The sequence below is a fragment of the Lygodium microphyllum genome, chromosome 14 (assembly GCF_053477565.2).
Source record: "Lygodium microphyllum isolate KBCC chromosome 14, Lygodium_microphyllum_v1.1.10, whole genome shotgun sequence".
NCBI classification, from domain to species: domain Eukaryota; kingdom Viridiplantae; phylum Streptophyta; class Polypodiopsida; order Schizaeales; family Lygodiaceae; genus Lygodium; species Lygodium microphyllum.
In genome coordinates, this window is record NC_141148.1 from 83,053,625 (window position 1) to 83,197,803 (window position 144,179).

Below are 144,179 nucleotides of genomic sequence, written 5' to 3' on the forward strand. Positions count from 1 at the left end.
AGGTCAAGATTTAGTGTCAGCTTTAGTAATATATGGTAAGTTTGGTTGATGCATGAGTGGCACATCAGTGGTGGCTACTAGCAACCTAGCTATCATAGCTCCACTGCCTAGCTATTCTTATTGTTGTTAGGGGCATTAGGTTGACAAGAAGAGAGGAATCCTAGGGTTTCAGATCAAGGCAATCATTTATAAAAGTGTCTAACCTTAAAGCATTTAAGGTAGGCATTGGATAGATCCTTTTAAGTATATTCCCTCAAGTGACACTAATTAAGATAAAGAAAAAGAGATATTTGTTGATATCTAATTCAAACAACAATTATGGAAAATGTTTGAGAAAGTGATGTCTCAATTTATTAGAGAGCTAATTAGTTTTTAAGTTTTTTTATTAAATTGATTTTACCTTTAGACTTACACCTAAAAGGACCTTTGACTTGTTTTGTAAAGTAGTGTAACTTTCTTAAATTGTATATCAAAATTGCCTTAATTGTTGATTTAAGAAGTTCTTAAATTGAATTTCTATATATTTTCCAATAATATTTTTATCAAGCACTATTTAGAGAAAGAATAGGGGATTCTACCTAGACAATAATGCAAGAGGGTGTAGGGCTATTGGGATCAAATCCCTCTATCTATTTGAATAGAGTTTGAGGAGAATTCCTACTCCATTGCCCATGACCAAGCACATCAATGAATAAGTACTTATTTTTATATATGAAGAAAAAATAATTATTTATGAGGTATTGGGTGGAGTTCACCTATGATGCATTTTTATGGTCATACCTTATAAAAATACAATTTATATGCTCAATATACAACTATATAAAGCATACAACACCTATGATGCATTTTTATGGTCATACCTTATAAAAATACAATTTATATGCTCAATATACAACTATATAAAGCATACAACACCTTAGTTATTGTATTTTCACTAATCTTTGTACCAGAATGCTTACCCTTACATGGCAAAAGGATGATTTATATTTTAATTATTAAATATATTTAAATAAATAAATAAATACACTTAGTATTGAAAATAAAACTATCCTAGATATTAGTAACACCTTGGTGCTAGTTTGGTTGCATCGCACACCAACATGCTTAGGGTTAGGAATGAATATGTGTTAGATAGGTGTGGGAGCTTTCACTCAACCGCCAAGACCCACGGACCGCTTATTGCTTCAAGCATTCCAAGAGAGCTCTCATGGCTATCTCTCACATAGCCGACGCGTCATTGATCCTCTCGGGGTGTAGTGAGCTTACCTTGATGCCGAAATGAGTTGCCTCCTCCCTCACACAAGTCGGTAGCTGCATGATCCTAGATGCTAGCTCAAGCATCCTCAAGCCTCCTCCTTCTCCAAGCTCCATTCACCATAGCCACGTGCGAGGCAAGAGAAGGGAAGAGAATAGAGAAGAAGAGAGAAGAGGAGGTGGTGAAGAGCTTCACCCTCTTGATCCCTCACTCCCACACACTCTCACACTCACTCCCTCAAGAGCAAACATACAAGCAAGAAGAATAGAAGAAGGGAAGAAGAGAGGACTCTTGTTAGCCACACACCAAAGAATGACCTTTCATTCACTTTTTGAACTTTATAGATACAAACCCTAAAACCCCCATGGGCGCCCATCCCTTGTTACATGACCGGCCATTGTGGCAAGGTCCCTTTTTCTAATTCCCTCTTTTTGCTTCATGCCCTAAGCCTATACCCGTCTATCTTTTACAAGTGGCACAGGAGGGAGCCTGGCACTCTTTTACAAGAGTTTTTAGAGTTTTTGAGGCACCTTTCCTTTAAAATTGCTCTTATTGCCTCAGTTTAGTTTTAGAGACCTCCTCTACACCTTGCTCTTTTTTCATTATTTTTGCACTTTTTCCTTTATTTTTCCGCCATTCCAATTTGAGGTTAACATTACCCCCCTCTGAGATGGGTGCCAGTCCCATGGCATGTCGAGCTATTTGTTGGGGAAGGGCAGGCGGTTGGCAAGTTGTTGGTTAGGCGATGGTAGGACCATAGGTGGGCTAGGCTGTAGTGGGAGTGTGGGCAATAATGTCAAGTGGGTGATGGGGCCTCCGAAGTTGATGGTTTGGCACATCTTGCAGTATTTGAGAGGAGAAAGTGCGGTGCTCTTACCTAAGGGGAGTGTCTACTTTACTGTGGGGTGCCTTGTGCTCGTGCTGGTGGATCGGGGAGCTAGGTCTAACCATAGGTAGGCCTGGGTAATGTCCCACACTTGAGGACCCCGTTCGTGCAGTAGGGAGGTGCGTGAGTGTAGCGTAGGCGAGTGTTACCTCCCTAGGTGTGTCCTGCCCTTAGGGTGCCCTAAGCGTGAAGTGGGAGAAAAAAAGGGCTAGTGGGTAGGAATGGGGCTGGCCAATCGAGGTCACGGGACGCACCTAACTTAAGGACCCCTAGGTGGAGGGATTGTGAGCCATGTGCCACAACCTGTGTGCGGATCCGTTTTTTTTTTGGGGTTGGGTTTAGTAGTAGGGAATTGTTAGTCCTCGTCCTTGGGGGGGGGGGGGGGGGGGGGAAGGAGATTTAATGGAATGGCTCAAAAATCTCCAACTCTGCAGGAAATTCTTAAGGTTCAAGAGAACCTGGAGGGGAGTGGTGGAGAGGAAAGGATGGCTGCAGCAAGTGAACCAGTTTTGTTGCTCATGTCTTCAAGAACAACAAGGTAGAAAGAAAGAAGGGAGGAGGCTAGCTCGCATCATCAAGCGGGTCATTACGCAACGCAGTTGTCGATTGCGTTAGGATAAAAAAAGAGCGGGGGAAGGCCGCGTTTGGCCGGGATGGAGTCTTGCCTAAGTAGGATTTTTAGTAGCCTAAGATAGTTACAAGTGGTGATGAAGGCGGGATTCGGGCAGGAGGAGAAATCAGTGATAAAGAGTGTCATGGTGGCATCTAAGTTGTCGGAGGTGAAGGTGAGGGCCTGGGCTAAAGTGGTGGTACAAGGGTTGTATATTACAGGGAAGTTGTAACGGCCCTGGGCGTTTTCATCGAAGTCTACTCCTATTCATCAAGGGTACGCTATGTAGGCAGGGTCATTCCTCTCCGAAGGGAGAGTGTTACAGAAGGCCATCCATGTGAATACGTTGTCATCGTAGATGTGCCTTTGGCACAGTGGTTGGCACTCGTATCCGGGCATGGACCGAAGCACTTCAAAAACTTTATTCTGCCAGTATTCCGCATCCTCAGTGCCCCAGAGGGTGGGATTCTTCTCTATTTCCTTCAGCCCACTGTTGGCTTAGGCGGTTTCCGACGTTGATCACCTCATCCACTATTTTAGTGGAAAGAACTCTGTGCAGGGCATTGGGGGTGAGGAAGCTGAAGGTAAAGGGTTGCTTCTCCTGTTCAAGGCTCTCCCAGAGTATGAGCTCCGTACGAAAACTGGGGGGCACATCATTTGGGCATGGCGGGAGGGGTACAAAGGGCTGGGCCATAGGGATAGCTCTTAATCTTTGTCTGGCTTCTTCCACCAGTTTCCTCCTCTTCTCCCTCAAGGTGGTTTTCCTCTCCGCAAATGTGTTTGATGGCTGCCCTTGCCCTTCAAGATGGGGTGAAGGGGGTTGTGAAACCACTTTTTCTTCAAATTTGCCTAGGTCAATGTGCATTTTTGTCTCACTCCCTGTGCGCTCTTACTATTGCATCCCTTCTACAAACCCTAAGGCATCAATTTCTTGGGGGTTTAGACCAGGTGATAGCAGATACCTACGTTGTTCCCCCAGGCTTAGCCCCACTGTAATGGGTCGGGAGGGCATCTGTAGCCCTGCTCACAGGGCTTTGTGCACTATGCTTAGTTTCATTTTTACTGCCTCCAAGGATTCCCCTTCCTCCTCATGAGTGGCATCCATCAAGGTGTTTAGGAAGATTCGTTGTTGAGTGTGGAAGGCCACTTGGGATGCCTCTGCTCTGCCTTCTGCTAGGATTTTCTCTTTCTCCACCAGAGCCAGGCGATGCGCCAAGGTCTTCACTCTTTGCTCATTCTAGCCTGCCCACTCTTCAGTCCTCTTCTTCATTTCTTCCATGCCTTCTCCATGTCTTTGCACCAAGGATGTGAACCTCCACTCTGCTAATCTTCCAACTCTTTGCTCATTCACTCCTATTCTTCTCTTTCGAGGCTCAACCTTTCAGTCATTGTTTCCATTTCTCGGTGGTGGTGCTCCTCTTCTTGTTTCCTCCCTTCCTCCCCTGCGGGGTAAACTCCTTCATGCCCTGCTCGATCCGCCCTATCTTCGTTGCTAGATCCTCGTATTGCATGATCAGCACGTCATATTCTTTTTGCATCTTCTCGAGCTCTTGATTTTCATCTATGAGCTGTCGCCGCCAGCTTTGCTCCTTTTCTTCTTTGGTCTTTAGTTTCCTCTTTAGGTCGAGAATTTTCTTTTGTTGCAGAGCCATTTGCTTTGTTTTTTCGAGCTAGAAGGCCACTACCACTTCCCTTTCTGCCTCCAGCTTGGCCACCACCATCCTCCTTTCCTCCCTTGCCCTTTCTAACTGCGAGAGCAGTTCATCGACGTATTCATCACGATTTGCATGTGGCATCATGGTGGTGGGGATTGGGGTGGTCGAGGCTTCCATTTTTTGGCGTTTTGGCTCTTGCATGGATTCAGCATCTGTAGTTGGCCTTTTGTGCCCGATGGCCGTGGCCTCCCTGCTCCTTCCTTGTGCTAGTTCCTTATTGATAAAGTATTGCATCCACGCCACAAAGCTGTCCATGTCAGTGCTGGCCGGGATGTTGGGAATGGCAGTGGTGGCTTCGCTGGCAGGTACCAAGGGGGCCAGAATGGGATGGAGGGGGGCCTTACCCTTGCCCTCAATGACCATGGATGGCATGGGTTTACGTACTTGTGCACTTGAGCCGGCGGGCCTATCTTTCCTAGGCGGACTTAAGGTCCCTAGGCCATCAAGTCGGCTCTCTTGTTCTATAGACTGGCGAATTGCTTCGGCCATGTCTTCCTCCTCCTATCTTCTCAACTCTACCTCCTCTTCCATAGCTCTTCTTTCTCTCTCTTCTTCTATTTTCCTTGCTTCCTCGGTCAACCTTTCAACTTCTTCCTTCTCCTTCTTTTTCCACTCTGTCGCCTCTCTTAGGGATTCCTTTTTTGCTCTTTCCATATCTTCTTCTTCCTTTCTCCTGCCCACCTTCTGTTTCTTCTTCTGAGTTGCCTTCCCAGTGAACTCCTTTTTTTTCTTCGTCTGGATTGAGCCTCCCGCTCCTCCTTCTCTATCTCAGTTTTTGTCTGGTCGCTTGATTGCTCCTCTTTTTGATGGGTCAGTGACTTGTCTGGGGTCTCACCTGCTCCTTTGCTTCCCTGTTGGGCCTCTTTCATAGCCTCCTCAATGATGGCCGTCAGTATGCTTCCATACCAAATGAAGGAGGCTTTCAAGGAAGGTTTCTTCTTCTCCGTATTCTTAGATGTGGGGGATTCTCCACCTGCCTGTTTGTTGCCCAAGGCTAGTGCTTTGGCCGCTTGGTCTATAGTTTTGCGCAAATAGCCATTCCAATCCACCTCATCTAGGGTGCAGGCTGCCACATTCTCCCAGCACAAGTACACTGATCCGGTGCATGAGGGAATTGTAGCATTGGCTGGAGAAAAGGGCATGCACCAACTTTGCTTATAGGCGAATCTCAGCATCGGGGATGTCTTGTAAGCTGATGTTGTCGTTTGTCAAAACTTCTTCCCTATTTATCTTCAACAGGGCATACACATCCCTCTTACATTTTTTCTCCACCCTAGGTTCCAGTCCCAGTGCTTTCTACACCAAGACCTAGGTTAGTGGTACCTGCACTTGCTGGGCATTGTTCCCCCTTCCCACTGTCACCATTCTGCACTCTCAGTCGGGGTTGTATGTTCTCAAGAACTCTACACACTTCTTGTGGTTAGGTTCCTGTGCAAACTTTTGATTGTAAGCTCGATTTTCCAAGCTGATGTCATACTGCGCTCTCTCTTCCTCCATGAAGGGGAGTCGGTGGGCACGGTCTTGTTGCGACATCTCTCATTCCTATCATGAACCATACTTCCCATTAGTGTTACAATTAATATACATACAAGAATTTGCTGAAAAGAAAGATTTTATGTTTGTTGAATGAAAGCATTAAGATCCAATACAGATTCTTTCCTTCAGACTTGTTTTGTGACATTCCTCCCACATCACCCGTTTCTTATGTGTTTATTGTGTTTACTTGATCTTGATTGGTTTTAATTTGATTCACCTTCATGCAACCCTCGTACCCTCTCCCCTTCCAGATTGAGAAGAATCCTTCCTAGGATCGAAGGTTAGGAGATCCAGGGCATTCAGCGTTTGGGTATAAGGGTTACTTGAGCATGAGCCAAGTATAGAATTTTGGGTTATATTCCAATTGAGCCTTGGGGTCCAGAGCGAAGGGTCGGGTACTTACGTGTGTGATATAAGTGAGGACATCGGTTAGAAAATTGCCAAAATTGACACAGCTAGTGATGTGGAGCTCTTCCTCGATCAAGAGGCGATCAAGATATGGGTGTCCCTTGACGTGCTCTTCCATGGGTCGACCACAAAGAGTGGTTAACACTCTATATGAGGTGGGTGTGACATAGGTTGGGTCGTACTCCGATGTCTTGATTGTGCAGTGTTGCTCAGTGTTGATCACGATTTGGCATCCTTTGAGTTCCCACTGCAATCGCAGAGTGTACCAATTTCGTAAAAAAAGGGAGTCGATATTAGCTAATGCTTTCAACTCCTCGACTTCTTTGTAAGTGATGGAAGAAGTCACACGCTTATCATAAGACGTAATGAGGCATTGTTTGATGCCTTGTTCTCTTGATATCTCAGCGTGTAGCAACTCAACAGCTAAGTGGGGTGCTTTGATAAATGCGAATTTGAATGTTTCCCATGAATAAGGCATTGTGTGAACTTCCGTTGCTAAAGGCTCTTGCAGCAGGCCTAAGTCCAAGCAGTCATAACTTAGAGCCAGTGACATGAACGTGGCATCTAACCATCTAAGACAAGCAATAATGTCATCCCCTTTGTCTTCGGCTAGGTCTGTTGCTAGAATTAAGAATGATTTCCACTCGTAAGGTGGTTTAAGGCCTGTAGGTGGCTGGGGTTTGATGGGGCTAGTAAGCGCAGTGGTAGATTGTGATAGTTGCCCATGAAGCAATGGTTGAGTCCCGTGGATATGCGTCAGAGTAGTGGTTGCTACACTCAGATTGGGTTTGGAAAGTCTCATCGGTATTAGTAGGGGTTGAAGGGGGTCACGTTGTTTGGGGTTTTGGCCGATAGTCTTGCTCAACTCTTTGGAGCTCATGTGTGGGTGAGCTAGTAGGAGGCAGGTTTGGGAAATGTTGCGGCTTCTCGTTCCGAGGTTCCACAGGGCTCGGGGTGATTAAGCATCAGGGTGGTGTTTGAGTGATGTTGTGGGCTGTTCTGGCCTTAGGGATCCATAGCTAGGCATTTCCCTCATAGTAGCCTTGCACGTGCAAGAGGGCCTTAGGAACCCATCTTGGCTTGATCGTGATTTGATTTATATAACTGTGTCTCGGCCTCCTAGGTTTAGAGTTTCTTGCATTACGAAAACATGGGCGTCCACTCCTAAGCGGCGGTTGCAGTTGTTTAGGCCTCCATTGAAACTCGGTTTGTTGGGCCTTAGCTTTTGCCACTGTGAGTGATGGCCCGTGAGACTTGGTGGATGGTGGTTGAGCCCTAACCCCCTCCGTAGACTTGGCTGCGAGTATTTCTACTGGTGGACTTGCGGATTTCAATAGGGTCGCATAGCCCTTGCTGAAGGCTATATCAATATGGACATTGCCAATGGCGAGGTGGGTGCGCTGCGACTCATAATCGACATTGCAGTGAGTTTGCTTCTTGAAGGTTCGCCCTTGCAGTGACTCTGTGCCCGCGCCTTTAGTATTTGGCAACACATAAAAGATCATTGGTACAGTCTCAGACTCGATAGCAATCGCGGTCCTGCACTTACCGAGAAGTGCATATGAGTGGCCCCCATATGGGTTTAATTGGGCATTAGTGGATTGTAGTGGTGGTTTACCAAGTTGGGTCCAATGATTGTGACTTAAGACATTGAATTCTACTCCCTCGTCGATCAAGGCATTGAAAGCGTGTGTTTGCTTGGTAGTGACCGTGATGTGGAGGTATGTGGGTTCTACGGCTTCCTCGTCCTCATCACCAATTTCCATGATTGTGGCGACTCGTACCATGATAGGTGGTTCCAACATTGGTGGCTCATGTAGCGGATGTGTGGGAGGGTAGTACTTCTTAATGCGACTGCCATTAAAGAAGCCTATGGCCTCGCCGTCTAGAGTCTTGAGCTCAATGTTGCAAGTTCAGCTGATTGCATGAACCTTGAAAGGCCCAAGACCTCTAAACTTCATTTTCTGCTTGTGTCCTTTAACTGAGTATAGGAGCACTAAGTCGCCCTATTCAAAGTGTTTGACATGCTTGTCAAACCAACTCTTGCATCATGCCTTCTCGCATATGAGCGCATGAGTGGCCAGAAGGCATGTTTCCAAGAGGCATTCAAGTTCAACCAGGTGTTTCATCCATGCCTCCTTCCCTTCCCACCATTCTTGAAGTGCTATTCCTAGGCTAGGAATGAAGAACTCCACAGGTAGAATTGCCTCAGTCCCATAGGTTAACCTAAAGGGAATCTAGTCGACAGCCATTTTATAAGTTGTACGGTAAGCCCACAAGGCAGCTGTCAGCTTGTTATCCCAGTTGTCACGCGAAGTAGAGACTACTTTGGTCAGGACATATTGAGGATCTTATTTGTGGATTCTACCTGTCTGTTTGCCTAAGGGTAGTATGGAGAGAATTTTCGATGGATGATCAAAAAGGTGGATAGAAGATGCACTATCACTTCATTGATGAAGTGTGTGCCCTGGTCATTGACTAGTTCGATGGGGCAGCCGAACCATGAGATCACTTGTTCCCATAAGAACTTGGCAGTTGTTCTAGCATCATTTTTTTGTGTCACTCTCGCTTCTGCCCATTTCATTAGGTAGTCCGTGGCCACAATGATATATTTGGCCTGCAAGTATTGTGCCGCAGGACTAATGGGTCCTACGAAGTCAATTCCCCACTTTTCAAAGGGTTGTCGTGCAATGATTGGGGTTAACTCCATTTGATCCTTGTGAATCAGGACCTTTTTCCGCTGACACTCATCACAATGCTTGACAAATCGTGCTGCGTCGCGAAAAAACGTGGGCCACCACAGTTGAGACTGCAGCACCTTGCGGGCTGTTGTGTCTCCGCTAGAGTGTCCTCCAACAATCCCGCTATGCACCTCTGTGAGCACATCATGCATCTCATGCTCACATATGCATCTACGTAGTAACCCATCTTGCCCTAACCTATATAGTTGGCCTGCTATCAACTGATAGGGTTGGATTTTGAGGATAAGTCACCTAAGTCGAGGCCTTTTCTATTGGTCACTTAGGCAGTCTGTGCTCCAGTACATGGACGATGTCATTTGCCCAATATGGTGTTAGATCGGCCTTGAATAAATCTCTTTCACTGGAAAGGTTGAACAGATGGGCGTCTAGCAATTTATCGGCAATGCCTTGTCCAATGGCCTCTCCCGTGGGAATGCATAACATGTGGTCAGCCATGTAGTGTTGTTTTCCCTTCCGTACAACCATGGAGAAGTCAAATTCTAAAAGCAGAAGGAGCCATTGAGCTATGTGTCCTGTAGCACAGGGTTTGTTCACTAGATATAGCAAGGCTTGATGGTCCACGAAGAAAGTAAAAGGCATAGCCAAAAGATAATGCCGAAACTTCTTTACAGCAAATACCATGGCTAAGCCTTCTCTTTCAGTTCGTTGAGTAGTTCATTTTGGTCTCAGTGAGTTTTCTCCTAGCAAAGCTCACTCGATAATCGAGGTTGTGTTCACCAGGTTGACACAGTACTGCCCCCACGGCGAATTTCGAAGCATCAATATGTACGTGGAAGAAGGTAATGGTCCAATCTAGGGCTCATAGGATCGATACAGTAGCGAGATCCTTTTTCAATTCCTCGTATGCTCATTGACATGCTTCAGTCCATTCGAAAACGATCAACAGCTTGTACAAAGGTCTGGCAATCAGTGCATAGTTCAGCACAAACTGTCGATAGTACTACGTATGGCCTAAGAAGCATTGAACTCCTTTATAGTTGATTGGGGATGGAATATCAACAATAACCCTGAATTTCAAGAAGTCAGTGACAATGCCATTCTTTGACACCACGTGCCCTAGGATGCATCCATGTTTCACCCAGAACTGGCACTTTAAGGGGTTTAGGGAGAGAAGATATAGGTGACACTGCACAAAGACTGCTTGAAGTTTGCCTAAGTGTTCTCGCCAAGTTAAGTGAACACACAAGTCATCCATGAAGATCTTCAATTCCTTGCAAAGCATGTCTTTAAATATGGTGCACATGAGGCGTTGAAAGGTGGTTGGGGCATTAGTCAACTTGAAGGGCATGACCATGTAAGCAAAGACACCCCACTCGGTGGCAAAGGCAGTCTTATGACTATCTGCAGGATGCACTTGCACCTGATTATATCGAGAGAAGCCATCCAGGAAGTTATAGGCGCCTTTGCCCGCCACTCTTTTGAGCATGTGCTCGGTGTACGGCAATGGGTAGTTGTCTCTCTTAGTGGCAGCATTCACCTTCTTGTAATTGATGCACACTCTAATCTTTCTGTTCTTCTTTATCACTATGAATATGGGCGACACCCATTTCGTGTGCTCAATTTTGTAAATGAATCCTGCTTTCATCAGCTTGTCAATCTCCTCTTTGGCTACATGAGTGTGTTTTGGATTCATTGAGTACGGTCGCTACTTGACCGGTGTTGCGTCTGGCGTCATGGGTATGTTATGAGTCACTACACTCGAATCCACCCCCTTAAGCTCCTCTAGGAACTAAGCGAACACATCTATATACTCTCACAAGAGAGCAACAAGACTTGTCTCCTCTTGCTCAGTCAAGTCATCGGTAATTAAGACCGGTCGAGGTGTCTCCCCTTCCTGTGCTAGGTTCACCTCCTTGACCTTGGCTGGTCCCTCAATGGGTTCACTCGTTTGCCCTTGGCGTTTGGCACCCAACAGGATTACTACCGTGTCACCCTTCTTGAACTTTGTAAATCTCCTCGGGAGATCCTGTGGCTTCCTTTGCTCTTTCATTTGTGCGTCCCTAGGCTGTTTTGCCATATCTTCCTTCAACCGTCTGCGCCTCAGGTGGATGGGTAGGTCCCCCTTGGTGTGTCTGGTCTTGGATGGTCTAGGGATCTCTAGGTTGCTCTCTGAGCTCACTTCCAACTCGGAATTGAACTCACCGTTTTTGCTAGAAGAGGTGGTTTCTCCTAGCGGTCACAGCTCAGAGGGTGACTCTGTTCTAAGCACTGGTGTCATACATGGTTGGGTTAGGCCTGCTTGTTCAAAATCTATGGCTCCTATGTGTTCCAACCACGCACAATCATAATCCATACGCATGACCCCTCATTCCATCCTAAAGACACCCTTTTTCTGTGGCTTGGAGTCCACTTGTATCTGTTCTATTTCTCGTTCCTTAGTGTCGTATTCCACCGTGTCTATCTCACCCTTACTTTTGTCACTGAAAGAATGACAGTCTTCGTACTCGTCCTTGGAATCATCTTCATCCGATTGCTCATCGTCTGCTAGGTTTGGGCACAACTCTTGTCTCTGGTCAGGGACTAGGGCCCAATTGTACACGAGGTTTAAGTCATGCACCCTGGTCCATTGCCACCTTGGTTTGTCTAGCAGATCTTGGAGTGGCTTGAAGTTTGCTGCTAGATTGCCAGCTAGCATGCCAGTCAAATACTCTAGAATCTCTTGGAGTTCCTTCTTGTTAATTGGCACTTGGAATGTGACAGGCTTAGGTTGCCCACAAAGGGTTCCTACCATCATGCAGACCGATATGGAGGGTGTGTCTTTTGTCCTACCAACTATCTTGATGGCTTGCTCGTATGCCTCATGATCTGAGAATGGCACGTTGATCATAGCAAGGACATACATCTAGTCTCGCTCATCCTCAGGGCATGGGATATACTTGGTCAAGGGTCCATAGAACTTCTTGACCTGAGTGTTACCCTTAAGCATCGCGGAGATGGCATCCAAGTCGACTAGTGAGGTTTTCCATGTGTCCATCTCTACCCTCACAACTTCCGTTCTATTGCCCAAGAAGATTAAGTCGTTACCCTTATGTTCAATGACTCTGGCATTGAGCATCTAGGGTCGGCCTAATAGGATATCGTAGTCCACTCCCTTCATGACTATAAAGTCGACTGAGAACTGGACACCTGTGACCTTCATCGGCCAATTTTTAAGTACCCCGAATGGGTTCACTTTCATACCGTTTGCTAGTGTGACATTGAACATGGCAGTCTCCATAGGCAGGTTTTCCCATGTCTAAAGCACTATGTGGCTCAGTACACTAACCCCTACTCCTGTGTCTACAATCCCTTTTCTAGTTGTGTCGCCCAATGCTAAGATAGGTAAGACCACATGTGTCTCGGTGCCTTCCTAGAAAGCATTAACGCGCAAGGACTTAGGCATAGAGTGTAACGTTAGGCTCGCTATTTGTGTCTTTGCATCACGGTCGTGTAGGTCTACGACAGCTTGCTCTCATGATCCTTCAACCCACTGCTTTAGGTCTTTCCATAGGGTGGAATGCTGCCTAAGCAGGTCTCCCAAGCTTAGCGTCACAGGGGTGGTCAACAGCGTGGTAAGGAGGTCATTGACTACTTGTCTTTCTCCTATTCCGGATCGTCCTAGCCAATGGGCGTGACTGATTTGCTAGCCTATAGCATCGAGGCTTTGCCTAAGTGGTACCGCTTGCAGTACAACTACATCTCTTGCTTTCCGTCGAGGGGATGAGATTGGCGTGCTTATGCTCTTTGATCTCATCCTCTAGGATGGGCTCAGCATCTTTTAGGTGCTCTTGGGCCTCTCTTACCCATTCCTTCACTTCCTCAATAGCCTCTAGTTGGTGCTTCGGATACAGGTACTCCCCTACCCTAGCACTTCCTTTTTTGGCCATCTTAGGGGCTGAGGTTTCTGCCTCCGCACATCAGCGACCTTCTTTCTCACAGGCAAAGTAGTGGCAGTCTCAGTTTTCAACATGACCTTAGCTTCGGGTTTCTTCTTTCTCTGTCTACGGTCTTATTCCCAATCGAGGCTGCATCAAGGTTTCTCGGACCTAGCAACAATATGCCGGCCTGCTTCGTCTATGCTCGGGTCATGACACATAATGGGATAGGTGTGGCCTCCCCATCGAGATTCTCGATGCCGAAAAACCCCAATGGGATAGATGGCACATTGGCTGAACTTGAGGATGGTTTTCGCTTGGGACAGTCAGTGAAGAGGTGAGTGATTCTGCACTCTGGGCACCTTAGGTCTGCCTTGTCTCCATTTGGTTTCTCCCTCTCAGGACAACGTGATGAGACGTGCCCTGGATGACCGCAAGTCCAACATATGATTGGATCCTGCGTCTGCCCTCCTAGGCCTCTACCTCAGTCTCTTCCTAACACCATCATCAGTACTAGTCAATAGTCCATAAGGACTGCGTTGCCCTCGTCTCGTGCGAGACGTATGGGTATACGTAAGTCTCTTCCTCATTTGGCTCCTCTATGTAGTGGATTGGTACGTCAGTTGGTGGATGAGTCACGTAGGGACCATGTGGTCTTGGTATACCTATAGGGTTTATGTCCATTCTAGGAACAACCGATCTAATGTCGTTAGGCGCAGGAAGGGCCAATGGGGCTCCCCTTCTCAAAAATTTGTTGGGGTCTACTCATTAGATATGGCTAGCCGTAGGGTTGTGAGTACGGGAGTCTTCTCGGTAATCTGCAATGTGCAACGTCATGACCAAATCTATCACAATTAGTGCAAGATCGTGACCTAGGGTCTTGACACTCGGCCGACAAGTGGCTTTCGCCACAGCACACGCATTGGACATGCGGGCGCATTGGTCATCTCAACATATCCTGTAGTTTTGCTATCTCCATTTTTACCTCAGTCAAGTCTTGGTTTGTCTTAGAGGCTTTCCCTTTGTCCTAGGCTGTTGGACTTGATCATTCACTAGAGGCTGATGCTCTCTCTGAACTTCGTGAGTTGGTCTCTTCTGAATTTGAGCTCCTCGAGCTCCGCTCTTTCAATTGGGCATCCACTCGAATTGCCTCTTCAAACACCCTAGCTATCGAGTCTCCTTGCAAGATCGAGTTACCTACCAAGGCCTTATACAACTCCTCACTCTATATTCCACTGATAAATACGGTGGACACTACTCTCTCGGTAGGTCATTCGCCCACAGGGATTCTCTTGAAGAGGCTTCTCACGTGGGTGGCATAGTCGCAAATGTCCTCTTTCTCTTTCTGCTTGACATTCATCAGTCTCACTAGCAGATTGTCAGAGTATCCGAGCTTGGAGAATCTCTTGATGAAGAGGTTTTTGAGGCCGTTAAAGTCTGCTCGTTCTCCGACATCTAGACTTGTGTACCAAGTCCTACCCTTGTCGCCTAAGCAAAGCCCGAATGCTTGAGAGCATTGAGTCAAGTCGGTGAGGCTGTTGGCCTCGCAGACTTGCTCAATTTGCTCTATAAAGCTATATGGGTTGTCATGGGGTTGGTACTTGTTGAGTTCCTTTGTAACAATTAGGATTCTAGACTGGCCATTAGAGCCTTGGTTTATTCCTAATCCTGTTAGTAATGATGTCACTAGTGCTGCAGCACTCTGCCCCACTACTGTGTTGTCAAGCAATCACTTCATGAGAAGCTCACTCAATGTCAAGTCTCCTTCTAGGGCTCTTTCATGATCGGTCCGCTTCCCACCTGCCAGGTTCAACACCCGCTATACCTTGCGTAATTCTATGGTCTGCCTTAAGCTTCTAGCATGCTGGTCTTGGTTGTATTTCACTATGCCTTGCAGTGCCTTGTGGGCTAGCTTCAGTTCCTCTTCCAAGTCTGTTATTATGGCTTCTGTTGTTCTGCTGTGGTGCTCATACCGAGCGTGCGCATCGTAGGTACTTACCAGCTGTTGAATCACCTCTGGGAAAACTCCTAAGTTGAGTTTCTCGTTCGGCCTGCAGTCTGAGCTTTCCTCTGATATGATCACATTCTTGTGCTCCACCAAGTTGTTGATCAAGTTGAACAAGTTGGTTAGATCCACTTCTCTAGTGCCGCTTGCTTGGTCCTCCTTTATGCTTTGGTTGTCCGTCTATGTCTTTGGGATCTTCTCCTATTGGTGGGTTCCTTGAGGTGTTTATTTGAGTGAGTTTCTTAACTTATTGCATCCAATCCTCAATTTACCTCTACTCAATATGTGTGTATTCTTTCTTGTGCACTTGCGCTCAATCAGGCTTTCAGCTGTCCTTAAGTGTACTTCAAGTGTGAAAACTCAAGGTGAGTTGCAGAGAACAAGTGTCTAAGCGGCTTATGCACTCTCTCGCTTCGTTTTAGGCCTAATAGGCTTGTTGACCCACATCTAGCCATCTTGTCCATTTTAGGGTTATTCAGGATCTTTGGCTCAGCTGGCTATTACTGGGACTCTGGGTCTAGCAATAGCCTACTCGAGCTGCTTTAGGTGACCGTGTCCTTCGAATTTGCCTATTCCCTACGCCAGAATCGAGTTTTGTGCCTCGGGGGTACTCACGAAGATTTACGCAGCCGGAGAATTTGGAAAAATCCTGACTTGGCCCAACTCGTCCAAGTTGTAGGGGCCGAGTGTGTCACTCGGATAGGCCGAGGGCCGAATGGAATTGTAGGCCGAGTGGATTCACTCGAATGGGGTCGAGGATCGAATGGTGAATTTGGCCGGGCCGAGTGTTGACTTATCTAAGTGGTGCTGGGCCGAGTGGTGCTAGGCTGAGTCCGCAGGGCTGAGAGTTGAATTTTAAAGTTGGTTTGAATGCTTCACTTGGACGGGCCGAGTGAAGGGCGTCCGAGTCGAGTTGGCCGAGGGCCGAGTGGTCAAGTGGGCTGAGTGGTCAAGTGGTTCGAGGGCCGATTTTGGGACTCGGCCCAGAATTACCGACGCTCGGATGGGCCGAGCCGTGCGCGATGATAGCTGCGTCGGGAATGATTTGGTTGAATCTAACGATCCGCACAACCACCGAGCATGCCGCCTTCCAGATCACAACAAATACATAGCAAGGAGGTCCTGACGTACCTGAATCGCACAAAGAACTCCTCAATGGCAAGATCGAATCGAATCAACGCTGGAAACACACTCTCGCTCTCTCTCAATGTCAGGGCATGAAATGAGCTCTTCCTTGTCCCCATTGGCTCTTAAATCCCTTCCCGGGTAAGGTTTTGATGTCCCCAATCACTCACTTGCCAACATTAACATCCCAAGCATTCTTTTTTCCATTTTTGCATGACTTGTACCCTGTTTTACAATAGCAAACCCTATGCTTTTCCTATCCGATTTCCTAATCTTAACCTACTCTAAATGCAACAACGGTCAAAGATAAAAAATTGAAATGATTTCTCCATCTTTTCCAATCATCAAACTAGCAAAATAACCCAAAGTACTTACTTGTCTCAAAGATCAAAAACCCAAACTTCCTACCTACCTCAAGTTCCGGTTCAGGGATGGATCCCTTACTTCGATGCTCGATATGAGGCGCATGAGGGCTCAAGCTTGAATCCATTGGTCCCGACAATGGAACCAAAATGTGGGAGCTTTTGCTCAACCGCCAAGACCCACAGACCGCTTATTGCTTCAAGCATTCCAAGCGAGCTCTCATGGCTATCTCTCACCTAGCTGACACACCGTCGATCCTCTCGGGGTGTAGTGAGCGTACCTTGACACCGAAATGAGTTGCCTCCTCCCTCACACAAGTCGGTAGCTCCATGATCCTAGATGATAGCTCAAGCATCCTCAAGCCTCCTCCATCTCCAAGCTCCATTCACCATAGCCACATGCGAGGCAATAGAAGGGAAGAGAAGAGAGAAGAGGAGGTGGTGAAGAGCTTCACCCTCTTGATCCCTCACTCCCACACACTCTCACACTCACTCCCACAAGAGCACACACACAAGCAAGAAGAAGAGAAGAAGAGAGGAATCTTGTCAGCCACACACCAAAGAATGACCTTTCATTCACTTTTTGAACTTTATATATACAAACCCTAAAACCCATGGGCACCTAGCCCTTGTTACATGACCGACCATTGTGGCAAGGTCCCTTTTTCTAATTCCCTCTTCTTGCTTCATGCCCTAAGCCTATACCCGTCTATCTTTTACAAGTGGTACACAAGAGGGAGCCTTGGGCTCTTTTACAAGAGTTTTTAGAGTTTTTGAGGTGCCTTTCCTTTAAATTTGCTCTTATTGCCTCAGTTTTAAAGGCCGCCTCTACGCCTTGCTCTTTTTCCGTTCTTTTTGTGCTTTTTCCTTTATTTTTCTGCCATTCCAATTTGAGGTTAACAATAGGAATGAATATACATTAGATATTAGGAATTAATACATGTTACATAGGAAAGAATTTGAGCTAGATATAAATGAATAGGCATTCAATATTAATAATGCCTCCGTGTTAGTTTGTTTACATCCTACAATGTATTTAGGATTAGGAATGACTACATGCCAAAATAGTAATGCCTTGGTACTAGTTTGATTACCTCCTACACCCATGTATTTAAGGATTATAAAAACACATACTAGGATAGGACACATTGGTGCAATTTGCTTGCATCTTGCACCATGTTAAGAGTGAGGTAAAAATCTGTCTTTAAACCCTTAGTAAGTACAGACTTGGTATAAGCATGGTGTAGGATGCTTGTGCAAATAACAACATTCTTGTTATGACAACCATGGTGTGCCATATCTATATTGCACATTAAGAAACTTTTATCGTATAGCTACTATGGTGTAGCATACTTGTGCCATACACCAACATGCTTAGGCTAGTGAATGTGTTTTAATATTAGGAATAAAGGTTGTGAACTTGACATATTTAGGGTATAAAACTTAGTGCTCATCACATATCACTAATGATATGGATACACACATATTAATCATAAATGATTAATATATGAGACCACAAACAATCAGCCTACAATAAGAAATTCAACCATTTCAACTGTGTCAAAATATGATTACCAAATAAAAATCAATGATAAATAATTAAATAATAAGAATTGAAATTTAATTTTGTGTCTATATTTTAGGTCTCTATAGTACATGCTTATGAAAAGTAAAAGGAACAATATCTCACAAGACAAAATCAAATAGCTTTCATAGGCAAAGTGATCAAGATGCTAGTGAACATGTAGAAAGAAGACTTTCACACTAATGATGCTAATGAGACTTTCAAACAACATTTAGCTATTCAAGGTTACCAATAAATTTATAATTGGCTTGGCCACATTTGAATTACCCATGATGCAACCTCCAAAGCATTTATAAATGAGGTTCCCCCATCCCTCTAATCAAAGAACAATTTCATGCTCCTATACACCATAGAAGTCTTGTCCCCCTAGCTCTATATCCATGAGGAGTATCCATATGATGAGTATACATTGTCGTGTGAAGCAAGCATTGTGATGGAGAGCCGAGAAGTGACAAGCTCTCACAACAGAGTAGCATGAATTCAAGAAAGGTGGTTGCATAAGCAACAAATTTTAACTTACATGACCATCAAAAGTTTATCTATAGATTAAATTAATGACATTGATACAATTCTCCACATAACAATAGTAGATTGAGTATGGTTCCATGATAGTGCATAATGGAAGAACACAAACACAATGAGAGAAGAGAAGAGAAAGAATGCAATGAAAGAAAATAATGGAAGAAGAAAATATGCATTGAACTCAAAGGTAATACTTAATAAAATGTGGATTGGTTAGTAACTATACATAGTCTAAAGCATCAATGAAGGCACTGGATCATGTTGATAAGTGATGGAGAGAAGCATTGGATGATGGAGAAAAGCCACCAAAACTCGAAAAGTGCTAAAATTTACAAAACGGAATATATTATCATTGCCTGCTGATTACTTGATCGAATGGGTTGAGGCTAGAGCCATGTGAAAGAATGACACACAAACAAGAGAAAATTCTAATGGGAGAAGGCAATCTCATAGTTTTGGGTGCCCCATTGAGATTATGAATGACCATGGCACACACTTCATTAATGAGGTGATCATGCAGTCGTTGCCCACATTCATGACTATAGATAAAAAAGCTTCCCCATACTACTTACAATAAGCAAACAATCAAGCTAAAGCTATAGAAAAAATCCTAATAAGCGTCCTAACCAATGTAGTCTCAACTTCTTGAAGAAATTGGGACAGTAAACTTATGGTAGCACTATGGGTATATCACATAACCTATAAGACTATGACTAGACAAACCCCTTTGAAATGACCTATGGCATTGAGGAAATCGTGCCATGTCAAATTCTTTGTCCCTAGCTTGAGAGTAGCTATATAGGAAAGGTGGAAAGGCCATGAGGCATTGACCTATGGCATTGACACAATCATGCCATGCAAATTCTTTGTCCCTAGCTTGAGAGTGGCTGTGTAAGATAGGTGGACCGTGGAAAGTTCGAGATGCATTGACATATGGCATTGACGTAATCACACCAAATCAAATTCTTTGTCACTAGCTTGAGAGTGGCTATATACGAAAGGTGGAAAGGTTAATAGGCTTGGTTGAACCACTTGATGGAGTTAGAAAGATTATCTAAAACTCAATTACTGGCAAGACATGCTCTTATTAGTGAAAAAGCAAAAATATTTTAAAAAGAGAAACCTCGTGTGCTCTACTTCATCAAGGTTGAAGGGACATAAACAAAATATGAAATTCTAAGGTGGCCTAGGCCCATTCCAAGTGTGTACAATTTAGTAGAACTAGCAATGTTGAGCTTGAAACATTGGATGGTGAAGGCATAGGCTTATTCAATGGGAGTCAAATCAAGAAATGTTTTCCACCAGCACGTCCACTACTTACACGAACCCCCAATGATTCTATTGCCTATTGCCATATGGGTTGTTAAAATCATTGAGCTTGAATCTAGACATGAAGACCCCATACTTACAAGTTATTTGAGATTCACACTGATAGCTAGGAAGTCCCACATGATTAGTGAAGGGTGCTAGCATTTTGATCAAGAAAGTAATGCCATCAATGCCTTTAGCATCTCCCAATTCACCTCTCAAAGAGAGTAATGATACTCTCCTCAATGACTGCTCAAAGCTCATGCAGATCATAACACAATAGTTAGTCATGTACCTAAATCCAATATGAACCACCAAAAATGGATTCCAAAACAATCATGTAAAAAGGGAGACGTCCACACGTTTGTAGGTGAATTGGGTAGTCGGCCTCTAGCAACTCCCAAGACAACACCACAAAATAAAGACCAAGGATCTCACCTCAACAAAACCCAGAAACGACACCACTGAACACATGATCAAAAATTCCTAATCACTCACTCCTCACTGAGACTTCAACTCAACACTTAAACAATTCAAACCTTCAAGCTTAGAGAGAATCTGACATTGAAACAACCATGGCTAAGACTTTGACAACACGAGCTTTCAAATTCACACAACTCCTATTTTTTAGGGATGGTAACCCCATGCAGCAAACTGCCCCACAAAGTGTGGTTGCCTCAATCAGTGTAAAACCAGTTGTAGATCCTTTCTGTTCTTCTTTTCTCAGAGCACGCATAAATACAATCCAAATACATAGGTAACAAAAGCTTTACACGGCAAATTTTCATGCAATGCAACAGCTACAAGAATTTCACTATTAGACATTCCATTACTACATCAAAACAGAGTTTACATTGATATAGCGATGGAAAATCATGATGACTTTCATGGGAAACCAAGTTGGTGACGTAGATGCCGCTGAATTCATTTGTTTCCTCATAGAGCACAAAAATTGCCTCATGGAGCATTACACAAAATAGTTCATAACTTTCTAACCAGATCTCAGATCCGCCAAGCTTCGAAAAGAAAAGTTGTAGCTCTCTTTCCAATCTATAACTCTTTAGAACAACTCAGAGTCAAATTCCTTGATCTACTGCCATGAAATAGCTCTACACAGTCTACAGTCCTAAATTTCTACATGCTCTATACATCAAACACAATTACTCTGTTCCAAAAGCACAAACTTGCAAAGGGAAAGACACATTCTTTGACTTCAGATTGTCATTTCAACATACCAGTAGATACATCTTAGCATATCTTGGATTGATGAAGAGTTATGGGAGCTTCGAACTTATGAACTCAGATCCATTATTTATTGGCTGCAAATTCTTTCAGATTTCCACTAACTCGAACCCATGCATTCAACATTTGCCCATAACACATATTCCCAGCCATATACCCAGTTTTAGATGTAGAGATCCTTTACTTCGATTCTTCTCTACTGATGGGAAGCCTCACACAACAACTAACATATATCACTCTCAATATGATGAAGAACAACCCTCTACTATCTTTCACTCATATCCATACATCAGAACTGATTTGCAAACTCTCTGGCCCACAAAGTAGTAGAAGAAAACAAGACAAAAAGAGGACTCTTATTACCATCATCTGAAAACTGAGAACTCGCATTAGCCCATTGACTTCAATAGCCTTGCCATCCTACTCCTCAGCTCCAATAACTTCAGTTTCATGGTCTCTTTCTTCTGACAATTTGTTCTTTTGCTTCTGAGCTTCAGATTTCTCCCTTCTCTCCAGCTTGCAAGATTCTTCTTCTCCCTTCTCCCCCTCTCTCTCTCTCTCACGCTTGTTGTGTTGTGTCGAACACTTCTATTCTCTTTTTTTAAAACTCATCACGTTTTTGCATTTTTCCTTATTTTTCCAAGCTGCCCCGTGCTTCCCCTTAACCCTTGCCAGGTAAAATTCCACTTGGGGAGGAAATGAGAACACATTTTTTACTCTTCCTACATGAGGTGCGTGTCTCAAAATTGAAATATCACAACCACGTGTCGAGCATGCATGATACCACTTGGGATTTCCATGTATCAACCTGACTCCCCTGGTTTGAAACACAAAGTGTGAACAAACTTTTATTAAAAGCTTTGAGAACATTTGACAAAGACAAACTCCTTTTCCTGAAAATGTGCCTCATAGAGCACTACATAGAACATCTCATAACTTTCTAACCAGATCACCTCAAGTTGCTTAGCTTCAAAAAGGAAAGTTGTAGCTCTCTTTCCAATCTATAACTCTTTAGAACAACTTAGGTCAAATTCCTTGATCTATTGCCCTAAAACAGTTTTGCACAATCTGCAGTCCTAAATTTCCTGCACGCAGTCCACTTTGAACATCAACCTTCCAGAGACCATAACTTTCACATTCTTGCCCAAATCAACACAAAACTTACAGAGACCTTTAGTAGGTGTCAAAGCACACTTTGAATATGATGTCCATCATTTCCAACCATCTCATCAACACCAGATTTTAGAAAATTGAATTTGCCCCAAACAGTAAACTAGAAGCAACCTACTTTATGTATAGTATGTACATTACCTACATCCTCTTTATTTACAGGATTATGCAGCTATATTTCTTTAGATGGAACCCATTGATTCTACTGTTGTGAACCGTCTCATCTAAATCTTGTAGCAAGTAAGTGCCATTTTCAAACTTCTGCTTGATGAGGAAAGGTCCTTCCCATCTAACTCAAAACTTGGTTTGAAAAGTAGAGTCCAAGCTACTGTCATATCTCATAACCAGCTTTCCCTTTGCAAGATTCTTCTTCTTCAATTGTGTATTAAACCATCCCCTTCTCTTCACAATTTGTTTTTCATAAAAATTCATTGCTTGTTGCCTATCCAACTGTAGGGTATGCAAGTTCAGTCCTCTATCAATTCACAATTTTGTTTGATCTAACTGATGCTTTCTTACAAACTCCATCATAGGGAACATGGCATTCATAGGTAATAAAGATCTTGACCATATACTAATTGAAAAGGGGTGAATCTTGTACTTATCTTCTGCATTGTTCTACAAGCCCACAAAGCTTGATGTAGATAATTGTCCCAATCTTTAGGATGACCTTCCACCAGCTTAAAGAAAATCTTTTGTAATGTTCCATTGAATGCTTCCATCAGTCCATTGCATTGAGGGTAATAAGGAGTAGCAAATCTGTGTTTCAAGTCTAGTTTCCTTGTTAATTCTCTCAATAGCTTATTTTTGAAGCCAAGACCTTGATCTGTCACTATTTCTAGTGGTATTCCAAATCTGCAGTATATGTCCTCCATGCGGAACTAAGTTACATCCTCCTTCTTGTAATTCCTTGTAGCCTTAGCTTCAAGCCATTTGGTCATATAATCAACTACAATAATGATGTAAGACTTTCCCATTTTTGTACCAGGCAAAGGTCCAATAAAATCCAAACCCCACTTCTCAAATGGGCCATAGGTAACAATGGCTTTAGCAAGTTCTTGAATTAGTACCCTTTTTGCATATGACTAGCAAGCATGACAACTTTTACACCAATGAGCAACATCAATGCTCAGACTAGGCCAAGTAAGTCCTACTAACAGAATTTTCCTTTTAGTAAGCTTAAAACCAAAATGGCCACCACATGCTTCCTCATGACAGGAAGATAAACACACAGGAATCTCTGAACTATCCAACACCCTTCTTAGTACATTATCAATCCCCTTTATGTATAACTGATCATTTATGAGCACATATGCATTGGCCTTTCTGACAATGGCATACCTTTTGTATTTATCAGCCAATGACTTTAGCTCCCCAGTTTTTAAAAACTCTTCAATTAGGTGAAGGCTCTCCCTACCCTCATATCTAGGATTATCCACCCTCATGGCAGCAATATACTCGGAAAGAGAATTTTCAGTCAATTCATGAGCTCTACAATTGTTCTCCCTACCAATATGCCAAATTTCAAAATTTTGCAGCTGCCTCATGAGGCCTTTTATCTTAAACAGCCAATCCTTCTAAATATATTGATTGGATTTCCAAACATTTTGAACATGTTTGACCACAACATAGCATCTCCTTTTGCAACTATCTTCCTGTATCCTAGTTGAATACACTGTTTTAGGCTAGCATGTAGACTCGCATATTCAACTTCATTGTTACTTTGTATCTCTTTACTTTCTTGACTTCTAGATAAGACTTCTTGATTTTCAGCATCCATAATGACAAAACCCAGTTCTCCCTTTTTCAGCACTCTTCTGTAACTGCCATAAAAAAATAAGGTAGCATCTTTATCCTTCATCTCCTCATGAGTGGTTAGAAGCACAAGCGACAAGGAAGGACGATGCAAAAGAGACTGCCAATTTCCTATTAGAGCAAATTATATGCCGATTTGGTCCACCAAAAGAATTAGTATCGGACTGTGGAACCCATTTCCTAAACAAAGTGATTAAAAGCTTGACTGAAGCATGGAAAATTAAGCATAACAAGATGACTCCTTATAACCCACAGGAAAATGGGCAAGTGGAAAGTACTTGGACTCATAAACACAATCTTTTGTGTTGACAATATCTCAAGAGGGACATGGAGGAGAAGTAATCGGCTAAGCTACCTCTTACAATATCCTCCTTCAAACATATAAATTCAAGCCAACAGCCACATAGTAACTCTTGGAGCATTTTCAGTAGATCAAAAAACCTGTGGAAGCAATTGGGAACCAATAAGTACTACAAATGGTTTTTGAATCAAGTATGATTTCCATCTTTTAACTGCATATACCAGCCCCCATACCAACAATTCTTCTTCCATCCAAGCTTTTTCAGTTTCTCCAATGGATCTACTTATATAAAAAACAAGCCTCATATAAGACATCCCTTTTCCCTTTTGCATTAAAATGGCTTCCACTGCATTTTTCCCAACACTGATACTAATGAAGAAAGGTTCATCCCAGTTTGGAGACATAAGAACTGGCAAAGTGCTTAGCTTTTCTTTAATATGTAAGAATGCATCCTCTTCAATTTGCGTCCAAACTAAAGGATCCCTTTGAGTTGCTTTCTGTTGTAAAGGATATACATATTCAACCAGCACATGGAATGACCTTGATAGATACCTCAACTTTTGAACAAAGCTCATCAGTTCTTTTACAGTTTTTGGAGAATCCATATCACTCTAGTTCTTGCTATCTTACATTTATCAAGGTTCAACTGACCACCATCCTCATCAAGTCTGTAGAAAACTTCATCAAGTTTTTTAAAGTGTAATGCCCTTGAGTTGTACACACAAAAGTCGTCCATAAACACCTGTAAAGATTTTCCAATGAAAGGGGCTAATATCCAACTAAACCATCTTGAAAAGCTAGCATATGCATTCATTAGACCAAAAGGCATTACTCTATAACAGAATTATCCCCATGGGATAATGAATGTTGTTTTCTTTTGATATTCTTCCACTATTCTGATTTGGAAATATCCAGAGTATCCATCGCACACACTTTAAAATTCATGACCAGCCACTTGATCCAAGATCTCATCCTGAAACAGAAGAGGATAGTAGTCCCTCTTAGTAGCTGCATTAAGAGACTTGAAATCAACACATACTCTCCACTTTCCATTCTTCTTTGGTCTGGTTACAACAGGAGGCACCCACTTTGCATTATCAACATGATAGATAAATTCTGCATCAAGAAACTTCTAAATTTCAGCTTTAAGTACATTTTCCTGAATTGTACCAAGTCTCCTAAGTTTTTGAGCCACTGGTTTATATATTTTTTTCAATTTGATATGGTGCATAATGCTGTCAATACCCCTCAGTTGGTGACATTTTGTAGCAAATAGTTTCGGGTATTTTTGAAAAACGGGTGAATAGTCATCTCTTTCATCATTACTCAAGTCATTTCCCAACATATTCATAAGCTTAGGCACATTTCAGGTTGCTGATCACATGTTTCCTACATGAAGTCTGTACTTCTTGTAGCAATATTTACCACTTTTTCCTCTCTTTTTGAACCCTAGATTGACAACTTGAAGAGGTCAACATCCCTAGAGAGTAGGCTAGCTTCCCATTCTCTATCTTCCTCATCAAGGCTGGAATTTTGTGAATCACTTCTTTCATCACCTTCAACATCACTTTCATGTCCATTTTGAATGACAAACCCTGTTTTCATGTAAAAGATCACCCTCTTATGAATTGGCTTCTATAGATCGAGTTCCAATTGACCTCTATACCAGTCTTGTCTAGATCTCATACCAATCAACCACGGTCGTTCCAAAATGAGAGGATATGCCCCAAGTTTTGTAGGCATAACATAGAAATCCAAACATGCTATTTGGCCTCCAATGTTGATTTCCAAGTTCTCAATGACTCCCAAACATTTCACTTTTGAGCTATTTGCCATTTTAACTTAAACAGTGACTTCCCCGTCATTTTAAGATGCATTTGCAACATTGCTTCTTTAGTGATTACACAAACTTGCGCACCACTATCAACATAAACTTGATCAATTTTCCTTCCATGTATCCATGAGTCCATGATAGGTATAATGTCTTTCACATCTGATAGGTTTACCACTCCAACATGCCCAGTTTGGGTTTTTCCTTTCATGATGTTAACTAAACCATGCCATTGCCTCCTCATAGATGAGTTCATCTGTAGTAGCTGAGACCATATGTAACATTAGCCTTCTTACCTTTTAAATCCTCAAGCAGGTTGTAAGGAACTTGATTGACTCCCAAAGCAAAGTCCCCCATTTGAATCTTCCTTTGTTGTCTAGATTTCCTGTTGGTTTCTAGATCGTCTGCAACTTGTTTTCCTTTTTAGTCCTTGGTACCCTTTGAGTTTCAGTTTTAGTATCCCTCTCTATGACTCTCTTGTTAGCAAAAACATCTGCATTTTTCCCATCATCAGACATACTAGTTTCGATCAAATTCATACCCCATGTGCCTTCATTAGGTCTTCTTTCTAACTATTGCCTAGCTGGTTCAAGTGGCCTTTGTTCCTCTTGAGGTCTATCATCTTGCCTAGCATTCCCTTGTGGCATAGGATACATCTCCCCTCCTATTCTTCTTGGATAAGGGAAATCAGGACCAATATGACCTCTCTCCCTATAATAAAAGCATTCAAAGTTTTCCCATCTATTCCTTGGAGGTCCTCTAAATCTAGGTTGCATTTGAGGCTGCCTTGCTTGCAATATGCTCATATTCAAATTCAAATTTGTAGTTTATTAATCACATCATCATCAGCTTTTCTATGGCCCTGTTGAGTCCCATTCTCCGCTCTTTCAAATGCTCCATGAAGATTCACAGCTTGATGTCTAACTTGATTAGGCCGTAAAATGCATGCACAACAATACCTCTTGATTGATCGAACCTCATTTGTATTTTCCTTTGCTTTTCTTTGGCTATTTTGACTGCATCTTCATATGTATCAAGGTCTTTGATAAGAATCTTTTCTCTAATTTCAGGTTTGAGCAATGAAACAAACTTGTCCTTTTTCGAGGACATCATGGGAGGTTGCTCCATACTCTCTGCAATTCCTATCCATTTTTCTTCAAATCTCGCAGCAAATTTAGACACTTCCTCATATTTAGGAGTTTACTTGTAAGGAACTCATTTTTGACTTCATTCCAATTTGCTCTTGTCTCTTCGTTCAGTAAGTTCCACCATAATCTTGCAGAACCTTCAAGTAACATGTTGATCATTCGAGGCTTATCTGCATCAGTATCCCTTCGATCTTGGTAAGCCATCCACTCCAATCTCTTGATAAACTGATTAGCATCCTCATTTTCAGTACCAAAGAAGGGTTCATATCCAAAAGCTTCTATGCTTGAGTTTGTGTACAGGTTGGTTTCCAAACCTTAAACTTTCCAACTGATAAGATCAGCAAGAGATCTTCAACACGGGAGATCCTCAACGAGGGCACAAATCTATGGTAGGTGAATTGGATAGTTGGCCTCTAACAACCCCCAAGACAACACCACAAGATAAAGAGTAAACACTTCAAACCTTTAAGCTCAGATTTTACCACTTTTAGAGAGAACCTGACATTGAAACAACCATGGCTAAGACTTTGACAACACGAGCTTTCAGATTCACACAACTCCTATTTTTTAGGGATGGTAACCCCACGCAGCAAACTGCCCCACAAAGCGTGATTGCCTCAATAAGTGTAAAACCAATTGTAGATCCTTTTTGTTCTTCTTTTCTCAGAGCACACATAAATACAATCCAAATACATAGGTAACCAAAGCTTTATATGGAAAATTTTCATGCAATTCAACGGCTACAAGCATTTCACTGTTGTAGACATTCCATTATTGCATCAAAACAGAGTTTGCACCGATATAGCGATGGAAAATCATGATGACTTTCATGGGAAACCAAGTTGGTGACATAGATGCTGCTGAATTCATATGTTTCCTCATAGAGCATAGAAATTGCTTCATGGGGCATTACATAGAATAGTTCATAGATTTCTAACCAGATCTCAAAGCGGTTTTCACACCAACGCTGTTCAAATTGACTTCGGCCTGCTAACAGTCGCTTTAGTTGCTCTAGGTCTACGAGATTCGGTTGGTAGAGCACTTCATTGAACGTGACGGTTAAGCACAGTTCATCAGCTTCCTCGTCAAAGATGAGTCGCATGCGTTCATGTAAGAGCTTGTTATAGTGCTCGTCAAGATGTTCTTGCTCTTCCCAAGATAGAGGAAAGGGTAAGTAATCTCCAAGCTGCTCCTTGGGGATTGTACCAAGCTTCAAAAAGGAAAGTTGTAGCTCTCTCTCCAATCTATAATTCTTTAGAACAACTCAAAGTCAAATTCCTTGATCTGCTGCCCTAAAACAGCTCTGCACAGTCTACAATCCTAAATTTTTGCATGCTCTATACATCAAACACAACTACTCTGTTCCAAAAGCACAAATTTGCAAAGGGGAAGACACATTCTTTGACTTTAGATTGTCATTTCAGCATACCAACAGATACATATCAGCATATCTTGCATTGATGAAGAGTTGTGGGAGCTTCGAACTTTATGAACTCTGATCCATTATTTATTGGCTGCAAATTCTTTCAGATTTCCACTAACTCGAACCCATGCATTCAACATCTGCCCATAACACATATTCCCAGCCATATACCCGCTTTCAGATGTAGAGATCCTTTACTTCCATTCTTCTCAGTTGATGGGAAGCCTCACACAACAACTAACATACATCACTCTCAACATGATGAAGAACAACCCTCTACTATCTTTCACTCATATCCATACATTAGAAATGATCTGCGAACTCTCTGCCCCACAAAGTAGTAGAAGAAAACAAGACAAAAAGAGGACTCTTATTACTATCATTTGAAAACCGACAACTCGCATTAGCCCATTGACTTCAACAGCCTTGCTATCCTGCTCCTCAACTCCAATAACTTCAGCTTCATAGTCTCTTTCTTCTGACAATTTGTTCTTTTGCTTCTGAGCTTCAAATTTCTCCCTTCTCTTCAGCTTGCAAGATTCTTCTTCTCCCCCCTCTCTCTCTCTCTCTCTCTCTCTCTCTCTCTCTCTCTCTCTCTCTCTCTCTCTCTCTCTCTCTCTCTCTCTCTCTCTCTCTCTCACGCTTGTTGTGTTGCGTCGAACACTTCTCTTCTCTTTTTTTCTTTTTTAAAAACTCCTCATGTTTTTACTTTTTTCCTTATTTTTCCAAGCTGCCCCTTGCTTTCCCTTAATTGCGTTTCCCTTAATTGCTAGATGGAAAACATGACCCTTGCCACCCACTCGGGGACTCAAAATCGGAAGTGAGAACATATTTTCTACCCTTCTTGCATGAGGCGCATGTCTCAAAACTGAAATATCACAATCACGTGTCGAGCATGCATGATACCACTTGGAATTTCCATTTATCAATCCAATCCCGTTATGGGTAAATGTTAGAAAGACAAAAAAATGATATTTGCATGTGTTATGCCACTTGACTTCACATAGCATCATGTCCTTGATCGCTCATTTTCACTCACCAACGTGCTCACCACTCACAAAAATCAACCCCAACGAAGCATGGCAATGATACTAACATCACAATCCCAACCTAACTAGATGGTTAAATCTTAAGGCTCTACTCAAGGCCCATGGTTACACTATTGGCAACAATTGGATTTGGTTGTTGAAACTCACATATAATGCTACCACAATACCCCAACATCTAAACTCAAGAACACCCCAACTTCCACAACTAGGACAACAAGCACCACAATCTTAGTACCAAGTGCTATGCCTCAACAACTCTATAAAAGGAAAGAGTTATAGTCATCCCTAGTCAATCATACAAGGAACCCAAGCTCTAAATGTTCTCAATTATCTTGTAGCGTATTGTAGACCATGGAGTCATCAAATCCACATATGCTAGCCACCTTTGTGGGGCTAAGCCAACAATTGCTAGCATTGTACCCTATTCTCATCCTCAAGCATAAGACCAACTAGTAAGTATAAGAAACCCATTCAACCTTGATGACAGCCTCATTTGGCACTCGAAAAAGCCATGATCAAACGATCATACCTCTTAATCAAACTAGACAACTAAAATTGAGTACACCCCCAATCCTAAGACCTTCTTAATGGGATACAATCCCTCTTGGAATAGCTGCTAGCATGGTTGCAGATACTAGTGGCAACATAATCACATGTATTTGATGGTTGGATAATACCTTCACTTTGTTTTTGTGCAACTATAGACAACTTGACCTAGGCTTCCTCGATGAGAGCACCACCAATGATGTGAATCTCTACCATGATCATGGGAGGATTTTGAATTAATATTTACTAAGGATTTCTCAATTGTGGATGAGCTCATTGCAACTCAAATTTGATGCAAGCAAGCCTTGAAAGGATGAGTGGTTACCTCCTTTAAACATAGCCGTATTGAGACCACACCTAAGGATCTTGCCAACCTCAATTGTCTCACACAATTTGAGCCCTTGTTTTTTCTAGTATTGATCTTTATTACGATGAGCATAATGGGAAGGAATGGGATGTCAAATCATGACCGATGTTGAGCAACATCGTGCAATTAAGACATTGGAATATGACCCTAATTATGTTGCCCTCACTTTTTTTTGGGTACTTTCTTTGACCCATAACACCCATTAAAAGATCATGTGATGCTGCATCCATACATGGATCAAATCCTTAGCCAGGAAGAGCCTCAGATTGCTAGCCAAATAGGTCCAGGTCATCTCCTCATTGATGTCTTGACCTACATCACATCATGCAACAATCTACTCCTTTCTTTTAACATAAGGTAATGAAGACATGAGTCTATTAAAATCTCTTAAGTTATTGGGGTTTACTTGCATTGGTATTTTGCTAGAAGAGCATAATTAATCAGAACTTGGATGAAAATGAATAAGTGAGAGGATAGTAAACCAAATTTCATTGAGACTCTTCAAGGAATAATTGCTTCATCCATGTCTCATCATTGAGTGTAGTAGGATGGTATACCAATTCACAATACGTCACAACAATCTAAACAAAGAGAGCATCTATTTGTGGCATACTTTTGTGCACCATGCATGCTTGTCAAATGGTTATAAAGAGTGTTCATGTTTTCCTATCTTAAAGATCTAGTTAATTCAATGCCATACTTTTCTAAATGATGTATTACATTAATAATGTTTAATTGGTACAATCATAGTCATGTTTCATGGAAAAAACTCGATATTAAGATATCATGCATGCTTGTATGTGGGTCCACATTATAGTCAAGGGAATCAAACAACTTGAATAGATTCCTCATAGCTTATTAGAACATAAATAGGGATGAGGATGTATTTTTCCATGCTCACAAGGTCCTAGATCCATGAGACACCCCATATCATTAATTGACAGAGCCACAGAGGATGTGCTTGGAATTGCAAGAAAGGGTAAGCCAAATGACAAAGTAAAAAGACATTAATAGTTGCTTTATACAATGGGATTTTCTCTTATTCGAGAAAACTAACTTTGATTTAAGGTGCAAATTTTGTACACTATGTCTTACACTACTATGAGATACATTGTGCATTAATGTAAGTAGTGTCTCCAAAATCTTGATGGAGGATCTAGTTTAGGAACACAATGAGGTAGAATCGCGATAAGCATTAGCTTGAGATATTCCATATGGTGGATTCCAAGATGTAATAGCTAATTGTAGACTTAGGAATTTCCTCAATACAAAGAGGAAAGGATGTGGAAGCTAAAGCAACCATGATAAAATTTGATAGTGATGTAACTCACATAATCAAAGATAGCTTAAGTGACTCTCACACACCCTCACTTGCCACACCAAGCCTAGTCTTTGTAGAGAAAATGGAGGAAAGGGCCAAGAATAGGATAAATGGAGGAAAGGACCAAGCATATAAATTATTTGCAAAAGAGAGAGGAAAAATAAGTAAGAAGATCCAAAAATAAAGTAATGAGACACGAAATAGGGAAAATGACATTCAAGACATCTAGAAAGCAAACTAATAGACAAGACCCTTGGGAAAAAGAAAAACTAATAGCAACACTGGAATAGGCATACAAGAATCAAGAATTTTCCCAACCATAAAGAGTCAAGGGACAATTGGGATGTGTACAAAAAAGAGCAAATGAGATAATAAAGAGATTTCTTACAATAGGAGTATGAAGGAAAGGTTGTGGAAGGCCTATGAATAAACAAGTAGTTTAGGGAAAGGAAAGGAGAAAGCACACAAGGAGACACTATCTTTAGCCTATGATATACCCAACAAGTTCCTTGAGATCAAATGACAACACTGTAGAAACTAGTTGAGAAATTGGGATTGCTAAAAAAACTCACAGAGGAAGTAGAAGTGGGCTCTACAACCAAAAGATTAGTAGATATTAAAGAAAAAATAGAGAAATACAATAGAATTCTTCTACTCTTGAATCCCTTTGTCAATAACTTGAGTGACAAGAGGCCTAAAAGTTGTGGTGTGAGGAGAAAGCACATCATGCCTAATACAAGGAAAGCAAACAAAGAAATCCTTGAAGGGAATCAAAAGATACGAGCACCAACAGTAACTTTAGAAGAGTGGAACACTATTATTAGACTCAATATTGAAAATTCAAAGCTTGAAGAAAGCATTGGAGACCAAACAAGCCCTTAGCAAACAAGTCTTAGATTTATAGTGTTTTAAAGCAAAATTCTTCTCATAGCATTAAACTCTAATCAACTAAGTTACAAGATGACTAGTTAGAAAAGGCCAAGACCTTGAAGGAGCTACAATAAAAAACAAAAGGCTCCTTTCTTTGCAACATAAAGTCAATACGAGAAGAGAAAATAACTTATTCACAAGCATATCTGAGAACAACTGACCTCACATAGGCTATGCTAAAGACAAACATATTGAAAAAGCAAGAGATAATCACAAGCTACCTCTTATTCATTCAATAGGAGATGATGTATTTAAATACCATCAAGATAGCCATGAAATTAGCATCGGAGGAAGAGATGGAGCTTGAAGAAGAAGATATCGAGATAAAAAATAGATCTCAATAACAATTTTGGCACCACACATCCAAGAGCAAAGCATGATTGTGCCAACAAAGAGGACTTGATACACACCTATAGAGTGGTTGGCTACAACAATGAAGTGATCATAGAGATGGGCTTTGCATCTAACACTTTAGGATAGCCATCATCTTAAAGCATCCAATCACAAGCATTAGAAGGATGAGAACAAGAAATACTAGAAACTCCAAGAGTGGCTTCTCCATGGCCAGTGTATGATGATCCTTGGAAAGTGAAGGCACCCACTCTTACAAAGCCATATGAGTAGCAATTCCTAGCACATCCCAAAGCCCCCACTAGTGGAAAATCCATCCAAGAGTAGTAACTTCCACAACCTGATCTAGAGCCAGCAAGCTAAATGATCAAGAAATGAGATATTCAATTTAGCATGTAGTACTACTGAACATCTCATTGAATGTGTTGATGACTAAGGAGCAGGAGGAGTTTGACAAAACCATTGAGGATCTCCAAAAAACGCAATTTAATATTGTTCTTGTCTCAAATTTGACCTTAACATGCTAGAAAACCTCATGAAGGTATTATCTACCAGGAGAGAATTTACTTCCATAATGGAGGCCTTTAATTTCTTCGAAACCACGAGCTATATGAGTCGAGCTTTGTACTTGTCGATAGCACCATCTGGTTTGAGCTTTTTGCGAAGTACCCATTTGCAACTTATGGCAAATTCTATAGGAGGAAGAGGTGCCAATTTCCATGCGTTATTGTGAAGTAGAGCTTTGTATTCATCAAGCATTACAGCTTGCCATTGAGAGACTTCAGGACTTTGAAGTGCTTGAGTAACATAAGGGCAAATTGGAGCTTCAAAAATAGTGATTAGAGGTGAATCTTGAGCTTGGCTTGAAGATGAAGGTCATGTAAGTTTTTGAAACAAGGATTCGATTGTGATTGTACCTCTTTAGTGTCGGAGTCAAAAGTAGTGAATAGAGTAATGGGCATTGATGGAAGTTGGAGATGGAGGCCTTAGAGTCATAATAATGAGAGCCGTAGGGGAAGTATTACTTGATGTTGAAGACATTGCTGCTATGCGAACAGAATTTCGAGATTTGCGCCCTTTAGGGGAAGATGTAGGCGCTATTTGTGGAGTAGAGGCATGGAGAGGAATCGAGTTCTCTTGATGAAATGAAGCTTGTGGGAGATAGGAGACTTGCTAATTATATAGATTTTCTATACTGTACTAGGAGCTTTGAAGCTGTGGAGATAAGAGAGTATCTGGCGGAGTGGAAGCGTGAATTCGTTCATGTAAATGTCGGCAGGTTGGTGTTCTGGATGAGCTGCTATTGTCTGCCAGTTGCTATCGTTTTGGAGTGGAGCAACTGGCAGCCTAAATCTGCTTGGCATGGAGTGGAGCAACTGGCAGCCTGGGACTGTTCGAAGAGTCCATTTACTGTGTGTCATCTTGTAAAGGTGATAGTTGGTGCTGCAAGTTGCTTGAATACGCAAGTTGCTGCCTGGCTTTCAACGCCATTTGGATTGGTGCATGGACATTAGGCGTGATTTTCGCTGTCTGACGGGCTGGAGCTTTAATAAATTTTGAAGATTTTACTAAGGTTGGATATTCATTAAGGTTTGAAGATTTTGGAGGTGAGGATTGTTCATATGAACCAACCAACTTTGGACCTCTAAAATGAGATAAGTATAATGATAATGGTGAAGAGACTGTGTGGATAGAACTAGAAGGAGTGGATTCTGTCGAAGCTATGGTGGGCCTTGTATGAGGCATGTCCAATGTTGGAGATTCATTGACAAGATAAAGTGTGAGAGATGGACATTGTGTTGTGTTGGATGGAAGAAGATTAACTTCATGAAAGATGGCACTTCAGCCATAAATAAAGACCTTGTTAGTTGGATCATAGAAGTGATAGGCCTTGTGACCATGTGGCTCGCCATATCCTGTAAAAATTAGTTGTGTAGCTCTAGGAGAAAACTTGGATTTGTGATCTTGATTGACAAGAAATGCAGTGCATCCAAAGACTTTAAGATGTGATAAGTTAGGAGGGTGACCAAACCACAATCTGTAAAGAGTATTATTATGTAAAGAGTTTGAGTCCAACCTATTTTGAAGATATGTTGCTGTAGCAATTGCTTCTTCCCAATATTCTTTTCCCAAATGAGCTAGTAATAGCATGGCTCTTGCGGCATTGAGTAGTGTACGATTTTTGCGTTCGAAAACTCCATTTTGCTGTGGATGATATGGTATGGTAAGCCCATGTTCAATGCCAAAGGCATTGCAATAATCTTTGAATTCATTTGAAGTATATTCTCCTCCATTATTTGTACGAAGAGCTTTGAGTCGTAACTCGTGCTTATTTTCAACTACTTCCTCATATTCTTGGAACTTGGAGAAGACTTGTGACTTCCTCATGAGGAAATATACAACAATATATCTTGAATAATCATCAATAAGCACCATAAAGTATTTTGCTCCAGTGAGAGATACAGGGTTTATTGGACCACAAATGTCGAAGTGTACTAATTGAAGTGGTTGAATCGTAATGGAGTAAGATTTGGGATAAGGGAGATTTGTGGCTTTACTGAGAGCACAAGCTTGACATAATGGAAGTTGAGAGAGAGAAGGTGGAATGCCGTGAACAAGCTTCTTGTAAATAAGTTGTTGGAGAACATTTTGAGAGGCATGACCAAGCCTAGAGTGCCATAGAAGAGTGTTCTGTGGTAGACTTGTGAGTGAAGTGGAGTTAACTAAAGCATTTGAAGGAGGTTGTAGAAGTGAATACCCAAATGTATAAAGCTGACCTACTTTGGGGTAGGTAAGTTTGAGAGAAGGTGAGAGTAGTTGTAAGATGTAGTGGTTTTTGTAGAAGTGAGCAGTGAGAGAGGATTGAGAAGTGAGCTCATTGATACTTAATAGATTTTTCTTGAGATTGGGAACATAATAGACTCTATGTACCTTGATTATGCGATTGGAGGGAAGCTCCACTTGAATTGTGTTGTAGCCTTGAGCTCATTGAATGCTGTTGTCCCCCATGGCAACACTGAGTGGAGTGGAGATCTCTTTGAAGTCGACTAACCATTCCTTGTGAAAAGTCATATGATGAGTAGCTCCAGAATCTAGAAACCATGTATATTCTTCTTTGGAGTTTGATGAAGGTGCCCAAACACTTGTGGCTAGGTTGATGATTGTTTCTGGTTGCTCTTCAATGTCATAATTGCCGATGCTAACAAAGTGAGCTTGACCTTTTGATTGATATTTGTTGAATCTATTTTTTTTATGACAATCCTTTTCAATATGACCTTGTATTTTGCAAGTATTACATGTGAGATGATAATGAGGGTTTCTTGTTAAGGACAGGGATTGAAAAGACTGGTAAGAGTTGGGCTTATGTTGAGGATTACCAAGAATCCCTTTGAAGTTCGACCGAGAAGAAAACTTGGGATTTTGTTGAAAGTGTTGAGCTCTTTTGTGATGTTTTGGGTTGTAAGGAGTTACAGCTAGAGCCTTGGATTCTTGATTTGAAGAAGTAGAAAGAGTATCTCTCATGACTTGCTCTTGCTTGATTCTATTATTCAATGGCTAAAGTTTGAGTTTATCAGTGGAGGTTTGAGTAGTAATAAAGGCTCTCCAAGATAGAGGCATGGAAGAGAGTAGAAACATGGCTTGTAATTCTTCTGAGATGACTAAACTAGATATTATGGTTTCATCTGGTAAAGATTGGCACTATTCTAAGAACTTAGTGGCAGACTGATCTTCATGCATAGTGGCAGTAGATATTTTTCTAAACATGGTCATTTGATAAACAATATCAGTGTGTTCATATGTATTGTTGCAAATACCTTTTGCAGTGGGTATTGTTCTCACTAGTTGCACTTGTCGATCTCCACAATGGACTAAGTATTTCCATTCTCGCACCTGCATCTCTTTGCATCCAATCTTCCTTGTCTTCTCCTTCATGTTCAGGGTAGTCTTCCTTGCCATTGATAATATTCCATAGATTTGCTTGAGATAGGTAAAGTTCCATCATTAGCTTCCACACTTGATAGTTGCTACCATTAAGTTTGTTGATCTTGATGTGTCAGTTGTAGGAGGTAGTGGCATTGACGAGAGCCATTGGAAGAATGAGAGTAAAGGAGGACTAGTAGTTTGTGAATTTGAGGAGAATACAATAAGCTAGAAGGATAGGACGTGGTGCTATGATACCATGTAGTGAAGACCAATAACTTGAAGATAAGAGGATAATGTGCACAATAAGAGAAAGAGATAGAGACAATATAGAGAAAGGAGTGAATTGCAGCTGAACATTTCATTGCTAGTAGTTGTATATATACATGGTACATTAAATGAGGTAGGTGAGCTATATCTCTAAATATCTGAGATATTTACAAAGTGGATATCTATGAAATCCTTTTGTCCACATACTGACTTGTCCTTATCTTATCCAAGCTTTTATCCTTATCCACAACTTTTTCTTAACACACACAAGCAAAAGCAAGAGCTATGGTAGATGGAGTAAGAGAGCAAGAAAGAGAGACATCGTACATGGGAACTCCAACGATCACAATGTGTATTCGACATTTGTTTATCCAATAGTGACTAAAAGAATAAATAATATAGTGATAGTGATGGCACCCACCACTTGTAGTCTATAGGTGTGCGGTCACAGTGTGTGAAGTAAATACAGGGCAATGTAGCCACAAGTGCCTTCACCCCCAACAAAATGTGCTAATATCAAGTAGAAGTTGCTCGATGCAATGGCTACATCAAGGGATTATTTTGCTTCTTCGATTGGGTATGTAAATGGAAAGAAGATATGAAAGGTGTTGGTCGATCTACCCAAACATGTGCAAGAGCTAAAGCACAACATTGATGAAACAATAACGATTTTATCCTAATTCATGTGTTGTGTGTACATTGATATAATGTAGTTATCTAATATGATGATGATAGAAATTGTTCTTACTCTTGGTTTCCAACATGCAAATCAATGTTGAATGCAACACTATGCAAGTTGTCCTTGGTGCGTATATATTTATACAGAATTGTTAAAGCATCCATTTGGTTGTATAAGGCGCATTTATTATTCTAGTACCTCATAACTTTTCTAATGTTCCACTTCTAGAGATTGTTTTGGTTTGGACTATGAATAAACAATGTTCTTCATATTACTAGTTAGTCGATGTGATTGCAACAACCAAAGCATGCTTTTAAGACATAGGTAACAACAAATCTAAGAGCTTTGATTCACTAGGATCATGAATGTAGAAGCAACAATAGAGGTTTAGAAGACTCAAGGCTTAAGTTGCCATGAAGGAATGGTTTGTAGATATAACAAGGTCACATGCAGATGATTGCAATAGCTAGTTGCAACCATATTGTTCACCTTTTACTTCTCTAGAATTGCGCTATTGATGGCAACAAGCTAATAATCAATAAAAATAAGCCCATAGCAATAAGCTATGGGGATTGGGTATTTGTGTTTTGCCATCTTAAGGAAGGATGAGAGAGAGAGAGAGAGAGAGAGAGAGAGAGAGAGAGAGAGAGAGAGAGAGAGAGAGAGAGAGAGAGAGAGAGAGAGAGAGAGAGAGAGAGAGAGAGAGAGAGAGAGAGAGAGAGAGAGAGAGAGAGAGAGGGGGGGAGGTTCCATTTGGAGAGGAATAATTACTTCTAATATAGTTATTCTTTACAGGTAGACTTCTTGGTAGGTGCACTTGGGGTTTGATTCCATGTGAGTATTTTCTTGGACGTGATTGGACTTGGAGGAGAAGCTCATGGGTTAAACAATATAGCAATAGGCTTAGTTGCTAATTAACATGGAAAATGCGCAGGCAAAGCAATGATGTAGGCCAGGACCCCCAACATTACGGTGGCTCATCATCTAGCCTCAATGTTTACTCATAGCTTGCCAAAATGGAATTTACTACAATTTCAAGGAAATTTTTAAAAAGTCAACCAAGTTCTAGGAAATTTTTTTGAAAACTAAATGAAATTAAGCATTTCAGTAGCTATAAAAGGAGGCTACTGATGCATCTAGTCTTTATGACTGAGGTAACTCATATAGTACACAATGCAAGCTACTCTATTACAAGCTCCTACTTGAGTAAGGTAAAGAGTGTGCCTCCACTTGTGCATATCCGGGAAGAAAAGGAAGATGAGGCTCATGAAGTTGCCTTTTCCCACATGCAACTCTTGCAAAGGATAATCTTTGAAAAAATGGATTTGAGTGATTGCAAAAGCTTAGGTTTTGAGACCAATAATAAAACTACTCATAGTTGGAAGAGCAAAGGTAAAAGAGAGCATTGTGGGTGGTGGAGAGGTTTTTCCATGTCAAAAATTATAGAGTAGAAGATGGAGCTTGGAAGTCAAGCACTACGTGAAAATATTATGATTTAGTCTCTTTGTCACGTTGTGTGACTAAGTTGGTCATTTTTCTAAGTGGTTATCTGTAGGTTTGGCATGATCAAAATGATATTGTGAATGCAATCGTTGCCAAGTAGAGCCTTAGAGGCATTCTAGAAGCCACCATAGTTGAGGCTATTGGTCACCTTGGGGAGGTGGTGTGAGGTGAGCTTGTAGAGGGGCTTCTTGAAAGTTGCAATTGATGCTGAGGGGGACTTGTTGATGCCATAGTTCCCTAAAAGATGTTGATGGCAAAGTTGATCCCAATAAGATGCTGCCAAACGAAGAAGGTAAAAGCTAAGAAAGAGGCACCAAAGCCTATTTAGTGTGACTAAGAGAAAGAATGGTCTAGCGAAAGAAGAGAACCATTAGCAAGTTCTCTTTGCCAGGTAAATCCTCATATGAATCTCCTACAATTAATCAAGTTATCTCCAGGAGTGCATAAAGAGTTCAAGAAGAAGACTCTTTGCACTGGGTATATTATTGAGCCCTTGGGGAAATATCTTGGGTGGGAGATGATTGGTTTGAACATGCTGAAAACCATTGTCCAAGAATGGCAGCATACATTGACGGCATATTAGTGGAATGTCACTTGAGCTCATCATAGCTAGGGTTTGATTGTAGATCCAAGGTATTGTAGGAGAGAGGGCTAAACCAATGCAAGCATATGCAACATGTTGGCTGCCATTGCTTGCATATGGGATTCCCTTCACTTGCACCTTCAAAGTGTATGATGGCATTTAAGCAAATGACAAAGGTGAAAAAGTTCATGATGGTATTGTGAGAGAGGGATTGTTGTAGAGAAATACTGTGCTAGAAAGCACTCATATGCCAAATGTGGTGCAATAGGAAAAGCTAAAGGAGTTCTAGATGAGCTTTCTTTTTAGGATGTAGTCTAGAATGTAGTAGCTTGGAACTCCACCCTTAAAGCATGAGCTAGCATAGGAGCAGTTGAAAAGGGTTAAGAAATTCATGCAAAGATTTCTAAACTAAGTTTGTTTGGAAAACCAATGGGAGTGTTGGATCAGCTTCATGTTTGGAATATAGTAGCTTGGAATGTATCTACTATTGACTATGCACAACAAGGGAAAGGTAAGAAAGCATTGAGGTGTTATAATGAAATGTGATGTGAGGGTCGATCTCCCAATGAAATTCATGGGGGGTACATGATCTTTATCATTCAAGGTGTCATGCAAGTGGTGCAAGTGCTATGGAAAAGATAGACAAGAAACTCATAGACAAAGAGATATATTAACATCCATAGATTGAGGTGCACAATTAGTGCAATAATGTAGGCATGCACATGGAGAGAGAGAGAGAGAGAGAGAGAGAGAGAGAGAGAGAGAGAGAGAGAGAGAGAGAGAGAGAGAGAGAGAGAGAGAGAGAGAGAGAGAGAGAGAGAGAGAGAGAGAGAGAGAGAGAGAGAAGTGAGTGAGTGAGTGTGTGTGTGTGTGTGTGTGTGTGTGTGCGTGTTCACACATTCAACATCTCAGAAGTCAATGCCTTATTGCATTTAGACAAGCATGTTTTCTACTATAGTGTATAAGTGTATACGACTAATTACATGCTTTTGTAAATAATCTCAACAAACAACCTATTCACATTTGTAGGATTTCATATACTAGACATGAAGCACCTCATTTATTGCACATGAAGCATGCTATTTGTAATTCTTTTGTTAACAATGGGTTTGGCCATACAAACCAGCTAGTATATAGTATAGAGTATGGAAGTATAGATATAGATATAGATGTCCCTAATTTTGAGACATGGGTTTTGTTATTGTGATGTTTTAGTTTTGAACCAAGTAGGTTTTAGGTCATAACTAGGTTCCCAAATAGTATTAGGTTCTAGAAAATTGACCAAGCCATACAGAGGTCTCAAAGTAACATCTTGTTGCTTCCTTGCATGCAAGGGGAAGGACACAATCACAATTGCAACTAAGATGATTTCCTTAATTCACTCACCCTCTCCTTTCATTAAAAAAAAAAAAACGTACAATATAGTTTAAAAGGGTCTACCTATCCCAAAGAACATGTCACTAGAAGAAAATATTGATGTCCAGTTCCCTCCATCTTGAGGGGGATGGACTTGTAATCAATTGTATATGTGAAACTAGTTTGGACAATGGGATTCTTGAGTTGAACAGATTCTTGTATATGTGAAACTAGTTTGGACAATGGCATTCTTAGAAATCATTTTAAATGGTAGATGCAAAAACCGTTCGTTAGGGATTTAGAATCAAATTATATGCATTTATTATTAACAAATAAAAGGTTTCAAAGTTAAAACCTTCTTAGCTTGTTAGAAGTTGGAGGGACAATTATGTGTGTTGGATGAAATTTGGTTGAGTCCTGATTGTGCAACTTTGGGATGATTGGCCATTGTTTAGTGAGCTCAACCTTCGGGCAAGAAAGGCAGCTAAAAATCCACAAAAAATATAATAATCTCCACAATGTAAAGGAGATTTGGTTGAGTCTTGATTGGGCAACTTTGAGATGATTGGCCCCCACTATTTAGTGAGCTCAACCTTTGGGTAAGAATGGCGGCTAAAAATCCACCAAAAATATGATAATCTTTGCAATGTAAAGGAAAATTCAAACCTTCTTCAAATTGTGACTGATTTTCTTTGAAAAAATGTTGTTATATTGATGGGTGGCAACTCAGTTGATAGGAGAAGTACCTAGGCCATAGCAAGTCAATGCTTCAAATCTTGTGATTGAGTAGCTCTATGATGCCTTTAGCCTTAGGGATCCAAAGATTGGGATGAATCCCAATCAAACACTTCAAAATCAACACATTAAAAGAAACCTTGTAGCCAAGTGGGTAGTGGTGTTTGATTGGGATGAACCCCAATCAAGCACTTACAAAATCATTGGGGCACTTACAAAATCAACAGAGTACAAGAAACCTTGTAGCCAACTTGGTAGTGGTGTAAGGGTATCTCTTTGCCTAAAAAATGTTGCAAATATTTTGAAAGTCCTTGTGAAGGTTGGTTTGTTAAATTTAAAAAATGCTGCAATTCATTTTGTGCAAGTGTTTACTAGACGTAACGCGTGAACATATCACGAACGTCTCTATTACTATTTCTCTCTAACACACAGAGAGAGGGGGGGAGAGAGAGAATCTGAATTCAAGGATATGGCGGGAGGTAGCAGGAGGAGAAGAAGGGAGGAGGCTGGCTGGGACAGCTCCCTTGCGCGGGAGCGAACGATTGCTCCTGTCCTCGAGGAAAGCCAGTGGGCTGCAGGTACGGCAGAACCATCAGGAACAGGGCTTCACAGCCATGCCAGCCAAGAGTATGACCATCTTAATCAGCAGAACGACGAGGACGACGAAGAGAAGTACCTCGTAGGCTTTGTTGAGGTCAACGTCGTCGGCTTGCAGTACTATCATGGCACCGTTAATAATCGTGAGATGGTTCGCCTGATCAGAGAACCTCACAATGCCTATGACAGGAATGCTATCCGAGTAGAGAACATGTGGGGTGAGCAAGTGGGCCATGTGGAGCGATACAAGGCGTGTTACCTTGCCCCACTCGCAGACCAGGGCCATGTTGCAATCGAGGGCATCGTGCCGCGTGGCAGCCGGAATGTCTACCGCATGCCGTGTCAAGTTTTTGTCTTCAGTACCTACCCTTCCATGGCCGCAGTGCTGTCGCAGCTCAGACGCAGCGGGCTCAATGTTGTTACGCCTAGTGACTCGCATTTTGAGCACCTTGCTGCCATGGCCCCTGACGAGAAAGGCAAGGGTGCCCCCGAGCAGACCAAAAGCGTTGATGACATCTTTGACTCTCTGCTTCTGAACAGAACCAAGATCCCTCCTGCCATGGATCCTTCTCCAGTTATCACAACCGCATTGTATCTTCATCAGAGAGAGGCTCTCGCATGGTTAGTAGGGAGAGAAAATTCAGAGGATCTGCCCCCTTTCTGGGAAGAGCAAACTGACAAAAGAGGAGGTGGTAGACCTTCTTACATGAATACACTTACAAACTTCATGACTAATCAAAAACCAGAGCCCTTCAGAGGTGGCATACTTGCTGATGAGATGGGCTTGGGCAAGACCCTAACGCTCATCTCTCTCATTGCAACAAACAAAACATCACTGAATGAACCAGAAACAGTCAAACGACCGACTAAGCAGAAAAAGCTTGAACATTCAGGGTTTCCAGCTGTCAATACAAAGACAAGGCACTCTATTTCTGAATCCACGTTGGTTGTTTGTCCACTGTCAGTGATATCCATGTGGGTCACCCAGCTGGAGGAACATACCAGATCAGGCAGTCTCAAAGTCTATCTTTACCATGGGCCAGAGCGCACGAAGAAGGCATCTTTTTTGAGCAGTTTTGATATTGTTCTGACCACCTACAACATTCTTGCAGCTGAAGGTGAAGATAGTCGTTCTCCTCTACAAAAGGTCAATTGGTTACGTGTCATTCTTGACGAGGCTCATCTTGTAAAAAATCCAAATGCGCAAATGACGAAAGTGGCAATCTCACTGACTGCAGAGCGGAGATGGGCAGTCACTGGCACACCAATACAGAATGGGGCAAAGGATCTTTGTAGTCTGATGATGTTTTTGAAGCTTCAGCCATTAGATGACAGGTATTTTTGGAACCGAACGATCCAGCGCCCTTTGCTCACTGGAGAGACATGTGGATTCTTGAGATTGCAGGTGATTTGATTGCATTCTGTGTTTAATTCAAAGAGAAACAAGAGTGGTAAAACTTAGTACAGTTTAACTAGCACTATCCAGTCCTTGCTTCTGGTCTGTTGTGTCAATTTCACATGTAAACTCAAAGCCTGTGTCACAGGCCTTGCTGATGGCTATTGCGCTCAGGAGAACCAAAGATATGATGGTGAATGGTAAAAGGCTAGTTGAATTACCAAAGAAAACCATAACGGTTTGCAATGTGGATCTCCATGAAGATGATCGCCGATTATATGACAAAGTTGAATTTGAGGGCAAACGGCTGGTTGGCAAATATGTTGAATCTGGCACTGTGCTTCAAAACTACACCACAATTTTGCAGATCATCTTGCGTCTGCGTCAAATATGCGATCATTCTAGTTTGTGTCCTCTGCAAGAGAGCATGCTGGACACACTTCCAAGTGTGTCAGGTATATTATGTTCCCAGTGCTTAGCTTATCTGTTCAGAGTGTGCTTATCTGTTCAAAGTTTCTGTATGTTGATGCATGATACTGTCTGAATGCTTAGTCTCTTTTATTTCCCCTGAGAAAACAAGGAACATTTGGATATGAATTTACAAAGACGGGATTCAAAAGGTCTTAATATCAGATTGCTAGCAAATTCTGCACACACAAGTTTTCTATATACTAGTTTTAGGGTTCAATGTACAAGCTTTTCCTACAAGCTGCTGAACTCATCAAACAGAACCACCGAGCAGTTTCTGTATCAGAGACATATTCTCAGCATCATATCTCAGTAAAGGAAAAATGTGGGTTGAGAATTGAAATAGAATAGGTGCATTGAATAGTATCTGGGGGCTGTTGAGAAACCCTTCACCCTTCACCCGCAGTTTGTGTTTTTGCGTTTTTGCGTTTTGCATTTGGGGTTTGTGTTTAGGGTTTCCAGCCCCAAAAAGGGGTGCCATCCTAGACTGACTGTGCCTATTGTCAAGATTGTGGGAGAGAAGGAAGGAGTCTCACTTGTAGCTTTCTTGCTTGCACAATGAGGAAATACACACACAGGTGGAGGTTGAAAACAGTTTTTCCTCTTCTTAGTTGTGTAAGCCAAAAAGAACTCTAGTACAAAGAAATAGAAGAACCCTATATATGGGTCTCAAACCAAACTCAACTAACTAAGGTGGCATACTAACTGAGCCACGAACTAGAGTAGATAAGGATAGCTGTTATGTAGCTATTATTCATGGGCGGTGTACCAACTGCATCTGCAGTTAATAAGTCGGTGATTTAAATGCACAACGGTCACCCTGGCATATCACGAGTGGAGCTCGATATCTCAACATTCCCCCTCGAGCTCAATCCCAATTCCTGCACACCAAGCAGATCTTTGAACTTGCGCAGCTTCTCTGCGCCCAATGCCTTCAGCTACCTGATCCTCTGCGCCCAATGCCTTCAGCTACCTGATCCTCTGTGCTGACATAAACTAGATCAATAAGACCTAGTAAAACCTTCTCCCGCACATAGTGATAATGCACCTCAATGTGCTTTGTTCTAGCATGATAGACTGGGTTATTTGCCAAGTGTATACTACTCATATTGTCACAATAAATGACAACTGGCCCATCTGTAGGCTGATGCATATCATAAAGTAGCTTATGCAACCAAGCTACCTCACATGCAGCCATTGTTGCATCCCTGTACTTAGCCTCTGTGCTCGACAAGGCAACTGTAGGCTGTTTCTTGCTGCTCCAAGTGACTGCAGCACTCCTAAAAGAGAACACATATCCACTGGTAGATTGTCTATTAGAAATACTACCAGCCCAATCAGCATCAGTACATCCATGCAACTGTATCTGAACCCCAGTCTCATAAAGTAGTCCATATTGCAATGTGGACTTCACATACCTGAGTATGCGTTTAGCCACATCCAAATGCGGTTTCCTTGGAGCCTGCATAAATTGACTTACCAATCCAACAGCATAGGTCAAATCTGGCCTGGTAATAGTCATATAAATCAAACTTCCTACTATGCGTCTGTACATAGTAGGGTCTTCCAGAAGCTCACCTGCATCTGCGCTCAGCTTCACATTCTGCTCCAAAGGAAATGAAATAGGCTTACAGCCTGTCATCCCATATTTGGACAGCATGTCCAATTCATACTGCCTCTGCAAGAGCTGTATTCCACTTGGTAATCTAATCATCTCAATGCCCAAGAAATAACGCAGCTCTCTCAAATCCTTCATCTCAAATTTCTGCTTCAATAGCATTTTCACATGAAGGATATTTTTATCACTGTCACCTGTCATAATCAAATCATCAACATAAATGACAAGTAGCATAATACATTTCTCTGTTTTTCTCACATAAAGTGAGAAATCTGCCTTGGAAATCTGAAAGCCAATAGTGACAAGATGCTGTCCTATCTTGTCAGACCATGCTCTAGGTGCTTGCTTCAAGCCATACAAGGCTTTCTTCAACCTGCAAACAAACTCAGGATGAACAGCATGCACATAACCTGGTGGCTGCTCCATATAGACCTCTTCTTGCAAATCACCATGCAAGAAGGCATTCTTTACATCCATCTGATGTAAAGACCATCCCTTTGATGCAGCCATAGTAATGACTGCTCTTATGGTTGCCATCCTTGCAACCGAACTGAATGTTTCTTCATAATCAATGCCATATGTTTGTGCATACCCCTTGACTACTAATCTTGCCTTGTATCTATTTACAGAACCATCTACATTGTGTTTCACCTTATAAAACCACTTACAACCAATTGTATTCTTATCTTTAGGCAAAGGTACCAATTCCCATGTAGCATTTGCTTCCAAGGCATCCATTTCTTCATCTATGACTTTCTCCCATTTTTCTTTTCCCATGGCTTGCTCAAAAGAAGTGGGTTTTGGTTCCTGTATCACTTTGACCATATATGCATAGTGAATGGTTGTAAATCCATCATATTTCAGCCTATCCATAGGATACCTAGCTCTGATAGACCTGCGCAAAGTAGGTTTACTCCCAAGTGCTCTCAAAACATCCTTGGTCTTTCTTACTCCAGGTGTAACAATAGAAGGAATACCCAACTCATCATCAATGCTCTGTTCTGAGCCACTGGATTCACCATCCACAAAAGAGTGACCTGCATTCATATCAAATATGGGCTGATCTACCTTCTCTTTTCCTTTTCGTGAAACCTGCATACCACTATCTGCATTGTTTTGAGGAGATTCTCCTGATGTCAATCTGCCTGTCCATGGCGAAGAATGTGAACCACTGCTAGAGGACACTCCAGGTCCACTAATATTTTGTGACTGCTGTTGTAAATTCTATGCAACATTACCATTTTGTGCATCTACATCATCAATTACATTTACTGGTTTATACCAGCTACTCATCTCATCAAAAACATCTCTGCTCACTGTAAACTTACGAGTAGAAGGGTTATAGCATCTATACCCTTTCTGCTGCAGAGAGTAACCAATAAAGATGCACTTCTCAGCTTTTGGATTCAACTTGGATCTCAACTCATCTGGCACATGAACATAGGCAATGCAACAAAAAATCTTCAAATGAGAAATATCTGGTTTCCTACCAGTATACCTCTCCTCTGGAGTCATCCCATGCTGCAGTGGGAGTTCTGTTCATTATGTAGACTGCTGTAGCAACTGCTTCAGCCCAGTAAAAATCTGGCAAGTCTTTTTCGTTGAGGATGACACGAGATACCTCTCCAATATGCCTGTTTTTTCTTTTTGCAATTCCATTTTGTTGTGGGGTATGACTGCATGAATATTGCTGCTTTATGCCATGCTCTTGCAGGAATCTTGCAAACTCATTTGAGAGGTACTCTCCCCCTCCATCTGACCTTAGGCATTTTATTTGCAGGCCTGTTTCTTTTTCAACCATAGCTTTAAGAGTTTTGAAATGCCCAAAAACTTCACTTTTCTTTTTCATAAAATACACCCAAACTTTTCTGCTATAGTCATCAATAAAAGTGACAAAATAATGACAGCCTCCAAGAGATGCAGCTTTAGTAGTCCACACATCAGAGTGGATTAATTCCAATGGCTTCTTACTCTCTTGAACATGTTTAGGAAATGGTTTCCTTGCCTGTTTTCCAAATTGACAGGCTTCACATACCTTATGCATTTCTGCAACCTTGAATTTAGACAATCTTGCAACAATATTTTGGGCTTGCATTGATTTAAGTCGCTGTACATTAACATGACCAATGCGTTTATGCCAGATATCAATATCTGTAACTACACCGGTCCCATGTGCAAACATTGCTGCACTCAATTTAGGCATGCCTGCATCCAACATATGTTAGCTAAGTATTTGTCAGCTCATGTGTGAGTCTGAGCTTGATCTGGGTTGGGCATTTTTATTAGGTATTTTAGGTATTTTTCTGTTGTGGCATTTTATGCCAGTGGGACATTTTATGCACCAGTCGGCCAGCATTATTGCTCCCTACTTTTTCAGCCTATTTATACTCAGTGGCTCCTTCTCAGTCAGTCACTTCACCATCTGCAGACTCTGTGGAGAGAGGAGCCAGAGCCAGTGCCAGTGCCCACGCAGCCAGTGACTCACTGTTGTATGCGACTGTCTCGTGTTCAGATATTTGGATTCCATTTCCCGTGCATACATCTAAGTTCTCATCTGTATCGTTTTCTTTTCTTTTCTCTTTTTGTCTTGTGTTTCAGCAGTTTATTTCAGCACATGTTTATGCTACCACTGCTGCTCCACTTCTGACATGGTATCAGTTTTCAGGATCTGTGTTTCTGCTGTGTTTTATTGCTGATTTCAGGACTGTTTTGTACCCCTGCTGATCAGACGACTGCTGTCGCAGCCACGCGACCTGTTTTGGGGCTGTTTTCAGCCTGCGTTTTTTGCAGTCTTACCATCGCCTGCTGCCTACGCACCCTCTGCTGCCTGCGTTTTTCATCTGCAGCTGCTGGCGACAGTTTTCTTCCTGTTTTTCTCCAGTTTACAGCCTGCGTTTTGCTGATTTCAGCAGCTCTCGTGGCTGGATGACTGTTAATTCAGGCCGTTTTTGCTGTTTTTGGCAGTTTTTGACTGATTTTTTGACTTTCTACAGCAGATTTTGTCTTCTATTGATTAGATTTTGGGTTATATTGCATGTGAACTCTCATTTTCTGCAGTTTGTGCTTGTGTTTTGGCTGTGTTTCCTCTCTACATTCCATCTCTTCTCTACTTCTCTTCTTATCCTCTCTATATGGCTCCGTGCACTTCCACTGATGATAAGTTACATGGACCTGATTATCTCACATGGAGTGCTGTCATGAAAGCTTGGTTTGTGCAGAAGCGGTTATGGTACATCGTCTGTGGAGCTACTCCTCGTCCTCTTCGTCCTTTTCCTCTTCCTGATGACTTTGATGAGGATAACCATGAGGAAGCGGTGCTCACATGGAACTCGGACGATGCCCGTGCTTACTCGGCGTTGCTTCGGTGTATTTCTAAAGCGGTCTTACCGGCGGTTACCTCCTGTAGGACATCTCCTAAAGTATGGCAGAAGTTGCAGCAGATGTACGAGGCACCTTTCACCATGCGGGCAGTCACACTTTATGGCCAGCTCCAGCAGATGAAGTTTGAGTCGAAAGATACTATTCAGTCTTTTCTTCTTCGTGTTATGCAGGTACAAGACCAGCTTCGGCACATGCAATCTGCTCTTTCCGAGGCGCATCTCGTCGGGACGGTCCTCTACAAGCTCGCCCCCGAAGTTTGATGGAGTGGCCAATGCTTTGCGGGCGCAGACATCATCGACTCCTGTCAGTTTTATACATATGATCTTGATGCTTCTTGAGCATGAGACATCCTTGAGATTACAGGGGCGACTTTCGGCACATTATGGAGGCGAGGCTTATGTAGCTTTAGAGAGGGGTGACGGGAAGAAGAAGTCGAAGGCCCAGTGTTACTACTGTGGCAAGAAGGGACATTTGCGGAAGGACTGTAAGACGTTAGCGGCTTCCAAGAAGGAGGAGCAGAAGAAGAAGCGGGCTGTTGACTCTACCGATGAGTCCTCTCCTTCATCAGACTCCGACTCAGATCCTCCGACCAAGGTGAAGTCCAAGGCGTGGAAGGGATCCTCTTCTTCGGATCGCGGGAAGGGCTTGGTGGCCCCTTTCTCGGCTGCTTTCTAGTGGTGGTGATGAGGTCATCCCTCACGACTCTCTTGTGCCAGAGAGGGAGTGTGAGCGAGTGTTCAGATGGGGCAGCCGCGCCTCATCTATACTTTTATACAGGTGCACATGTTCCAGAGAGGGACTTCCCTGACGCATCGACTTCAGTCTGGGGGAATCAAATCTTGAAGCTGGGATTGACATCCAGGCTCATGATGAGCTGGTTATCTGACCGAGAGCGGGAGGCTTTCGTCTGGAGCTCACATGAGGGGACACTTTGGCGGTCTAGCCAAAGGCGGGGAATCCATGGTCACCTATGTTCAGGGGCATTTTTGACAGGATGGTCTTGTATGCTACTGTGAGATATTGGTGATGGACACAGAGACATGCTACGATCTTCTCTATTTTCGGGAGTTTGGTACGATCGACATCGACATCCGGTTCTCTTCGAGGCACCTTGGTGGTGGCTTGATCACCCACTGCTTGGGTATCCATGGTTCTACTTGGTGGTTCTATGTTGTATAGTTTCTGATCTCTTTTCATTGTACTATTGTATTGTATCAGATCACCCATGATTTGAGAGAGGGTGTTAGCAAAGTCTTTGTCAGCTCATGTGTGAGTCTGAGCTTGATCTGGGCTGGACATTTTTATTAGGTATTTTAGGTATTTTTCTGGGGTGGCATTTTATACCAGTGGAACATTTTATGCACCAGTCGGTCAGTATTAATGCTGTCCGACCAGCATTATTGCTTCCCACTTTTTAAGCCTATTTATACTCAGTGGCTCCTTCTCAGTCAGTCACTTCACCATCTGCAGACTCTGTGGAGAGAGGAGCCAGAGCCAGTGCCAGTGCCCACGCAGCCAGTGACTCACTGTTGTATGCGACTGTCTCGTGTTCAAATATTTGGATTCCATTTCCCGTGCATACATCTAAGTTCTCATCTGTATCGTGTTCTTTTTTTTTTTCTCTTTTTATTTTGTGTTTCAGCAGTTTATTTCAGCACATGTTTATGCTTCCACCGCTGCTCCACTTCTAACAACGTAAACATTCTGCCCTTTTTCTTTCCTTTTGCTATCAAGCGACCTTTATTTTTCATATCCTCAACAAAGCATCCATGAGAATTAAATCTGACCTGCAAGCTCTGCTCAACCATTTAACCAACAGAAATCAGGTTCTTGGTGATATTCGGGACATGAAATACATCCGACAGGTATTTCTTTTTCCCATCCTGCATAGACAAATGAATATTTTCAATCTGCACAATAGGATGTGCAATATCATCACTAGTCTCCACAAATCTTGGTTTTTTCATTTTCCTTGCATCTTGTATCCATTCTGCATGGCCAGTCATGTGGTTTGATGCACCTGAGTCAACATACCACACATCGTTGCTTTCTTCTGTACTTGTTACAGAATTGGTCATGTGTTGCACCATAAACAAATGCTTATTTTTGTCATCACCGTGTCTACTAGAAGATGCATAATTTCCTTGTTGCAATTTCTCATTCATGATGTCATTCTGCTTTTTATAGCAGTCTTTAGCCATATGACCCATTTTACCACAGTAGTAGCATTCAACATTGCTGTTTGCATTTTGGCCTCTTTGCCATCCACCACGACCTCTTTGGCTCCCCCTGCCTCTAGAGTTACCACGTCCTCCTCCATAGGACTGGTTTTCTTGAGTTTGCTGCATATTCTGATTTCTACCACGGCCTCCAGATCGGCCTCCTCTACCTCTTCCAACATTTGAGTAGAAGACAGTTTCTTTTGAAGTTCCTCCTGAAGAAGATGCACCACCATTTCTCTGCTCCTCAGAAATTAGAAGAGCAATCAACTCCTCAAAATCAGGAAATCTCTCACGGACAAAAATGGATGTTCGAAACTGTGCATGATCCTTTCCTAGACCATTCAAGGTCACAGAAACTAAATCATCATCTTCCACTGGCGACCCAATGGAAGCAAGTGCATCTGCAATCTTCTTCACCTTCATGTGGTAGTCATTGATGCTCATACTGTCTCTTTGCACATTGTGCAACTCTTGCTTGAGCTGCATTTTTCTGGCTTGCGTATTTATGCTATAGATTTTTGACAAAGTATCCCATGCCTCCTTTGGCGTACTTGCATCCTGAATATGCATAATCATAGAGTCTGAAATACTGATAGACAGCCAGTATATAACTTTTCTGGCTCTCTCATGCCATCCTTTAAATGCCTGCATTTGTTGATTGGGAACATTAGGAAGAACTGGTTCTTCTTCGTTTCCTGCAACGAATTCTCAATATCATTTTTCCATAAGGAAATTCGTCATTCTAAACTTCCATGCTTGGAAGTTATTCTTGTCAAGCTTTTCAGTGACAATCTGTAAAAGAGAATCAGACGCCATTACAGAACACTACAAAGAATTCTGTCACTGCAAAAAACACAGCTTCAGCCTCACAAGGGCAAATTTGCAAAACTGACAAAAGTGGTATTTGACCACACAGTCACTTCCTAGTGACGATTTTGCATCAACAGGCAACAAGGGTGATTTTATAACTCCCAATGTCTCTGCGCATAGGCATACGATGCAATTTTACAGTAACTTTTCACTGACCTGTAGAACAATGGTCGCACAACAAAAAACTGGGCCTTTTCTTGAGTGCGTGCGGAAAACTTCGGCCTCCAAAACAGGCCCCGAAATGGCCTCAAATAAAAAAAACAGGGTAACCGAGGGCTAAAGTCATCTCACGCAGCATATACTGCCCTCTTGCTTCACCGTGAAGGGCGTCTCAATCTGAGACAATGCACTCTTGCACTTTCCGGCTGTGCTACCTGCAGAGACTTGCTCCCAAACTCGAAAAATGAAAGCAACACTGGTCCTCTTACCAGAACACCGCGAACTTGGCTTGCTTTCTTGAGCTCCTTACCACGAACAAGGCTCTGATACCATGTCAAGATTGTGGGAGAGAAGGAAGGAGTCTCACTTGTAGCTTTCTTGCTTGCACAATGGGGGAATACACACACAGGTGGAGGTTGAAAACAGTTTTTCCTCTTCTTAGTTGTGTAAGGCAAAAAGAACTCTAGTACAAAGAAATAGAAGAACCCTATATATGGGTCTCAAACCAAACTCAACTAACTAAGGTGGCATACTAATTGGGCCACGAACTAGAGTAGATAAGGATAGCTGTCATGTAGCTATTATTCATGGGTGGTGTACCAACCGCATCTGCAGCTAACAAGTCGGTGACATAAATGCACAACGGTCACCCTGGCATATCACGAGTGGAGCTCGATATCTCAACACCTATTTATAGGCCACTCTCTCATTCATTCCTTACGGCTGATTTATTCAGTCTGTCACCTCTTCTCTCCATCCTCTCCACTATCCTCACACCCTTTCAGGAGGACATTGCGGTTCGTGGTTTGTGGCTGTCTTCATCATCTTCCTTGTGCTACAACACCCTTGTTCCCTTGTATTACATTCACTCCATGATTTAGAACTTCATCATTCCATTCATCAGAGTTTCGTCTCTCTTCTTTTCTCTTCTCCATGTTTGCCGAGTTCACTTTGTGTTCCTCCCCGCAAACCCTACTGTCTCGCTGGTACGTCATCTTTTGACATGGTATCAGAGCTGGATCTGCTCAAACAGCGGCAAAGATCCTCCACTCCAATGAAGGCAAAGACTGGTGGCGGGTTCGGCATCCACTTATCTTTTTCTTCCACTACATTAAAATCTCGTTTTTGCAGATTTCACGTATTTTCAGCTTGCTGCCTACACTCCTTTCGCAGAGGACATCGCAGTCTTAACTGTCCCTTGCTGTCATCTATAGTCCGGCGCCTGTTTCCAGCCTTCCACTTACTGTTTGCAGTTGTTTATAGTAGAACGACTACTGTTGAGTACTCTCCATTCGGAAAATAATCTCGTTTTTGCAGAATCCAGGAATTTCAGCTTGTTGCCCACATCCCAAATGCAGAGGACATCGCGGTTCAAGCTGGCCATTGCTGTCTACAATAGTCTGGCGTTTGTTTTCAGCCTATTGCACACTGTTCGGAGCTGATTTCAGCATATTGACTGTTGTTGCTTATTTTTTTTCTACGTTTTTAGTATTTCTCTCTCCTCACTTGCGTTTTTCTACTGGTTGCAACCTCTTACTGTTGGTTGCATCCTTCTCCCAATGGCAGCTCACTTCCAGCCCTTCCACTGCTCTCCCACCCCATGAGGGGGACATTGCAGTTCGTGGTTCATGGTGGTTGACCTCTTTCTTCTTCAGCAAGGCACACTGGTATCCATGGCTTCTTTACCAACAGATGACCAGACTACTGGGTGCTTCTACTGTGGCATCACCGGACACCACCGATTTTTGCTGACTTCGACCTTTGCTCCCCACCCCCCGGAGTATATGCATCTTCCACCAGGAACTCCTTGTGCCACCTCTTCTTTCTAGGCCACAGAGATTGTTCTACATCGGCTATCAGAGTACTATGCTCAAGGTAATAAGACGCATCCAATGCGCACTAAGTCCTTTCGAGCACATGGAAGCTCGATTGGCGCTACGACCTCGTGGAGATCGTCGCAATGTCAGCGGCAGTCTTCTCCCACTTATTTTTAGGTACAGTGGCTTCCACGACCTATGGATCTGCCGTCCGCTCCATCGAGAGACAGTGATTGTTTGATACCGTCTCCTTATCAGTCTGCTCCTTCGAGAGACAGTGGCTGCTCGACTCCTTCCTCTTCTTCGGCTATCCAGTCTGCTCCATTGAGAGACATCGACTATTGTCCATCTCTTGCTCATTCTGAGCTCTACCCTTCCCCACCCTCGACTACTCAGGTTCGAGAGACAACCTCTGGGAGCTCTTCGGCACCCCAAATACCTTCTTCGGCCCGACCGGCAGCACTTCCTTCGTCATCAAACATTTCGGAGTCCGTGATCCATGAGTTTTTGGATTCCCTCTCTACTTCAGAGGGGAATTCAGAGGGGGATGTTATTCCTTTGCCCTCAGAGGGGGCATCTACTTTTTCTTCGACTTTAGCGGGGGCCCCTTCACCTCCCACCTCAGAGGGGGAACCTACTTCACATGAAGTTTTTAACCCATCCTCTACTTTCTTGGGGTGGCTGTCTTCGACCAGTCATCTCTTCTACTGATACCCAGGATCTTCAAGTACCACCTAGATCGGGACCTCGGAGGTTCAGCCGCGACTTGGTGATGAGGCCTTTGTATTCCTTCTAGCATGGATGTACGGAGCTAGTGGCTTCTCTCCCGAGGTTGTGTTTCGGATTCTCAAGTTCACTTTGTCTACTAATCTTTATTGCAGGTTTCCTTTCCGGTGTAAATATTGGATCTTAGGGATCCTCTACATCTTCTTCCTCCTCTTCTCTTCTTGCCTTGGTCACTTGGTTAGCATGGAGCCACCTCCCGAGATCGAGTACGGGCATATCCTTATGGTTCTCGGCACCACACAAAGTCCGACATTCCTCCTATGCATTGCATGTTTTCATCATCTTTGTACTAGGGCACTTGGGCAAGTGAACAATTTTCCCATGAGGGACACTGTCCAAGTGGCACCTGCTGCATGAGCATTCTTCAGCATGTAGCATTGCATCTCCACCTCACTCTTCTCTTGTTTCTCTTTTTGGGCTTGAGAGGGGGTGTTGAGAAACCCTTTACCCTTCACCTGCAGTTTATGTTTTTGCGTTTTTGTGTTTTGCGTTTTGAGTTTAGGGTTTCCAGCCCCAAAAAGGGGCGCCATCCTAGACTGATTGTGCCTATTTATAGGCCACTCTCTCATTCATTCCTTACGGCCGATTCATTCAGTCTGTCACCTCTTCTCTCTAGCCTCTCTACTACCCTCACACCCCTTCAGGAGGACATTGCGGTTCGTGGTTCGTGGTTGTCTTTATCATCTTCCTTGTGCTATGGCACCCTTGTTCCCTTGTATCACATTCACTCCATGATTCAGAACTTCATCATTCCATTCATCAGAGTTTCGTCTCTCTTCTCTTCTCTTCTCCATGTTTGCCGAGTTCACTCCATGTTCCTCCCCGCAAACCCTACTGTCTCGCTGGTACGTCATCTTTTGACAGGGATTGGTTTAAGGTAGCCTAAAACTGCCATGCCGAAGTGGCACTGGTGGCTTCTCAGGCTCAAGAGTGGATTGTGGACGGGTGCTTCCTGCCACACAACTCTGTCCAAGGCGGGTAGACAATGGTGCTTCCCGCCACATGACTTTGTCTAAGGAAGGCCTTGCTTGCTTGTGCTCAATGCAGGGGTATATTCTATTTGGAGATAAGTTTTTTTGTCCCCTTTCATGCCATTGGTCGGATATAGGCCATTGAGGTGGAGTCTTACATAGAAGGTACTATATGTTCTAGGTTTTGACTACCATTTACTCTTGGTAAGCAAGATATGCGAACTAGGTCTCATCATGGAGTTTTGATATTGACTCCTTTAGGATTCTAGATGGCCGGACTTGACAAGTGGTGTGCCAAGGGAAGGAGGATAATGGTGTCTATAACCTTTGAAGCTTGAAGCATAGTAGCCCTCACCTTTATCTCCTCACAAACCGAATTGTATGCTCGGTTTGGTCACCTCAACCACGAGTACCTTTGGAAGGCAATTCATGATCAAATGGTTTATGGCTTACTAGATGCTAGGGTGAGCCATACTCCTTGTGTGTTGTGCATAAAGGGAAAACAACAGTGTGATGCCATCTCACAAGAGACTACTCGATGGGTCAAGACTCCCTTGGAGCTTGTATTTACAGATTTATGTGGACCAAGGTGACGAGTCCCTCTAAGGGGAGGAAATACTTCATGTTGATTATGGATGACCATGGCATGATGACTTGGGCTTATATTTTGCAAGTTAAGACACAAGCCTTCTTGCGTTTTTTGAGATTGCCTCATCTTCAAGGAAAGCTAGTTTGGGCGGGAAAGAAGAAGAATACAATGATCTCTTTTCCTTAAGAAACTTATGGATTTTTTTTTTGAAATGAAATAAATAAACCCTTTTGTAATATGTAAATTTTGTTAAATAAAGTATTTCCTTTGTTGGTCATACATTGGTACGCTCATATTTTGAGGTGCACGCCTTGTGTTGACTCTATGATCTAGGTTCCTAGGATTTTTTCATTGGCTGTGAGGTCAAATTCGTAGAGTTTTCAGTTGCTTGTAGAGGGGATTGAGTAGCACCTCATGCTTGGATGTTCAAGTGATAGATGGGCATAGGAGCTAGTTTGAGTGGAGCCAATAGAGTTTGAGGCTCTTGAGGAGGAGATTTCTTGGCTATCTTAAGACTTTATCAGAGGCACTAAAGTATGATGTAGATATAGAGGGTATTCTCAAGGAGTGGGAATTGCAAGTTGGGATCACGATGTTTTTGTTGGAACCAAGCATGTACAACAGAGCTACTAGGCACTAATAACAAGGAACCTAGATCAGTTCGTGAGGCTTTGAAGTATGATGGTGGCAAAAGGCTATGGAACAAGAGTTGGAGGCTATAGAGTGGAATGGCACATGGGAGCTTGTGCCTAGGCCTGTCGCAAGGTGATCGAAGCCAAGTGGGTCTTCAAGACCAAATATCATAGTGATGTCCAATGTATCATAGTGATGGCATGCTGAACAAACACAAGGTCCGCTTGGTGGCCAAAGGATTTGCTTAAAAAGTGGGTGTAAAATTTGACGACATATTTGCTTCTATTGTGTGGATGGCCACCATTTGTACCGTACTTGGCCTAGCTAGCCATAGAAGACGGCTGGTGTATGAATTGGATGTCAAGTTAGCATTTCTAAATGGCGACTTAAAGGAGACCATCTATGTTGAGTAGCCTCTTGGATTCTTGAGCTCAAATGGTAAGGTGCATAGATTGAAGAAGGCTTCTTTATGGCCTTAAATAGGCTCTTCGAGCGTGGAACGAGAAGATTGAAACCTTCCTTTGAGAGAGATTGGATTGTTGGAGGTTGACCATGATTCAAATTTGTACATCCACATCTTAGCTAGTTGACATGTGGCGTTTGTGCTATGTGGATGACCTCATATTTGTAGGTGACCATGCCCCGATAGTTATGTAGACGAAGAATGCCATAAATGAGAAGTTCGAGATGACTAGCATGGGTCTTCTACATGTCTTCTTAGGTTGTGACATATGGCAAACCTAGAGGGGGATCTCTCTCTCAATAGTGGTATGTGTAAGAGCTTTTGATCGCCTTCTAGATGGCCACATACTGTCCCATCTCCACTCCTGTGGATCCTAAGTGGAAGGTTTTAGCCCATGCAAATTCACCAATTGTCAATGCTTCTAGCTACCGGCAGCTGCTTGGTTCCTTGATTTGGCTACTCAACACTAGGATCGATCCATGTTTTTTTGGCTGGTTTGCTTGTAGGGTTTATGCGTGAGCCCAAGAAAACTCAATTGTTAGGCTTGGGAGGCAATAGTCTCATGTTGTGGGAATGGACAGATTTGATTGGGCTAGACATGTTAATCTTCATTAATGGACTATAGGTTTTGGCTTTTAGGTGTTATCTCTGGGAGTAGCAAGAAGTAACCAACAATTGCCTCATCTTTTATAGAGGTTGAGTATACCAAGCAACATCATCTACCACATCTGAGACCATGTGGCTTTGAATGTTTTTGGGAGAGCTTGGCTGTCCTTAGACTCAACCTACCATTGTTCTATGTGACATGAGAGTTGCATAGCTATTGTGTAGAATCTATTGTTTCATGCATGGATGAAGCACATCGAGATCCAGTACCATTCATTTGGGAGATCTTGGATGGTGTAGTTACGGTGGAGCACTATAAGATAGAAGACAATCTTGCAGATCTCTTCACCAAAGCTCTTCACTAGGCCATTCTTCGACAACATTCCAGGTCATTGACCCTCCTGCCACATCCAAGGTCTGAGCAGGTGTGTTAGCAGTCACCTCTTGGATGGGTGGGTCGGGTTGAGGCAGGGCAGTGTGAGCAGTTTCCAGCCATGGTGGGAGTTCAAGGCTGGGCAGGCAGCACGTGTGCAGGCAGACGAGCAGCATTTCAGGTAGGCAGATAGGTGTGCTGGTAGTGGGCCAGTCAAGCAAACTGCCATGTAGCAGTCATGAACTGCACACCGCTGGTTGCACTTTTTGCAGTCTAACCAGTCTTTTTCTCTCTCCTGTTTATCACCTATTTATAGTTTGCCCATTGGCCACACTTATTCTGTAATCCGAGAGTGTGAGGTTTCCGGCTGATCATATACATGCACAGCCTGTTGTACTTTTCTGCCCTGACTTTATTCACTGTTCAGCATTCATATTCTCAGCACTCTCCCCCTGCCCCCGCGAGTGTGAGGTTTCTGGCTGATCATATACATGCACAGCCTGTTGTACTTTTCTGCCCCGATTTTATTCACTGTTCAGCATTCATGTTCTCAGCATTCCACAAACCGCGTACCCCCCGAAAACAAAAACAAAAAATGATCATCGTGTACAATCAGTCTCTACACCTGCTTGTGCATTGCTGCACTTTGACAATTCGTTTGCAGCAGGAAGACATCATCATCATTCTTGGAGCATGTGTTTCTCTCTCTGTTGGCTTATGACAGATCTGAGAGATCAAGCAAGTGCTGTTTCTGCCTGCCCTGCTCTGGTGCTACACAGGCAAGACGGAAGTTTGGTGATCACTTCATAGGCACCCGCACTGCTGCCTTTTTCTTTTGTACACCCTCATGATGCTGCTTGGAGTGTCAAGAGTGCAACGAATGTGGAAGTGTATGACCGGACTGGAAAAAAGAACTGAACACAGAGAGGAGAGAGAAAAGGACAGTAGAATGCTGAAGATTGCAGAGTATGAATGCTGAATATAGGCGGAAAATATGTACAACAGGTTGTCGGTGGAGTATCACCAGCCGGAGATCTCTGACCTGTAGAAGAAACTGAAGTGAAATTATCCTGGGCAGGCCTGTAGAGAGAAAAGGACAGTAGAATGTTGAAGAATGCAGAGTATGAATGCTGAATACAAACAGAAAATACGTACAACAGGCTGTCTGAGTATCACCAGCTGGAGCTCTCTCACCTGCAGAAGAAATTGAAGTGAAATGACCTTGGGCAGGCTTGAAATAAATAGGCCGAAAATAACAATAAAACATGACAGGTCGGCCAACTGAAAACTGGCTGACAGCTGCTGAACAGTCCAAGTGCATCAAATAATGACAAAATAATAAAAATGCTGCCACTAAAATGCTGTCCTGGCATGTGGTAACCTGCCCGACTGCTTCAGCTCCCAACCTGACCTGCCTGTCCAAATTGTTGCCTAGACATGGCACAAACTGATGGGTGTCCTGCTCCAAAACAAAATGCGAATGAATAAACAGCCCTAGGGCCTAAACCACCTTGTACATGCCTATGCCCATCCTGGGGATGACCATATCTCTACCACGGAGTGGACACACTACTAGTCCTTGCCTCTGGACACTTTACTGCAATTTTGCTGCCAGTAGGACTGCTCCCGTCATTGCTCTGATATGCATCTGAAACTAAGCAGGTCTGCTGCATTTTGTTGCCTACATCAGCTGTGTAGCTGGTCAACTGCATTTTTGTTCTTGGTCTCACGATCCATTCGCATATGAAACATTTCTTGAGCATACCTCAGCCTGGTTCCTCAGGAGAGAGTGGCTGTTGGATAGCCCTCCACTCCTTAGTATCCTTGTATTGCACCTCTCGTGCTTGGTTTTCTGATCAAGTTCATTGATTTCTTCATTCTCATTCCATCTCTAAGATCATTTGGTAGTTGCGTGGTTGTTTGTACAGTGTATGTTCTATGCAAACCCTAATGTATTCTCTCAATCAATTCTGTCTGGTTTGGATGATGACTGATAGAGTATGAGTAGCACCATTGGTGGTTGGGTGCATTTCTGCTGCTTGCTATGCATGCATTGACTGAGTTGATTTGGGGATTTGTGATGGCATGAGAAGCAATGTTGTTGAAGATGGATGCAATTTGGTGCAAACCAGGGTAAAAATTAAGGGATCCCTATGCTTGATAGGTGGGAGAATGTTCGGTTGATTGATGGTGAACAGTTTGGAAAATTGGGTGAATGTTAAGAGAAAGCCCTATCTTTGAGTTATTTTAGACTGAATTTTAGGGAAAAGTCTGTACATTTTGTATATATGGGCTGTTTTCTGAGTTTTTAATCCTAAAAATTTAGTCTAGTGACCAAGAAAAGCTCCAAAAAATAGCATTTGGGCTTAATTTTTGCTCCTAGTTTTTAACCTGGCACTGCAAACCCCTATCACTTTGCTATGTATTCATTTGAAGTTGCAACCCAATATCATCTGCTGCAGCGATGTTCAAACTTCTTACTCAGTTGTTGACTTGTGCTATCTCTAACTGATGATATTGACCAGTGATAATTGCTTTTAAGTCGAGTTATTTACTGGGCATCATCAAAAAGTTATTATGTTGTGATTCATTTTATTTTTAGAATATTTCATTGATTTTCTGTATTCAATGTACTCATGTATTACCCTGCAAAACTAGTACTTGTTCTGGTAACACATCAGAGTGGTTTGTAGTCCTGGATTATTACATGGTTTTACCAGTCTAACTACCAACAATGTACTAAATTTGTGGCTTAATGCTCTGCAGATCTATTATCCTCACCAGAGCTACTTGAGAAGCTATTATCAGCACTACAAAGTGGAGATGATTTCGATTGCCCTATTTGTCTTTCACCACCTACCATGGCAATCATAACAAAGTGCTCGCATATCTTTTGTCGGAGATGTATTGAAAAAACAATCATGCATGACAAGCAAAGTTGCCCTTTGTGTCGTGCTCCACTGACAACTGCAGATTTGTTTTCACCAGTGACAGAGTCAACTGATATAGCAGCATCTGAAACAACAGCACCCGAGTTGAGTGCCAAAATAAAGGCTCTTCTTGAGATGCTTCAAGAGTCCAGGAGAAATGACATGGCTGTAAAATCTGTCGTATTTTCACAGTTCTCAAGCATGCTGACTTTGGTGCAGGGTGCTTTAGAGGGAGCAGGTTTTCAGTGTGTGAGGCTTGATGGTAGCATGTCTCTTAAAAAACGGGAGCAAGCATTGAAAGCATTCCAGTCAAATGATTCAAACAGCCCATCTATTTTTCTCTTAAGCTTGAAAGCAGCTGGTGTGGGGCTCAACCTGGTTGCTGCATCACGGGTGTACATGCTTGACCCCTGGTGGAATCCAGCTGTTGAGGAGCAAGCTATGGATCGGGTGCACCGTTTAGGCCAAACACATGACGTTGAAGTGGTCAGGTTTATTGTTAAGGAGAGCATTGAAGAACGAATCTTACAATTGCAAGAGAGGAAAAGAAATCTTGCAAACTCTGCCTTTGAGGAGTCACCGGAACAGATGCGCAAAACCAGAGTACAAGATGTACAACATTTAATGCAGCTGTGAGAAGATTAATCCTTAGTGAGACTACAGACAGGCAACACCTTTTTGTAAATTGGCCACTTTTACTTGTATACCATGAAGCTCTGTCAGAGCAGAACATACGGTCTTCTGCTAGCATCCGTAAGGGTATCCTCAGACATGGTGCTTAGTAGTCTTGACTGCTAATTTTCACTAGTTCTCTGCTGCTTGCAGGTTGTGAAAAGCCTCCCTTAACTCTTTATCTTGTGTATAATCTAGTTTCAAAAACTGATAGTTCCTGGTGAACGCAGTAGGGAGGATACAATGTAGTCCCGAGTCTTCTTTGTGCATGTCAGGGCTTAATATGCAGTAATGAGTGCAGAAAAAACTGTTTCCAGAGGAACTTACTCGTACAGTAAATGGATGCTTGGGATTACTAATCAAGTATTGTGTAACCTCATCTTAATGTGGATGCATGTATGCAAGTACTAAGCGAAACATAGAAGTCTGACAATCTCTGAGAGTAGAAAATAGCAACTTGGGGAGCAGGTTGTGTGCTTCAACATTTAACCTTCTAGATTTGCATATTAAGTAGAATCTGATAAATTGGGATGATCATCTGACTTGACAATGGAAGGTATGCCCATCAACCATAACATCTAAAAGATTTGATGCAATTGTTTGCACTTCTAATGTCTCTATAATTTGTCTACTATGATCTTTGTATCTCACATCCTTGCAACCTCGGTAGGCATGCAGCTGTGATCTCCTTAGCTCCTTTCTTCTTGATTGGATTGTGTTGTAGACCTTGATTTTACATATGTAGTGCTCCTCACTCTCCACCTAATTTACAAGTCCTCTCATCCCTAGGGATGCAAGTCAGCCTCCTTGTCTTGATCTCTAGTGGTGAGAAGAGATTGTGTAACAGATGGCTACTTGCATCTCATGCTGCATGTATATGTCTAGGTAACTAGGTCTCTCAATGAAACCATCTGTTGTGGTCCTTGAAGTGATATTTGGGGTGAGGGAGTTGTTAGGGTATCCATGTGTGCAATATGTGAAGTTGAAAGAGATCCTATCTTTGTACCAAGTTACTCTTAGTGTGAGAAAGGTATATGGAGGGGGGTTTGGGTCATATTGGAAAGGAGGTGGTTTGTCTCAATTCCGCATCTTATGAGCCATTGCTTCACTTGTGCATACCATGAGCTCTTAGTACTTATTTTGTGTCCATGGAGATGGAGCCAAGTTAGGTTCCAAACAGATGCTCCATACATAATGGTTGGTGTGATAAGTGTATGAAACAATTGCCCTAATATGCGGGGCATGCTTGATGACGTTCTTTATGCCATGGTTAATGTAGCATATTCTTGTGTGAATCAATCTTTAGGTGCCAATGACATGGTGGATCTCCCAAATGGATGTGATAAATGTAGCCATCAAAATAGACATGAATCCACCACTTGCACTTGTCAACTTGTCTTGTTCCTACAATGAAAACAAACATCCATATTGGACTTAATGTGTAAAAGATCAAGATCTTGGTTTTTTCAAGGTTCACAATCAATTCTTTTTTTTGTAGAAGTCACATAAAGCATGGAGATGTCATTGTAGACCCTCCCATGAATTAGATAAAGCATAATTGGAACTAATGTATACATGTCCACCCCTTCATTGCCACCTTGTGTGATATAGTTCTTTGTCTTGTTGATATTGAGTCCCAAGAGTATAGGAGAGGATTGTTGTACGTCATACCAATGGTGTTAGAGATCACATCTAAAAGTTCTCATGGGCATTTGAATTGATCCATCATGCTCTCATGTAGTATCTTATGGGATTGTACTCAAGACTATGCGGAAGTCCTCGAAGCAATAGTAAAGTCACTTCTTCCTAGCTTTCACTTGCTCAATAATGCCTTGCAAGGCGAAATGATCTAGGATAGAGAAACGTTGTTTGAATCTAGCCTATCATGTGGCTCTCAATCCCCTTCTATACATAGGTGCTCAACTCTGATTCAATCATTACTCCATTGATCTTGATTAGTGTGTGGCCAACCATAATGGTCATGTAGTTGCTTGGAGAGGGTCCTTGGTTTTGTGGATAGGCATAATCATATGCATGGCCCACTTGTCGTGAAAGCTCTCTACCAATGCCATGTTGAATATAAATACGAGGGGGGCTAAAATATCCACTACGTAAATGAAGCGCTCACCTCATATACGTGTATGATCCATCAATCATTTATACTATTGATGATGCATTATAGCCTTTCTCACCATAACTTGAGTAAGGTGGATGTGGTAGGGAGAGGATATGAAGAGTGGAAACATTATGCTAGATCATATAACCTCTTTACCTAGGAGTGCTAGACTCTTACTCATGAATATATTGTATAAATTCTAGTATTGAATTTACTTATATGCTTGTCTCTTAGTGCAAGTGAGGGTTCTCATTTGTCTATGGGTCTCCCTCTCTATGATATGCCCTAGCTCTATCTATGTTGCGACGTGTCTATAGAGCTCTCTATTCTCATAATCAAACCATCTATTTTGGCACATGGCCCTAGGCCGAGTATGTCCCATAGTGTGTGTAGTTTGGAAAGCATTGGAGGGCAGTTGAATGTAGGATTGAAGTGAACTTGGAGGTGAGTGTTGCTAGGGGAAGGTGTGCGCTAAAACTAGGTGAGACCACTACAAATATGGTGACTATATGCATCAGCTAGCTCATGGGAGAAATAGAAGGTGACTTGCTAGATGCCATGATGGTTGGTGTCTGTAAGTGTGGTGAAGTGGCTATGGTGAGGGACAAGTAGGTATGATTGACACCAATCAGGCAAGGAGAGAGTATATGATTTGAGTAGCTCCATCATCTCAATGGAATCTAGAATCCATTGTATCAGAGCTTGTGGATTGAAAACAAGTTAGTACTCCAAATCTTGGCCACTTCACCGTATTGTAGATAATAAGATGATGTTGTGAAACCATGTCTAACAAGTGCTAACCATAGCATGTGTTGTTTACCTCCATCACTCACATCCTCCTTGGATCCTTAAGTTATATGTATCACTATCTACTCTATATCCTAGTGTTAAAATCTTCCACGAGAAGAATCTCTCCCAATTCGGAGTAGTGTGTGATGTCAACTGCAAGCAGCAACTCCCCATCGACCTCTCCCTCTTGTTGATGTATCTTTCCATTAGCATACCTTGATCTTTTTGGAGGGAAGTGGCATAGGGAGATGTAGAGCATCGAAACTTGTGAGATCTCCCCCCCTAATTCACATATGTTGAGCTTTAGAATCATGTTGCATGATGCATATTCGGTCTTGTAGCTCTTATCAAAGTAGTATTGCTAGTCTTGATCCTTGTGTAGCACATTGGTGTCTTGCGTTGCATCTTTAGACTCTGGTGTGTCTTTGTCATCATGATTGTCTTGATTCACCATTGCCTTCTCTATTCTCCCCGGATGTGTTTATATTGTTCCACTATAGGACCAGCTCTATAAGATCTATCTCATAGGCCATGAGTTGCTATCTAGCCACCTTGCCATCAATGATAACTATGTCATCTCTATACATTACTTTGTTACTTCCTTCTTGGCCTTGAGTATCCTAGGCATGTAGGCGTAGTGGTGCTCCACTTGCATTTTAGCAAGGTCATCATCTATATAAATAGGATCCCATGGAATTCTTCATAAGATAAACTCTCATGAAAGGTCATCTTCTCCATCTCACCTGAAACCATAATATGAGGGTGCAAACCTATGTGTCCTTTTGTATCCTCCAAGATTTGGTGAAAGCAAGGGGATCCTCTTTCTTTTCCTCAAGTGGCATACACATTATTGTTAGAAGTGTACGTTTCATGGGTGTTAGCTAGATGACTCAAATATGGCCTATTCATCTAAGGTATCATCCTAGAGTCTATATTAATCCACTCCACTCATATTACATTGGATCACATCTACCTAGAGAGAGGGAGACTAAAGTTATTGTTGGTCATCACATGTGCCATCACCTATATGTGGTTTGCATGGTACATCTCATGTCTTAGAGTTATGTATCCCAATGCTCATTCATTCATTCTTGTTGGTGTTCAATAGGTGCATTATTTCACTTCCATTGCTTTGTGCCTTCTCACTTGGTATTAGATGACAAGTGTTGTTGATAGCATGCCTTTGTTTGTTGTTGTTATTAATAGTTTCAAGTCTCAAAGTGTTATGTTTTCTACTTTTAAACCTTCTTATACCTTGTGTTTTTCATTCAGTCCCTTTTATACACATGTCAATCGGTTTAATAGTTGAGTGACCTCTTCCTTACAATAGGTGTCAATTTTTCCTATTGAAAGGTGCATTTTTATTGTTACACTTGCCCACATTCGCCAACATTGCTGCACTTATCGCTTTATGGTTCAAGCCCTTTTGGATCTTGCATTTTTGGTAAATCTATTCAAGATTATGGTAAAACTTAAGTTTTTGCCGGTCTAGTCTTCTTCACACTTGTCTTTTGCTTTTTTAGCTCATGAGAGGATCTCTTATGTTAGTTGTTCTGATCAAACTTACTACACTCCATTGTTATCCAAATCTATATGCTTTTTTGATAGCTTGTGTGTATGTGAACCTTGTTTGAGTTGTGGAACATGTGTTGTTTGGTCTTTGACCATAAGGCATCACTATCTCTATATTCTCCATTGTGTTTTGTATATTACATGTTCTTTATGATTGTTTTGTCTAATTGGCTTGAGATTCTCTCCCCATGACCTAACCTTGTTCTTTTTCAAGCATGCTACTACTTGGATTTTTGGTCTTTTGGTATTGAGTTCAACTTTTTCTTCAACCATGTTCCAAGATTTGTAGATCCAATCTACATCTCGTGTGCTTCTAGAGGCTTCTTTAGAGGATGGTGGTTTCTAACATTTGCTTTACGATGACATTAATTCTCCTCCCATTGATTCTTTGGAATGAAGCATGGATACCCTTGTCCTATAGTAGGGGATTGGCATCCCTCACAAGTTCAAGGGGTAGAGAGGGATTGTGAGAGGGTGGTGTTTTGGGATATGATCAGAATCATCAATACCTTGATGTGATGGACTTGTGAGGAGACATTCTATATGCATTGATTAGTTTGGCAATCCAAATCTTGGAATTGATGTGATGTTATGACGTTTAGGTTCCTGATGGGAGATGCTGATAGCATGTGAGATATTGTTCACACCACTTTTTCTTAGATGGGGGGACACTTTGGAGGTTTCGTTGAAGGAGGGCAATCCATGGTCATATCAATATTCCATACTTGATACATTATTAATTTCGATATAATTTTAGGTATTCTCAAAGTTATACATTTGGTCTTATCTAGTCTCCCATGAGATGGACAACTGCAATTATGTCTATCATTTTTTCTTTAAAAGGCCTAAAATATGACATGTTTCTTGCTTTATGGAATGATTTCATATTTAGTACAATGTGAATATGCTAAAAAGTTTGGATTAGTATATTTTCTTACTATAGTTTGTGATCTTGTGTAAGGATAGTTTCATTATGACATGATTGCATGTATTAGGTTTCACACAGATGGCAATGACTGGTCACCTTTTTCTATCACCCTTTTGTAAAGCAGAGGATTAGACCTTTGTTGGCCATATTCAAGTGGCATCTTCCTTTTTTCTAATATAAGCTTTTTTATGTCCCTTTGTACATAGGCACATGAGCATGCACTTTTTACCCTCTCATTTATGACTTTCAAGTTTTGTTTTTGTTGATTGGTAATTTGATTTATAATTGTGTATATGCAACATTAGAGAGAAGAAAAGGTCCATTTGGTAGCAAAGCCAGTTGAAGAGGCATATTTTGCACGGTTTTTTAAAATTTGAATATCTACCTAGGGTTTCAATTGCTTATTACTTTTATGGGGGTTATGACATTATTTTTTGCAACAAAAACAACCATGATCAATGGCAATGATGATGACAATTGTGAGAAGGTTAACAATTTTTTGTACCTCATCAACCTTAATTTGCAATAATTTCACAATGATGTCAATAGTACGATCATTGAATCACGTGATCATGGTAGCAATTACTTCATGCCATCAACTAATCTACTATATACAATATCACTCATTTGAGTTGTCCTTTGACAATCTTCAAATTATGATCTAGTTTGTTGCTATAGTCATGAAGGACATCAACAATGTCTTAATGTTGTTTTATTCTCTTATTACTCTTAAAGCTCCTTGCTTATTGTTTTATCATTACTAATTTTTAAATCTAACATTATATTGATATTTAATGTTACATCTCAGAATGTTACATGGCTATTGCAAACAGAAGTATCCAACAAGTTTCAACTGTGGGATAAACTAAGGGTTGTGCTTCAAAGGGATCTTCTAGAAGTGCAAAGGGTTGTGTCCATGATAAACAACAATAGTGTTCCTACAATATTTGGTAGAAATGATCACAAGTTGGATCTAATGTATGCAAACAGAGCACTTGTGCATTGAAAGATGTTAAAGGGCATGGAGAGAGAGTTATTTAAAGACTCTAGAAAACATATTGAGAAAGCATATGAAGAAGCAATTGTGGATCCCTCTCAGTATGACTCGAAAAAAAAAGATCTAATAAGAAAAGCTTGTCATTTTTAAAGGTAATATCTTAGGCTACATTTAATTAAACTAGCTATGCTTTTATAAGCACACAAATATTATGGAAATATTTTCACATGAATTCACATAAAGAATTGAATTGCATTGCATTGCATTTTGCATATATCTTGGTAAGACATACCACTTTTTCCACATGGAGACTTGCAATTGAGTATGGAATTATATCCATTTGGTTATTTTTCCTAGGTCAGAGATTTTGTTCATAGGGGATACATAACATTAATTCATATATGACACCATAATAGTTGTAGTCAACACAAGGACTATATATTAGAATTTTAATACAAATGCATTTAGGTATGTCCATCATAACCCTAAAATGTGCATGTACTATCTAGACGTGACTGCCAAAAACTTTACGATCTTGCCGCTAGGTTTAGCTCAAAAGAAAAAAACAAAAACTTCAAAATTCTTATCAGTTTATATTTTGGAGCATTGGATGTATGACAATAATGAATGACATACTTGTAGCTATGGATATACACATTAATTTATACATGTAGCTATGCATGTGATTTTGTGTGTGTGTGTGTGTGTGTGTGTGTGTGTGTGGGGCATTGCAAGCAGCCATGATCATATTTACTAAGGGATGGATGTGTGGGTCTATATTGAGAGCACATTTGACTATCCACCCATATAAACTCACTTACAAACTTGCACATATGAAATCCCCGTTTTCTTGGTCAAAATAATCACCAATGAAGCATCTTAGTGGAGTAAATTTGAAGTGCTTTAACATAGGTGGTAGTCAATCTCTACTCACACTTGCCCACTCGTAGCTCATGGAGTAAATCTTCGTTTGCTTGGTCAAAATAATTGCTAAGTATTATAGTGGATCAATGTTTAAAAGTGCCTTAACATATGTGGCACTATTTAAAATATAGAATAATATTTAGAATACTTTGGCTATACGTACACAAACTCCACATGCATGTGCATACATGTACTTTATTGTGTAAATCTTTGTTTGCTTCATCAAAATAATTTCTTAGTGAAGTAATCTAGTGAAACAAATTCTCAAGTGCCTCAGCATGTGGTACTATTTAGCTTGCATTTGTAAAAATCATATTCATCAAGAGAATCTTCATTTTTAAATTCTTATTACAATGCATTTTAGATCTCTACTATATTCATTCATTTGCACCTCTTTCATGGGTCGCCCCCTTTTTAAAAAAAGAAAGGCTATAATATAGTATCAAAGTGTGAAAAGATGAGAGTTTACATTCTAGTGGATATCCAAAAGTTGACTTTTATCTTATTCATGCTCCTAAAGTCAATTTTGCACCCAAATGAAGCCACTACCACCCACACCCGACCCCCCTCCCCCTTCGCCAAAGAAAAAAGGAAAACCAAAATTAATCGTTTTAAATACATCCACACTATGTATTTCCCCATTTAACATTTACCTAGTACTATTTTTAGACCTAAAGTTGTCAATCCATTGCACCACTTCAATCAACATAAAACACCTTTTTCATAAAATGAACCTGTTATCCATGTGATTGTGTGTTTTTTTTGTTTGGGGGGGGGATCATTTACAATAAGTCAAATTATCACATGCAAAGAGTTCAAATGGTGTCTTTAAGTACCCACATTAGCTTTACATACATTTTTGATGCCTAGATAACCAACCACCTTTAGTCCATGGGCCCTAACATCGTCACTAACATCCTCCAACTCAACTTTTGATGGACGATATCATTGCAAATACCTGTGTAATATCCTCGAACTTATCATACAAATATTATGATGCTTATCAAGCATATGTAAAAGATAATCTAACTAGACATGAGAAAGTATCAATCCAAGTTTGCATCTCAAAAAGCTTTGATTCAAATGTCCAATCTTGAAAGAAAATAAGAAAAAAACCATTGACTGTGGTGTGCATTCTTAGATGTCATGTAGTTAGACCTTGAGGATAGAAAAGAAACAAAAATAAAGGAGGGCGAGCCTATGGTATAAGGTTCTCTATGAAGATACATGTCTTGATATGAAATATTATCTCAATGAAGTTGAGAATCCTTAGAGTTCCTATAGAGTGGTCATGGATTGCTTGTTTTAGAAGGATGCAAAATGTTGGTAATGTGAAGCTATTAAAACATGTACTAGTAGAATTTTCAAAAGCATGAAACAACCTTCAATAAGAAGTACAATGGAAGAAAGGAAAGGAGCATTACATCACTCGAGAGAATAAATGGCAAGCCTAAAGTAAGGTCAACAAAAGGGTAAGGATTGTTTCAATGGTTGATGGAAGTACAAGGCAACTCATTTGTGACAAAGGAAATAAGCAATAACAATGGCAGTTGGGATTTGACGAGCACAATATTGTTAATAACATTGATACTAATATTAACATGCTATATTTTAAAATTAAATTGCCACTAATAAAATTATGCTTAGCATTATTCAGCATATAATATAATTACTATGCTGATTGATGACATTAATCCAATTACTACTAACATCATTACAAATCATGTAATTAAAGCTAACTATGCTTCAATTAAGAACAAAATGCTATTATAAGACAATATTATATTAATACATTAGCATAAATAAGACTATTAATATGTTTCAAAAGAGTCAATAATCTTAGTTAAATCATTGATAATAATGTTATGATTATATTGATGTCAATTCTATTGCCATTAACAACATTGCTATATTAACTTGTTATTATGCAATTGATTTAACATATAAATAATGTTGACATTACAATTAATAATATTAATGGCAATATTCAAATTACTACTAGCAACATAATCAATAGTAACTCTTATAATGAATGCCTCTCTCTCTCTCTCTCTCTCTCTCTCTCTCTCTCTCTCTCTCTCCCCTTTTTTTACTTTTACCTTCTCTCCATCTCTAACTTCTTGTTCCCACTCCCTAAACTCCATTGAGATTAGTATTGTCCATGTATCCATGGTAGTAAAGATCAAGATTCACTTGCACTATTTTATTAAAAGAGGGAGCCTCTCTCAAATGTGGTTGCATTAACCCATGGCACCAACTCTATAATTTCCTACAATGAAAACTTTACAAAACTCAACATAGATGAAAGACCCACTATTGATTGTCATAGTATTCATGGAAATAAAGCTCAAGGATGACTTGTATTATTATATTGAGAGACGCAACATCACTCAAATTCAAATTCAATGTGACTACATCAACCCAACACCACCAAGTCTACAGTTTATTGCAAGGGAAGTTTTGGAAGTGGAATGATGTAAGAGCTAATGTAAGTTGCTTTAAATCTACATCATTCTCAAAGAAACATTCTCTATAATAGTTCCTTGGTCACACACATACACAAATCAACACCAAGTTTGCCATCCAAAATAGAAAACATGGCATAATCGTTCTCTATAATAGTTTGCCATCCAAAATAGAAAACATGGCATAATCTTACAAATATCCAATGTATGTAAAAAGGAGAATCGTATAATCGAAAGTAGTTGTAAAACAAAGCCAAAACATCATCAAGGAGAACCTTTTGGTGCAATTACAACCATAAAAGCCTTTGCAATTGGGTTGTGATACAAAGTTTTCTTACTTTTCTGCCTTGTAGGACTAAGATTCAACTTTGCAATAAGCTTTTCTCTTTGTTTTTCTTGAACTTCTTTTAGAATGTGGAGGATTAATGGAGGACCAGGCCATTTTGTACAGCTTTTACTGAGGATCAATCAAAATATCATTTCCATCTTCAAGAAAAGGCATGTCAGCTTCATTCCAGAATTGGCTAGAGTTTCACAAAAGCCTTCTCAAAATTGTGTGAGAAGGAAGAATACCTTTAATTAATTTACGAAAGCGCAGGTGCACATGCACACCTCTACCAGTTATGAAATGTTTAATTGGCATGTATTACAGCAGGGGATTATATGACTTTGATTTTCTTTTGCCACTTTATAACTCTGTGCTTATATTTGATGATGGTTAAATTACTTCATGTTTGGCTCTCAAATGAGCTTTCCATTATAGTTTTTGTTCTACTATGCTTACACTATCAGTGCTCACAAAACACCTTCAGTAGCAAATACAAAAACCTTTGATTTTCGAATCATGCCATTTTCACAACTAGTTCAGTGAATTTTTAGGTTTTTGGAATACATGAAATCTCAGTTTATCATGAACACTGGTTTATTTTATTTCAAATGGAAAAAATATAAGTTGGACAAAAGCAGTGTGCTTGAATGCATGTGAGCAGGGCCTGTCCAACCCATGTGGAATGGTGATATCATAGTTCACTATCTCATGCACCAAACTGCTAAAAAGGCTGCCATTCTGGAACCAAAGACCAGACCTGCCACTACAGCTCCTGTTGATGATCTTGTGGCAATCAGACCATACACACAGAAATTCTCTTCTTTTAATTAGTTGGGGACACATTGCTGTTTGTAGCGCCATTTACATACATGCATTGTGTACATGCAGTGATTCTGAGGAATTAATTCCTTAGAGACCATTGCAAATCTCAAAGAGCAACCATGGTAGAGGCAATGCCAAACTCGTCCAGCTTCTGAAGCAGGGCATTACTTCAACCCTGATAAGACTACATTCACAAGACAGGCCTATAATTCTCGCATTTCAACCTCAGCAATAAAGCAAGCTGTCCTTCTGTTTGGGCATATTGTGAGGAGACCCTTTCTGTGAAGTCCATCAGGTTGAGATGGCATTCCACTCGATCACTTTTGGATGCCTCACAATGCTCTCAAGCAAAAAGCATGATTAATAAGAGCATTACTCCAGCTACATCTTCTGCAGGCTTCCCAAGGCTCTCTAATCTTATGTGAACATAGCAAAACTAATAACATCTTCAACAATGGAATTCAAAATCGAAGCAAGGCCATACTTTCACATCCACCATGCATGCATATACTTTATACACATCAAAGTTCTCAGCAAGATTAACAATAGTTAACCTTACCTGTAACCTAGATCTAGAACAGATAGCATATTTGTATCGCCTGGACACACTACCTGGCTCTTCCAAGTAGCAAACCCCACATTGCAGTTGATATTAGTTATTTCATAAAACACATAACATTTAGCACGAACAGATTTGTAGAGCCAGGCCCTTAAAGTGCATGGCCAGGGAAAGCTTGATAGCCTTGTGAGCAAAGGTACCCAGTGACCATTCCAAGGACAGCACCTGCACCCACTTGCAATGGAGTATGGCCAAGTAGTTCTTTAAGCTTTTTTTCACTGACTCGGTGCCCTTGAAACATATCCTCTACAATAAGATTCAGCACCTGCAAAAGACACTTACATTAAGCCTTTCAAACACCCACAGTTTGATCATATCTACATGGTAGATCTATGGACAACAGGTCCCAAACACATGGCAGGCAGCACAGGTGTCACATGCCCAGCTTGCACAGGCATTGCAGCAGGACAGCACTGGGAGGGCAATGGTGGCTGCCTATGCAGCTCAAACTGGCATCAGAAAGACCTGGTCCGCCTGCCATGCATGGTGGCAGTCGGACAGCAATTGGGACAAGTCAAGAAAATTAGGATGCAGTTCACAGCAATTTGACTCATATGGCAGCCTCTGGGAGCCTGAGACAAGGAGCACTATCTATGTTGTTCTCCAGCATACTATGAGATCAAGGGGATATTTCACTCTCTTTCCGAGAACCACAGATGATTGGGCATTTTCCTACACCAATTCACAGAATAGGGAGTCCTAACTAAGGAGCAATAGATCAGCCACTGTAGGACTACTGCAAAGAATTCTGACTGACTTACACAAAGGGACAGTCAAGCTCTTTAACCAACCCCAAAATTTAGCAGTTTCCACCATGAACTCTACGAGAACACCAAGGCTTAGGGTTCTACAATCCAAGCTGCCTATAGGAGAATCTAAGATATCATTGCCAAACATCAGCTAAAACCTCCAGAACACTTCAATTTGGAGAATATTAAATCACTGAGTCAATTAAATATTTCTGGCATTTTTCTGACTCTTAAAACAGTCCCCAAAAGAATTAAATTAATAAATACGACAAGTTAGGACATTTTGGTACAGCTACTGGCTCAGATAGTTCTATAAAAGAAGCTCATTGTGTACTGCCACTTTTATCTCTGTCATTCCACTTTTGTGCCCGCTGTCCAGCTTCTCCCTGCTGCCTTGATTCATCACCAACTCTCTCTCTCCTCTCTCTTCATCATCGTCTTCATTGTTAATTTCACCTCTGATCAGTCCAGGTTGCCATCCTGCTATCTTTCATGCAGATGTGCTGTTGCTGTTGTTTCAGCTCTCCATCAGTGTTGCATTTTTGTTCTCAGAAGTCGGCCTCCACACTGCTGCATTTCCATTCCAGCCTCATTCCCTTCTCCAAACGCTATCGCTAGACTGCTCTTAGCTCTGTTTTGCCATCTCAGCACTCATACATACCAATTTGCACCCAGACCTGCAGGTTGCTGCCCTGCTGGAACTAGCCCTTCATCCTCCACAGACCTCATGGATGGGACCATCCTCTTTGTTTATGCTGCTGCCAAAGTTGGCGATTTGCTGCATTCACGGAGGACGAGACTCTCCTTAAGCTTGCTCCCACAAGAGTGGCTATTGGACAGCCTCTGCTCCTTGAGTGCACACTTGTATCTCCACCACATTCATCGTTCCTATCGGCATTCACTCTTCTTCATGTGTGTTATTGGCTGAGTATATTGTGTTAATTCTGTTAGTACACATTTTGTGTTTTCTCCAAACCTTAGTGTATCCTCACATGTTATCAAAGGCTAGAGAGCTGGTACTCTCTAAAGGTTAGCTATTGTAAGAACTAGGTTTGTACAGTGAAATGTTGGGAATAAAGGCTCATTGTGCCTTTTACAGTGTGCGGGTGTGAGCACACCCTTACACTCTTGTACTTTATATATATTATCAAAACCTAAAAAGTGGAACACTTGTCTTTTGTACCGAACATCAAGTGTGTCGTCCTCACTCTCCTCTCTACTGCTCTATACTCTCTGTGTGTTATCTGACACACTCACCCTCAGCTCACTCAGTCCAAATCTATCAAGCTCCAACAAACTGGTATCAGAGCTAGTGACGGGCATCACAAGCTACGAATAGGCGAGCAAGAGGAGTTGCATGTATCGTGGGCGAGTAGGAGTTGCAGGTGTCGCAGTGCGTGTTAGTGTTGTCGCACAGCACACGACACGCACGCGACAGGTCGATGGACAGGATGACACTGTGGACTTGTCGCAGCCACACAGACAGGACCAGCGACCAGGACTAGTTGCCATGAGACTAGCACGCAGCGACAAGTCCACAGTGTCTAGGCAATGACGGGATGACAGTCAACGTTTTTAAAAAAATTAGAAATATCTGTATTTTTTTTTCCCTTCTCTACTGAGCGTTCACACACAAAGGCACAAAGTGAAAATTTACCCAAGAAAATTGGGGCTTTTCTCCGATTTGGGGATCTCAGCGCAGGACAAGACAATCTGACTTAGAAATTGCACATTTGGTGCACATCTGCCTGAGAAATTTTGGGGATTCTCACATTTTAGTGGAATTTCTTCAATTTTTCTAAAATGTCTGCACTCTGAATCCAAAAATTTGAGGCTTTTGCAAACAAATGTTTGGTACATGCACTTGGGTGCATGTATTGATGCAATTTGGGGCTTTTGATCAAAGTTGTCAAATTTGTGCCTAGGAATGCCTTTAAAGCAAAAATTGCAATGAAATTTTGGGGATTTCACATGTAAATGGTGGTTTGGTCTCTAATTGTGTCAGTAATTGCTTGAGGAGTGTGGCAAAAGACATCCTTTTAACTTTAAAAATCTATTTGCAGATCTGAAATTTCTGCAATCTCAGGATTTTCTCACTGCTGGTTGGTACTTTTGTGTACCGTGGTTACTTGTGTCACATTTGGGCTTATCTTGGGTGACTGGTTAGTCAATTTGGGACTGCAAATTATGGCTGGAAACTGTGACAACAGTAATCTTTTGCATATTAAGAAGCTTGAGGGTGCATATAATTTTGCAATTTGGCAAAAACAATGCTACAATGTCTTGGTGCAGAAGAAACATGTAAAGCCCATCAAAACAAAGGGAATCGAACCAACAGACATGGAACAAGACGAGTGGGATGACTTGGATGAGCTTGCTTGCTCTACCATTGAGCTCTCAGTGTCAAAGAACTTGCTCTTCAACATTGAGAAGCTGAATTCAGCATATGCAATGTGGCAAAGGCTTGAAGAATTGTATGCTCAGAAAAGTGCAGCCAGCAAGGATTATTAGCTGAAAAAATTGATAGACTTTTGTATGAAAGAAGGTACAACCATGTCTGTACATTCAAATGAGTTTAACTCAATTTTCAGTCAGCTAATTGCTTTGGATTTCCATATTGATGAAGAGTTCAAGGCTACTTTCTTGCTATGTACTTTCCTTGAAAACTGGGATACTTTCAAGACTTGAGTAATTTGAATGCTCAACTGTTATACTCTGATGTGGAGAGTTCTTTGCTGATGGAAGAACTCAATAGGTAGAAAAACTCAGCAAATAAGTCTTCTAATGCATTACACACTAGAAGCAGATTTCAGCACAAGGGTAGTTCTGAAAATAGAGCATGCAACAAGTCTCGTAGAAAAAATGTGGAGTGCCATCATTGTGGCAAAAAAGGGCACTACAAACATGATTGTTTTCAATTGAAGAAAAAGAATGGCAAAAACAAAAACACTAAAGCCAACAAGGCTGAAAACAAGGACAGCCAGCTTGCAAAGAAGAGCAATGTGAAAATAGAAGAGATTTATGTAGTCACTCATGATACTGACAGTGATGGGGATATACTTCTCGCGTCTTCTTTGAGTTCACATGCATTGATTGCAGATTTTGAGCATGATATGCACACTTGGATACTTGATTCAAGTGTGTCCTTTCATGTCACACCACATCATGAGTGGTTCTCTCACAATGGTGGTCTATGTGGTGTTGTCCACTTGGGGGATAACTATGCATGCAAAATTGAAGGCATTGGCAATGTGAAACTCGAATTTCAGCATGACTCCATGTTTGTTTTGCATAATGTGAGACACGTACCTCAGCTCAAGAAGAGCTTGATAAGCACAGGGCAACTAGATGATAAAGGCTATTACATCACCTTCGGGGATAGCAAATGGAAAATTTGTAAGCACTCTCGCATTGTTACCAAGGGGTCCAAAAGTGATACCTTGTATCCTTTGCATGTATTTAGTGTGCATGACTATGCAGTCGCCATAACTAAGCAGCCAAGTGTTTCTTTGTGGCATAGCCGGTTGGGACACATGAGTCAATCTGGAATGAAAGTGCTCTCTCATTTGGGTTATTTACTATCTTTGAGGTATGCTGATTTTAAACAGTGCGATCATTGTATTTATGGTAAACATGCTCAAATGTCACACAAAAATTCTCTTTCTCTAAAGTCTTTACCCTTAGAGTTGGTACATTCATATGTATGTCAAAAGCAAGGATTAGCTTTAGAAGAGAAGAAGTATTTCATTACCTTTGTTGATGATGCCACACGCAAAGTATGGGTTTATCCAATCCATCGCAAAGATGAGGCCTTGGAGAAATTTAAAAAATTCCTGGCACTTGCTGAAAATCAGACCAGCAAGACATTAAAATGCCTTCGCTTTGACAATGGTGGGGAATATGTGTCCAAAGCCTTCCAAAACTTTTGTGATAGCAAAGGGATTAAAAGGAAGCTTACTGCCCCTCATAATCCGCCCCAAAATGGTGTTGCAGAGCATATGAACAAGACCATTCAAAACAAGGTCCGCACAATGCTGTCACATGTTGCTTTACCCCATGGATTTTGGGCAGAGACTGGTATGACAGCGGTGCACTTGATTAATCGGTCACCAAACAGGTCTTGGTCCCTCAAGAAGAGTGGTTGGGCGAGCCACCTTCGTATGCTCACTTGAGAGTGTTGCGAGACTTTTATAAACATTCACAAGGAAGAACGCAGCAAACTCGAGCCAAAGTCCTGTAAATGTATTTTCCTAGGATATGGTGATGAAGGTGAGATGGGGTATCGATTATGGAATCTCGAGAAATAAAAGTAGTATGCAGCAATGATATTATTTTCCAAGAAGATTGCATGCACAAATAGCCCGAAAGAACAGAGGAGCTCAAAAGGGTTGTATTCCAGGAGGATGTACCAATAGAACAACAAAGAATGCCCGTTAGACAACAGCAAATACTTGTTGTAAATGTTCCTTAAAATGCAGGGAATGATGCTGAAAATGATCAAAGGATCTTGCCCATGATTTCCCACAAATTCTGTTGGGAATAAAGGGCCATCGTGCCTTTTATATGTGCACGGGTGTGAACGCACCCTTAGCACACTTGTACTTTCATATATATCTATCTAAAAACCTAAAGTGGTACACACTCCAATTGTACCCAAGAACATCTTGCATCTCTCGCTCTCACTCGCTGCTGTTGCTCACGTGTTTGCTCTTTACCTGACATTTCATCGCCGGACATTGCATCTCCGCAGCGCATCACTCACTTCAAACTGGTATCAGAGCTTCGGCTAAGGTGTTCGCGCTTCTCGCAGTCCGTGCAGAGCTTCGGTTAAGGTGTTCGTGCTTCTCGCAGTCCACAGGTCACGTTTTTCAGCCAGGCGACATTTCCCAGGTTGCCCGCAGGTCAGTCAGTCATTTTCTGGTCAGCTCGTCACTGTTCTTGGACAGTGTGGAGTCAGGCGTGCAGTTCCAGGCAGCGTGCAGGTCAGGCGCAGATCAGAAGTGACGTGTTTTGCACAGGCGCTGGTCACGCAGGTCACGCCAGGTCAGTTCGTGACTTTCCAGGCCACGTGCAGCTGGCGGCAGGTCAAAACGCAGCAGTCGTCACGTTACGGGACAGTTTTCGTCAAATTTCTCTTGCAAAATTTTTAATTTTCAAAGGTTTACTGCAAGCTGCCCCCTTTGCCCACTGACGGGAGTTCGCGCGTGTAAGCACAGTTCTGTGTTTTGGGCAGATTTGAGCCACAAATTTGGGGATTTGTCCGGATTTGACACGAGCAAGACACACAGTGAGATTCTGTCTCAGAAATTGCAGGAATTTGTGACATTTTGCCTCCGAAATTTGGGACTTTTCATGTACATGTTAAAATTGGGCTAAAATTGACCCAATTTCTTGACATTGATGCACATTGGACCCCGTGCAATTTGGGGCTTTTGCTGTTTGAGCAAAATTTGTGCGCAAATTGGTCATTTTATGTACATCCGGGTTTAATTTCATGCAATTTGGACGCCCGACACTTGAAAAATTTGGGGGTTTTGCTGAAATTGCTTCATTTTGGCAAAATTGGTCTACTCTATGCATGTCAGAGACAGTGCAGATGTATGGTTGATGTTTTGAGCACAAAACTTTGGGGCTTTTGACCGTGCGGGTCAAATTTTATGCCCGTGGGTGCATGTACAGCAGAAATTGCAGCTAAAATTTGGGACTTCTCATGTAATGTGATGTATTTGTCCTTGGAACAGCTGTCATCAGTTGTGGAGTGCTGTAGCACAACATTTGGTGCTTCTGAAAATTGATTTGCAGATCTGAAATTTCTGCTTTTAACTGGTAATTATTGCTGGTTGGTACTTGTTTGTACCTTGGTCACTTGTTTGACAGTTTGGGCCTGCATTTGCTGAATTTGTGGTCATATTTTGGACTGAAAATCATGGCTGGCAGCAGCGATAGCAGCCATCTTATGCACATCAAGAAACTTGAGGGTGCACATAATTTTGCAGTGTGGCAAAAGCAATGATACAATATCCTGTTGCAGAAGAAGCAGGCTAAGCCGATCAAGGCCAAAGGGGTAAAGCCCGCAGATGTGGAACAAGATGACTGGGATGAGTTGAACGAGCTTGCACGCTCGACCATTGAGCTATCTGTCTCTGATGCTCTGCTGTTTAACATAGAGGGTTTGGACACTGCCTATGCCATTTGGACTAGACTGGAGGAATTGTATGCTCAGAAGAGTGCAGCTAGTAAGGTGTATTGGCTAAAAAAGCTTATGGACTTGTGGATGAAAGAAGGAACTGCTATGTCAAATCATCTGAGTGAATTCAACTCAATTTTCAGCCAGCTGGTTGCTTTGAAGTTTGTCATTGATGACGAGTTTAAAGCTACCTTTCTGCTTTGCACTCTACCAGAGAGTTGGGATACATTCAGGACTGCCTTGAGTAACTCGAATGCTATGCTTATGTATTCTGACGTGGAAAGCTCTTTGCTTATGGAAGAGATGAATAGGCAAAATAATGCATCAAGTAAGTCGTCTAGTGCCTTGCATACCAGGGGCAGATCACAGCAGAAGGGAAAATCTGATGGCAAGGGTCGCAGCATGTCTCGCGGCAAGAATGTGGAATGCCACCACTGTGGCAAGAAGGGTCACTTTAAACGTGACTGTTACAAGTGGAAGAAAGAGAAAGGGAAAGGCAAGAAGACAGAGGACAGCAAGGAAGAGAAGAAAGAGAGCCAGCCCAAGAAGAGCAGCGTCAAGATCGAAGAGGTGAATGTAGTCACTCAGGACAGTGACAGTGGGAACGATGTACTCTTCGTGTCTTCATGTTTTGATGCCCATGCATTGGTTGCCGATTCGGCTGATGACATGCATACCTGGATTTTAGATTCGGGTGCCTCCTTTCATGTCACCCCTTACAGAGATTGGTTTTCCGATTATATAGGCGGTTGACATGGTGTTGTTCATCTCGGGGACAACTCAGCATGTGATATTGCAGGCATTGGCAGTGTGCAGCTTCAGTTTCAGCATGGTTCTGTCTTTACTCTTCAGAATGTTCGTCATGTACCTGAGCTCAAGAAGAGCTTAATCAGTACCGGGCAGCTAGATGATGATGGTTATCATACCACATTTGGCGATGGAAAATGGAAGATCAGTACAGGATCTAGAGTCATTGCCAGGGGTTCAAAGAGTGATACTCTGTATCCTCTTCATGTATCTAGTGTGCGTGACCATGTTGTCGCAGTAACCGAGCAGCCAAGTGTTTCTTTGTGGCATGGCCGGTTAGGACACATGAGTCAAACAGGAATGAAAGTTCTTTCTCGTTTGGGTTACTTGCCTTGTCTCCGTTATGCTGATTTTGAGCATTGTGATCATTGTGTCTATGGTAAGCATGCGCAGACATCTCATAAGAAATCTCTTTCTTTGAAATCTTCACCTCTAGAGTTAGTACATTCAGATGTATGTCAGATGCCAGGATTGTCTTTGGGGGGGAAGAAGTACTTTGTCACCTTTGTCGATGATGCTACACGGAAGGTATGGGTTTACCCCATTCGTAGCAAGGATGAAGTACTTGACAAGTTTAAAAACTTCTCGGCATTGGTTGAAAATCAGACTGATAAGACACTTAAGTGTCTTCGCTCTGACAATGGTGGGGAATATGTGTCCAAGGCCTTTCAAGCATTTTGTGACAGCAAAGGGATAAAAAGGGAGCTCACTGCCCCTCATAATCCACCCCAGAATGGAGTTGCAGAGCGTATGAACAGGACTATACAGGATAAAGTCCGTACTATGCTATCTCATGCTGCATTACCCCATGGTTTTTGGGCAGAGGCTGTTATGACAGCCGTTCACTTGATCAATCGGTCACCAAACAGGTCTTTGGGGGGGGGAGTCCCTCAGGAAGCGTGGTCGGGCAAGCCACCTTCTTATGCTCATTTACGAGTGTTTGGCTGCGAGGCTTTTGTGCACATTCGTAAGGAAGACCGCAGCAAACTTGAGCCAAAGTCCTGTAAATGCATATTCCTAGGATATGGTGACGAGGGTGAAATGGGGTATAGATTGTGGGATCCCGTGAAAAGGAAAACAGTGCACAGCAATGATGTTATCTTCCGGGAAGGTCGCATGCATAAACAGCCCGAAAAGACTGAGGAGGTTCGTAGGGTTGTATTCCGGGAAGAAGTACCTTTTGGACAGCAAAATGTGCCCGCTGTACAGCAGCAAATACCTGCTGTAAATGAACCTGCGAATGCAGAAAATGATGCTGGAAATGATCAGCCAGCCATTGCCCATAATGATGAGCCACTAAATGTGCAAGAACAGCCAGGACAGCAAGCTGTTAATGTTGATTTGCAGGCTGAAATGCCAGGACAGCAAACTGTAAATGATAATATGCAGGCTAAACAGCCAGCAAACAATGATCATTGGGTTAGGAGATCGTCTAGGGCTACTAGACAGCCCGACAGATTCGTTCATGGTGCAAATAATGTGGCTGATTATGTCATGATCACTGACTGTGGTGAGCCATCATGCTTCAAGGAAGCAATGGACAGACAGGACAGCAAGAAATGGTATAAAGCCATGCTGTCAGAGATGGAATCTCTTGAGAAAAACGGCACTTAGGACTTGGTGCAGTTGCCTAAAGGGCAGAAAACGCTTCCATGCAAATGGGTTTATAAGATGAAGGTCACTTCTGGTTCCTCGCCAAAGTACAAAGCCAGATTGGTTGCTAAGGGGTACAAGCAGGAACATGGAGTTGATTTTGATGAGATCTTCTCTCCTGTAGTCAAAATGACTACATTGAGAACCATTTTGGGCTTGGTTGCAGCTGAAGATATGGAGCTCATACAGATGGATGTAAAGACTGCATTTTTACATGGTGATCTGCATGAAGACATATATATGCAGCAGCCTGAAGGGTTTGTGGCTAAAGGTAAAGAGAAGATGGTATGTAAGCTCAAACGGAGTTTGTATGGGCTGAAGCAAGCACCAAGAGAATGGTATCATAAGTTTGATACATTTATGCAGTCTCAAGGATTTCAAAGAAGTCAAGTGGATCACTGCTTGTACACCAAGAAGGCCGCAGATGGCAGCCTAATTATCTTGGTTCTGTATGTTGATGACATGCTGATTGCTGGCAGGGATACTCATGCCTTGGATTCGTTGAAGCAAAGTCTTCATGGCAACTTTGACATGAAGGATCTTGGTGATGCAAATCACATTCTTGGCATGCGAATACTCAGAGATAGGTCCAAAGGATTACTCTTTCTATCTCAACAGGAGTATGTCTCTAAGGTTTTGCAGCGTTTCAATATGGAGGGGGGGAAACCAATTGGTGTTCCATTGCCTCCATATGTGAAACTCAGTGCAGAGGACAGCCCTACATCTGATGATGAGAAGGCTGAAATGGCCAAGATTCCATATGCTTCAGCTGTTGGCAGCTTGATGTATGCTATGGTTGCTACACGTCCTGACATTGCCTTTGCAGTGGGAGTGGTTAGCAGATATATGGCAAACCCTGGCAAAAAGCATTGGAAAGCAGTGAAAGGTATTATGAGATACCTCAAAGGCACAAGTGATTTGTGCATCTGCTTTGGAAAGCAGAAGGCATCTGTCGTTGGCTTTACGGATGCAGACTATGCTGGTCATGCGGACTGTAGAAAGTCCACTTCTGGATATGTGTTTACCTTCACAGGAGGAGCAGTCTCTTGGATCTCCAGGCTACAGAAGTGTGTTGCATTGTCTACTACAGAGGCAGAGTATGTGGCTGCTACTGAGGCATGCAAGGAGGCTTTATGGCTTTCACGTCTGGTGGGAGATCTTGGCATTACAGAGTTACCCGTTCTTCATTGTGATAGTCAGAGTGCTATCATGCTAGCACGGAATCCCGTCTTTCATGCAAAGACGAAGCACATACAGGTGAAGTATCACTTCATCAGAGATGTACTTGACAGCAAGAGCATTGAGCTTGTCAAAGTGCATACATATGATAATCCTGCAGATCTTCTCACGAAGGGTCTTCCAGCAGAGCGGTTTGCTCATTGCCGACAGATGATGGGAGTTGGATAGATATATATATTTCAGCTTTGTACATACTTAGACTTAGCTGATTCTTTTCTCCTCTTAAGGCACATTGCCTTTAGGTGGGAGGTTGTTGGGAATAAAGGGCCATCGTGCCTTTTATATGTGCACGGGTGTGAACGCACCCTTAGCACACTTGTACTTTCATATATATCTATCTAAAAACCTAAAGTGGTACACACTCCAATTGTACCCAAGAACATCTTGCATCTCTCGCTCTCACTCGCTGCTGTTGCTCACGTGTTTTGCTCTTTACCTGACATTTCATTGCCGGACATTGCATCTCCGCAGCGCATCACTCACTTCAAATTCAACAAGAACATGTGCCTTTGGAACACCCTGAACCAACTGTACAACATACTGAACCTACAGAACAGCAAGCTCTTAATGCAAATTTGCAGGTTGAATAGCCAACAAATCTTGACCAGAGTGCAAAAACAGCCAGATAGGTTCGTTCCTAGTGTAAACTATGTGGCTGATTATGTGATGTTAACAGATTGTGGTAAACCGTCATGCTTTCGGGAAGCAATGGACAAACACAATAGTAAGAAATGGCACAAAGCAATGCTATCAGAGATGGAATCCCTCATGAAGAATGGCACTTGGGATTTGGTACATTTGCCAAAAGGACAAAAAGTGCTACCCTGTAAATGGGTTTACAAAATGATAGTCACTTCTAGTTCTTTGCCGAAGTACAAGGCACGCTTGGTTGCTCAAGAGTACAAGCAAGAACATGGAATTGATTTTGATGAAATCTTTTCTCCTGTAGTCAAAATGACTACTTTGCGAACCATCTTGGGCTTGGTTGCATTTGAAGACATGGAACTTATACAGATGGTTGTAAAAACCACCTTCTTACATGGTGATTTGCATGAGGAGATTTATATGCAGTAGCCTGAAGGTTTTGATGCAAAGGGAAAAGAGCACATGGTATGTAAATTCCACAAGAGTTTGTACGGGCTGAAACAGGCCTTACGAGAATGGTATCACAAATTCGATACATTCATGTAATCTCAGGGATTTCATCATTCTCAAGTTGATCACTACTTATACACCAAGAAAACAGCAGATGGCAGCCTTATTCTCTTGGTTTTGTATGTGGATGACATGCTGATTGCATGCAAGGATGTTCATGCCTTGGACTCCTTGAAGCAAAGTTTACACAATAGCTTTGATATGAAAGACCTTGGTGAGGCCGATCACATTCTTGGCATGTGTATACTCAAAAGACATATCAAAGGATCTTATTTATCTGTCACAACAGGAGTATGTAACAAAAGTTTTGTAGCGTTTCAATATGGAGGGGGGGAAAGCCATTAGTGTACCATTGCCTCCATATGTGAAACTTAGTGCAAATGACAGCCCTGCATCAAATGATGGAAAGGTTGAAATGGCCAAGATACCCTATGCTTCAACTGTTGGTAGCTTGATGTATGCTATGGTTGCTACATGTCCTGACATTGCATTTGCGGTGGGAGTGGTTAGCAAATACATGGCATATCCTAGCAAAAAGCATCGGGGAGCAGTGAAGGGTATCATGAGATACCTTAAGGGCACAAAGGATTTGTGTATCTGTTTTGGTAAGTAGAAGTCATCTGTTGTTGGGTTCACGAATGTAGACTGTGTTGGCCATCCTGACTGCAAGAAGTCTACTTCAAGATATATGTTCATGTTCACAGGAGGAGCAATCTCTTGGATATCTAGGCTGCAAAAGTGTGTCGCATTGTCTACTACAGAGGTAAAATATGTGGCTACCATTGAGGCATGCAAAGAGGCTTTATGGCTTTCACGTTTAGTGAGAGAGCTCGGTATTACAGAGGTTCCTATCCTCCACTGTGACAGTCACAGACTGCTATCATACTAGTATGGAATCATGTCTTTCACGCAAAGACAAAGCACATACAGGTGAAGTATCACTTTATCAGGGATGTACTTGACAACAAAGGCATTGAGCTTGTCAAGGTACATACAGATGATAACCTTGTAGACCTTCTCACGAAGGGTCTTCCAGCCGAGTCACTCTCAACTGGCTGTCTTAGGATGTGTATTTCTTTTTGGCCTCTTTTAGTGGGCAGCCACTGGCTGCCCGGCCACTTTTTGGTCACTGTTGTGGGGCGCCCATTTTAGGGCATTTTTAGGGTTTGCACCCATTTTAGGGTTAGGGTTAGGGTTTGTCCTTTTGCCTATTTATAGGCAGCCCCCCTCCCCACTTGATCACTTGTCTTCTTGCAGATTCCGACACTCCTCCCCCGTGGTGGTGCTGCCATCATCATCAGCCTGATCTGGTGCCCTCACTGACGTTGTGGGCTGCGTGCAGGGACTGATCAATCTCCTTCCGCCTTCCCGTTTGTATTCAGCATTCATTTCAATCAGTGCAGATTTCTCTTCCTTATTTTCTGCTCTCTCTCTCTCTCTCTCTCTCTCTCTCTCTCCGTGTTCGTATTCCTTCTTCCGCAGCGCACTCTCACATGGTATCAGAGCCGAAGGAGAGTACACGGAGCTGAGATTTACGTGGGAGATCACTCAAAATCTTTGCATTTGCTGCTGGCCTCATCCCCAACAGCCAAGGCGGCCCTTCCAGGAGGTCACCATCCTTGCGTTTGCTGCAAACGCCCCCTCCAGAGGCTGCCATGTCATCAACCACCACTTCTTGGTTGCGTTTTCAGTCAGGGTGGCCACTCCTACAGCTGGGCGACATTCCTCCAATCTGCGTTTTGCTGATCTAGTTGTCGTTCCATCTCCAGGCAGCTCTTCTCCTGCTGGAGACCTACTCCCAGGCTGCGTTTTGGTGCTGGTGGCTTCTGTCTTGGTGATATTCATCAGACAACCTTGCGTTTTGCAGCTCCAGGTGTCTGTAGGCCTCCCCCGCCTGCATTTTGGTGACTGGTGACCATACTGCTGGTCATTATTCGGCGTCGGCAAAGTTTTCTTTGGTGTTTGGTGTTTGGTGTTTTGCAGATTGAAAGATGTCTTCTCATCAGTTTACGGGCTTTGATGACTCAGATGACGAGCTTTTGTCTCGACACTCATCTGAACGGAGGCGTGATTTCTATCACAAGGACCGTCGTCCGGAGTCTATTCCTCTTTCCCGTTCCCCTTCTATTCATGTATCTCGGCGAGCCCCTTCCAGTGGGCCGAAGATGCAGCCTTTAGTACCCCCTGTATAGGTACCCGTACTTCCTCAGCTGCCCAAAGAGGACCGGTTGGATGGCTCCAACTTTTCCCTATGGTCCTACAAGGTGGAGTGTATCTTGGACTCCTTCGATCTTTGGGAACTTGTTTCTGTTCCTATTCCTCGGCCTTAGGGGGATCCCGCAGATGGGACATCTATGGATCATGCAGCCTTATGGGATCGGCTCAATTCTAGAGCCAGATCTTTCCTCTTTCTGAGTTTGCAAGATTCTGTCCTTGTTCATGTTCACAAGTTGAAGACTGCAACAGACGTGTGGAGAAAGCTCGCGTCTCTCTATCACCAAAAGACGTTTGCCCACCGGATATCTCTCGAAAAGAAGTTGCGGATGCTCGTTGTTGATGATAGTCCTTCCATGAAGGACCACATCAACAGATTACAGGATATGAGGGATGAGCTTACATCCCTCGGTCAGATGATATCTTCTGAAGACATGGCTATGATTCTCTTGACTCAGCTGCCATCGCCTCGGTTTGATGTCTTCTACACCAGCCTTCTTACATCGAGGACCCATGAGAAGCTTCTATGGGAGGAGCTTGCCCACTTGTCTTGGAGCATGACGAGCGACTCAGAGAGGTCAGTGCTAGTGGATCCGACTCCACTAGAGCCTTTGTTGCAGGTTCGGGAGGACAGAAGAAGAAAAAGTCAAAGGCTAAGAAGAAGGACAGTTCTTCAAGCTTTGACTCAAATTCAGAGAGACCGAAGTGCCCACACTGTGGGAAAGGGACACATCCCGAGGAGAAATACTAGAAGAAGTACCCTCACCTTCATCCTGGTGCGAAGGGTGGATCTACATCGGAGCCTTCTTCTACCTCTACACCAGCTGTTACCCATGAGTCAGTGTTCCTTCATATCCATGCTTTGGAGGAGGATCCTTCTTCCGTGGCTGCAATGTCTTCTGCACAGCCTTGGTTAGTGGACAGTGGTGCTTCAAGTCATATGACTCCCCGAGGTGATTTGTTACAGGATCTCCGTCCATCAGAGGGTTCAGTCATTGTTGGTGACATTTTATCGGTGCCTATTAGTGGTGTTGGCACATTGCCTTTGTTTACCGACCGACCTTCGAGCTCCTTTTCACAGGCCCTACATGTTCCGGATTTGGGCCTTCCCCTCCTCTCAGTTTATGGCCTTACGAGGCTTGGCACACAAGTGATCTTCACCGAGCATGCCATTGTTATTGAGGATTCTTTTACAGGAGCTGTCTTATCTACAGGTTGGCAGGAGAGCGGACTTTACAGGCTCCATTCTCCTTCTTTGATGCAGGGTCCTCCGTGGCAGTCTATTGCTACACCTGTTCCCGCTTGTGCACCTTCTATTCCACAGGTTCCTTCCCATCCCCCACCTTCTTCTCCGGTGGTTCCCTCGTACCCCCCATCCCTTTTAGTGGGGGACGATCTCGGTGATGCAGCTGTGGATTCCCTGGCCCCTAGTGTTTTAGAGGGGGGTTCCCAGGATCGTGAGGAGCTCCTTTAGCGGCAGTCTACATCGACGAACTTCATCGACCTTGGCATTCCTCTTGCCATCCCAGGATCCGTTTCTCCCTTGGCCTTCAGCCACATCCAGGATCTGAGAGAAGGTGTTAGCAGTCATGTTTGTCATGCCTTGTCATCTCCTGCCTGTGAGCCTCAGTCTGAGTCAGACAAGGACATTAGGAGCTCTGACATGTCTGTCATGTGTTATGATGGGGGAGGCTAGTCACTCTCGACTGGCTGTCTTAGGATGTGTATTTCTTTTTGGCCTCTTTTAGTGGGCAGCCACTGGCTGCCCGGCCACTTTTTGGTCACTGTTGTGGGGCGCCTATTTTAGGGCATTTTTAGGGTTTGCGCCCATTTTAGGGTTAGGGTTAGGGTTTGTCCTTTTGCCTATTTATAGGCAGCCCCCCTCCCCACTTGATCACTTGTCTTCTTGCAGATTCCGACACTCCTTCTCCCCCATGGTGGTGCTGCCATTATCATCAGCCTGATTTGGTGCCCTCACTGACGCTGTGTGCTACGTGTAGGGACTGATCAGTCTCCTTCCGCCTTCCCGTTTGTATTCAGCATTCATTTCAGTCAGTGCAGATTTCTCTTCCTTATTTTCTGCTTTCTCTCTCTCTCTCTCTCCCTCTATGTTCGTATTCCTTCTTCCGCAGCGCACTCTCACACCATCTTCATCTATAAATAGATAGGCTGCCCCCATTCAGTCTTCTCTCTTGCGTGCAAGTTTCTCACCCTTGTGTACAGATCTCAGTTATCAATCTCCCACCACGTGGCGGTCAACCCTTCGCGATTGTTGCCATCACCTCGTTTGGTCCTCTACTGCGGCGTTCTACTGTTGTGTTTTACTGCCGCATTTTACTGCGACGTTTTACTGCAACATTCTACCGTTATGTTTTGCTACTTCGCCCACATCATCAAGCATCATCCTCTGCAGTCGCCTTAGTCTCATCACACTCTAGTGATCAGTGTTTGGTGTTTCTCTCACTCCATCACTCCGACTAGTGGTCACAGCACTTGGGATCCATCTCCAATGGACGTCACTCTTCAACATACTACTCTACCCTTGGACACACTGTATGCTATCACATTCATTTACAGCATTCGTTCACTTTAGAGTTGTGTTCTTTCTATCCCTTCTTGTGTTTAGGGTTTGAGTTTTGAGTTTAGAGTTTGAGTTTTGCTTTCTATATCTGTGTTTGTCTCGTTGTGCTTCTGTCATGGTTATACCCTCTGTGTTTCCTCACTACAAACCCTAGTAGTGCCTCCACACTCTTCTTCACATGGTATCAGAGTTGGTGCTTTTATAAAGAAAAAGTAGAGCCAATGCAAGTGCCCACGTGGCCAATGACTCACTATTGTATGCAATTGTCTCATGTTTGATATATGAATTCCATTTCCCGACCATTCTTCTAAGTTCTCTTCTTTGCAATGTTCTTCTATGTTTTCTCCTTTCTCTTTTGACTTGTGTTTTGCAGTTTGTTTCAGCATCTCTTTATGCTTCCATTACTGCATCCACTTCTAACAGATGAGATGGGGTGGAGGCAAAGGACGAGAAAAAAGTGGAGCAAGAGGATGAGAAGGTGAAGGGACAAGAAGGCTATGGAGAAAACAAGAGCTAAAAGAAAAATAAACTGCATGTTCTCTTTTTTTACCAAACCATGGAAATTTTCCCATTTTATGGAAAAAAGCGAAACAAAACATTCTATGTATTTCGTTAGTTTTGCATTTTGTCAAGCAAAACAAGTTTCTTGATTACTATGCATACAACCTAACCTTGTGGAATTGGAAAGCCCCATCCTAGACAAGACATTATTTAGTCACTCTTGCGGGAGTGAAGGTTTTGTAATGAACTCTTGATTAATATGGCCTCTTCTCTCTTCTCTATTGGTCATAGGAACAAGAAATGGTCGAAACGGCCCCCCGACACACTGAAACGCCGTCCTCGGCGCAAAACCGTCACAAACTACATCCCCAAATTGTGAACATTCCCTGTCTCGTTTTGGACAAGGAACGCGCGTTTTTTCGCACATTCTCTCTTGCATTCCTTGTCCCGTTTCGGACAAGGAATGCCATGTGGCATGCCACTTACCCTCCTACCCCTACAAACTTGCGCCTTGTTTCGCCTGTGTGCTCATTTCGCTCCCGGTCTGTCCAATCTGCTGCCCCCGTTGCTCGTGATCTACTCTAGCCTCCTGTTTGCTTGCATTTGCCAGCTCCATTATGATTCACCTCATCTCTCTTCCTTCTTCTCCAACCCCCCTCTGCCTTCTTCCTCTACTTTCCTCCTCTCTCTTCTGAGTTCTCCATTCTTCTCCTCTTCTCTTCTTCCTTCTCCTCCTCTCCTTTTCCCTTCTCTCTTCTATGTTCTAAGTTAACTTTTCTCTCACTCTTGAGCCTTCTCCCTTCTCTCGAGACTCTTCACAGCAGCCAATCCTTTAGGTTTTTCTTCAGCCATTTTTATTTCACTTTTCAGCCTAAAATGGCTTCATCTTCCTACCCCGCTCATCGTGTCAGTAGTCGAGGAAGAAGTTCCAACGATTAGTCATGGTGGGAAGTAAATGCTGGCCACCCATTGAGTGGTGAAGGATCTTGACCATGGGCTTGCAAGCTTTGCCCATACAAGCAAACTAGTGGAGCAAACAAGGTAATCCGTTGAACCGAGCATTTCTATTTTGAATTTTTATTGATTTTAATTTTTCAAAGTTACTTAAATATTAGGATATGGAATACTAATTGCCACTTGTTCTGCTTTATGCATAAGTAGGTCCGAGCTCATCTCCTATATGAGCCAAATTTAGAGGTACAGTTTTGTCCTAATGTGACCTTGGAGAAGCAAAGGGAGCTTCTTGACCGTGTGGCAAGTCAACAAGCTTATCTTGCATCTAGACCACAACGTGTTGCAGTTAACTCTGCAACTTTTGTGACACCATCCCCAACAAATGTGTCTAGAGCAAGATCAATATTAGGAAGTGCTACCTCCACATCTACTAGGCATTGCATCAGCCATGGCATCAACAACGCCACATGTTGCCTGTAGACAGAGCACACTTAATACTAGTTGGGATTCCAAGAAGAAGGAAGAGGTGGATACATCAATGACACGTTTTTTCTATCATTACCACATTCAGTTTCATGCAGTCAAATCAAAGTATTTTAAATTGATGTGTAAGAAGATTGGTGGGGATGGCCCTTCGTATGTACCTCCATCATCAGAGACCTTACGCACCACTTTGCTCAACAAGGAAAAGCACCAGTGACTAGAAAGAGCCTGTGGGCTAAAAATGGAGTTTCATTGATTGCTGATGGTTGGAGTGATACACGCAAGTGATCCATTCATGGCATCATTGCTTATTTTCGTGGGAAAATGTATTGCATATCTTCACATGATGCATCAGGATAGGAAAGTTAGCAGATGTACTTGCAGCAGAGTTGGTTACAAGTATTGAGCTTATTGGCCCAGAGCATGTTGTGGTATTTGTTGCAGAAGGAGAGCCCACAAATAGGGCAACAAGTGCTATTATCCAAGGATATTATATGCATATCACAGTTTCATATTGTACGGCTCATTGCTTGAATAACCTACTAAAGGATATTGGTAACCTATCATGGATTGCACCTGTCATAGAGCAAGGAGCTCAAATGGTTAGCTTTGTTTTGAATCACCAATTTCTTCGCCATCAGTTTTCTTTTCGGTCGAAGAAGACACTTTTAAAATACTCTAATACCAGATTTGCCTTTAACTTCTTGATGCTAGGCAAATTAAGAGAATGCAGTGGTGCCTTGAGGAAAACATTTTTTAGTGATTAGTTCACCTTATCAACATTGGCAGATACTCCTACAGGTATCTTATACGTGGAGAAAGCAAATAACTCCGTTTTTTGGAATGATGTAAAGCAAATAGATGCTATGGTATCACCTATTGTGCATCTATTGAGAATTATGGATGCTATGCAACCTTGCATTGGCAAGGGTAATGAGGCTATGGATAGGCTGAATGAAAAGCTGCAGGAGTTGGCACCAAATGATAAGGTATATGAGGAGATGCGCCATTTAGTTGTGACAAGGTGGAACTCCTATAGGTCACCCATGCATGCACTTGCATTTGTTATGGATCTTGAGTTCCAGGGCAAGGGTCAAGAGAATGAGACTGAGGTTATGGATGCATAGAGACTTATATTGTCTCATCTAGTGCTTGATCATGGCACTAGATAAAAGATCACAAACCAGCTTTCATGTTATAGGACCTTTCGGGGTTCTTTTGGTTATGGGAATGCACAAGAGGATCATTGTAAGATTGGGGCAGCTTTGGGATGGGAGGACTATGGTTCGGATGGTCTTGAGTTGCAACAACTAGTCATTCGTACTTAAGTCCATTAGTTGGTTCCTCTTGTTTCGAGGAATTGTGGAGTACATACGCTCACATTGCTTCAAAGAAGAGAAACCGTCTTGGTGTGGAGAGGGCAAACGATCAGGTACTTATTAGTGCTAATTTGAGGATGTTATGTAACAGTATGACAACAAAGCCCAATCCATTCACAGAGTGGGAGATGCAATAAGAAGAGGAGACACATGCTGATGTTGAGGGTGATGCAACAATTCATGGTACACACGATAATGAGGCTGGCACTTTAGGAGTAGCTACAGCAGCCTCAGATCATGATGATGATCTTTGATTTAGTTTGCTTATCATGAGTCTCATGAAACATGTACATTGTATATGATATTATGATCATTGATGACAATGTGACACTTGGGCCGTTGTGCCATGCCAACATTATATTTGTACTTGCAGTCTTGCAGTTGCCTTTTGGGCTATTTTGGCATGTTGCATATTGCTTCAATCTAGAGATTCGACTTCATATTTGTAGTCTTTTTTGGAGCAATGAGTATGTTCTTTCAAAAATTAGACTTTATATTTGTAGTCTTTTAAGTTTTTTGGCAATGGGACCATGGGCATGTTCTTTCAGCTTAGACTTTAAAGTTTAGTTCATTGTTCATTGTTTTATGGCATATGTATTATGCATTTTATAATTGAATAACTTAACTCTTGAGCCTTGTAATTTGTAATTCAATTTGTAATGACTCGTTTTAGAATTATGTATGATATCTTTAAAGTTAAAATGATTTGTCCTTGTGGATTATATACATTGGTTTTAACACTCCACATGGATTATGAGTGATATATTAAATTTTTTTCATGAATTTTAATTTTTTAAATGCCGTTTCCATTCCCAAGTCCCCATTCCCTAGGTTTGGCATCCCCATCACCGTCCCCGTCCCCGTTCCCCGTTTCTATGCTATTGGTCAATTGCGTACTCTGGCAAGCTCCTGTGAGAGTGTGCAAAGGAAGAGGAAACAAGAACATGGAGAGAGAAGGAAAGAGAGAGACTGCAATGAAATAAGAAAATCTAGTTTGAACTCTAAGAGAATGCTGAATACAAGGGGGACTAATCCCTACATGCAGCCCAAGGTGTCAATGAGGGCATCGAATCAAGATGATGACAAAAGGTAGCAGCGAAAGACAGAGGAGAGTCCCCAATATCGGAGTTTGCTGAAATCTGCAAAACAGAATGGCCAGCCAATTGAGGACAGAGGCTGTGTATATAGCCAAATCTGTCCCCACCAAAAAAAAAAGACCTAGCAGCAACATGCTAAGCATTTAATGCTGAATAGTGCAAGAAATGCTAGCACCAATAAAAACTGCAAATCCCCCCATCCAGCTAGTGTGAACATAGTCCAAACCATCCAAAAAGAAATGCATAGCCTGGAAAATAATTCAACCAGTGTGAAGACACCTAAAACCCGACAAAAAAAGGAATGCATGCTTTAGAGAGCTACCTCTATTAGCAATCGTGTTTGTCATGCCTTGTTATCTCCTGCCCGTGAGCCTTAGTCTAAGTCATACAAAAACTTTTGAAGCTTTGACAAGTTTGTCGTGTTTTGATGGGGAAGGCTACTCATTCTAGAGTGGCTATCTAGGTGCATTTCTTTTGTTTGTTGAGTTCCACTATGTTTTCCATAGGCAATTTCTGCATTTCCCAAGCTGTCCACGCCTGTTGGACATTGTCCTTGCCAGTCGGATTTTTTGGTGGCCATCTGGCATTTTCTAGGCATTTATTGTGCCACGAGCAGCATTAAATGTTGTCGGCCAATTTAGACGTTTTGTGGCTATTTATAGCCATTCCCCACATGGCCATCATTCACATCATCATCATCTTCCTTTTTCCCTAGCAAGTGCACACTCCGACTCCGTCATCTTCCTCCGTCTCCAATGTCATCATCATCAACCTGATTTGGTGCCCTTACTAACATTGTGGACTACATGCAAGGACAGATTGATCAATCCATCATCATTGTATTAGCATTCTTCTTCAATCAATGCAGTATTCTTCCCTCATCTTCTGCTTCCACTCTCTCTCTTTCTGCTTCTCCCTATGTTTGTGTCTCTTTTTTTGCGTACTCTCACATGGTATCATCACCTAGGTGAGGACACAGTCTGGAGATTTCTTGCAGAAGAGCAGGTTTTCATTGGGGAAGAGCATCCCAAATTTCCAAAACGTAGTTTTTCAGCCTACACTTACTGCATTTATAACCCGAACAGGTGGTCCACTACCCGTTTTCACCCACAGGCAACTAAGCAACAATCTGCAAGGACCAAGCAACCACTTTTTCTACACCACACAGCATCAACTTTGGCGTTTTGACCAAAATGCAAATTTGCGTTTTATGCAAGTGCCCATCTCCTGGTGTAGACATCAACATATTTCTATAGGCCACAACTTCCTTAGCTTTGGCAACAGTTTTCTACTGTGGGTGGTAGTTTTTTGTGTAGGTGACAACCTAGTGAGTAGGCAACAATTGTTTCTATGTCAAACACAGCTTTCTAGGAGATTGCAAGTTCAAAGATGTCTTATCACCAGTTCTTTGATGACTCAAAGGATGAGATCTCTACTCCCTCCCCTCTGAGTCGCAGAGATTTTGTGCTAGTTGACACGACCAACGGAGGTCTCCTAGCCCGTTTCTCCTCCCCGTTCTCTCCATGTTTCCTAGAAGACCGGTTCTATTGGCCTTCACACGCCTTCTATAGCACCCTCTATACAAGTGCCCGGACTCCCTTCTCTGCCCAAAGAGGACCGGCTTGATGGTTTCAACTGCTCACTTTGGTCATGTAAAGTGGAGTGTATCCTTGATACCTTCGATCTTTGGGAGTTTGTTACCCAATATATTCCCTGTTCAATGGAGGATCCCACAAATGGATCATCGATGGATCGATGGATCATGCAGCCATATGGGATCAACTCAACTCTAGAGCTCGATCTTTCCTCTTTATGAGCTTATAGGATTTTGTCCTAGTGCATGTGTGCAAGTTGTGGAAAGCAACCGAAGTGTGGACAAAGCTTGCTTCTTTGTACCATAAGACATTTGCCCACCGGTTTACTCTCAAGAAGAAATTGCGGATGCTCATTGTTGATGATTCTCCTTCCATGAAGGATCATATAAACAGGTTTGAGGACATTAGGGATGAGCTTGCATCCCTTGGAAGGATGATCTCTTTAGAGGATATGGCCATGATTCTTTTGACTCAATTGCCATCTCCCCAAATTGATGTCCTCTACAACAACATTCTTACGTCAAGGACCCATGAGAAGCTCATATGGGAGGAGCTAGCCCCACTTGTTCTGGAGCATGATGAGTGTGCACCTCCACCAAAGCTTTTGTTGTGGGTTCAAGAGAGGGAAAGCAGAAGAAGAGGAAGTCTAAGGCTAAAAGACAGTAGGGTTCTTCAAATCTAACTCTGACTTAAACAAGCCTAAATGCCCATATTGTGGAAAGGGAACACATCCAGAGGAGAAATTATTGGAAGAAATACCCTCGCTTTCGTCTAGGAGCGAAGGATGAAACTAAAACGTCCAAGCCTTCTACCTATACTCCAACGGTTACCCATGAATCAGTATTCCTTCATATTGTTGACTTGGAGGAGCCTTCTTCAGTGGTTGCATCATCTTCTAAGAGGCCTTGACTGGTTGATAGTGCAATCATGTTTGGCGTGCCTTATTATCTCCTATCTGTGAGCCTTAGTCTAAGTCAAACGAGGGCTCTTTGAGCTCTCACATGTTTGTCATGTGTTTTGATGGTAAAGGCTACTCATTCTAAAGTAGCTATTTGGGTATGTTTCTTTTGTTTTTCAGGTTCCAATGTGTTTTCCATGGGCACTTCCTACATTTCCCAAGCTGTCCACACCTGCCGAAAATTGTCCTTGCCAATCGGATGTTTTTGTAGCCATCTAGCATTTTCTAGGCATTTAATGGCATTTCTAAACTGCAATCGGTCAGTTTAGGGGTTTTGTGGCTATTTATAGCCATTCCCCACTTGGCAATCATTCACATGATCATCATCTTCCTTCTTCCCTACCAAGTACACACTCCGACTCTGTCATCTTCCTTCATCGCTGGTGCTGCCGTTATCATCAACCTGACCTGGTGCCTCACTATAGTCATTGGTTACATGAAGGGACCGATCATTCCATCATCATTGTATCAGCATTCTTCTTCACTCAATGAAGTATTCTTCCCTCATCTTCTACTTCTGTGTGTGTGTGTGTGTGTGTGTGTGTGTGTGTGTGTGTGTGTGTGAGCTCCATGAGCATTTCCATACCATACTTGGAACACATATGAATTGAACCCAATCTATATACCATTTTGTACCTACTCAATTAGTTTATCATAGCATTAGATGGTAGCTATACTGGGACCTGGAAAGTTTCCCAAACATTTTGTATGTAACGTTTTGGTCTCATAGGCCAACTTGGCCTTTCGTAGACGTTAATATAACTTTCTTTCTTTTTTTCTTCTATTCATATTTCTCTTTTGTTGCACACTCTCACAACCTCCTTTGTCAAAACACATGACTGACTAAATGTCACAAATCTCAATGTCCTCGTTTGACCCAGATTGAGGCTCACAAGCAAGAAAAGACAATGCATGACAAACATAACTGCTAACATCTCCTCTCAAATCCTAGATATGGTCGAATGCCAAAGAAGATAAAATGGATCCAAGGGTGGCAAGAGAAATGCCAAAGCTAAAGTTCATCGATGTAGTCTGTCAATGAAGGAGCTCCTCACACTCTTGGGAATCCCCCTCAAATACACAAAGGGCCAAGAAATCCACATTTGCATTGCCGATATTGTCCCCCTCTAAAAGGGATGGGAGGTACAAGGAAACCACAAAAGAAGATGATGGGCATAAGATGGAACCTTTGGGATAAACAATGCACAATCGAGAATGGGTGCAACAATAGAAGACTGCCTCGGAGGACCCTGCAAAAGGAAAGGGGAATGGAGCCTATACAACCCTCTCTTCTACCAACCTGTCACTAAAATAGCCCCTATAGAAGAATCTTCAACAAAAATGGCCTACTTGGTGAAGACACCCAGGGTACCAAGTCTAATAAAGCCATGAATAGCGAGAAGATGGAAGCCTAAGCCATGAACATGTAGACTTTCAAAATGGAGCTCCGTGTACAGTCTAGCAACAATAACAGCAAACTTCAAAGTGTCAACACTAATAATAGGCATCGAACAAATGTCACCAACAATGACTAAACCCTTAGACAAAGAGAAAATCTCCTGGAGGGGTCGTATGACTCAAAGCACCACCATTAATAAGCCAAGGCCTCTCTGAAGACAAGTCTGTCACTAAAGAAGGCTCCTCCATCTCATGGATATGAAGGAACACGCACTCATGAGTAACAGCTATTGCTTCTTATTCTTGGCCTTCTTGTCCTCATGGACATAAAGAAACATGACCTCATGAGTAACAACTAATGTAAAGGAAGAGAAGGACACAAATGATTTAGCATCATCCTTTGCTCTCAGACAAAGGTGAAGATAGTTCTTCCAATTCTTCTCCTCAGGATGAGTGTTCTTCCCACATTAGGGGCATTTAGACTTCTCTAAATCTGTGTCAAAGCTCCAAGAAGTCTCCAAGCTATTAACCTGCTTCTTCTTCTTATTTTTAGCCTTCTTGTCCTTCTTAGTGCCCCCTCCCAAACCTGCAATAAAAGCTTTCGTAGAGTCAGATCCATTGGCTCCAATCTCCTTAAGGTGCTCTTCATGCTCCAAAACAAGCAATATAAACTCCTTCCAAAGAATAGTCTCCTATGCCCTAGAGGTAATAGGCTAGTGTAGAAAACATCATACTTAGGAGATAGTAGATCAGTAAGAAGGATCATCACTATATCCTCTAAAGATATTGTCCGACCTAAAGATGCAAGCTCATCTCATATATCCTCCATTTCGTTGATCTACGAGCATTCGAAGTTTTTTCTCTAGGGTGATGTGGTGGGCAAAGGTCTTCTGATGATAGAGGGGAGTTAACTTCTCACATATCCTCCATTTCGTTGATGTGCTTCTATATAGAGAGGAATCATCAACTGAGAGCATTCGAAGTTTTTTCTCTAGGGTGATGTGGTGGGCAAAGGTCTTTTGATGATAGAGGGGAGTTAACTTTATCCCCACATCTGCTGCACTCTAAAGTCTATGCACATGGACAATGACAAAATCATGTAAGCTCATGAAAAGGAAAGACCGGGGCTCGAAAGTCAAGCCAATCCCATAGAGCAGCTTGGTCCATTGTAGAACCATGTGGGGATACTCTACTAGACAAGGAATAGAGATGGTAACAAAATCCCAAAGATCAAAGGTGTCGAGAATGCACTCCACTTTACATAACCAAAGGGAGTAGTTCAACCCATCAAGTCCATCTTTAGTAGAGAAGGAAGCACAAACACTTCAACAAGGGATACAATCACGGCAATATGAGGGCCAAAGGTACAAGCCCTGCTTGAAATAGGGAGAGAAGCAAGGGGAGGTGAGGGGGGGCACCGATCTTCTCTACCTAATAGAGGGAGAATGAGACTTCAATTGTCAATCTTTGCATCACTCTTCACAACTAGTGTGACTTTGGTGTGATTGCCTATTAGGAGAAGGGAGAAGGTCCTCTTCAAAATCATCAAAAGCATCAAATGATAGTAATCCATCTCTAAAAACCTACAAGCACGCTATAAAAAGTTTGAGTTTTGGTGTCGGGATGCCCAAACGGATGAAAATTTAGTTACAACCTAAGGAGTTGTCGATGTCCTGCATACTCTATAGAAGACTCAAACAATGCAGAAAATATACATTGTCCACAATAGATCTGCTCCAAACAGCAAGCTGAGTATGGTCCTCTCTTTGTAGAACCTCCAAGTCCTCACTTTGGCAATGATACCATGTGACGGTGCACAAGGGAAGAGGAAACACAAATACAGAGAGAAGGAAAGAGAGAGACTGCAATGGAAGAAGAAGAACTGCTCTGAACTTGAGAGAATGCTGAATAAAAGGACTGGTCAATCCCTGCATACAGCCTAAGGTATTCAGTGAGGGCAATGGATAAGGCTAACGATGGAAGGCAGCACCGGAAGATGGAGGAGAGTCCCAAATGTCAGCGTGCTGAAATCTGCAAACCAGAATGACCAGCCAACTCGGGCTGTGTATCTAGCTAAATCTGCCCCCCACACCCCCAAAAAAAAGTAAACCAACAACAGGCCGAGCATTTAATGCTAGCTGACCTGCATTAAACAATCCAGGAAATGCTGGGGCAAATAAAATTTGCAGATCGTCCCCTCTGGCCTATGTGAACACAGTCCAAACAACTGGAAAAGAAATGCACTAGTGTGAACACTCCTAAAACCAGACTGAAAAGAATACATGCTCTAGAAAGAGCTGCCTCCTCCATCAAAACACACAACAGACTGAATGTCAGAGCTCCCAATGTCCCATCTGACTCAGAGTGAGGCTCATAGGCAGGAGATGACAGTGCATGATAAACATGACTGCTAACAGCTTCTTGGCCCCTCCTACTAGAGTACAGCAAATAGTCTTCATTTGCTCTGCCCTTCCTCCAGGCTCCGTGTAGAACCACCACCTCCTGTTTCAATACCTCAGTGGCAAACCTTCAGTTCTTCCCTACTGTTCTTTGCATTCCCTGCACAGAATTACATATTTTGTCCATCTCTCTAAACAGATCACTGCCCTTGCTCTGTAGCTTTCAAGCAGCTAAATCTTTGACTGTTAGTGATTGTATGCAAATAATGGGTATTTGGATGATGACAATACACACCATCGTAGGTCAGCTTGCAATTGAATAACCTCTTGTGAAGAAGCAATATCCTCATGGAAAAAGGATATTTCCAAGGACCACATGAGCTAGAACCAGCGAACATAACATGACTCAATCACAACATTCAAGACAAATCTGGCAACCAAGTTTTGTTAGGTTGCATCATGGTACGTGTTCACATGTAAGACAGGACAAACATGATACTCCATATACTGGCTGTTTGGCAGTGATTTGCAACAAATTCAACTCAAATAAATTAGAACTTTTCAAAGCGGACCAGAGAACAAGTGCATTAGCTAGCTGCAGAATTTATATCAAAGAGTAATAGGCACAATGTATAAACTCATACCTCTGCCTGCATACCAGCATGCCTCCTCACTCCTGTTGCATCGTACATAACAATGAGGGTAAACCCAAGGCAGACTGGAAAAAGGGCGTCACTTATTCCATGACATAGTGCAACTGATGTAGTGAGGGCAACACACAAAGCCGAGTGTGATGAAGGCATTCCACCTGATCCAACGAGCTTCTTCAAGTCCCAGCGCCTTTCAGCAAAAAACGTTGTAAACACCTTGAGAACCTGTGCAATCGCCCATGCTACAAGAGCTGACATGAAGGTAGGGTTTGCACACAGTGTAGCTAAGACTGGGCTAATATGATCTTTAGCCATTGCAGTGGTACTAAGTAAAGCCAATCCTAACCCACCCTGCTCCACCAGGCCAACTTTTCTGAAACATTGCAACCTCTCTAGCCTACTAAGTAACTTCTGGGCTGTACCCAGTCTCTTCCCTGTTAATAACTGATTGACATCATGTACCTCTTGTTGAATGGATATATTCTGGGGGTAGTTGAGGCCTAGATACAGCTTCACCCTGTTGAGAAGAGCCTCTGCAGTGCTGACACGCCTCTCTGTCAACAATTCATTGACATAATCAGCATCCTGGTCAAGTGATGCACAGCTCGAGGGCCTGCCCCGCAGAATGACGAGGAGGACCCAAGCTGCTTGAGAGACAGTAATGGTGAGTATGACGGCGGCATAACAGGACGACGCGGGCAAGGTGAGTGCACAGATTCTCTTCAGCACCTGCAATGTGGAGGATGCGTGCGGTGTGGACGGGATGGGAGCAGGAGGAATGGACGAGAACGCGGCCGATGCACAGGAAAGGGGACGAGGGGGAAGGGAGGCACCTCCATGATGGCTCAGAGGGCATGCTCTGGGGCGGAATCTGCAGGATGGGAGGTGATGCAGGTGCTGCTGAGGGAGAGGGTAGGCCTGATGGAAGTGGACGGATAGCTCGAGGGCCATGGTGTCGGGAGGCCGAGCTGCAGGGGGTCAGGGGGAGCTGGTGATAAGCGAAAGGGATTGCGCGGGGCCTGGCACGGGGCGTGCCGCCATTGCCACAATTAAGATGCAGGGGGTAGTGGAAGAAGAAGAAAGGGGCCGGGTGCGGGGTGGGACTGCGGGTTGGGGGAGAGCGAGAACAGCCCCTCTCTCGACAGACCAGGTGGTGGGAGAACAATCCTGTGATAATCACGGAATATGCGAGTCAGACACACCCCACAAACAGAACCCCGGTCCCCCACACTCTCACACGCGCACGAGGACACACAACACCGTTCGCCTCACATGCAGGGAGGGACCCCCGGATCCGCCCTGTGGGCTCCTTTCAGAACCCGATAGATCTCTCTCATAGCACCTGGTCACTCGTGGGCACACGCAGGGGGGGCCTGGGTCTGCTACACGGGCTCCTCTCATCACCTAATAACTCCCTCATAACACCCAATCACTCATACCCACCAGTTTTGCCACCTTGCCAGCATGTCTTAAACCCCACAATAGTCACATTGCCAATTTGAGGCTAAGTCCAAAACTCTATCTATCATCCCTCTCTATACTCTCCCTTACAAGTTCATGCAATGTGTTTTGATGAACTTTTAAGCATGATACTTTAGATAATACTCAATATAAATAATCCTAGTTTTCCTTTTTAATTTCTTCCACACTTCTGTGACCTGCTACATAAGGACTCCCCCATAAGGAGACTGCCCAAAGACCATCAACAAGTTGTCCACCCAATCCAACCACAACTAGAGGCTTCCTAGCATAACCACCCAAAGGTTCATTGGTCACTCCCTCCAAGAACATCACCAAAAGACCAATGGTAATATTGATGTATTGTAGATAGAAGCTTTGGGAATGAAAAAAGAAAACCTTTTCTTGTGAATCATCGTCACTCTTTCTCATCCATAACCTCAATCATAATATTTTCTCATGTGAAGGAAATGGGTGTCACATTCATGTGTTATCCACTGATCATCTATTCAGTAATACCCATGATATTTCTCCATTTCCAAAGGGAATTGGCCCTCTAGGAATCTCCATGCCTACACCATATTTCTTGGGCTGCCTCTTACCAACAATTGGCAGTCACATCACTTTTGTGGCATACACAAAAACACAATCTACACAACGTTGCCTTCACTGGCCATTACGACCTCCTCATCCATGGTCTGAGATCCCCATCCCTACTTCATCGTTGGCACCATGTTGCATTGCATGGCCATGTTTATGTCCATTCATTTGTTTAGGGTTGCAATTGAGTGCATGTTGACACTCTCTACCACACACTGACTATTGTGCCACCTACACAGGCATTTCCCACCCATTACCTCGCCAATGAATTACAAATTTAGTTCTAAGTCGATGATTCCCACCTCCTTCATCAATCCACAATGCACCCAAGTGTGATAGCATCAACATTGCATATTACATTTAATTCCACCTCCTCCCATGCCATTACACCATGCTATTCTATCGGGATTAACTTTTTGATGCATGTGTTACTATAAAGAAGATATCTGGAAACAACTTGCTTCTAAAAGAACCCTATCACAATCATTTATCAATGCACGTCCTTAGCTCTTCATGTAAAGGAATTGTGCACCAAATGCTCGCATGAAGCAATAATAAGAATATATTCGCTTTTCTATAAGATATTATTGATTTTTTGTTTATGAGAAGATTATTCTAAAGGTTTCTAATAGAATCACAATGTTGTAGATAATGGTATCTAGCATTATAGAATCCCTAGTGCCCATGCTAAAAATTTCCTTAGGTTAAGACTTGCATTTTGTTCATTGTTGCCTTGTGCCCATGTTAAAAGAGCCTTTGTGCTAATACTTGCCTTATGTTCATCCTTTCTGTTCATCAATAGGGAATTATGTTACCATGTCTTTTTTGCCAATTCTTATGTTCTGTCCATTAGAAGAAACTCTTTTGCTTTCAAAATGATATCAATGACGCAATACACATGCTTCAAAATCAATTTGACTCAATGAGAACGCTTATTTTCAAAAATTTTGTATCTTTGATCTCTTTATGATTATAATCTTCACGTATTAATAGTGCCTCATGTGAATAAGACACGTATGCTAATAAGTGCCTCTTCTTATACTTTATTTTTAAAAATGCAAGGGTAATATTATATTTGATGGTAAAATATTTACATCATCCCTAGTGAGGAGGGGAGCTAACATTTATGCCCTTTGAAGAGCTTGAAAACTAGCTTTAAGAGCCTCATTAGTCTTGGAGATCTTCTTAACCATATGGCATGCATCCAAAAAGATGTTATTACAAAGGCTTTGATAGGGGAGACATAGAGCATTTTGAGGCAACCAAATACAATGTTGTTCTTGAGGCACCATGGACTTGGCATAGTGGCACTTCGAAGGACGTTCCACACTTTTTCTTAGACTTCATTTAAGTTGCCATGATCCTCGAGCAAGATCTGCTTCCATCCTACCACATGATGCAAATTCGTCCCTTCCATGGTTTTCTTGATTTTCCTCCACAAGGCGCGAGTCTCTTAGCAATCCCAAAATACATGCTTAATTGTTTCCTCCTTTTTCTTGCAAGAAGACACACATGGGTGATATCTATCAGAACTTAGAGATCTTGTCTCTAGTGGCGAGCTTGTTGGTTGCTTTCCTCCAAAGCAATACATCGATTTTGAATGAGGGGGTTGGCCTCCATGCCTTCTTAAGGCACTTCATCCACAACCTGAACCCGCCTCTTGGATATGCTTTCCACCAAGACTCCATGGTCCTTAGAAACCACCTAGCATTGGGCTCTTTACCTTCCTCTTGCAACTAAGAGTGATTTGTCATGTGAGTTGGTCAAATACTCGAGAAAAGCATGACTACTCATACAAGGGGAAGTAGGCCAACCCTCTTTAGTTCTAGATAACACTTATTGTAACCATGCATCTTTTTTTCTATTTAGCCCAAATTGCATGGCAACTTATTCATGGGGGAGAAAGGAGCAAGACATATGATCCCAAATATCATAATAGCACCCAAGTCCTTTTCATTAGATTTTGAAACACACGTTAGCATTCTGATGAGCCGAGACATCCATTCTCGAAAGCATGAGGCAATGTCAAATGTTCAAGGCCAAAGAGGCATCTTCTTTCCCATTATCCCCTCCTCTCCACTTGAAGAGCTAGCTCATTGTTTGCTAGGCCACAACAATCTGATTGGTGGCATTGGAGCATTGCACCATAATGCGTGGTCCTACAAATAGAAAATCATGCCATTTGACATCGAGCCATATCTTACCATACATCTTGGAGTCTGAGGTCCAGCTTGTGATTAGGATGGACCAAGGTTGTCCCTTAGTGATTAGGATGGACCAAGGCTATCCCTTAATAATCCTCTTTAAAAGAGAATTTGAAAGCCTACATGCCCCCTCTTTGAGAGGCTCCAAACCTAGGCCACATTTGTCAGTCTCTGAGAAGTGACTTGCTCCCAAGGAATAGTAGGCCATCCTTTGGCTACCCCATAGGACCACAGAATAGGGCATCAATCCTATCCCAATTTGCCTTAGAAAAGGGGAAAACTAATGCAGTGAAGATCAGTATAGGAGACAAAATCATCCTCAAAAGCACCAACCTTCTAGCAAATTTGATTGTGAAAGGGAGCCTATCTCTAATGTTATCCTACACCTTGGCAAAGAACCGCTCAAAGTAGCTCTTGAAGGTTAGCCCAACACCTATTGGAATGCCAATATATCTTATGGCTTGCCCTTTTGGGATCTTAAGGATCCCCAACTATTTAATTCACTATGGGATATCTTCCCAAGAGAGAAATAGTAGCTCAAATTTTTGGCTACTAACTTTAAAGCCAAACAAAAAGGAGAAATTATAATAAATACCAAGTAGGGTGCTTATTGAAAGGGGGTCAGCATGCACATTGTTGGAGTTATCATATGTGAACATCTTGTGCAAAAATATTGGCTACCTTGTAGAACTAATGGACGAATAGTCTAGGTCCTTATGGCATGATCAATATAGCATATGAGAGGGTGCATTACTATTGCAAAGAGCAGAGGAGTGATAGGGCTTCCTTGCTTAATGCTATGACTCAATATGAAATTACTGGATGCATAGCCGTTAATAAACACAGTAATGGAAGCATTTGAGAACAGAGCGTGAATCAAAAGACAAAACTAGCAACCAAATCTAGCATTCTCAAGGATAACCAATACAAATTCCTAGCACACTCTATCATAGGCCTTCTCAAGTTCCATGTTAAGGGGAAAATAGTCATCTTTAAGAGATACTACATGATTGCTACCAATTATGATGCGGAGGATGGCATCCTAAATATGCATGCTATGTGTAAAGCCATATTGTCTACTATGTACATGCCAATGGAGGACATGTTTGATCCTATAAGCCACGGCCTTTGCCATGACTTTGTATGGAACATTTAGCATTTTCAGTGGCCTCCAATGTCTAGGTTTCATCCTTTTCGTTGATTTAGGCACCAATTTAATAATCTCTTCATTGGCTATCCTCGACAAACTATCGGATGCTTTGAATTGGTATAGCATCTTACAAAGGTCATCAGCACATACATTCCATATCCCAAGATAAAACTCAACAGGGAAGCTATCAAGGCCATGAACACAATGCTTTTTCATTGACTTGATCACAAAGAGAAACTCTTCCTTAGTGAATGGCCTTAATAGACATAAGGTTACATCACGATCAGAAAAACTATCCATGTATTGAAGGAACTCCTCCATGCTTCATTTGTAGTCATGGGAGGGAAGAAGTGACATACCAAAATGGAGGACAAATGTCTATTGAAGATCTCAAAGATGGAGGCTTCATCATAGTATATGTTGCCTTCATCATCTTCTGTCATAGCAATGGTTTCCTTCTTCTACTTGCATTTTAGAGTACCAAGCCATTGCCTTCATTGTCCTCTATCATAGCAATGGTTTCCTTCTTTTGCTTGCATTTTATAGCATCGATATATGTTGAGGTGGGGAGCTTCCTACAACATCATCACAATCGCCTTCAATTGAACCTTGAGACCAGCAATCCTATAGGCCTCATGATCCTTGATAAATCTTGCCACATTCTAAAGGAGGCAAGGTGAGATGGGATCACCACGATGCAACATCAAGGCCTCAAGTAGTGCTTCTCTAAAATTTTCACCCATAGCAAGTTGCCACCTCCTCATTTTAGCTTGTTACCTATCATACCTTTTGCAAAATTTGGTGATTTCAACCACATGGCAATTTGAGCTCTTAGCCAAGGAGAGAGTAGAAGAGTCACAAAGGCCCACATCTTTTTGACATTTTGGACAAACGTGTTATTAGAAAGAGGCCCGTACCTTTTCAACACAGGCCACAAGCATTCTAGTTTAGAATAGAGATCTTGAGCAAGATTGTTAGAGTCTAGGGGCTCGAGGACCCTATTACCTTGCATGGGATCTTTGTTGTTCTCAACGCTAGCAAACCACTGCAAGGGGTGCCCTTTTCCATCCTTTACACCTATAATATCAATAGTTGATTTTGTAGTGTTGTCCACTCTACTATTGCCCTTCTTGTCAACATGATGGGTTGTGCTAACTTGGCCTTGTTTCTCCTACGGCTTCTATTAAACATCCTACACACCTTCCTTGCTCCCCTTTTAAGGGTAGGCCTTAACAAAGTGGCCAATTTGATGATACAAATACAATAAACATTATGAAAACTAGAAAATCAAGCATCACAAATAATGTCCAAACCTCTCTCATGGTGGATTTCAAGCACATTAGGGGGGTTCAACCCTTCAATACTCCCCTTTACAATTTGTGGGAAAGGGGAGGAACATATAGCACTTTCCCATGAGTTGAAGCAATGATCTTGATTTCATTCTTGAACACAACATGAAGGTTGGGGAAGGACACCCACACTGAGCATTCTGAGAGGAGAATATTTTAGAGGGAGAAGGTAGTGGACTAGAGAAGGCAACGTATAAGGTTGCCTTAATAGCCAACAAAGCATCCGAGCATCTAATTTCTCTCATTTCAAGTTCCCACCAAGGTCTAGTAAAAGCCCTTCCTAATGAACTTAAAGGTATACCAGGTTGCAATGTGCATGATAGGTGCTAACAAACCATCTAGAGAACTCATCATCTGTAGGAACCCTGCCCATGAAGTGGAGTTACAACCTAGAAGTAGAGAAGTCATAACACCTTCGACAAAGATTTTTCAGAGACAGTTCCATGTCCACCTTGAAGAGCTTGTTGGCTTGGGCAATGTCTTGAACATCAGGTGATGCCAGGAGGCATATTTCACGGTGGATTCCGTGCCACGGTGGATTCCGTGAGGTTTTACGGAATCGGTATGATGCTAGGAGGCATATTTCACGGTGGATTCCGTGCCACGGTGGATCCCGTGAGGTTTTACGGTGGATTCCATAAACTTTGTTGACCGGGGCTCATACACAAAGTGGATTCTTTGTGCGAGAAGTTGATGGGAACGCCTATCCTTTTCGGGTGTTTCGTTAATTTAGTGTGTACATGGGTGATTCCATAGCAGGTGATTCCGCAAAATACATATTAAATTAATAAATGTTTATGAGTTTAAAGTGCGCACTCATGATAAATTAAGGTTAGGATTGATTTCTAACCAGTTGATTTATTTATGTAGCTAAAGACTGCTAGGTATTCACTTTTGTCGGTTTAATTATATTATTTTACTAACGATTGTGAATGCTTCAGTTGATGTGTAGAGATAGCAGCAGTGGCGGAGGAAAGCATTGGAGGATAGCATGTATTCGAGTTATCACTTATATTTTGATGGGCGCATACCTTAGGCATGGCGCCTATATTTTGTCGCACCTATTTATTAAGGCGTTGGATATTTATTTATTATTTTGTATGTGCATGGGCGCATGATTATGATATTTGTATTTGAACATTGTATTGGGTATGCCTGACTCTTTGGGCGCCCGCCCATTAGCTTTATTTCTATTTGGCACTAAAGCAAACTCAAAAGCCAAAAGCGTGCTATTTTGTAATTTGGGCTATTATTTGAGCTTGAAGATGATTAATACATAAAATACATGCTTTGTGGAGCGCTCTTACAAGGCATGGGGGGAGATTGCACTCAATTGGTCTCTTGTTCATGTCGTGCATGCTTTCTACCTTGAGTTTTGTGCAAAAAGTAGAGTTATTTTGTTCTTGCGGACCTTCTGGCGCTCACTACGCGAGCATACAACATCCGATCTATGCACCAGTCTAAAGAACTCTACTTTTGCACAAAACTCAAGGTAGAAAACATGCACGACATGAACAAGAGACAAATTGGATGCAATCTCCCCCCATGCCTTGTGTGAGCGCTCCACAAAGCATGTATTTTATGTATTAATCATCTTCAAGCTCAAATAATAGCCCAAATTACAAAATAGCACGCTTTTGGCTTTTGAGTTTGCTTTAGTGCCAAATAGAAATAAAGCTAATGGGCGGGCGCCCAAAGAGTCAGGCATACCCAATACAATGTCCAAATACAAATATCATAATTGTGCGCCCATGCGCATACAAAATAATAAATAAATATCCAATGCCTTAATTAATAGGCGCGATAAAATATAGGCGCCATGCCTAAGGTATGCGCCCATCAAAATATAAGTGATAACTCGAATACACGCTATCCTCCAATGCTTTCCTCCGCCACTGCTGCTATCTCTACACATTAACTGAAGCATTCACAATCGTTAGTAAAATAATACAATTAAACCGACAAAAGTGAATACCTAGCAGTCTTCAACTACATAAATAAATCAACTGGTTAGAAATCAATCCTAACCTTAATTTATCACGAGTGTGCACTCTAAACTCATAAACGTTTATTAATTTAATATGTATTTTGCGGAATCACCCGCTATGGAATCACCCATGTACACACTAAATTAACGAAACACCCGAAAAGGATAGGCGTCCCCATCAACTTCTCGCACAAAGAATCCACTTTGTGTATGAGCCCCGGTCAACAAAGTTTACGGAATCCACCGTGGCACGAAATCCACCGTGAAATATGCCTCCTGGCATCATCAGGTTCTTTATTCTTTGTGTGGGATGCATAGGAATTTATCTACATAACATCCCCACTAGACCTCAAAGCTTTCATAAGCACCTACAAAATTAGACTCCCTACCATGCTTGGCCTGCATGCAAGTTAGACTAGTACCATGCCAGCACGATGATTAGACATCATGCACAATTCCCACCTCCACATTCACACCTTAGCACATTGAGACATCGGTTCGCCTCTTGTTATACTTGCCGTGATGTCCATTAGAAGAGACAACGTCATATTAATGGTTGCCTTGTGTCCAATAGTACCTAACAATGATCCATAGATAACAAATATTTGAGTATGCTTATGCTAAAAGAGCCTTTGTATACTTACTATTGACATGCCTATATCGATGACCTTTTAAATTTAAACATTCCATTCTGCTTTTGGCATGCATGTGTAAAGTTAAGAGGGGCAGAGAGAGGGAGCTTGAGCTCTTGCAAGACATGAAACACACAGAGAGAATGCACACAAGATAGGAAGTTGAAACCCTAGTCTTTCTTCTTCTTCTTCTTCTTCTTCTTCTTCTTCTTCTTCTTCACTACATGAGTCCACAAAAAATAAGATAGAATACAATATACATAATATACAAGCGGTCCATAACATGAACATGCTAAGGAGAAAGATGATTGGACAAATATCTTATAACTCGAGTAGGTGGACTAGTGGCTGTAAAGTATCACTGGAATGATATGTTGATGTAGGTACCAACCGTGTTAGTGATATGAATGTGAAAATGGTCATTTAGGTACATGAGTGTCAGCTCGTATTGAGCTTGACATCTCAACAAGCTCAATGATTACATCTCCAATACATTAGCAAGAATTTGCATTTGTGATAGGGATTATGTCCTAAATTGAGATTGGGAATTTTCATCCAATGATCCTTTAAACATGCATGCATAAAGGAAGCTCAATACTTACATTTCTAATGCACTTACAAGAACTAATGTTTGTGGTATGAATTATGACCTAAATCAAAATTGGGAGGTTTCATTTGATGATCCTAGATACATGGGGGACCCCGATTTTTAGTCATCAAAGAACTAATTGCCTAGTCCAATATCTAACTCATCAAATTCCTACTCTAGTTGAGAATGTTGGGGCCAAAATCCCCCCTAACATTGCAACTATGAAGACCTCTTTAGTTCCATTTCCCTTTCTGATGCATAAACTAGGGCATAGGAAGGGGAAAGGCCAAGAGGGCGAACACCCAAAACACTATACCTTTCAATCTTGATAGATCAAAGTGGAAGGAGTGGGAGATACTTGTTCTTTGTGAGTGCAAAAAGAAATATAATCTTCTTCACACGCATAAAAAATAAGGTGAAGGACTAATGGCAAATGATTAAAGCCATGTGTTAGAAACAAAATGTGCACCAAATAAGCACCCAATACTAAAGACAAATGGGAGAAACCATATGAGAGCGAAAAACTTGGTTTCTTCCAAATGAGCGTGAGAACGATGTGTGCCTCGTAGGTTTGGTCTTGATTTGTTTTCTAAATATTTTTACAACAAAATGTTGGCACAATTTATAGGTGAGATGTCCACAAATATTGATTCCTTCACGATAGGCTTGGGCAACATGAAAGGTTTTTTTTCTATGATTGTACCTTTTTTAGTTGCTTTATTTCATTTGTAGCCCGCTTTCTTAATTCACACACACCAAGTGGCTTTAAGTTTTAGGTATCCAAAAGGAGGCACCCTATGTATCCATAACTACCCCCATTAAGAATAAAGATACTTTGTAGTTATGGATACTTTGTATCCATAACTACCCCCATTAATAAAGAGAGGATTTGCAAAATCGTGCGCGTCGCGATCGCAGTCTACAGGCAGTAGACAACACTTCGAACAGAGAAAAGAAGAAGGAGTGAACTAAGAGCTTTCTATGCAAGTGTCTTGGGGTTTTACCCCCCTTTCGGAGCCAATGGAACCATCAGATTTATGATCTAAGCATCAGATCATTGATCTTTCCAAGATCCCCCTCCACAAAGAGCTCCACTTCTCAGCCACAAAGCCCTCTTCTCTAATTCACTATAAATATGAGGCATGGGGAGGCACAAGAAAGCATAAGGAGACCCCGAGAGGCTGCGAGACAGAGGTAGAGAGAGACAAAGAGAGTAAGAGACCCGTGAGGCTGTAAGGAAGAGAGTTAGCTCAATTTTCTCTAATTGGATCCTTGACTCATCTATCTTCTCTTACACTCTCCCATCTCGAATCTATTCCACCTTCTTAATATCTTGAGTCTACTTGCGGACGATGGCCCCCAAGCGAAGAATCTCATGTACAGATGGCAATCCCATAACCACCAATGAAGCTTTAGACGAAGGCATCACCGTCAATCCAATTGCGGTACCGGTCATAAGTAATGTATTTCTAAATTGATAGATGCTTATTTTGATTCCTGTATGAGATACGTTAGGCCCTATACTATGATGCACGAGTATAGATCATTTCATCTCACATATTTGTAAGATGGAGCTTGCAAAGTACATATATCAAGGAAAGTTAATTGCACCTAGTTGCATGTGGCTTATTCGTTGATAGAGCAATTACAAGGAAGAATTGGCCAAGGGTTATGAATGGCATAATCATGACATTAAAAATTGTGCATACAAGCGTTAAGTAAATTTTATATAGAATCGCTCGTTGATCCCAAGGGGGAGAGCAGATATGTGATGGAAATGTTATTGCGACTATTCTTGCATTGTTTGGGAAGAAATTGGTTTTGTTGGTTGATTGAACAACATCCTAAATGCTTTTACATTCAACTGGTTGTTAGTTGTTGTTTGGATGATTATTCCAAGTGCTTGTGATTTATGGTAAATGCATGGCAAGGGTCCGTGATGACAAGTCACCATGGGAATAAACGAATGTTTTCTTGGAAAATGATATTAGGGTTGAATGCCTTGTTTGTGCTTGATTCTTAAAGGATTTAATTAAGGAAGGATATTTTGCACGGGTGGATCACCTCTATGATCGCATCACGGATTAACCCAAAGAGGGCACTGCTCGATTCATGAGCCGAAGGTCGAGTGGTGCAAAGGCCAACCGCGGAAATGATGTTTCGCTCCTAGACAACTTGCGGGTCAATTGGAGCTCTGGACACCCCTTGCTAGGTCTAGAATGGAGTTGAAGACCTCCGTGGCCCCTAACATCTGGGCATGTTTGGGAGATCCTATTCTAGATAAATGATTGAGTTTGTGGTGCCATGAGATTTGGACCAGTTACTTCTGTAGGGAAGAAGAGATACTTTTGTTGGACAGAAGGGATACATAATTTCTCATGTATGGGCGAGAGACAAAGATTAACTTGAAGATAAGTTAAGAAAATTGTTTAAACTTATTTGTCAATAGATTGCTTGCTCTGTTTTCGTGTCCTTGCTATAAGTTATGCGAACGAACCATTTCCCTAAAAGGCTTAATTAATGAAGTTGACTTTAAGTGTCACACAAAAATGTGGTAGGACCTAATTAGAAAACTGAAGCTATTAAGGGAAGCGAGTGGGCGGAACTCGCGACGGGTCCGTCCTACGGCAGGGTGGTCCCAGAGAACTAGAAGGCTTCTCACAAGGTTTACCATCTTCGACCTTAGAAATTGTTAGGATAGAACCTCGATTCATGCCGTTTTAGGGGACCGGAATGGGACTATGCCCTACAGGCAGAGAGGTTGAGTAGCACATCCCTCTCGTTTCCCATTCTCTTTGAACCAAGTGCGGCATGGGTCTGCGTCGGATTGGGTATCTCTACGTAAAGTAGGATGTCCAAAACCCGACGCTAGAATGCTATTAGGAGACCTTGGCAACTAGGAACTCGAATTTCAGGTCGATCCTAGTGGGTTTGACCATGAACATTCTGTTGTTGCGAGGAGGATTGGGGAAACCCTGGGCGATAAAACTCGGAACATTCCATGGGAGTGCTGAGCAGCGATGCTTAGATTCGTTTCTCGATAGATCGCTAAAAGTGTGCCTGGACAACCGATGGGCGGGCACCTCATAGAGTAGGCCTAGCATAATCTAACAGAAAGCCCAAAGCAAGTCACTAACCGACTGCTCCAACATGACCAAGCTAAAAAGAACTATTAGAGAGGTAATCCTAAGTGGTGGTTTGAACTACCTACCTAACTAAGGACAACTCAACTAGGAGCTCCTATTAGGCGAGGACTCCTATAGCTTGATCAATAGATGGTGTTTTTTAGCACATTTCCCTTGTAGCCCTGGATTTTCCATACTCAGGCATGTAAAAAGGAGGGAGCTGAGCGTAGTGACCCAAGGAGAACAAGATATTGGCCCCAGTCCTGTCTCGGTATCTAAGAACCTACAAAGCCCACGCAAGGCACCACTTAATCCTTTTCTAATGCTCGCTTTTATTTTCACTCCAATCCTTCTTTTATTTACTTTGATTTTCAGCTAGTTTCCATCCCTAGGAAGACAAGGCATCAACCTTGGGTCTCGTCTCGTCCCCAGGAACCTACCAGTCCTTCGCAAGGCGATAAACGACTACTTAAAGATTTTTCTTTCTTCTTTATTTTTATAGGGGTTAGAACCCCTTTTTACACACCTCTGTATTTCATAGATTTTCTTTTGAATATTTAGGATTGTTCCTGTGGGTTATTTTTAGTAGGCTTCTCTAACTACCCCACACTAACAGGAATGCCTAGCACAGTCGCCTAGTAGGTCAGCAAAACAGGGTCACCAGAACTTCCTTCTAAAGTAGGTCTTTTAGTGCTTGATAATGCCTTTGCAAGAGGCAATGACTACTCAAATCTCCCCCCCAGACATACATAAACTAAACCTGGGACTTCATGCCTTGATTGCTAGTCCCCAATAAAAAGAAAGCACCCTTACATACACATGTATCATTATTTGCTTAAGGAAAAAAGGCTTGAAAAGGGAACGAAACCACCTGGAATGGCCACAAGAAGCTCCTCCATAGCAAAGGCTCCCTCTAGGGACTTCGTCAACTTGTATGATGCAATCACTAAAACAACAAACCATTAAACGCACCTGCACTAAACAGACATAGGGCCCTCTTGGCCTAATGAAACCAGACATTAAAATTTGAAAGCAATTGGCTCTCTTGGCCTAAAGAAATCAAGCGAACTAGCTCATATAGTTCCCTCCTTGGAAGAAGGCACATATACGAAAATATGCTCTATTTCAAGGAGAAAATTAGGGCTTTTTGCCCTAGACTAAATGCATCAAGTTGCGACCCATACCTCCTGCATATATAGCAAGAGGTGTACGCATAACATGTCGTCTTCAAGATAGTAGTGGTAGATGGGCCTTGGCTACTCTTTGCATTACCCATACCAACTATCACCTGCCATATAATGCGTGGTTTGATAACATTCCTCATAAGCGACCAAGTCCTGTCTCATTATCAATAACAACGTCCGGACTAGGACCACTGTTGAAGATGAGGTCCTCCTCATAAGCAAAATTAGTTAATGAATCTACAAACTGATTCCAATAACGTGGAATCTGAAGAGAGACGCTCTCAAATTCATCAAGTAGGGTTATAGCAGTTCGATGATACATACGAAGGATGGGATTTCAAATTGTGTATGTCCCATTGAGTTGATTTACGATCAGTTGGGAATCCCCTTTTACTAACAACCACCGAATACCACCTTTCTTGGCAATGTTCAGTCCCATAATCAAGGCTTTATACCTTGCCATATTGTTAGTGAATCCTACCCTGAGATAAATAGCTAATTTCATTGTAACTCTGCGTCGGGGATCTCGAATAACTACTCCAACACTCCCTTTTTTATTAGGGCCCCTGGATGCTCCATCAAAGTATAAAGTATAACGTGTACGTCCACAATGGGTTTACATAGCCAGCCATCAAGAACTCCCTGTTAACTGCAGCACATAGGAACAGAAAATGAAGCAGAAGTGCAGGAAAAATGGAAGAAGGAGATAACCAAAAAGGCACAGGACAAAGGAAGGAAAAGGCGCCCTGGATGGAGGTCAGACCTTGAAAATTTGAATGATGGTGTCACCTCGAGAAAAGAAAAGAGTAAAAGTGCGCCATTAAATATGAAGGCGCTCTTGAATCCTTCTAAACAGAGCGTCGGGCTCACTCTTGTGCAAATTGTATGCATTAGTGGGAACGGGATAAGTAGAACGGTGGGAAATAGGAAAAGAGGGCCTAGGCTAATGGCCGGCCATGTAAAAAGTGGGGATGACCACCCAAAAAGTAGGGCATGTATATAAAGTTCAAAAGGGAATGAGAAGTTCATTCTTGTGTGTGGCCAAAGCTTCTTCTTCTTCTTCTTCTTCTCTTGTTTCTTGCCTTCTTGCTTGTGCTTGACTGAGGGAGTGTGAGGGAGTGAGTGTGTGTGAGAGTGAGGGATTGTGGAGAAAAAGCTCTCCATCTTCTCTTCTTCTCTTCTCTTCTCTTCTCTTGCACGGCTATGGAGGATGGAGCTTGATGGAGGGGGCTTGAGGTTGCTTGAGCTTGCCACAAGGATCGTGGAGTTACTGGAGTGCAAGAGAGAGGAGGGAACTCGATCGAGCATCAAGGTAAACTCACTACACCCATAAGGTAGGCATTGCGTGTCGGCTATGTGAGAGGTAGCCATGGCCACTCGGCTTGAAACGCTTGATCAATAAGCAGTCCGTAGGTCTCGGGGTAGAGCTCTATAGCTCCCCTCCATTTTGGTTCCGTTGCCGGGACTGACGGAATCGAGCCTTGAGCGCCGCACGCATCGAATCGAGCATAGAAGTAGGGTTTGCAGCCCGAACTGGTGCTTGAGATAGTTAGGAGATTTAGGAGGTTTTAATCCTTGGAGCAAGTAAGTATTTTAATTTGTTGTTGAATATTAGAGTAGGACCATCCATCTCTATCTCTGTTTTTGATTTCTGTTGCATTAGGTTAAGATTAGGATAGGAAAAGAAGGAAAATAGAAGGGTTTTGCTGCTGCTGGAGACACGGAAATAAGGACACAGATTCAGACTTCTGGCTGGAAGAGTGTGCGGGATTAATTTCTGAGTTTACAACAGCCTGGGATGGGGTAATAAGGGGCCCAAGGAGCCAGGGAACACCACATTTGACATTCTGCCTTCTAAGAAGAGAGTGACCTTGAGAGCCAGGGAGAGAGCAGGAGAGAGAGAGAGAGCTACAGGGAGATCGAGAAGTGCTGGTTGATTTGAGCGCCACATTGCTTCTAGGTACGCCCGGCGGTTCCCTCTATTGCTTTGCATCTATTTGGAAGGCACGACATGATTCGGTGGAGTAGATGTTGACCTTGAGGCATCGCGCACAACAACCCGTGGCCGTCGTCCACGCCGTCGGACTAGTGCGTCCGAGTCCCAGAATCGGACCAGCCCAAAAATCGGACCACTTTTTCGATCCGATCTCTAGAATCAGATCAGCCCGAAAATCGGACCACTTTTTTGATCCGATTTTCAGAATCGAACTAGCCCGTCCGATTCCTAGAATCGGACCCAGTGTCAAAGTCGGACTACATGTCCTAGTCCTGGACTTGGACCACTCGACCCATTGCAGTAGTTGGACCTCCCCCCTCCGACTAGGGAAGTCGGACCTAAGTAGAATTTGACCAGCCCGTCCGATTGCTATAATCAGACCAGCCCCGTCCGATTCCCAGAATCGGACCAGTTCATGAGACTTTTAATAGAAGGTTTTTAAACCTATCCCACAATCCTTGCTACCTTGGTCACATCTCTGATCCCCCAGGGAACCCAATTTAACCTCAGAAGCTAGAGGCCAGACAGGATGACTGAAGATTCACCCCAAACATCTAGACACTGAGCATACCAAAATTGGAATTTGACGTGACGTTTGGCGACCAGCCAACCAACCAACCCTGAAGCAGAATAGAGAATGCAACAGGGTCTTTTAGTAAAGCTTTAGATCAGCCAGAACCTGCACTTAGAGCCACATCAGGTTACGAATGTGAGGGGTAGAGAGGAGTCTGCATTGAGCATTTTATGCATCCTCACCTCACTTTTTGATTTCATCACCTAAGGTGCACTGCAAGAAAAGGAAAAGCCTGTTTTCGCACTAAGCACTAGAAAGCACGAAGCACAAGTTGTGGATAAGATTGACGACTGCTTCCAATAACAAGGAGCTCATCAGGAAACATAATAACATCAAGGAACCCACTGCTAGGAGAAGATCCCAAAACATAGTCAGTTGCTAGAAAGCCCCATCAGTAGGACCCTAAGAGGACACGAAGATCCATAAGGCGACAGCATAGAGGATTGGATGTTGTCGGAGTTACTCAAATTGATCGACGACCTTGTGGAGTTGGAAGTGGGAGCAATGTCAGGATCACGAGGCGGACAAGGAGAGGACCGACTGGACTTGGGAGAATTCCCAGTCATAGTGCAGGAGTTAGTCAATGAGTATGACTTGTTGACTAGGACGGTAGTTCAGGGTAGGCTAGTAGAGGAAGTGGTAGCAACACTAGAAGAGGAAAGAAAGGCGATCAAAAGGGCATTAGAGAGCATGATAGCCTATAACCACGAGCAAAAGGCTAGGAAAATCCAACAAGATGTAGACATGTACGAGGCCCGTGCTAGCCCTGGCTGGAGCAACCAAGGCAGGACCAAATGCAGAGAGAGAGAGCAAGTAATAGAGGCTAACTTATCATTGAGTGAACTTGTAGCTAGGCAGCTCATGGACAACACGTTCGCAGAGCAGAGCGCGACAGCCTTAGCCATGGCATTACTCTCGGGATTAGGGGTCACACAAGGGGCACAGGGGAAATTTAGGATCCCTATTGTAGCAAAGCAACTAGACAAGTATGAACCTAGCAATGACCCATATAGCTTTGTGGAGCATTTTGAACAAGTTTGCAAAGCAAATGGTCTCACGGACCTTGCACAACATTTTCAAGCCTTCGGGCTATATTTGGGTGATAAGGGGAGAATTTGGTACACTAGTCTAGATGCAGTAGAGCATGCGAACTTTGCCCATCTTAAAGACCACTTTATCAAGAGATTCTCTGAGGTAGGGTACTCTGACAACCTCATCGTCCGGTTGATGAATGTCAGTTAGAGGGAAAAGGAAGACGTAAGAGACTACGTCACTCATGCGCATAGCCTCTTCAAGAGGATCTCAGCCAATGAGCGACCTAACGAGAAGGCTGTGTCTACCGTGTTTGTAAATGGAATCCGAGCGAGGAGATCTACAAGGCCTTGGCTAGCAACTCCACCCTACACAGAGACGTGTTAGCTAGAGTTTTTGAAGAGGCAATAAGGGTGGACGATCAGCTTAGGGAGCGAAGCATGAGGAACTCCAGTCAGGACAGTACAAGCCAGAGAGCTTCAGAGCAGACAATGACGTTGGGAGAGAGAGAGAACTCTAGTACACAAGATAAGGGAAAGGGTGTTGACCAAGGCCAAGAGCTAGCTGAGGTAAGAATGGAGCTTGCACGATTGCAAGAATAGATGAGGAAGCCTACACGGTCTCACGTGCAGTGTATACACTATGGTGGAAACCACTTTCTAGCCGAGTGTCAAGATCCTAGATCTAGGCCGTGTTCGAACTGTGGTAGGTTCGGTCATGACGCGTTGCACTGTAGCTTGCCCAAGAGGTTCCCATATGTGCGGCAATACAACCCTCCTTACTTAGGCAACAAGCCACCTAACTTCTTTGGCAGGGGAGCCTAGCTGGCGCTTCCAGCACCAAATGACACAAGACAAGCCATTCCTAGGCTAGAGATGAACCCAACAGGCATAGCCAGACCACCAGGATCCTATGTAACCCAACCATCGACGAGTGATGCTCCTGTTCACTATGTGGAAGAACCTAGTGAAGAGGAAAGCTACGTGAACCCATACATCTCCTATGACGAGGAAGGCAATCCAGTCCTGATGGACTATCGACCGGTATCGGTGATGGCATTGGGCAGAGGAAGAGGTGGAGGCTTTGGAGGACCAAGCCAGAATCCAATCTCATGCTGGACTTGCAGTCACCCAGGCCATATTTCATCACGCTGCCCGGAAAGGAAACGTGCAAATTAGGACAAAGTTGACCTTCGATGCATCGAGTGTGGGATCACACACATATTTCCTGACTGCCCTAGACGGAAACCATCAGCCAGTTCTGCCAATGTGCCCTCCATGCCCTTGGGACTATTCGGTGTGGAGACCTTTGGCGGGGAGGATACGCCCATCCATTGCATGTCATGATGCGAGCGCAAACAAAACCAATAGGCATCTCGTTGCCTGGGCCAAGTAACCTGGATGCAGCCTTGTTGGGAAAGAAAAGCCAGAGGAGAAGGAGAAAGAGAACAGACGCAAAGATTACCCTTAAGACTGAGGAAGCTACAACCTTCGTGGCAGGAAAGGGGGTCACTGATGCCGAGGCAGAGACCTCAGCTCCTAAGATAGCAGAACTAGGGAGTGCCAAGGTAGGGGAATACCCCCATCCTAGACGGCAACTCGAGGCTATAGCCGAAGTTAAGGAGTGGGTCAAGGACGCCCAGGAACACCTTGAAGATGTAGAACCCATACTAGAAGACCAAATGGAAGACCTCTCTAGTGTGAGCACACCCGTTTCGCCATCGCGACCTCAATCGGGGAACGCACCCACACCACGAGAGATGCCACAGAGGCAAGACCAGGGAGAAGCTTATCAACAAGCTAACCAGGACATATGGCCAAAGAATGGTGACCAAGGAGGAAGCCAACCACCCAGCAACCTCCTCACCACTTTAATAACCACCCCAGTGACAGTGAGCTTGGGAGATTTGCTTAGGCAGCACCCTCCCTTATGGCAAGCATTAAGGCACTGGGTGGAGGGAAAAGGGGAGCATACTGCTGCTGACTTGCAAGAGCAGGACACAGTCACGCAAATTCCAAGCCTAACGCTGCACTTGGCTCCAAGGTCACTGCATGTCAATGCCTTCTGGGAAGGCACAGAGATGCATGCAGTCCTACCTATCTTAGCCTTGGGGGACGCAACACGAAAAGGAATCGTAGACACTGGCGTCGGGGTCAGTGTCTTGAGCCATGCAGTTCTACAGGCCTGGGGAAACCCACCTGTGGAAGCGGCTAGGTTCAATGTTACATTGGCCAACGGAATGAAGGTTAGACCATTCGGGGTCCTAAAGAACTGGCCAGTGAAGGTCACAGGAGCGCAGTTTTCCGTAAACTTCATTGTCATGAAGGGTGTGGACTATGACATACTACTAGGCCGACCCTGGATGAGGAATGCGCAAGTTATTGAAGATTGGGGGAACAATCTCATCTTCTTGGGGAATAGGACGAAAGCTATAAGGGTCGAGATGGACACCTAGAAGACTACCCCAGCCGACCTCGATGCTATCTTGACCATGCTAAAAGGGGATGCCCAGGAAAGAAAATCCTATGTGTCATTGACCAAGTACATCCCCTGCCCTGAGGACGAGAGGGATTGGATGCATGTCTTGGCAATCATTGATCTACCATTCTCAGATGAGGAAGTGTTGTATAAACAAGCTGCTAAATCACCAAGCATGCCAGTAAAGGAGCCCACTGTGCCACTCTGCATGATGGCAGGAAGCTCACGTGACCCAGGGAGACCGGTCTCGTTCCGTATCCCCACCAACAAGCTCTAGCTTCAAGAAATCGTAGAGTGCCTGATCGATAAACTGAAAGGCAACAAGGCAGCTAATCTAAAACCCCTCAGTGATCTCTTGGCTCGGCCTGGGTGGAAATGGACCAAAATTCACGATCTTAACCTATTATACAATTGGGCTTTAGTCATCGATGAAGAGGAGATTGGAGAGGAAAACCTAGGGGATGACGAGCAGTCAGAGGGGCAAGATTCCGATGATGAGGGGTACGAGCACTGTTGCTCTGAGGCAGACGAGAGTGAAGAGGAGTTAGACACGATAGAATATGACACTGAAGGCAGAGCAATCAAACAGATCAAGGAAGACTCTAGGCCTAGAAGGGAAAGGGCAGGCTGGAATGAAAAAGGAGTCATGCTGATGGAGTGCGATAGGACCTGGCTGGAGCACATGGGAGCCATGAATTATGAGCAGGCAGGGGTGGTGCAGTCACTGGTAGCTCCAGTACTGAAGATGGATTCACCTACTAAACTACGACCCCCTAGCGAAAATCCTTCCTCAAGCGAGGGATGTGAGTTTAACTCGGAGTCTGAAGTCAGTACAGAGAGTGATCTTGAAATACCCCAACCCTCTGAGGTCAGACGCACCAGAGGGGACTTGCTAGTCCACCTAAGATGCAAATGGTTAAGGGAGGAGGCCAGGAAGCAAACTAAAGACTCAAAAGCAGAGAGGCAAAAGAAGCCGCAGGACCTCCCCAAACACTTCACGAAGTCTAAGAAGGGTGATAGAGTGGTGGTTTTGCTAGGAGCAAAGAGACAAGGGCAAGCTAGTGAACCAATTGAGGGATCCGCCAGGGTCAAGGAAGTCGACCTGGCAAGGGAAGGCAAGAAGCGCCTCGACCTGTGTTCATCGCTGACAACCTGACCAAGGATGAGGAGGCTAGACTTGTTGCTCTCCTACGGAGAGTATGTCGATGTGTTTGACTGGTCCTTGGAGGAACTTAGAGGAGTTGATCCTAGGGTTGTGACCCATAATATTCCAATGGGTCCAGATGCGGTGCCAACAAAGCAGCGGCCTTACCCTATGAATCCCAAACATGCCCAAGTAGTGAAGGAAGAAATTGATAAGCTCATGAGGGCGGGATTTATATATGAGATTGAGCACACGGATTGGGTATCGCCCATAGTGATCGTTATGAAAAAGAATGGTAAAATTTGGGTGTGTATGAATTACAAGAAGGTCAATGCCACTACGAAGAGGGATAACTACCCCTTATCGTATACCGAGCACATGCTAGAGAGGGTGGCAGGAAAAGAAGCTTATAGCTTCCTGGATGGTTTCTCTGGCTATAATCAAGTGCAAGTGCACCCTGACGATAGGCACAAGACCACCTTTGCCATGGAATGGGGCGTATTCGCCTACATCGTTATGCCCTTTGGGCTAATGAATGCACCTGCAACTTTCCAACGATTAATGTGCACCATTTTCAAGGATATGCTACGACGCGAGTTATAGGTGTTTGTAGATGACTTGTGCATACACTCTAATTGGGCCGAACACTTAGAGAGGTTGAGAGTAGTCTTTGAACGATGTCGGTTATACAAACTCTCGTTGAACCCCTTGAAGTGCCAGTTATGGGTGAAGCACGGATGCATCTTAGGGCACGTAGTGTCAAGGAATGGCATTGCCACCGACTTCTCAAAAGTCAGGGTCATTGTCGACCTACCACCACCCATTAACTACAAGGGCGTTCAGTGTTTCTTAGGCCAATCGAGATACTACCGACGCTTTGTACTAAACTAGGCGCTGATTACTAGACCATTGTACAAGTTGCTGATCGTATTCGAGTGGACTAAGGAATGCTAGTGCGTGTATGAATAGTTAAAGAAGGCTCTCACCACTGCACCAATCTTACGAGCCCCAGACTGGAGTATAACATTCCATGTACACATAGATGCCTCTAAGGTTGCTATCAGAGCTGTTCTATGCCAGCCTAGTGAACATAATCTTGATTACCCTGTGAGCTTTGGCAGCAGGCAGCTCACCAAAACGGAGATGGACTATTCCACTACAGAAAGGGAAGGGCTAGCCATGGCGTTTCCTGTAAAGAAATTTAGGCATTATCTATTGGCCACACCCTTCGTCTTTTTCGTTGACCATCAAGCCCTGTTGTATCTTGTGAACAAGCCGTGCGCTACAGGTCGCATAGCAAGATGGTTACTTCTCCTATTGGAGTTTGATTTCTCTGTGGTTGTACATAAGGAAAAGTAGCACTACATGGCGGATCACATGTCCCGCATACCCACAGGGGAAGCTACTGGACAAGGCATACCTGACGACTTACTGGACGCTCATCTCTTTGGCCTGTCTAGTGAAGGGGACTTGTTTAGGGTTGATTTGACGCCATATTGGGCCGACGATGTATTCCAAGTGCTAGAGAACGGTCTGCCTGAGAGACCTATTGAGAAAGCCAGGCTAAGGAGACTTATCTTAAAAATACAGCCATACCAACAACTGATTGCTGGCCAACTCTATAGGTTGGGGCAGGATGGTTTGTTGCGTAAATGTGTGTGCGAGCACGAGATGCACGATGTATTGAGAGAGGCGCATGGTGGGATAGCTGGCGGGCACTTTAGTGGGGATACGACCGCCCGTAAGGTACTACAATCCCAAATATGGTGGCCCACCCTATTCCGTGATGCTGCTAAGTTTGTCAAACACTGCGACGAGTGCCAGAGGACTAAGGAGCCCATGCACAAAGATAAGATGGAGTTGATCCCTGTAATAGCGCGACAGCCCTTCGAAAAATGGGGCATTGACTTCATTGGACCTATTAGTCTTGCGGTGCAATACTCCCAGGCACGCTACATCATTGTGGCGGATTACCTGACGAAGTGGGTGGAGGCAAGAGCCACTAGAAAGAATGATGCTAGAACCAGTGCGAAGTTCCTGTGGGAGCATGTCTTTTCACGGTTTGGTTGTTCAATTGAACTAGTGAGCGATCAGGGCATGCACTTCAGTAATGAAGTGATATCCCACCTACTCTCAACCTTCCTAATCATTCATAGAAGGTCCTCTCCCTACTACCCTCAAGCAAATGACCAAGCGGAGTCCACAAATAAAATCCTAGTCAACGTGCTTACTAAGATAGTATCCACATCACGAAGAGACTGGGATAATAAATTGATGGCGGCCTTGTGGGCCTATCGAATAGCTTATAAGACCAAACACCCTTTAGGCTGACCTACGGAACGGAGGCCATTCTACCTTTAGAGTTTTTTGTCCCTAGCTTAAGAACAGCAGCTCAGGAGCGTTGGGAGGGAAGAGAAGCTTGGACTAACCTCTTAGTGGAGTTAGAGCGTCTCATGGAGACTCAACTTTTAGCCACCCATGCTCTGATCTATGAGAAGGCACGACGAAAGATGTGGTTTGACAAGCATGTCAACCAGTGCAACTTTGATCAAGGAGACCTTGTCCTACTCTACTCGGTGAAAGGCCACAAACAGAAAATAAAATTTCGAGGGCTGGGCGCTTTTCGGGTGCGTGCAATTAGTAGAATGGGCAATGTCGAGTTGGAGACGCTCGAAGGGGAAGGAATAGGCTTCTTCAATGGTCGCATAAAAAAGTACTACCCTCCTTTCCATCCATTGCACGAGCCACCTATGCGTGAAGCTCCTATCAACGTCTGTGTGGCCACAATTACCGAACTAATAGATCAAGATGAAGAAGCGGTAGCACCCGCCTACCTACGAATCACGGTCATCCACAGAACGGACGTATTCTTTCGATGCCCTGATCGACGAAGGTGCCGACCGTAATATCTTGATGCATGACCATTGGACACGCATCGGTCAGCCTAAATTACAACCCACAAACGTGAAAATCAGCCCATTTGGGGGCAACACTTACTCTCTTATAGGAAAATGCCAAGTGGCTGTCTCCATCGAGTCTGAAAGCATTCCAATCGTTTTTTATGTGTTACCAAGCACTAAGGGGGTCGGTGATAAATCACTACTAGGCCGCACTTTCAAAAAGCAGACAAACTGCAATGTGGATTGCAACCTAGATCGCATCCATCTTGATGTAGGCAATGTGCGATGGATCTCGAAGGATCTCCTGCGAGCACAAGGATACTATGAGGGAAACCCCTGGATATGGGTGCCTAAGGGTGGACATTCAAGAAGCTCAACTTTGAGCAATCCCATTTCAGCTGGACAGGTGGGCACATACAAAGCACAAACCGCAAGGAATGCTAAACTAGCACCAGTGATGATTACGGACCCCCAACACACTCATTGTCCCAAGCTCGATGCTCCAGCACCATCCAGGTTAGAGGAGTTGCGCACCCCCACCATGCTGGCTCGAATAGAATGCAGCACGCCTCCTATGTCACTGAAGCCCACTGCAACATCTCCAAATGCTCCAGAATGCAAAGTCCCATTTGTGACGCCAGCAATGGAGTCACCACTATCCAGCCCAATTGCGCCATCACCACCAGTAGGTCTTAAGCCTTCGTACAAAAGACGATCTTTCTTTTTAGTAGCCAAGGATCTCGCTGAGACCTCGGGGAATGACGTAGTAACTTGCATCAAGGAGTTGGATGACACCTTCACCACGTTTGCTAAGAGCTATGAGAGGCTTGACCTAGGACTTCTAGACATGTTGGGGGTAAAGGCGCCTCCGCCGTGCCGCCCCATGTATTACTACACTGACAGTGCCCGCCACTGCACACTGCAGGTGGCGGGCGCCCGTCACGTCACTTTATTCTTGATTCTTTTAGTGACAGTTTGAATAAAGGAAGGCCCAGTCACACATTGTGACTGTTGGAGTTCCCATTTCTTGTCTCTCTCTTTCTTGCTCTTGCTCTCCCACCATAGCTCGCGTGCAACCTTCGATCCTTCTCACCTTTCAACTGGTATCAGAGCTTGGCATTCTCTTGCTCGAGCTCGACTCGGTGCTTCCCGACCTTCGCATCGACTCGCTTCACGCATTGGGTCTCCATCCCGGCAGCCATATCCGATCTCCCCGAGCTCCCATCACTCCCCGGCTTCCCGAGAACCTTCCCAGCCTATTGAGGCACCTTCAAGGCATTGATACTGAGGTATTTGATCATTCTTTCAGAGTTTTATTTCATTCTACAGGTTGCAAATAGCAAGGGCAGCCATGGCTTCAAACCCTTGAAGCTTATTCCCCTCATATTGTGCCTTACACCTATCAAGGCTCAAAGAGGCTTGTCATAGGCCTTTGATAGGCCCTTCTTGAGCCCCCCATTACCCCCTTTTCAGCCCATGTGGAGCAGCAGCAAGTTCAGCACCAACAGGGAAGATTGCATCATTTTTTTCCAGGCTGTGAGCACTCATCTACTTCAGCTCCACACTTGGCCATTGCTTCTTGCTCTCTACCTTGATCAAGAGGGCTATAGACTTCATGTTTGATGTCATTCAAGCTTTGGGCATTGGTCTTGATCATTCGGGGCTGATCTCTTCAGATTTGGGACTGTCATAAACTGTCATAACAGGCTGAAAATAGGGCAGCACCATTGGCATTAGCATTTGTTGCTTATACTCCATTCCGGTTGTGCTATTTGATGCCCGTATGCGGTCTACATGATGCCTAGTGCCTTGGGAATGTATGCACATGATTATGCCATGATTTTGGCCTGAAATATTGGCTGATTTGGGACTGTTATTTACTATTATATAGTGCTGGAAACAGGGTAGCCACACTTAGCATTGGCATTTGATGCTTATACGCTACTCCGGTTACCTTATTTGATGCCCGTATGCAGTCTACTTCCTACCCGGATGTATTGGGGATGTATGCATTTGGTTTGACCATGATTTTGGCTTGAATTCGGGGCTGAAATCTACTGTTTAGAACAGTAAATACATGCTGGAATAACAGTGGGCTGAAGGTACTTTACAGGCTTTGGCACTTACCTACCGATACCGGATGTATGCTTTGAGCTTTGGCATGATGTCTCTGACATTTGGGGACGGCTTGGAGCATATGTATGAGATTATGGGATGCTTTTGAGCTTCGCATTAGCTCCGTCCTCACTGGCATTTGGACCCACTTGGCATGCTCGTGGACCGCCTATGCCTCATGTCTCTGCTTGACAGTTAGGCTTTTGCATTATATGCTTTGGTTCGTGACATATGCTATTTGGTTCATGTATGCCATACCGATATTTGGAGCTTGGATTTGGATGTATTTGAGCATTCCTGGCTTACTTGATCACTGATCTTGGTTGCTATTTGGATGTCATTGAGTTGACCGAGAGCTTATTTGGGCTTATGTATTGCTTCATGGTTAATATGACCGGTGCTTCATGTATGTCATGCTCTCTTGGATGCGCTTGATGCATTGACAGGGTCACTTATCACTGGTGCTTTCTCTTGGGTTGTTTGAGCTTCTGAGCTCGCTTTGTACACCTTTTGTGCCAGTGGGAGCATTTTACATGCTTGCTTGACCTTTGACAGTTGCATGCTATTGGAGCACTTACATGTATTTGGAGCAGTTTATGTCTTGAGCAGCTACATACGCATTGAGAATTTGGGATCATACTCCGATCTTTATGGATATGCATTGATGTACTCTTGGTTCACAGGATGCTTATGAGCTGAGTCTCATATTTGGATCTTTCTCTTTGAGCAGACACCTATTTGTGTCAGGTTTTGGCAGTTACAAGAACACTTTGCCTAGAGTGTCTGGAGGTGTGCCTTTCACTGGCAGATGTTATTTTGACATGCTTCGGTGTTAAGCTCATGTTCTTTTCACTGTCATTGGCCTTGCTTATGTCCGTTTCATGCCGGCTTTGGACCTAGCATTGTTTGCTTGACATTGGATCCTATTTTGGGACAGTTTGCTCTCTAGACTACATACCTGCAATTTATTACAGCAAGCAGTTATTGGTGGACTGAGGTGTACTTTTCATGCTGAAATATCCTGATTTGGTATACCACACCTAATACTAAGTGGGCAGCAACTTTTGGCACACTTTGCTCGCCCTTTGGACCCCGTTTTGGTCATTTTTGGGCAGTTTCTGCAGTAAAACAGCAAGCAGTTTTGGACTGTTTGGGCATTTCCAGCCTGCATAATGGCGTCATCTTCGCATGATAGTGCCATCTTTAACATTACAAAGTTGGATGGTACCAACTACTCTTACTGGAAGAGTCAAATTTGGCAGGTCTTGGTGTAGAAATCTCAGATTAAGCCACTTCGGTTGAGTGGGGAGCAGCCTGAAACTATGGACAATGATGACTGGCTTGAACTTGATGAGCTATGCAAGTCCACGATTGTATTGTCTCTCATTGAACAGGTACATTATAATGTATTTGAGGAAGCACAGAGTGCATGGGATCTATGGAAAAAGATCAAAAATCTTTATGATAAGAAAAGTCCGGCAAGTCAGATGTACTGGTTGAAGCAGCTTATGGATCTGCACATGAAGGATAATGCGACTATGTCTGCTCACTTGAGCTAGTTCCATGCTATACTGAAGAACCTGACTTCGCAGGATATTACCTTTGGAGAGGAAGTAACTCCTCTTTTCTTGCTTGGGACTCTGAATGAGTCATGGGATGTATTCCGCACTGCCCTATGTGCCTCTAGTGCTACTCTAAAATTGGCAGATGTTGAGAGTGCTCTTCTTCAGGAAGAGGTGAATCGCAAAAACTTGGATGCCTCTCGTGGTAGTCATGCTTTGACAGTTAGAGGCAGGAATGACAGGTATGACCGTGGTAATGGCCGAGGCCATGACTCGCAGAAGGGTCGGTCTAAATCTCATGGTGGCAAGTCGCGTAGTAAGTCGCGTGGGCGCAATGCAAATGTCACTTGTCATCATTGTGGGAAAAAGGGCCATATTAGACCACAGTGTCATGAGTTGCGCAATGAGAAGCGCAAGGATAAGGGGAAAGATAAAGTGTAGGAGAAGTCCTCTGATCGCAGCATAGTACCTACGAAGTCCAGCGTCAAGATTGAGGAAATTAATGTCACGCAGACTGAGGAGTCCGATGGTGGTGATGAGTTTATACTTGCAGCTAGTTCTTCTGATGCTTCACACTTGACTGAGATACCTAGCATGTATGCACAGTGTTGGTTATTGGATTCAGGTGCGTCCTTCCATGTGACGCCTTACCGTGAGTGGTTTCACTCTTACCGTACTGTATCTGGATCAGTCAGACTTGGAGATGACAGGTCTCTTGATATTGTGGGCTGTGGAGATATTCAGTTGCAGTTTTCCACTGGCAGTTCCTTTTTGCTAAGGGATGTACGTCATGTACCTGCACTTACGCGCAGTCTTATGTCTGCAGGACAGTTGGATGATGCAGGGTTTCATGTCTGTTTTGGGGATTCTGCCTGGAAGATCACCAAAGGCAGACTTGTGCTTGCTAGAGGCGCCAAGGTTGGCAGCCTCTATCCTCTTGTTGTATCTGGGTCTTCTGTAGACCATGTTTTGGCAGTGGGCTCTATCCCACATGTATCACTTTGGCATGCCCGTTTGGGGCATATGTCTTTAAAGGGAATGAAAATGTTATCTGGTTTGCAGTATCTTCCGCCTTTGGATTATGCATGTTTTGACTCGTGTGATCATTGTCTTTATGGTAAGCAGAATAGGTCTACGCATAAGAAATTGGGTAGGCCACGCATGAGTGAGCCCTTGGCATTGGTGCATTCCGATGTTTGTGGGCCTATGCCTTGCATGTCTATGGGTGGCGCGAAGTACTTCGTTACCTTCATTGATGATTTTTCTAGGAAAGTGTGGGCTTATCCTATAAAGCAGAAGTCCGATGTCTTGGCAATTTTTCAGAGATGGCTTGCTCTTGTTGAGAACCAGACTAGGTATAGGCTAAAATGCCTTAGGACTGACAATGGGGGAGAATATGTCTCATGTGCTTTTGAGAAGTTTTGTGATGACAGGGGTATTAAGCGTCAGTTGGCCGCCCCTTACACCCCACCCCAGAATGGTTTGGCTGAGCGCATGAACAGGACTATTCAGGAGCGTGTGCGCTCTATGCTTAGCCATGCAGGCCTACCCCAGAGTTTTTGGGCTGAGGCAGTTAGTACGGTAGTGCATGTCATAAACCGATCGCCTTCTAGTGGATTGGATTTCCAAGTTGCAGAGGAAGTTTGGGCTGGTAAGCCACCCTCTTATGCGCATCTCCGTGTCTTTGGATGTGAGGCATTCTGCCATGTGCCCAAGGACAAGAGGAGTAAATTGGATCCAAAGAGCATTAAATGCATATTCCTTGGCTATGGTGAGTCAGGAGAGATGGGCTATCGCCTATGGGATCCGCAGGCGCGGAAAATAGTACGCAGCCATGATGTCGTCTTCCATGAAGACAAGATGCACAGGCAGCCTGAGAAGGTGGTTGAGATCCGCAGAGTGATCTTTCAGGAGGAGCCTAGAGCTCCAGTATAGCCAGTAGTACAGCCTGCAACAGTTCCTCCACAGGGCCAGGGTGTTGGACAGGCAGTTAGACAGGCAGCAGAGCCTGCGGTGAGACGGTCTGCTAGAGACAGACGTCCACCTGACAGATTTCAGCCCTCTATGCATTATGTTTTGGTTATAGATGCAGGAGAGCCTTTCACTTATGATGAGGCTATGCGCAGGGGTGACAGTCACTCCTGGGAGAGGGCTATGCAGTCTGAGATAGACTCCCTGCATAAGAATGAGACTTGGGATTTGGTTGCCTTGCCTAAGGGCAAGAAGGCTTTGCCATGCAAGTGGGTGTACAAGTTGAAAAGTACCCCTGGACACCCCAAGCAAGCATACAAGGCTAGATTGGTAGCAAAGGGTTTTAAGCAGGAACATGGTGTGGACTTTGATGAGGTCTTCTCTCCTGTGGTTAAGATGACCACCCTGCGCTTAGTCTTGGCTTTGGTTGCACAGCTTGACTTAGATCTATATCAGATGGATGTCAAGACGGCTTTTCTACATGGGGACTTGCATGATGAGATCTATATGGATCAGCCTAAGGGCTTTGCAGAACCTGGCAGGGAGCACTTAGTGTGCAAGTTGAAGAAGAGCTTGTATGGCTTGAAGCAGTCACCTAGGGAATGGTATCATAAGTTTGATGCCTTTATGCAGTCCCAGGGCTATAGCAGGAGTGCTATGGATCCGTGTCTTTATACGAAGAAAGCCCATGATGGCAGTTTGCTTATCTTGGTACTCTATGTTGATGATATGCTGATAGCAGGGAAAGCTCATGATGAGCTAGATGCTCTTAAATCTCAGCTGAAGAAGAGCTTTGAGATGAAGGATTTGGGACAGGCCTCACATATACTTGGGATGCGCATTAAGCGTGATAGGCATCAGGGGCTTTTGTATCTCTCACAGCGGGAGTACATCCATAAAGTCCTTGAGCGCTTCCGCATGCAGGACGTAAAGCCTATTGGCTGTCCATTACCTTCTTATGTGAAGGTATCACAGGCCGATTGTCCGCAGACAGATGAGCAGAGGGCCGAGATGGCCAAGATCCCTTATGCTTCAGCCGTGGGCAGTTTGATGTATGCCATGATAGCCACTCGTCCAGATATTACGCATGCAATTGGTGTTGTGGCACGCTATATGGCTACACCTGGCAGCAGACATTGGGATGCTGTGAAGGGTATCATGAGGTACCTGAAGGGCACAACAGATATGTGTATTTGCTATGGCAGCCAAGATACAGGGGTCGTGGGGTACACTGACTCCGATTATGCAGGACATGCAGATAGTAGGAAGTCCACTTCTGGCTATGTATTCACCTATGCTGGAGGGGCTGTCTCTTGGATGTCCAGGGTTCAGAAGTGTACGGCTTTGTCTACCACTGAGGCCGAGTATGTTGCAGCCACTGAGGCTTGCAAGGAGGCCATATGGTTAGGCCGTCTAGTTGCTGACCTTGGGATTGATGCTACACCTACACTGCATTCGGATTCTATGAGTGCCATTCAGTTGGCTAAGAATCCGGTCTTCCATGCGAAGACGAAACACATTGAGGTGAGGTATCACTTCATACGTGGTGTCGTGGAGGACAAGTCTGTTGACCTTGTCAAGATCTCCACTGACGAGAATCCTACAGATCTACTCACGAAGAGCCTCACTACTGAGCGCTTTGCCTTCCTCAGGAGGTTGATGGGCGTTGGATGAGATGTCGCCTTTCCTCATCCCTTGTACCTATGTACATTTGTATTGTCTTTTCTTTTTTCTTTTCTCTCTCACTAGGGAAGATTCACCTTTAAGTGGGAGGTTGTTGGGGGTAAAGGCGCCTCTGCCGTGCCGCCCCGTGTATTACTACACTGACAGTACCCGCCACTGCACACTGCAGGTGGCGGGCACCCGTCACGTCACTTTATTCTTTATTCTTTTAGTGACAGTTTGAATAAAGGAAGGTTGAAAGGTGAGAAGGATCGAAGCTTGCACGCGAGCTATGGCGGGAGAGCAAGAGCAAGAAAGAGAGAGACAAGAAATGGGAACTCCAACAGTCACAGTGTGTGACCGGGCCTTCCTTTATTCAAACTGTCACTAAAAGAATAAAGAATAAAGTGACGTGACGGGCACCCGCCACCTGTAGTGTGCAGTGGCAGGTATTGTCAGTGTAGTAATACACGGGGCGGCACGGCGGAGGCGCCTTTACCCCCAACATGACGAACCCCTTGCTTCTGATGTTCACGCGTTGCCATGCACTTGGGAAGACTACGAGTTTATGACCATCAAATTTCCCAAAATTGCAGGTGAGCTAATCACTAATGGAGAAATCTCAAAGGAGCAAGCTGTTCTCAGACGACTAGTCACCTCTTATTGCAAGCCTGCTCGCTCTACACCTGAACGAGAACTGGAGGAGCTCACGCGGCTTGCCAGCTCTACTTCTCCATTCTTACAACTGTGGTATGACTTACGACTTCGATGGGAGACAAAAGGCCGCCGTTGTCAAGATTGTGGGAGAGAAGGAAGGAGTCTCACTTGTAGCTTTCTTGCTTGCACAATGGGGGGATACACACAAGGGTGGAGGCTGAAAACTGTTTTCCTCTTCTTAGTTGTGTAAGCCAAAAGAACTCTCATACAAAGAAATAGAAGAACCCTATATATGGGTTTCAAACCAAACTCAACTAACTAAGGTGGCATACTAACTGAGCCACGAACTAGAGTAGATAAGGATAGCTATCATGTAGCTATTATTCATGGGCGGTGTATCAACCGCGTCTGCAACTGACAAGTCGGTGACATAAATACACAACGGTCACCCTGGCGTATCACGAGTGGAGCTCGATATCTCAACACTCCCCCTCGAGCTCAATCCCAATTCCTGCACACCAAGCAGGTCTCTGAACTTGCGCAGCTTCTCTGCGCCCAATGCCTTCGTACATATGTCAGCTACCTGATCCTCTGTGCTGACATAAACTAGATCAATAAGACCTAGTAAAACCCTCTCCCGCACATAGTGATAATGCACCTCAATGTGCTTTGTTCTAGCATGATAGACTGGGTTATTTGCCAAGTGTATACTACTCATGTTGTCACAATAAATGACAACTGGCCCATCTGTAGACTGATGCATATCATAAAGTAGCTTATGCAACCAAGCTACCTCACATGCAGCCATTGCTGCACCCCTGTACTCGGCCTCTGTGCTCGACAAGGCAACTGTAGGCTGTTTCTTGCTGCTCCAAGTGACTGCAGCACTCCCAAAAGAGAACACATATCCACTGGTAGATCGTCTATCAGAAATGCTACCAGCCCAATCAGCATCAGTGTATCCATGCAACTGTATCTGAACCCCAGTCTCATAAAATAGTCCATACTGCAATGTGGACTTCACATACCTGAGTATGCGTCTAGCCGCATCCAAATGCGTTTTCCTTGGAGCCTGCATAAACTGACTTACTAGTCCAACAGCATAGCTCAAATCTGGCCTGGTAATAGTCATATAAATCAAACTTCCTACTATGCGTCTGTACATAGTAGGGTCTTCCAGAAGCTCACCTGCATCTGCGCTCAGCTTCACATTCTGCTCCAAAGGAACTGAAATAGGCTTACAGCCTGTCATCCCATATTTGGACAGCATGTCCAATCCATACTGCCTCTGCAAGAGCTGTATCCCACTTGGTGATCTAATCACCTCAATGCCCAAGAAATAACGCAGCTCTCCCAAATCCTTCATCTCAAACTTCTGCTTCAATAGCATTTTCACATGAAGGATATCTTCATCACTGTCACCTGTCATAATCAAATCATCAACATAAATGACAAGTAGCATAATACCTTTCTCTGTTTTTCTCACATAAAGTGAGAAATCTGCCTTGGAAATCTGAAAGCCAATAGCGACAAGATACTGTCCTATCTTGTCAGACCATGCTCTAGGTGCTTGCTTCAATCCATACAAATCTTTCTTCAACCTGCAAACAAACTCAGGATGAACAGCATGCACATAACCTGGTGGCTGCTCCATATAGACCTCTTCTTGCAAATCACCATGCAAGAAGGCATTCTTTACATCCATCTGATGTAAAGACCATCCCTTTGACGCAGCCATAGCAATGACTGCTCTTACGGTTGCCATCCTTGCAACCGGACTGAATGTTTCTTCATAGTCAATGCCATATGTTTGTGCATACCCCTTGACTACTAATCTTGCCTTGTATCTGTTCACAGAACCATCAGCATTGTGCTTCACCTTATAAACCCACTTACAGCCAATTGCATTCTTACCTTTAGGCAAAGGTACCAATTCCCATGTAGCATTTGCTTCCAAGGCATCCATTTCTTCATCCATGGCTTTCTCCCATTTTTCTTTTCCCATGGCTTGCTCAAAAGAAGTGGGTTCTGGTTCCTGTATCACCTTGACCATATATGCATAGTGAATGGCGGTAAATCCATCATATTTCAGCCTATCCACAGGATACCTAACTCTGGTAGACCTGCGCAAAGTGGGTTCACTCCCAGGTGCTCTCAAAACATCCCTGGTCTTCCTTACTCCAGGTGTAACAATAGAGGGGATACCCAACTCATCATCAATGCTCTGTTCTGAGCCACTGGATTCACCATCCACATAAGAGTGACCTGCATTCACATCAAACATGGGCTGATCAACCTTCTCTTTTCCTTTTCGTGATACCTGCATACCACCATGTGCATTGCTTTGAGAAGATTCTCCTGATCTCAATCTGCCTGTCCATGGCGAAGAATGTGAACCACTGCTAGAAGACGTTCCAGGTCCACTAATATTTTGTGACTGCTGCTGTGAATTCTGTGCAGCATTACCATTTTGTGCATCTACATCATCAATCACATTTACTGGTTTATACCAGCTACTCATCTCATCAAAAACAACATCTCTGCTCACTGTAAACTTACGAATAGAAGGGTTATAGCATCTATATCCTTTCTGCTGCAGAGAGTAACCAATAAAGATGCACTTCTCAGCTTTTGGATCCAACTTGGATCTCAGCTCATCTGGCACATGTACATAGGCAATGCAACCAAAAATTTTCAAATGAGAAATATCTGGTTTCCTACCAGTATACCTCTCCTCTGGAGTCATTCCATGTATTGCTGCAGTGGGAGTCCTGTTCATTATGTAGACTGCTGTAGCAACTGCTTCAGCCCAATAAAAATCTGGCAAGTCTTTTTCATTGAGCATGGCACGAGATACCTCTCCAATATGCCTGTTTTTCCTTTCTGCAATTCCATTTTGTTGTGGGGTATAACTGCATGAATATTGCTGCTTTATGCCATGCTCCTGCAGGAACCTTGCAAACTCATTTAAGAGATACTCTCCCCCTCCATCTGACCTTAGGCATTTTATCTGCAAACCTGTTTCTTTTTCAACCATAGCTTTAAGAGTTTTGAAATGCCCAAAAACTTCACTTTTCTTTTTCATAAAATACACCCAAACTTTTCTGCTATAGTCATCAATAAAAGTGACAAAATAATGACAGCCTCCAAGAGATGTAGCTTTAGTAGTCCACACATCAGAGTGGATTAATTCCAATGGCTTCTCACTCTCTTGAACATGTCTAGGAAATGGTTTCCTTGCCTGTTTTCCAAATTGACAGGCTTCACATAGCTTATGCATTTCTGCAACCTTGAATTTGGGCAATCCTGCAACAATATTTTGGGCCTGCATTGATTTAAGTCGCTGTACATTAACATGACCAATGCGTTTATGCCAGATATCAATATCTGCAACTACACCGGTCCCATGTGCAAACATTGCTGCACTCAATTCAGACATGTCTGCATCCAATGTAAACATTCTGCCCTTCTTCTTTCCTTTTGCTATCAAGCGACCTTTATTTTTCATATCCTCAACAAAGCATCCATGAGGATTAAATTTGACCTGCAAGCCCTGCTCAACCATTTGACCAACAGAAACTAGATTCTTGGTGATATTCGGGACATGAAATACATCGGACATGTATTTCTTTTTCCCATCCTGCATAGACAAAGGAATTTTTCCAATCTGCACAATAGGATGTGCAGTATCATCACCAGTCTCCACAAATCCTGGTTTTTCCATTTTCCTTGCATCCTCCATCCATTCTGCATGACCTGTCATGTGGTTTGATGCACCTGAGTCAACATACCATACATCATTGCTTTCTTCTGCACTTGTCACAGAATTGTTCATGTGCTGCACCATGAACAAATGCTCATTTCTGTCATCACCCTGTCTGCTAGAAGATGCATAATTCCCTTGTTGCAGTTTTCCATTCATGATGTCATTCTGCTTTTTATAGCAGTCTTTAGCCATATGACCCATTTTACCACAGTAGTAGCATTCAACATTACTGTTTGCATTTTGACCTCTTTGCCATCCACCACGACCTCTTTGGCTCCCCCTGCCTCTAGAGTTACCACGTCCTCCTCCATAGGACTGGTTTTCTTGAGTTTGCTGCATATTCTGATTTCTACCACGGCCTCCAAATCGGCCTCCTCTACCTCTGCCTCTACCTCTTCCAGCATTTGAGTAGAAGACAGCTTCTTTTGAAGTTCCTCCTGAAGAAGATGCACCACCATTTCTCTGTTCCTCAGAAATTAGAAGAGCAATCAACTCCTCAAAATCAGGAAATCTTTCACGAACTGAAATGGATGTCCGAAACTGTGCATAATCCTTTCCTAGACCATTCAAGGTCACAGAAACTAAATCATCATCTTCCACTGGCGACCCAATGGAAGCAAGTGCATCTGCAATCTTCTTCACCTTCATGTGGTAGTCATTGATGCTCATATTTTCTCTTTGCACATTGTGCAACTCTTGCTTGAGCTGCATTTTCCTGGCTTGCGTATTTGTGCTATACATTTTTGACAAAGTATCCCATGCCTCCTTTGGCGTACTTGCATCCTGAATATGCACAATCATAGAGTCTGAAATACTGATAGACAGCCAGTACATAACTTTCCTGGCTCTCTCATGCCATGCTTTGAATGCCTGCATTTGCTGTTGATTGGGAACATCAGGAAGAACTGGTTCTTCTTCATTTCCTGCAACAAATTCCCAATATCCTTTTCCCATAAGGAAATTCGTCATTCTAAACTTCCATGCTTGGAAGTTGTTCTTGTCAAGCTTTTCAGTGACAATCTGTGAGAGAGAATCAGACGCCATTACAGAACACTGCGAAAAATTCTGTCACTGCAAAAACTCAGCTTCACCCTCACAAGGGAAAATCTACAAAACTGGCGAAAGTGGTATTTGACCACACAGTCACTTCCTAGTGACGATTTTGCATCAACATGCAACAGGGATGATTCTGTAACTCCCAATGTCTCTGCGCACAAGCATACGATGCAATTTCTACAGTAACTTTTCACCGACCTGTAGAACAGTGGCTGCACAGCATAAAACTGAGCCTTTTCCTGAGTGCGTGCAGAAAACTTCCGTCTGCAAAACAGGCCCCGAAATGGCCTCAAATAAAAAAAAACAAGGTCGCCCTCTTGCTTCACCGCGAAGGGCGTCTCAACCTGAGACAATGCACTCTTGCAATTTCCGGCTGTGCTACCTGCAGAGATCTGCTCCCAAAACAGAAGATGAAAGCAACATTGCTCCTCTTACCAGAACACCGCGAGCTTGGCTTGCTTTCTTGAGCTCCTTACCACGAACAAGGCTCTGATACCATGTCAAGATTGTGGGAGAGAGGGAAGGAGTCTCACTTGTAGCTTTCTTGCTTGCACAATGGGGGAATACACACAAGGGTGGAGGCTGAAAACTGTTTTCCTCTTCTTAGTTGTGTAAGCCAAAAGAACTCTCATACAAAGAAATAGAAGAACCCTATATATGGGTTTCAAACCAAACTCAACTAACTAAGGTGGCATACTAACTGAGCCACGAACTAGAGTAGATAAGGATAGCTATCATGTAGCTATTATTCATGGGCGGTGTATCAACCGCGTCTGCAACTGACAAGTCGGTGACATAAATACACAACGGTCACCCTGGCGTATCACGAGTGGAGCTCGATATCTCAACAGCCGTATCATGACCAATGCTGGGCAAAGGAGGGCAATCAAAACAATTGAACGCGACCCTACTTATGTGGCACCTCTTTCATTTAGAGTTTTGACCATTACACGCAACATACACTTAGATGATCAGGTATTGGCCCACCCGTATATTGACCAAGTCCTCCAGGAAGAGGAGTTGCACGTTGCTAGTTGCCTCAACTTCGGGGACATATTTCATGATGTCTTGACCTACATCACTCAAGCTTCCATACAACCATGCGAACTTGATCGTCATGGCTAGTTTGAATATAACCCTAACCTTTATACTTGGCTGTTGGCCAAGTAGCTCGCCCCACACAGCCCATGCGAGCCTTCCTCCTCCCCTCAGAAATCCTAAAAAGGATTCCCTTAACACTTGGGAAAAAGGGGGTCAAGAGTGAATAACAACCAAGTGATGTAGCAAGAGGTTTAAAGGTTGAAAGTGATCAACTGAATTCAAATAGGAAAGAATGCAAGGAGGAAATAGATGTTGGTTGTGAATTATTTCTAAGTTTCATTCCTCTGAATCCGCCATTCTTTCTTGGGTTTTGCTAGAAATGAATCAAGTTATAACTCTAACATTGACTTGGGCAATGACAGGCACTTACCATGGCAGGACAGGGTAGACTCCCATTCACGAAAGCGGAGCTGACAAAGTATGGAATCAGCATCGAGATGCGTGGTTTTAGCCAATTCACATTCAAGCATACCATGAATCTAGATGAAGCCATCTTGGAAGAGCCGGGCGTGAGGGAGCTGGTGGACAAATGTAACCTCCAAAAGTACATAGAGAAGGTCAGACAGGTAGTAGACTATAGCATGTGCATAGATTTCTTAAGGAGCTTCAATGAAGGACAGAGCTGTGGTATGGTCACAGTGAGTTCAGGCGATCAAGAAAGAAGGGTGCAAGTGCCCCTTAATGCAGACATTGTCGAGAGAGCCTTGGGGCTTGTGCCCAAAAAAGAAAGACGCCCAAAAAGAGATGTGTATGCCATGCTGGGAGTCAAAAAAGAGGACGTGCACACGGTCGATGGAATCAGTCTAGCTGACATTCCAGACCCTGCGACGAGGATGCAAGCTAAGATGATCCACGCTCTTTTCTCGGGCCACAGATACAATGCACTCTTGAATAGAATCAGTGTGCCACTACTGGAAAGCATTGCGATAGGAGTTCCAGAGGAGGTGGACTGGAACGACTTTATTCAGAAGACTATCAGGAGTTTAGCCGCCCTTCTAGCTCTAGCCGCAGCACCAGTTGGTGGGGAATCTCCGGCCTCTACCGCACGATCCACAAGAAAGAAACCTGCCACAAAGGCCTCTACAATTAGATACAGAGGTGTCCTCACTACAATCATTGACGAGGCTATCAAGGATGCCAACATGGAGGAAGAGCAAGCTAAGAACCAAAGCTCACCACACCATGAGGAAGAAGGCTTGAGCGAAAAGACGGCAAGCGATGAAGGAGAGCCTGAAATACCACCCACTCAAATGACTGAGCCACAGAAGCAAATGAAGACCGACAAGAGCCAGAAAAAGGAGGAGAGACTGAGCAAAGAGGAGCAGGCCAAGGTGAAGAGGGCTTGAAGAGAGTCAAGGAGGGTGGAGGAGCAACGACAGAAGAAGGAGGAGGAAGAACTCGAAAGAGTTAGAGAAGAGTCAAAAAACGCAGAAGAGGAAAGGCAAAGAAGGGCGGAGGAGGAAGCCAACAAGCTGAGGATGAAAGAACTAGCTGAGTTGGCAGAGGCCACTCAAGATCTATTGAGGAAACTCATGGAAGAGGAGAGATCAACCCCTTGAGTCCCCACCATGAGGCCGAAGTAAGTGGCAGCGCGAGAGTAGCCCTAGTGATTGTAGGCAAGGGAAAGTCATTGTTACACCCCCTGCCTTCCTCCTTCGTGCTGGTGCCAATCGACACCACAATTGCCCTGCAACCCACACCCTCTCTCGACACGGCCCGGCTGATGAGCATGATGCAGATGCTCGTCAGTAAAGTGGTTGAGATTGTCCCAGAGACTGGAGCGAAAAGACCCACCACTGCAGATGTTGAGTCGAGGAAAGACCCGAAACGACAAAAGTTAGAAGCGTCAACCACCATAGCTCCTATTCCCATGCCACCTGGTGCGGACTACGACGCTTACGTGACTGAGCTCCTAGCATAGCTGGATAAAGCAAAGGAAGAAAAGAAGGTGTCCCTGTTGGAGCTGGAAAAGGAAAGGGAAACTTCGGCAGCCCTGAGGCTCGAAGTTTCAAGGCAAGGAGCCAACCGGCAAAGGGAGGTGAAAGTGCTGCAAGATCGGCTAGAGGCAAAAACGAAAGAAGCCTAGGATAATGAAAGCTACCTAAGACAGAGGCTAGAGGACGAAGAGAAAAACCTGGTGGTCGATCAGCGAAGCTTAAAGTTGCTAGTGCAGCAATATGCTGACCTGGAACAGAGAATAGCTAGACTAGAAGGGTATGGACAGTTAACAGCTCAAGAGGGCGAGCGGAGCGAGCGGCGGGAGAATACCATAGCAAAGCTACAATATGAACTCGAGGAACAAGACATGATGGAGAGAGAGATAGAGTTCCTAGCACGGGAAATGCCGGCAACCCTCGCAGCAGAAGCACAAGGGCAGCAACAGGAGGCACAATGACTGCAAGGTGCATTGGAAGTTGCCAAAGAAGACACAGAGGCCCTCATGGCCATGGCCTTCACGCAACAAAGACTGCACCAACTCTGGGTCAGAAGAACAGCTGGCTCGGAAATCAAGCGAAAGAAATCACCGAAGAACAATTGGCTTAGAAATCCAGGGAGTGGCACTAACTCTGGGTCTAAACAAATGAACAGCAGCAGGTGGTAACCACATTAGCAAGTGAGCTGGAAGAGGGAAGGAGAAAGATGGATGAAAGAGCTAGGGAAGAGAACAACTTTGAAAGAATCAGGCAATTAACGGAGCACTTGGCAGTGGTCGAGTGCGAGAGAGTGCTTGCCAAATCTAGGGCTGAAGCAGCCGATGTATGTGCCAACGCACAGAGGCAAGCCTTTCTTAGCACCATGCTACATGTTACCCAAGCAGAGGGCAATGATTCAATGGAGAGGGTGAGAAGGAAGCTGGAGTTGACTACCCGAGCACTAAGATATGACCTTCAGGAACCGGAGCTTCCCACTGGCACGGGAATCACCAAGGAGCAACAATTCCACTACCTGCACTGTGCCGGCCTCTCCACCGTTGAGCTCGCACCACCACCACAAGTGACCCCAGCAGTGGCCGAGAAAAATGCCTAAGAGGGCCCGGACTTGGAGAAGGATGCCAAAGAAGAACAACGAAGAACGCCCAGTCAGCCTCTACCAGACCTCCCACTAGAAGACCCCGAAGATGCCCACATGCCTGAGCGCATTGTGGTAGCCAGAAGAAGAAGGCAGGAACTGGCAGAGGACGCACAACGTAGAGTACGGTCACTACCCAGACAATTCCCTGACGAGCCGGTGCCACTACGAGGGGATCCCAACCCTATCTATTGGCTGCAAGAATTGATCATATGGCGTGACCGGGAGTTCTAG

The 144,179-nt window shown here is 43.1% G+C and overlaps 2 protein-coding genes across 3 annotated transcripts; one reads left to right on the forward strand and one right to left on the reverse strand.

The window, feature by feature from the left end:
* The first annotated feature begins 42,870 nt into the window (after positions 1-42,870).
* LOC148025784 (DNA/RNA helicase protein) lies at positions 42,871-63,339 on the forward strand. Of its 2 annotated transcripts, XM_087693030.1 has the most exons (4): positions 42,871-44,189; positions 44,310-44,476; positions 44,616-44,922; positions 62,190-63,339. In XM_087693030.1, exons 1-4 carry the CDS (start codon positions 42,944-42,946, stop codon positions 62,987-62,989), a joined length of 2,520 nt encoding a protein of 839 aa, XP_087549156.1. In that variant the 5' UTR covers positions 42,871-42,943; the 3' UTR covers positions 62,990-63,339. The 2 variants fall into 2 exon arrangements, with proteins under 2 accessions (XP_087549156.1, XP_087549155.1); XM_087693029.1 differs by having other exon boundaries at positions 42,871-44,476.
* A 10,290-nt stretch (positions 63,340-73,629) lies between these two features.
* Positions 73,630-103,734, reverse strand: LOC148025785 (uncharacterized). Its single transcript, XM_087693031.1, has 2 exons — positions 102,579-103,734; positions 73,630-74,850 (listed from the first exon to the last, which is right to left on the reverse strand). Exons 1-2 carry the CDS (start codon positions 103,533-103,535, stop codon positions 74,677-74,679), a joined length of 1,131 nt encoding a protein of 376 aa, XP_087549157.1. The 5' UTR covers positions 103,536-103,734; the 3' UTR covers positions 73,630-74,676.
* Between the last annotated feature and the right edge of the window lie 40,445 nt (positions 103,735-144,179).

Coding starts and splice junctions, on each gene's coding strand:
- LOC148025784 (XM_087693029.1), top strand. CDS start 42,944: ATGGCGGGAGGTAGCAGGAGGAGAAGAAGGGAGGAGGCTGGCTGGGAC. Junction 44,477..44,615: donor GTGGATTCTTGAGATTGCAG/GTGATTTGATTG, acceptor CCTGTGTCACAG/GCCTTGCTGATGGCTATTGC. Junction 44,923..62,189: donor CACACTTCCAAGTGTGTCAG/GTATATTATGTT, acceptor AATGCTCTGCAG/ATCTATTATCCTCACCAGAG.
- LOC148025785 (XM_087693031.1), bottom strand. CDS start 103,535: ATGGCCCTCGAGCTATCCGTCCACTTCCATCAGGCCTACCCTCTCCCT. Junction 74,851..102,578: donor ATGCTGGTATGCAGGCAGAG/GTATGAGTTTAT, acceptor TGTCTTTTGCAG/GTGCTGAATCTTATTGTAGA.